Source organism: Lactuca saligna, chromosome 9 (assembly GCF_052625555.1).
Source record: "Lactuca saligna cultivar CGN05327 chromosome 9, ASM5262555v1, whole genome shotgun sequence".
Lineage (NCBI taxonomy): Eukaryota > Viridiplantae > Streptophyta > Magnoliopsida > Asterales > Asteraceae > Lactuca > Lactuca saligna.
In genome coordinates, this window is record NC_136425.1 from 22,324,648 (window position 1) to 22,468,826 (window position 144,179).

Here is a 144,179-nt window from a genome sequence, read left to right on the forward strand (position 1 = left end):
ACCTAAAATCCCTATTTCCAAGCACTCATGAAATTTGCAACAATTCGTATGTAATGTCGAATTCCTACACTATCTACAAATAGTGCATGACAATCGTAATTCATTATTTACTTCCATAAGTATGAACAACTGTGGAATTTTGAATAATACTGAAATTACTCAGGCAAGTAAACATGCAAAATGAAACACAATAATAAATTAATTAACTATGGTCTTATACGAATTGAATATAAATAAATCCCTATTATTTAATCACCATAACAATTACAAATTTATTCATTGTACAATGTTTTGAGCAGTCAACTAACCACTTGAATCAATAACATCAGTCATGCCATCTTATAACCATAGATACCATGCCTCTCTATGGCCCTTCCTTTGTGAACAAATCGGCTTAACATTACTCTAATGATGCTCATTTCACAATTCCAAACTCTTATCGTCATCCAAGATGTAGCGGAATTTGATCTTTAAATGCATTGACCTTCTGTGATATTGAGGTTTCAAAGTCACATAGACTAAGCCTTCAATATTTCAAAATGTTCCACTGAAACTCGTTACTAGAAATAATTCCATGGTCATGTAGTCTCAAATTCAAGGTACATTTCTTAAACACCTCTCTTGCATTCCAAATCACATCTAGACATTTAAATCATCTCTCATTATGGAAACGTTTCCATATTCCAGTTAGATAGATTTACTTATTTCTTGTATTCATTGTATAATATAAGGGCCTGTTTGTAATATTTTGGCTATATACTGATATACACGTGCAACCCTAATTGTGGGTGTTCCATAATAGTCAACATGGTATCAAGCCATCAATTGTACGATTCAAGCTAACTATCGAGCGAATTCCTAGAAAAAAGATTTTATTTTTTTCCCTAATCGTATCTTCTATGTATCAATTTCATCACACTCGTCGCCAGTAGATTTGTGCTTGTTGTTGCATTCTTATATGATCATTACCATCTACTGTGATTTTTTGTTGTGTCTTCAAAGTCAAGTATTATGGATCATATCTCGTTCTTCTGCCTACTCTTATCTATTGATGTTCGTTGGTTCCTGTTGGTTCATCACATCTGAAGACACTAGGGATCATCAGGTTTCTTCTTCCTAGGGTTTGCCTCTTTTCTGTTATTTTATGTCTCTCTTTGATTTATTCTTTTGATATTTCCTAGGTCCTAAACATCCACATCAGTAGTATCTAGTTTGGTTTCCAACCTCACTGCTAGTCAACTTGTCCTTGTACTCACTAATGTGTACTAATAGTTAAGTTTCAAGCTGTCCGTAGATGGTTCCAAATACAAACTATGGTGCAAGATTTTTTTGGACATGTGCAAAGGAGGAACATGGACAAATCACTAGATAGTCAAAACCTCAAGGAGATAATGTTGAGGACTGGTCGGCTATTGAATCCCGAATCAAATTGTGGTTTTACTCCACTTGTGATGTAAACCTACTGCAAATTATCACTAATGACAATTGCACCTCCAAAATCCTAACTTGATGAGTTCCTCCTAAAAAACAAGATATATTGAATGCTTCAAGTTCAAGAGCAGTTTCAAAACATGAAGAAAGGATCCTCCTCAATTATAGAATTTTTTCATTCATTGAAAAACTTAACTGAAACTCTTGCAGAATGTGACTCCAATATTGATGAAGTTGAGTTGGTGATGCAAATTTTACGACAAATTCCTACATTCTATCATAGTATTTTTTATTTAATCACTATCATGAAACCGTTTCCCTCATTCCTTGAAGCAATGAATATGCTTTTGATTCATGAGACTCGTGAAGAATCCACTGATTTAATTGGTGATGTGTACCTTACCTATTTGGTAGCTCTTTACTCATCTATGAACCCATGGAAAATCAAAAAATAGATTTGATAAAGGCAAAAATAATGGGTGGGGAGTTTCCGAGAGGGGGGAGGGGGTTAATACTGATTTTTCCTCTAGTCGAAAACGGACGTCGAATGATAAAGTTATGAATTTTTAACATACTTTAACTGTCTAAGCCTGTAAAATATAAATTTAAAAATAAATTCAAAATTATCTGACGGAATCTAAACGAAAGTTGTAGATCACATCGCTACCTAAGCGTAGATATAAAGAATGTAAAAAATGGAGCTCGTATGCGAAAGTTACGGATTTTAGAAGATAATTAATTTTTGGGATTAACCAGCGTGTGACACGTGGCAAGCTCTAGGCCACTACTTCTTCCCCACAGCTTCACACAAGATTGAGACACGTGGAATGTGTACGCCCAACATAGCATGTATATGCCCAACATATAGGAGTATGCCCCGCATACATCTAAATTACGCCCAACATAACTCAGATTCTTAGCCTATAAATAAAGCTCGTTTTCACTCATTTTTTCACACCTTTTTCAACCAATCTCTCACAAACACTCCCAAACCACCTAATCTTTCCACTAGAACCTCCTAGGTGTTAAAAGGGAGTTTAGGATCTCAGAAGGTCCCGAGAAGAAGAGCTTTCAGCTCAGAAGTTCTTCCCACGCAAATCCTGGTGCCTTGCTAAACCCCGTTGTAAGTGATTTATGCTTGCCATACTTAAAGTATGACTTATGTTTAAGTTCATTATCATTATTATGAACCTATAAACAAGATTTATCACTGATTCCGAGTCATTATACAGATTGATATACTTACGGGGATGATGTCCAAGCTCTAATTTAGTGAGGTAAACGGAACCTACCTCCGATATGAACCTACCTGGTTGTTCCTCACTTGATAGATCTTGAAGTAGACTTTAAGTTAATGATAAATCTAGGCTAATAATTAGTTGCAATAAATATTAGACTAAAGCTTAGTGAGAATAATACTAGGTTTCGTATAAAGAAAAGACAATTGTTAGAAGCGAAGCGCTGCCCAATTTCATGTCGTCACTTTAACAAGTGAATGCATAGTTTCTTTTATCTTACACATAGATATGAAGTATTTAATACTAATACATGCTATATGTTCTTATTACCTGTGTTCCTGATATCCATACTATATGAACAATTTATACATGTTTTACGTGATTTAAACTGTATATGTATTTTTATACCTATAAATATATTGGGTAAAGATGGGTAGATAAATGATGAGATACGAAATATGATATAGATGTGAGAGGTGAATGATGATGTGAATACTTAACTTTAACAATGACCTTGTCATCTAGCATATTATAGATGACAACCACAAAGTATTCTAGATAGTAAACTAAAACTCTAGCAAGCTTGCAACCAATAGGTGTTTGCAAACGACATGTTTAGCAGATGTACTCTAAAATCCCTGGCAACTATGGAATTAGTGTCTTATGAATGAACATTAGCAGCTATGGACATGGTGCCTTATATATAGCATTGGTAGTGTCTAACAGCTAACATCGATAACTATGGACTTAGTGCGTATTAGATAAACTCTGGCACCGATGGACTTTGTTCCTATTCCTTAGGAATAAATATGGAAGAATAGAGGATTCTTAGGGTAGATCCTTAAGAATAAAGAAGATAATGGGGATGAGTAATCAAATTAATTGCTTGACATGAAGTATGTGAAGAAACAAATTAACTATATTAATGTGGGATGAAAACCCTATGTACTCACCAGGTTTCCCAACCTGGCCCACTCAGTTTATTTGTATGTATCGATGCAAAGATACATTTGTTGGATAAGGTGTCTAACTCCATAACTTATTTGGTACATACTTGACCCGACCCGGCATGGTCCATTTGGGTTGCACTTCACCCAAACGATTTATGGATAATTTTATGAGAATTGTATACTTACGATTTATTAATATATTATAAGTTATAATATATTAATATGAAGTCATGTTATTTAATTAGTTTTAGTCTTAAATTAATTATGAATTAATTTAGAGATTAAAAAGAAGTCTGATTAAATTATGGGCTATTATATTTTATATAGTGGGGACTAATACTCATTTGTTAATGGGCTAAGCTAATATGGAAGTCCATGGATGATCCATGGAGCTTTTAACCCATGGATCCTTGGAAAGGAAAAGACATGGGTTATTAGGGTTTCACCCTAACCATGCACACTATATAAAGAAGCATATGATGCAAGAAATATGGCTCTAAGTGTAGACTCTATTTGTGTGAGAGTTAGTGGTGGCCGATTCCACAAGAAAGTATACTACTCTCTCAAAGTTTTCCAAACGTTTGTGGTGATTTGTGATTCCATTTGAGGCATTCACACTATTGGTGCTTGGCTCTCAAACTCCAAACAATCAACCATCATCAAACGGTATGTATTTCTACTAGTAGTTTTATGATTCATAATTCTTATGCTATGCTAGTTAGGAAGAAATATTGGAAATTATTATTTGCATGTATTTTAGAAGAAAACATAGATCCAAGGTTTATTAGGGTTGATTGCACACTTAGGAAGTGTTAGATTGCTCAAAACCCAACAACATTACACTAAGAGATTGAAAGAGATGTAAATCATTAGTGGAAATAAGTGTAAGGTCTATTTATGCTTATCTTTCTGTACTGGCGATGACATCCTAACGTTTTAATATAAATAAATTATATTTCTTCGAAAATGCTTTGATAATATATTTATCATATTTTTATGGACAAATTTCGCAATAATATTCTTCAAAAAGGATACTTTGATTTTATAATAAGCATAAATAAAATATTTAAAATGAAGATGAATTTGGGGATGTCACAGTTGGTATCAGAGCATTAGTTTAAGCGAACTAGGAATTGTAGGAAATTTTTATACTTAGACTTAGAATGCTAAGCGATAATTGTGAGATCAGTGTCTTCTTTATTGAGGATTTATGCCTGAATGGACACGAACTCTAGATTATTTAAGGGACATGCCTATATTGCTTTTATGTGCTACATGATTTATGGTATAAGATGCCTTGTATGCTTTATGATGTTATCGTTTGATCAAGTCTATGGCCTATTGCTAAACGGATCTAAAGGTTTTATATGTTTATCTTTCTAAACATTTAATTATGGTATTAGAATTATCATATAACTTTTCAGAGTGATAAGGAGATTTATACGCCTGTCGTAAAAAAATTTCCTTATCTCAATTCTCGTCGGTGCACACTAAACATCTGCTAGAGTGTATAGATCGTAATGGTGAGAAATCGTAGATGATTAGGAAATGGTAATGGAAACCAACAGCCTGGACCATAAGTGATTGAGTGTGCACCAGAAGTAGCAGCTGTACCTAAGCCAATCACGATGGCAGGAACACAAGCAATGATTTGGGCTTTGTTGGCCGAAAAAAGAGAGGAGGTGAGTCAAATGTTTCTTAATAGGGATGAACCTACTGTACTCATTGTACACTTGAACTGAACATAGAATAATCAAAGGAAGGAAATTATAGTCTGACTATCAGTGAAGTTGAGCCATGTATGGTTAGAAGAAACCAACCTAATGGAGGAAATGATGGATGTTGATGTAAGTACAAGGATTTCATGGCATCAAAGGCACCAAGTATTTATGGAAGCCCAACACCGGTAGAAGACATGTATTGGATCTCCAAGATGGAGATGATGTTTGAAAGTTACGACTATAGCAACAAACAGAAGATTGTTCTCGCGGTTATACAGTTGAAGACTGGAGTATTAAGTTGGTGGAAGTTACTGGCTGATACAATGCCCAATGGAAAAGCTAGCAAGATTTCTTGGGAAGACTTTTTGGTGCAACTTAAAATGCAATATTTCTCTAAGCATGATCTTCTAGAGATCAACAATGAGTTCCAAAATCTGAAGATGGGAATGATGATAATCAGCGAGTACGTTGCAAGTTTTACAGAGAAAATAAAGCTTGTTCCTTCTTTAGTTCCAACTAAAATCTATAAGGTTAACAAATTTACTAGTGGATTACCAGCTGACTTCAGTCTAGTAGTCAAACAAGCAACCACCTTGAAAGCTGCCATATAGGCAACTAAGAATGTAGAGACCCAGATAAGAGAAAAGGGACAAGAAAAATATAAGTTAGTAGAAAAGAGGAAGATTGCGGTATCCTCAAGATCCAATAAGAAAGCAAGATTCTCGAAGTTCAAGTTGAACGACCAAAAGTATGGGGGTAGTGGTGGAGCCAAGTCGTGTGAGAAGTGCATGAAGAAGCATTATGGGAGATGCAACGGAGAAGTAACTTGTTATAAGTGTGGGAGGATCTCTCATTATTCCAAGGATTGTATGTTTAATGATAAGGTATGCTATGGATGTGGAGACAACAGACATATGTCAAAAGATTTTCCAAAGAAAAATGAAGCAGCAAGATCGAATGTACCACCGAAACCAAAGGCAAGAACGAAACATTCCAGATGATCCTTAATGAAGAAAGCGGAAATGCAAGAGATCAGGAATATGGATCTATATATATATATATATATATATATATATATATATATATATATATATATATATATATATATATATATATATATATATATCTGAAGATCGAGATATAATGTAGCCATATATAAAGTATCATTTAGTGTAGCCTAGTATAAGAGGCATATTATAGGGTGAACATGAATATCTATGTAATCATATCAAGAAGTAATATAGGCCTTACTTATGTTATCCGATGTGTTAAATTGCTATGTGAAATTCTTGTATGATGACTTGGAGAGCTGCGAGACAAAACTTGGGATGAGTATGAGTAGGTGTGAAAGGTAGTAGAGGCCTGAAAACGTCTATTTTATGCATATATTTATGACGTTTTCTTATTATTTTATACCATGTTTTTATGTTATTCAGAACTAAAAGATACTTAATATGTTGTGAAATGTTCAACTATAGTTAAAATGGGAGTTGGAATGCAAAAGGAGGTGAAATGAACTCAAAAGAAGCAAAAAGGATGTTGTTGCACAACTTGACCCCTCGTTAGTTTTTTGGCCATATCTCATGACTCATAACTTCGATTGACGAGATTCAAAATGATCTAGAAACTTGACACAATTCCAGGAAACTTTTATTGTTTGGTGAAAATGTTGATTTCCAATTACCACAACATGGTGACACCACCACGACATGCTAAATCGAAACTTCGTGATTGTTGAGACTAACTTAGAGAGTACGTGATATACACGAGGACCATGACGTGGTACCATTACCACGTCGTGGTCATCGGATTTTCTGGAATCTATATATTTCGAGAATATGGACGATTTATAGGGGGGATTTCTGACTTTTATTGATCCTTAGTGAAAAGTAACCTTTATTCTGCCAAGGCCACCGAAAGGCCATTAACCTGACAGGATTGAAGATCTGAAGGATTGGAGAATAGATTCATGTTGCTGACCATGAGGTTTGTTATCATGACCATGTTTAGCATCCCAATGTGGTTTCGTTATGTGTTTACTTTCTGGTTTAGGTGTTAAAACCTTGCACTTTGTGTTTTATGATTGAATGAGTCTTTAAATTTATGGTTTAATTGCTATTTGGATTGTTTATTCTTATATAATTTATTTTGTCAAGTTTGATTGAAGATCCAAATGTGTTAAAGATTGTTACTTTGTTCTCTATTGCTGAATTAATAGAGTTTAGATAACTATATAGCTGTGTTCATTTGAATCATAGTTATCCAGTGACCATTGGTGATTATGACTAGAGTTTTGACCAAAACCTCATGTTTGGAAATAAAGTAATGAACTTTAATGTGTGGGCATGACTAGAATGACCATTCTCTGCATCATTTAACTCATATGACCATTAGGATTAAATAAGATCAAAACTTGCTTTAATACAAATTAAATGTTGATTTGCATGATTGTTTGTTCACTTGATCAATGAATTAATAGTTGTGTTGAAATCAAAGGATTAGTAGTATTGACCATGACACTAGTCATATTAGGAATCGGTGAAGAATGAATAAATATCCATTGTATTAGTAGTTAGCCATTAATTTGTGATATAATCTATCTAGGCCAAAGTACCTAAAGAAATTTGTCTTCCAGTCAGTTTATCGATATTTAATGTTAATCGATATTTAATGTTAAGTGGTATTTGAAGTATTTAATAAAACTCTTCTTATTATTTATTTTTGTGTAACCTATAATCAAACATTCTAAAATTAATTCACCATCGTTCCCATGTAATCAACATCTAGTCTTATCACAACTATACTACTACACAACTAGGTATATTCCTTTGTGTGTTTATTAGTCCGGTTGAGATAAAATCAGTTTTATAAATTTAAAACTTGAGTAATTAAAATATATAAAAAACACGCATCAAGTTTTTGGCGTCGTTGCCGAGGAACAATTTTAAATTAATTTAGTTTGTTCGATTAATCGTTATTTGTTTTTAATTTTTAGCTTTATTTTATTTTTATTTTTATTTTCTTTGATATCATGTCACTTGTCGAGAATGTTTTTTGTTATGTGTAGGAATTCATGATCATACACATTACTTAGTTTTACTTTTTTTGCATGGGTTTGGAGATTGCAAACGATTAGGGAATTCTTGACTTGTTTAGTCTACTACTTTGCTAATTTGTCCAACTGAATCCACGCGGTGTAGTATAGAAAGGTGTATCGAAGTGGTTAAGTGGAAGACCGATCTCTTGCTACTTTTGACTAGTTTGGAGAACTCTTGTTCTACTTATTAGTTAATGGTGCAAAGAAAACAAAGGAAATAGTCTGAAAGGTCCCAAAAGTTTTTGTTTTCACAAACCACCTCTTGCATGTAAGGGATTTAATCAACAAATGTAGTTTGATTTCGACGAAGACTAGTGATTGTGATATCATTTTATTTATTTTTGTTTGCTATTTTTGAGTTATTTTAGTGAGTTTTAATTTTTATTTTTAGTTTGTTTAAATTTTGTTTTTGCATGTTGATGCTCTTGATGTTTTAGATCTTTGTAGAACTTTTGCCCTTCGGATGCTCTTAGAAATTTCAATAATTGGGGTCAAATGCTGATTTGTCACGAGATAAAAAGTCGTACGATTTTTGAATATTACAATTAAAGACCATATTTTTGAATAGGTGTGGGGTTCCTTACTTGATGAGAGAAGTGTTTTGAAGGAATTCTACAGAAAGAAGAGTTCGAGAATGGTCTTAAGCCCTTAAGAAGAAAAGATGCATTATTTTGGCTCTTAAAGACATTCTGAGAAGTCACCATGACATGGAACCATTAGACCACGTCGTGGCATTCTTATTTCTCATGATCATTACGACTCCTCACTCGACACCATGTCGTGGCGTTGCTTTCCCACGTCGTGGATGATGATCAACACACTTTTTAAAGATAGTTCTTTGGTTTATTTTGATCTGGCACATTTACATTCATGTGAGAAGAGCCTAGAAGTACTGTTTCCAACCATTATACAACACTACTAGAAAAATAGCCTTTTACAACGCTCATTGTGTGTCGTAAAAGGCTCAGACGACGCACAAATGCGCGTCAAGGAAGGCCTTGTCATAAAGAGAGACGACACGCATTTACGGCACACAATTACGACGCGCGTTTACGACACGCAATGCGTATCGAGGAAGGCCCTGTTATAAAGGAAGACGACACGCATTCGCGTGTCGTAACCTTACGACGCGCGTGTTAATGACAAGCAATGCGTATCAAGAAAGACCCTGTCAAGAAAGGTCATGTCATAAATGAAGATGACACACATTTTTGTGTATCATAATTTTAAATGTTTAAAAAAATATTATTTATAGATTTACTAATTTTCAAATTAAATTTGTATTGAATGTCTTATAATAGAAAATAAAATATCATATACAAAAAATACAATCCATTGCATAAAATTTAATGTCATACAAATAATCGTTCCATGGAAAGATAAAACAAATCAATAGAAGTTGTAACAAAAATTTACTAACTAATGAGATACAAGAAATAAAAAAAATACCCTCAAATGCTTTTCAAAGTCTAATCTCCATGTTAGCTCTTCAACTCACTTCTCCAGTTTGTCCTTAGCTTCTCTAATGGGTCCAACATCTCTTGCAGCCTGTGACAACATTCTTAATTCTTTCCTAAGTGCCACCTTTTTCCTATCTGTTAATTCCCCTGTGCTTGTGTTGAGTAAAAAGTTCAAAAGATGTCCATCCCCAAGTGCACACAACCCCTCCTGATGTCAGGATGAAGGTCGGGGGTGGTTATTCCCATTGGCTTGTAGTGATAAGACAAATCACACTTACCATGTCAAGAGAGGACATGCTCTCCAAGCTGAAAACGGAAAGTACACCCATCTCCAATAGAACAGGGAATGCCCCAAGAAACTTGAAACTTTTTGTACATTCCACAGCCAAATAAACTACTGCACCTTATTACATTTATAATTTTAATGATAATCAATATAAGAGGGAATTTTTATTTTATTCAACATCCATATATACTTACCCCTTTGTCAACCAAGTCTTTAGCAAGCTTTCTATTGGATGTGGTCTCTTCATCAGATTTTGACAAGAACATAATAGCCTTTCCAAGCCCACTTTTCTTTAATTGCTCTTTTCTATCATATTGATCTAAATGAATTGGGAACTGGAGGATAAGAACAACTAATAATTAGTTATAACAACATAAAAAAAGCATATAATTAATCTCGGTTGATTCTATACCTACCTCAATTAGGATCTTCTAGAACTCCATGATCTAGAAACTCTAATTGAAGTTGTTTCCTGCATTAAGAGTTTAAAAAAGGTAAATGATATAAACAATACTATGTAACAGATATTTGACTTTTGCAAATAAAAGACTTTACTTAGATAGTACTTCAGTTAAAAGTGGCAACTTTTTGAGTTTATTAATAGCTGGTTTTGATTGTCTGTTTAGCTCTGCATCTTCTTCTGCTACAACTTCAAGTTCAACCATCACATTTTCAACAAGTAATGCAATCTCTGCAGCACTTTTCTCGATCTTCTTCTTCTTCTTACCCATCTTGAACATGTCTAATTCTTATCTACAAGAAGATTTGAAGACTTCTAATCACGGTGAATAATCGGTGGGTTGCAATGATGAAGAAAACTTATGCCTCGTGCCTTGAGAGAATCACAAATAAGACAAACAAATCAAAAGAAATATGGAAAAGATGATAATTAGCATGCTTACTGCTACTTACGAAAATAATAGTTACCTCCTGTTTAAATGATACCATCAAAACTTTGGGATAATTTTCAAGCTGTCTATGCCATCAAAATCATGCTACATAGCTATTTCTTTTATAACCATATGCCAACATCCTCCATTATTGATCTTACAATGCCCTGGCCCACTTCCTAGAGCAACCGGCCTTCAAAACAACACCTTTTTCTAACTTTCCTATGAACAAAGATTGAGTAATGTAAGGAATGGAATCGGTATAACAGTAAACACACCATACCAAGCCAACAAAAAATACCATGATTAGAATCGTTTAAGCCTCCACTGAGGAAGAGTCGTGAAGTTTTGAATCTGGAACAGGTGGGGGTGGGGCCCTGATCATGACACTCTGGATGAACGCAAGCATCTAGAAAAAGGGTAAAATGGTCATTTAATAGATGGTAGTTATTGAGGTCTTTTGATTTACAAGGAATAAAGAATGTGTTTTGATGTAACAACCAACATAAAACTGAAATCTTTTTTCTTCTTTATACCCGATTATGGTCAATAAAATGTCAAACAAAAGGGTAAAATGGTCATTTAGCCTTGAATAGAAAGTAGTTAGAGGTTTTTTTCTTATGCACAACAGAATAAAGAACGTGATTTTTATGTAACACCCAACATAAAACTGAGATTTTCTTATTTTTTTATATCCGATTATGGTCAATAAAATGTCAAAATTCAATTAAGAAAAAAATATATATTTCTTACCATAGCAAATGAAGCACAAACAAGACTAAAACCAGGAAACTCAAATGGAGCATTGTCAAATAAGAATAAAGCTGTATAAAACCATAAAATTCATTAGTTTTGGTTATAATTATTAAAAAAAATGTATGCTACTATTGTTAAAAAATTAATCACCTGTTAGAGGGTTGAAAATTAGTGGTGAAACAATATTGGCAAAAGAACTAGGCATGTAATGCACCCTTGTGCCTTTCCCTGAAAACAAAGTAAAATCATACTTAACAAAATTAAATGACCATTTTACCCTTCTATCTAGAAGTAAGACGTAATTAAAAAAAATTAATTAAATAAAATATATAAACGCTTAAGATTACCTGCTCAGTGGGACCTACTTGTTTGGACACAATACTTCTCAACTGAAAAACATCAAAAACTTGATACGATAACAAAAATCAAAAATAAATAAATACTACAGACACAACTAACTCACACTTGGTCCAGTAAAAATAGCCAAAATCTGAAACATCGCTGCAATATAAACAACCTTTTTGATACAAAAAATAATAATCATTCCAGCGAACTTCTCATCTGTTGCTGCAGTCTCCAGTTGAAACCAGAATCGACTTCTTTCAAATTCTCTTTATCGGTAGATTCTAAAATCAGGTTGACAATTGTAGAAAAATTCAATGCGCTTGTGAAATAAACGCTGTTTTTTCTTCTGTACAATTTTGTCCATAAATGGTTCCCTGAAAACCAAGTAATTATGTGCAATTAGATGAGAGAAAAAATAGTGCATTTTGCTGAGAATTAATATCACCGAAAAACTTGCAAAACTTGCTTCTTAGTAAGAACAGTGGAGCACAAGATGAAGGAAGAACAAAGAAGAAAGCAAGAGGAATTAAAGAAAAGCGAGAGAAATAGTATTGGACGGCGGTGAGGCGGTAATCATAGCTGATAAGAACAGAAAAGAAAGTGTCGTTACCATGGAACGCCAACTCCTGCTTTGTTTCAAGCACCGGTTAGAAAACGGGTAGAATCATCGATTGATGTAGGTTACACCGCCTTCCCCCCAAACGACACATCAAACTTCTTTTCTATCGTTTCCTAGGGCTCCTCCCTTGAACCTTAAATTCAAGGTTTTCTCTTGTCTTGTCCTCTCTTAAGACTAATCCTAATCTCCAATTAGCTAACATGATAAATGCTTCCAAAAACAAACAAATATTATTTAGAAATAAAGCTATAGTTAAATAAGATAAGTAGCTACATAAAAGGAGAAAGTTTTACCAAAATCACATAACAAAGACACAAACTAAAATCATATTTGGAAGGGAAGGGACTTACTAACAGGTGCAACATCTGATTAAAAAAACCTTCAAAATACAGAGTTAGAAATGAAATTAGGGTTCTAGCCCTTTACCTGGATCGATTCCAGACATGATGAAGAAAAGAGAATAAACATAGGGCTTCAAAATATATTCACATGAAGAGAATGCTAGAAGATGGATTAAAGTGAAAAGGGTTGAAAAATTGAAAGTTTAATATGAAATACGACCAATATCTAAGCAGAACTTATGAACTGGATTCCAGATTGAAACTCTAATTTTTGTTGAAAAGAAGCAAGAATCAAATGAGTTGGAATATACAATCTTTGTTCTTTCAAATCATGTAAAAATAAAAGATAATAAAGATGAATCATAAAGTGTTCAAGAGAAAGAGAGAAACAAAATCTAGAACGGAAGCGAAGTCCAGAAGATGGTCGAACCAAGTAGCTGGTGGCAAGGTTAGAAGCGAAACCCACTTTCAAGTCTCCTGTGTAGAAGGCCCAATAAAGGTTAAAACAGGAAATTCACATGGATCGGATAGGATTATAATAAATAGAGAGAAATGTTACAGTAAGGGGTGTTCCTTCTCCTTGTATACACGGGTGACCTGATATATCCAGGAGATTAACTGTTGGTGCACTTCATCCATTAGATAGTGAAAGCTTTCTGTAACAAAAGAAAGCGTTAGTCACTTGCAACAGACAACAATAGTGGATAACTTCCCCAAAAGAGTATGGTTGACCTACCCTTGAGATTTTATTGGAAATGTGGCATTAAGACGGAAGAATAGTAGATGCACCAGTGTTCCATGGCTCTTTCAACCTTCAATCATGTGCCAAACATGAGAAAATCAATGTTAATAGAGGAATCGAGCAGAAAACCCTAGCTTACAGATGAAATCAACATAAACAGTTCAAATTTAGATGAGAAAATCAATGTGAACAGTGGAATCGAGCCGAAAACCCTAGCCTTTTCCTTCACCCATCTTTCTTGTGCTGCTGCTGCTTCTTCTTGGTTGTTTGTAGAGAGAGAAAGAGAGGAGTGAAAAAGGGTTTGCTGCTGTTGATTAAGTAAGAAATGGAAAAAGAGCGACAGAGACATACCTTATTTGAGAAGTGAGAGATCCAATGACGGTATTGTATTCAGACAAATTGTTGGCGTAGTTTCTCTTGGCATAATCGTCGGCGGAATCGGAAAACTGACGACGGCCAAGTGTTGCGAGTAGTGGTTGGCGATTGGCTGATGAACCAGCAACAGTGAAAATGAATGCTATTGGCTAATGAAAGCCTTAGTTCATGGGTGCGAACTTGTGAGGTCCAAATCATAAAAAGTAAAAACCCTAGTTCTTCTTTGATATCGGGGATAAGAAAAGCCTTTAAATCGCCGACATTTCGAGTTTTAGGATTCATAGACTCCCAATCACCGACTCCATAAAAAATATTTTGAGGTTCGATTTTTTAGGGAATGCGGGTACTTGAATTTTTTGGGGATTTGGTTTCCCCCCTTAGTTGCATTAAAGAGGGACGCGCTTATTAAAATTTTATAAAGCGACATCTCTACACGACGCCCACTTAAATTTATGCGCCTTCCGTATTTTTAATTTTTTCCGTTGGACATTAATTTTGGGGCACGCACAAATGCGTATCCTCTATTTTTCAAATTTTGCAAAACTAACATTATTTTTTAGGGCACGCACCAATGCACGTCCTCTATCAGCGAGTGTCATTGTTTGCGCGTCATTAAAGGCCTGTTTTCTAGTAGTGCAAGATGTCCAAGTCTTCCAGCACATTCAAAAGCAACATTCCAGATTCTATTATTCCAACGGATTTTGGAGCAACTTTTAGCGGCCCCATTCGATCTCGCCACTGCTACCCCAGTGGAGTTTGTTCCAATTTTCTCTTTAATTTTAAGTTCTTTAATTGTTTTAACATCCACTGGGGGCATTGCATCAAATAAGTGTGGGGTAGGGGGTTGAATATAGGAATACAAGCTTACTGATAAATTAAAATTTTGAAAAATGACTAGCATTTAAAAACTATTAGAAAGATTTGAAAAAAAAAATCTAAAATTAAATCTAGTGAAAAAATTGTTGTGTTGAGATATAGGTTGCTACCGTTGTGAGGGATGATCCGACGCGAGCTTCAATGTTTATTTGAGTCAATATATGTTATAGTGTATTTGTGGCTTCCCTATACTAGAGAAATCATTGAACAAAAACACGACCTTGCTTAGTTTGAGGGCTACAATATGTTTAGCATCATGTACCAGAAAATGTATCCAGAAGAGCTTATGTAGTCATTGCACATTAAACTAATATCTCTAACAAATAAGGGTTGAAGTTAAGTTCCCTTGCTTAAGCATATGTTTTTCTGATTTTTAGTTTTGAGTGAAAAAAGTGAGAAAAGAAAAAAATTGAAAAAAAGTTATGAAAAAAGAGAAAATGAAGAGAATAAAAAAGTTGAAAAACGTTTCAAAGTTCGAAAGAGCCTACAAAGGTATGAAGATCAAGAAATATCATGAAGAGAAACTCCAAATTATCAAAGACTCAAGAATAAGGCGAAATGTGTCGAGTTATTTATTTTATTTTTTATTTTCTAGGTTATTTTTACATATGTATGCTTTGGGGTTTAACCAAAAATACATTGAGGTAAAAAAAAGTTTTATGGGGATGGTTTGGGAGGGATGCATAAAATAAGCGTTGTTCAAATGAAGTGGGCAAGTGTTTATGAAGATTGTGAGTATTTAGGCATGGAGAGGTTCTTAGGAAAATTTAGACACCAATACATGCATTGCGGTCTTGGAGTAATGGAGAGGCTCAAAATGTATTTTTCTTGTGCGTTGTTGGTAGCTAAAGTCTTGATATGATAATAATAAAAAATCAGTTTTGTTTGGGGGCAAGCAAAAGGCTAGTGTGGGGTAGTTTGATAACATCTATTTTATGCATATGTTTATGACGTTTTCTTATTATTTTATATTATATTTTTATGTTATTTAGAACTAAGAGATACTTTATATGATTTGCAATTTTCAACTATAGTTAAAATGGGAGCTGGAATGCAAAAGGGGGAGAAATGAGCTAAAAAGACGCAAAAAGGATGTTGTTGGACAACCTGACCCCTCATAAGTGTTTTTGCCATATCTCATGACTTGTAACTTCAATTGACGAGATTCAAAATGTTCTAAAAACTAGAAAAAATTTAGGGCCACTTTTGGTGTTCTGAGAAAATGTTGATTACCAGTTACCACGACATGGTGACACCACCACTACATGGTAAATCGAAACTTCGCGATCATTGAGACTGACTTGCAGAATACGAGATATACACGAGGACCACGACGTGGTACTGTTACCACGTCGTGGTCATCATATTTTCGGGAATCTATATATTTTGAGAGTCTGGACGATTTGGGGGGGGGGGTCGACTTTTATTGATCCTTGGTCGACAAGTAACCTCTATTTTATCGTTTTGAGGGTCTAGAAGGCCGCCGGAAGACCGTTAAGCTGACAGGAGTAGAGATCTAAAGGATTGTAGAGCATATTCATGTCAGTGATCATGTGTATTGTTATCATGAATATGGACAATTTATATGGGGGATTTCTGACTTTTATTGACCCTTAGTCGACAAGTAACCTCTATTCTGCCAAGGCCACCGAAAGGCCATTAAGTTGACAAGAGTGACGATCTGAAGGATTGGAGAATAGATTCATGTTGATGACCATGAGGTTTGTTATCGTGACCATGTTTAGCATCCCACTGTGATTTCGTTATGTGTTTACTTTCTGGTTTAGGTGTTAAAACCTTGTACTTTGTGTTTTATGATTGAATGAATCTTTGAATTTATGGTTTAATTGCTATTTGGATTTTTTTATTCTTATTTAATTTATTTTGTCAAGTTTGATTGGAGATTCATATGTGTTAAAGATTGTTACTTTGTTCTCTATTGTTGGATTAATAGAGTTTTGATGATCATCTAGCGGTGTTAATTTGAATCATAGTTGTCCAGTGACCATTGGTGATTATCAATAGAAATTTGACCAAAACCTAGGGTTAGGGAATAAAGTAATGAACTTTAATGTGTGTGCATGAGTAGAATGACCATTCTCTGCATGATTGAACTCCTATGACTATTAGGGTTAAATAAGATCAAATCTTGCTTAATATGAACTGAATACTGATTTGCATGATTTTTTGTTCACTTGATCAATGAATTAATAGTTGTGTTGAAATAAAAGGATTAGTAGTCGTGACCATGACACTAGTCATAATAAGAATCGGTGAATAATAAGTAAATATGCATTGTATCAGTAGTTAGCCATTAATTTGAGATGTAATTTATCTAGACCAAAGTACGTAATGAAATTTGTCTTCCAGTCAGTTTATCAATATTTGATGTTTAGTGGTATTTAAAGTATTTAATAAAACTCATATTGTTTATGTGTTTTGCATAACCTATAATCAAACATTCTAAAATTAATTCACCACCGTTCCATATGTGTTCGACACCTGGTCTTACCACAACTATACTATTACATGTCTAGGTACACTGCCTAGTGCATTTATTAGTCTAGTTGAGATAAAATCAGTTTTATAAATTTAAAAATAGAGTAATTAAAATATATAAAAAAACACACATCAAGGCCTATACTACCGGCAACACAGGACTCACACTTGGATCAGGGAAAGTCACAAGGTTAACAAGGCACTAGTAATTGATTCCATTTTTTTCATGTTTGTTGTTACCATCTTTCCGGTAATGTCCAAGAAGATGATTGTTTTTCAGACCCTAATGGTCATATCAAATCGAGTCCGGATTAGATGAGTGTGTTACGTGGTTTAGAGAACCAAGATCGTTGTAGCGTCAAACTTAAGCTAAAAGATTGAAGTGAAAGATAATTGAAGCGATCAATAGAAGTATCGTGATCATCGTGAAAGTAAAAAGCATGTAGATAGAAGTGTTACATGATAGAATGTGATTATATCATATTAGAACATGAAGGAAGGTATATTTCATTCTAGAATTCGGCTCTAAAAGGCCTGAATCTAAGCGTTGCATCATATGATGAGAGGTCATTAAGACATGACCCATTAATTTATTATGGTAATAGAAGTAAATAAATTATCTTAAGTTATGTATGTTAAGAAGAAGGAGGAGTCTCCAATAAATATCAAATTTGTAACTGAAAGGTTACAAATGAAAGTCCAACATAGTACGAAGAGTAGGTGCAAGATAAGCACCACCAGTAGTCAAGAAGTGCAAGAGTTAGATACTCAATTAAAAAATACATAAGAGTTACAATTAGTATGAAAATATAACTTACGGATTCATTATACAAACGTTGTTTTGTTGGTGATTACGAGACGTAATCATCCTTAGGGGGAGATAATTGTAACTGCCACAGATTCGGGTTAGTCGATTTAGAGACAATAAGTGTTAAAAAATGTCTTTTTGATTGAAGATTATTTAGAATAAATAATCATAACCAAAGTATGGTATATGTCACAAGAATTTCGTACATATAAAGAACGCTGAAATCTGGCTTATAACGAACAAGTTATGACCTGTCAAAATTTCGTGATTAAACCGATACGGCTTCACGTATCGTAAAAAGTAAATTTTTGACAAAATACTTTTTAGCATTATAAATCTAAAAAAAAGTAGTAGTAGACGTTAAAATGAGAGTGTGCATATAGATAACGTGCAAATCTGACTTCATTTGAGGAACTTATGAATTTTTTAAGATTCAACATAACAGTATACAACAGGAAAATCAAATTTTAGATCGATCCATTTTTAACCGACACAACCTAAACGAGAATTGAAGATATTGTTAATATATAGGAGCTCAACGATATAAAGAAAGTTGAAAACGGACGTCGGATGACAAAGTTATGAATTTTTAATGGACTTTAGCTATCCAAGTCTGTTAAAATATAACTTTAAAAACAAAGTCAAAATTAGCCGATAGAGTCTAAACGAAAGTTGTATATCACCTACGTGTGGATATAAAGAACGTTAAAACGGAACTTGTATGCGAAAGTTATGAATTTTAGAAGATAATTAATTTTTGGGAATAACCAGCGAGTGGCACGTGGTAAACTCTGGGCCACTACTTCTTTCCCACGGCTTCACTCAAGATCGTGACACGTGGAATGCGTACGCCCAACGTAGCATACGTTCCTTACGTGATAGATCTTGAAGTTGACTATGAGTTAATGATAAATCTAGACTAATAATTAGTCGCAATAAATATTAGACTAAAACTTAGTGATCATAATACTAGGTTTCATCAAAGGAAAAAAGATAATCGTTAGAAGCAAAGTGTTTCCTGAATTTCAAGTCGTCGCTTTAATAAGTGAGTGCATAGTTATTTTCATTTTACACATAGATATGAAGTATTTAATATTAATACATGTTATATGTGCTTATTATATGTGTTCCTGATATTTATGCTAGATGAGCGATTTATACAGGTTTTATGTGATTTAAATCGTCTATGTATTTTTATACCTATAAATATATTGGGTAAAGATGGGTAAATGAATGATGAGAGATGAAAGATGATATAGATGATGAGTGGTGAAAGATGATGCGAATCCTGGACTTTAATGATGATCCAGTTATTAGCAGAGTATAGATGACGACCACAAACTATTCTAGACAGTCCCCTAGAATGCTAGCAGGCTTGCAACCTATAGGTGTTTGTGAACGATGTCTTCACCAGATGTACTCTAAAAACCCTGGAAGCTATGGACTTAGTGCCTTATAAATGAACATTAGCAGCTATGAACTTGGTGCCTAATGGATAGCTTTGGCAGCTGTGCCTAACATATAACATCGACAACTATGGACTTAGTGTCTGTTATATAAACCCTGGAAGCGATGGACTTTGTGCTGATTCCTTAGGAATAAATATGGAAGAATAGACGATTCTTAGGGTTGATCCTTAAGAATAAAGAAGATAATGGGGATGAGTAATTGGTTTAATTGTTTGACATGAAGTATGTAAAGAAACAAATTAACTATATTATTGTGGGTGGAAAACCCTATGTACTCACTAAGTTTCCCAACCTGACCTACTCAATTTATTTGTATCATAGGTATTGATGCGAAAATACGTTACACTGACAGATTAAAGGAGACGTAAATCATTAGTGTAAACAAATGTAAGGTCTGTTTATGCGTATGTTTCTATTTGGACGATGACATTCCAATGTTTTAATATAAATAAAATCCATTTCTTAGGAAATGATTTGATAATATATTTTTTCATATTTTTGGGGACAAATTTTGCAATAATATTCTTCTAAAAGGATACTCTTATTTTAAAATAAGCATAAATAAAATGTTTAAAATGACTGTAAATTTGGGGATGTCATAGTTGGTATCAGAGCGTTAACTAGGAATTGTAGGATATTTCTAGACTTAAACTTAGAATGCTAAGAGAGGATTGTGGATGAGTGCTTGGTATATTTAGGATTTATGCTTGAATAGACACGAGCACTAGCTTATTTTGGGGACATGCCTAAATTTTTTTGATGTGCTAAATGATTAATGATATAAGATGCCTTATATGATTTATCATGCTATCGTTTGATCGGAACTATGGCCTATTGCTAACCGATCTGGAAATTTTATGTGTTCAACTTTCTAAATGTTTAATTATGATATTAGAACTGGCATATAACTTTTTATAGTGATTAGGATATTTATCTGTCTGTCGTAAAAAAAAAAAAAAACTTTCCCTATCTTAATTCTTGTCGTTGTACACTAAACATATGCTAGAGAGTATAGATCGAAATTGTGAGAACTCGCAGCGGATTTGGAAATGCTAATGGAAACCAACGGCCTGAACCACGAGTGATTGAAGCTGCACCAGAAGTAGCAGCTGCACCTGATCCAATTATGATGGTAGGGGTCCAAGAAATGATTTAGGCTATGATGGTTGAACAAAGGGGGGGGGGATGAGACAAATGTTGCTTAATTGGGATGAACCTATTGTACCCATTGTACAACCTGAATGGAACATAGATAGTCAGAGGAAGGAAACTATAGTCAGACTGTCAGTCAAGCTGAGTTGCGTATGGTTAGATCAAACCAACCCAATGAAGGAAATGATGGACTTGGATGTAAGTACAAGGATTTTATGGCATCCATGCCACCAAGTCTTTCTTGAAGCCCAACACCGGTGGAAGTCATGGATTGTATCTTCGAGATGGAGATGATGTTTGAAAGTTGCGACTACAGCAACAAACAGAAGACCATTCTCACGGTTACACAGTTGAAGACTAAAGTATTTAGCTGGTGGAAGTTACTGTCTGATATCACGCCCAAGGGAAAAGCTAGCAAGATGTCTTAGGAAGACTTTTTGGGGAAACTTAAAATGTAGTTCAATCAAGTTCATATGCTTTCCAATGTGGGAGTAAAGCGAGTTGATAACATTCCCCTGGCTTTCCATTTCCAATTAGCATGTGATAAACTAGAATACTAACTCCTTCCCCTCCTAGGACTTCAACAAGGTGTCTATTCTGAGGATTAGGAGAATGAAGCAGCCCTAGGCGTGAGTGAAATCCCCAAAGAAAAAGGACTAAACCTAAAGTCTCTTCTCTTTTCTGCTTACGTTTGACTTTCCTCAGACTACAATGTATTTTCTCAGCTGGAGCAGAAGTGGACGAAGAACACCTTGCATTAGCACCCATTTTTCCACATCCACTTCAGGAAGAGAGCAAGTATAAATCATAGCTTTAGGATTTTGAGCGTTTCTTCCTAAGATAGAAGACTTTAGTTGAACATGAGCAGTTGTTTGGAACTGCTGCTACACATTGGGGATACAGTCCCTTCTTATTAACAAAAATCCCAAAACGCCCGAAAAAGAGAAAAAACAAAGGATATGTCTTCCTCATAGGTCATTGACTATTTTTCCCCAGAGTCTTTCTCTCCTTCAAAGGGAGTCTCACTTTCTTGAACAAGCACGAAGCTATTAGGAAAAAAATCCTATCAAAAGTAGAATATAGAAAAAGGAGAGAACATACACCAGTACATTGTTAGATGAGCTTCAGTTTCACCCCTTTGTGAACGACGAGATCGAAAGGTCAGTTAAAGGAAGTGCGTTGACTTTCAATACTACGAGACTAAGACTGGGGACTAGCCGCATGTCATATTTCTTAGAATCTAAGCCATACACCTCTATTATTACATTAAACACCAATTAAATATGGATCAAAGAATTAAGGGATTGGATTCAACGAAGAGAAGATCCTTAAGGCAAGGAGATAGGAAATGGGAATCCATCTTTCACCTTGGCCTAACAACTGAACTTTTATTTAGAGGTTGTCTTATTTAAGCGAGCAAATGAATAATAACCAAGAATGATGCTTTAGTTTACTAATATAATAGAATACCCCCTCACGATATGTAAGGTAGGTTGGTTGTGCTTGGGTCTCCTTCGCTGCTTGAAGGCTTTCCTACTTCCAATATAATCTTCTAATGTCATCTCTTCTTCAGCTTCTCAAGTTACCATGGTCTTTCATCAAATCTCATGGGCTAAAGAGAAAGCCCTAGGAAGAGTAAGTAACACTCTATCAGTAGAAGGTTATCGCATTGATCTTCATAGAAGGTAAAAATTCCCTTTTGGGGTATTCTGAAGGTGTAACCTAGACAAAAAAAGGGATCCGATACATCAACTAAAGGATCGACATGTTGGTTCACCAAACCCCGAATCAATGACACACATTCTCTAGGTCCAAAGGGATCTAGTGCCAAACTTCCGACTCCTCCCGGAATTGCGTTATCGGTGCTAAGTCAGGAATGGTCGTTAGTGGACACCCACCTTCACCGGTTAGAGAGTCCCTCTTTAATACATTAAGAAAAGATGTTCATAGAGGCTAGAAAGACTCGATCATAGGAACTTAGACAACCTATGCGCTGGTGAAAACCACCTCGACCGGATCAAAGTAAACAACAATATCGAATTAGGACACCCCTTGCCTTGAAAGAACTAACATGCGACCACCAGCTTTCCCAAAATAAGGGGGTCTGTTGCTTACTGCTCACAGAAAACATCCAACCTATAATATAAGTCGTCTTCCTATGTTTCTGATCTTCTTTCCTTCTATTAATCAGATATTTTGGCTTTGACCAGTGAAAATTGGGGTTAAAGCTATTGGCTAAAAATGAGGGAGAGAGGAGAGCCTTGGGGTACGCTCACTTATGCATTTTTCTTTAGGTTCTAGATATTCTAAATCGCTTTTTTAGTGGGGAGGAATTGTATGTGAATGATAATTCTCAGAAGAGGGAATCCTTCCTCTCTAAATAAAAAGAATCTAGTTCTCAGAAGAGGGAATCCTTCCATTCCGTTCTAACCATATCATGGGCAGTTGGGTTGGAATCCGTGTGATGGTTTGAAAGTTCTTTCAACTATTCTTCACATTCCCAGAGATATATTATTCCTATTATGACTTGGTCGACAAAAGGGGGACTACTAGTGTTGAGTACTTTTCATTGGATCACACCTTTCGCTAAAGGGATCAGTTACGACTACGCAATGATTTTCTCATACAAGTTAGATAGTGCGATAAGGCAGTTACACTCCTCCGCCTAGCATTCCAGTTTAAATACTAGTGAGGTAAATAACCTCATGTCATGCGTTGAAATAGTAATGAACTTGCCTTTGAGCTCATTGGGACACTCAAGTGCAAAGGATTTCTCCACTTAATTAAGGAAGGTTTCAGAGATAGATGATCAAAACACAATAAATAGGGAGTATGTGAAGATCTATTGATACGAGAAGGTAGAAGTCAAGTGTGTATTACATAGAATAACTACTGAATTCGCAACGACTCCTTCCTCTTTTAAGTTAAGTAAAGAACTCGCCTGATGGAAAGGAACTGTGACCTTCAACTCCTAAGATATATCATATAATATAACGTGTTTCCCTGAAGAAGGATTGGAGTTATTTTCCTTCGATCCATAAATGCAAGAACTGTGAGACGCCAGACATTAGCCAATGAGGCTAGTAGGGCCCTAATCTTGTAACCATTTAAAAGGGGCAATGAGATTCCTAATTGAGAAGTCACCACGAGCGTAACAATCTGATTGATACTTAAATGAGAAGTACATTTTTGAATGCCTAACTAAACGTTTAAGATTCGATTTAGAAGTTCAGGCGACCGGAAGGGAGGTGAATTTTTACCTTCTACGAAGATTGACTGGATAACCTTCTACTAACAGAATGTTACTTACTCTTCTGAGGGCTAGTGAACTCAATCTTGAACCCTTGTTTAACATTTCTCTTTAGCCTATTAGGTTTGATGACCATATATATATATATATATATATATATATATATATATATATATATATATATAATTTCAAAAAAAATCGCAGGTTTGTTAATAAATTCACTAAAAAAATCAAATTTTTTTTAATTATAAAAAAAAAATTTTAAAAATCAGCGAATTTATTTAAAAACCTACGATTTTTCATAAAAAAAAAAAATTTAAAAAAAGTTTTCTGATCTGTAAGTTTTTTTTTTTTTTTTTTTTTTGATTTTTTTTTTTTTATGATTTTTTTTTTCCATAGAACCTAAACCTTTATGTATTTTTATGATTTTTTTTTTGGTTTTTTTGTTTTCCAAATAACCCTTCCATGAATAAATTCAATGATTTTTTTTTTGAATATATATATATATATATATATATATATATATATATATATATATATATATATATATATATATATATATATATATTAGATTTTCTTGTTTAATATTAAATACTCCACATATATGTAAAACACAGCTTTTAATGTTTAAGGTAACAAAAGTAAAGAAAAGGAATAACGCATCTTAAAATCTTCTATAATAAATAAAGGTTTTTTTTGTCACTTATTACACTGTTATTCAATTTGTCAAATGTTATTTTATGGTTATTTTCAATTAATTTTTTTTTCCACATGTCATTTTATGAGTTTTTTCTATTTTATTAGATTCTATATAATATTTTAATGTAATAATTTCAATAAATATTGTAATAAATGGATATTAATTTCATTAATAAACTTATCTTTTAATTTCAAATTTTCAAAATTAAAGCTCATTAGTTTATTTATTTTTATTTAAATTGTTTGTTTAAATTTAAAAGATAAAAAACGTCTCTATTATAATAATTAATTACTTTATTATTTTTTTAAAAATTCAATGTACTCAAATATTTTAATCTTTATATTTAACTTTTTTTTAATTACTCATATAATGTAGGAGTTTCACAACTAATTTAAAATAATTTAAAAAGTTTTATATTTTGGATTTTATAACAGTTTCATTCAAAATTTAGTTTTTGATAATTATTAAAATATCTACTAATATTTAAATTCAAAATGAATATTAAAGGGTTTTGGCATGGTTCATTCCTTCTCGCGGTTCGGTTTACAATTTTTTTTTAAAAAAATAATTCCAAATATTTCTAAATACGAATGATAGTGAGATTTAATCCTTCTGGATGTAAAACCAAAAAACATGTTTTATAGAACAACAAATCTGTAAGTACTATCAATTAACAAACGGATAATTAGAATTCATGGTTAGGTAATCATCCCAGGATAGGCCACATGACTGGGTCTCCTGTAAATTATTAAGGGAAAGTGTCACCAATTGCATATCTAAAAGTAATCGCTAAAGCGGTTTTAGTTTTGTTATGTGCTACAAATTAAAATACACACGTATGTACGATAATCATTATATCAATTGTTCAAACTACTTTACATACCAATGCATACTTATCACTTTTAATCACATACATCATAACCATTTAAAACTTTTATTCATTCAATATTTATGTATCTAATATATTAAACACCACCTGATCAAAACCATGCATATGGAAGCATTAATGATGTCCGCATTGAGACTTATATCGCAAAAACAGGTGCATCTACCTCTTTTACTATGCATATATACAAGGAACATTCAATGATGAAGACAGACATTATATGTTTTGATCCTTCTGATAAGGTAAGACAGTACAAATGTATGACAATTTCTAATTCTTCACATGAGCGGATGCATGTAATGAGGGTTTTGAATGTGACAGTGCTTACATGCTGAACAGTATCATATTGTGTTTGTTTATGTTTTCTGGTCAAACACTAGTAAATCACCATCAATTCCTTTGAAATCCCAATATCATTTTTTCCGTTTCTTTAATTTCTTTCTCATAAAGACCAGTACATTTTTCCGTTTCTTACTTCAAATAAGTTTCTTTCACATTCGAAGTCTATGCTTTTGCTTTACTAGAAGATTTGGACGTTTTTTTTTTTTTGTTAAATTTTGTTGAAAAATGATCATTATATTTGTAAACATACAACAAAGATTATAGCAAAATTGAGTAATCTAACAACTTTTATATTGTGTTTTTCTAATAATTACTTTTAATCTTGTTTTAAGAAAATAATCATCACGTCCTAAATGGATCATTCCGGATTAAGCTTCGGTCTGGTCCAATCCAACCCATATGGGTCATTCCGGAGTAACTTTTGTGCTTTAAAAGACAAATTTACGTTAAATTTTACGATGGATTTTAAATCTCTTGGTTGATAATTCTTTGTCTCATTCATTTAGGATGATCTGTTTTGGTAGGTTTCTCATTGCATGTTCAATAAGTTGGTGGGAATTGGACTTCCTTTTATGAAGTCTAAAGTTCTTAAATGAACTGCCCACTAGGTCAGATAATCGTGTCGTGTTCGGGTTCGGGTTAGCGTGTCACGGGTTGACGGGTTGGCGAGTCAAAATATATCAACCCAAACACGATCCATTTAAATATACGGGTTACGGGTTGGCGGGTCACGGGTTGGCGAGTTTGAAACATAAACTCATATATGACCCGCCAACCCATTTATTTATATGGGTTCAGAGGTTGGCGGATTCGTGGGTCAAAATTGGGTCGTGGATCAGATTCCATAAATAAATTTGACAATGAAACATGAATAAATTTTTGATGGTTGATGCAAACATATCCGAATTTTAGACATTTAAGTCTTCAACATCCAAATGAAAATTAAAAAACATTCATAGAAACATGTTCAAACTAAACATTAATACAAACATTGATAATTCAAGTACTAATCTAATATCCACAATTCCCATTTTTTTCTCCCAAAAAACAAAGTCAGTTCTTCAACACCATTTCGATACCTGATTTTGATCACAGAATAACAGAGAGGAGAGTGGGACTGTAAGTGACCGGGAGACTGGAAGTCCGGAAGAGGGAGATACGCTCATACACGATTTGATTTTGAGATTATTATTTAGGGCAAATGAGCAAAATGGTTACAGACTTAGCCTTACTGGTTACGACTTACGACTTTAGGTCATCCACCACGAGTCAAAATGTCAAAACAGTCAAAATTGTTTATGAATCAATGGTATATATTATATAATACCTATTAAGTATTAATACTTGATACATAATAACATTTAAAATAAAATATTTTTTTTATTAAAAATATAAACAGGTTGGTGGGTTAACCCGTTTATTTTTTGAGAAACTCATATATGACCCGTTTAATAAACGGGTTGACGGGTTGAACAACTCAACACAAACCCATTTATTTTATGTCATGTCGAGAATTGCCAACCTTATTGACGACTTTATAACTTTTTTTCAAGTTCTCCTAAGTTTCTTAGGTCCCCACCGCCTATTCAACTGATATTGGTAGGAGTTGGTTTTCAACCCACGAAATCCAAATATAGCTTTCTACGAGCTTCTTGAAATAAATTGACGGCTTACATCACTACTTGTTATAACGAGTGCAACCAGATTCCTTCTGGTTCCCATTCGTCCATTCCATAGGTTTTGGTAGGTGGTGATCTTCTTTTGATGAAGTCCAAATTATTTTTATAGTGAATTGACGAAATTTATTTCACTTGTTAAATCTACTTTAGTTGGTCCCTCATCTCCTATTCGACAAGATGATGAGAGTTGATTTTTTTTATAAAGTCTAAAATATTTTAAGGAATCGATGGTACGATGGTCTTTTTTTTACGAAGTCCATGTGATTTTTACAAGGAACTGGCGGTTATCATTTGCACACGTGCGAGTTTTATCATTGATACTTTTCATGTTGCAAGTGTACAATTTTGGTTGAAGATGTGATCTCAAGATAAAACATTTTGCAACCATTTCAACAAAACATTATCGGGTGTTTCTTATAAATTGAAGGTCCAATTGAAAGATAAGAAATCCAATAAAATGTCAAATTCAAGTCCACTTTACAAGTTTAAGTCCAAGTAATTTAAAATTCCATGTAATGTTCTCTTTCATGCTTGGAGAATCCCAAGTAATTGGATAAAAAAGACACAACTAAATATGAAGTTGATTGTTTAATACGTCAAAGATCTTGCATAGCTTATAATTCCAAAAAGAAAAGACTGATGTTCCAATTACCTGTTACACGGATTTCAAAAAGAAAAAGTCTGTGTGAACTTAATTTTTTTTTTTTTGGATTTACTTTGAAATTAAAAAAAAAACCATAGATCACACACAATACCTTCCACCCTTCATCTTCTTCACCCACTTTGACAGCCATCATCGGCCACCCTTCTCCATCTTCAAACCCACCTCTTTCACCACCTTGAACCTTTACCATAACCCCATCTATCCATAAAACCCTTACCTCCACCATTCTACCCTAAAACTACCAGCTTTAGTCAGCCACCTTCTACTTGATGGGTTTTCTAGGTTATAAAAAATACATGTAAGCGGAAAAACAGTTAAACCCTTAAGTTCACATGCAACCTAGAAAGGATCTATGTGTTCTCTATTAATAACAATAAACTATGAACATCAAGAACCCTAAAGGAAACCTATTATAATCAAATATACATAGGATATGGGTTACTTACCTTTGATTTGCTATAGTAAACGAACCACTTCAATCCCTTGTGATTGTTGGTCTTGAAAAGCTAGCACTAAAATGAAGATGCCTCTAATGGCTCACACCCAAAACCAGAAACCCTATAATAAGGAAGGGAGAGGAGACATGAGGGAAATTTTGGTCCTATGTCTTTAGGTAATGTGGTGAATGAAAAGTGCAAGCCAAGATGTAACACCGTAAATTTTCAAATAAAATTTTCATTTTTAGGATCACATAAACTCATTATCACATTTCTCAAAAACCACAAAAGGTATAAGTTGTCAAAACACAAGTCAACAATATTTGATAAAATCCCAGAATCCTGGAAATCATAATCTGTAACTGTGTGTACAATCAAGTCGGTGCCTTCCCGCGATTCATGAAAAGTACCAGAAACACATATCACACAACACAGTGAGCACGAAGCTTAGTTAGTTCCCCAAAATACCACATACACAAATAATAAGCCTCTCATTGTTATAGCTCGGCATGGACCCTCCGGCCATGCGTCTTGGTGAGGACCCTCTGGTCTCATAGCTCGGTGTGGACCCTCCGGTCATGTGTCTTAGTTAAGACCCTTCGGTCCCACAACTCGGGTGGACCCTCCGATCCTAACTCAGTGAGGACCCTCCAGTCTCATAGCTCGGGTTGGACCCTTCGGTCCGATCTCAAAATGTACATAAATAACACACAACATAAATTACAAAGACATAATGCAGGATATCACAATACTCAATATAAGCACATAAGACCCTCCGGTCACACAAAGGTTACAACTCTAGGTAAGTATAGTGAGAAGAATCACCTTATAGAGTAAGCAATGTATCCCACACTCGAGCTGCTGGTCTAATCTTCGTCCCTCCATGGCCTCCAAAATCTACAGTTGACCAAAACCCTATAGTCAACGGAGGTCAGCAGTCAAAACTGACCCAACTCTAAAAGTCAATAGAGGTCAACACTCAAGTCAAAATTCGATGTTGACTCAACTCGTTGAGTACAGCTCATGAACTCATCGAGTCCCTCCGAACTCAGTAATTTGTGAAAACCCGAGTCTACTCGTCGAGTTGCTAGCCAACTCGTCGAGTCGATGCAGCGTCCAAAAGATCAAGAAAACCCTACCTACTTGTCGAATTATCACATCAACTCTTCGATTCCACTCTGAATCCAAAGACGGGTAAAACCCTCTCAGCTCGTTGAGTTGTCTCGTCAACTCGTCGAGTCTGTCACGCGTCCAAACACACGTCCAAACCGTCGGGTAAACCCTAACCGACTCGTCGAATTGGCTCACCAACTCGTCGAGTCTCTTCAGTCCATTTCCTTATTCAGACGATTCTGGATAGAAATAAGGTCTCATACTCTAGATCTAGCCTCCTAAGTCTAAATCATCATGTAAAGTTGCAAGCTTTACGTTCATGCATGGTATATAGGGCTCAAAATGCCAAAACAAGCTCCATGAAGATCTTTATGCTTTATGACTTGCCCACAACTTGATAAAGCTCGAATCATTGGGATCATAGGGACTCATATCGCTTATATCTATAGTCGCAACTTCCATGACCAGTTCAACAACTACAAACCAAAAGATGGATGGGATAAATCCCTAAAACTCTTTAGAAAGAGATCTGGCAAAATAGGGAGCAAGGTGGTGACTTTGTACCTCTAGATAGTTGCTACAACTGTATGGGTGTTGGATCCAAGGTCTCCTTCTTATTCTAAGGCTCTTGCTCCTCAAGCTTCTCTAAAGATTCCACCAAGATACACTCACTTAGCCTCTCTCTCTCTCTCTCACACACATACACACACACACACACACTCTCTCTCTATCTATCTCTCTCTCACAAGTGTCTCTAGCTCGTTTAGGGTTTCTCTCAATGTGTTTAAATCATCATGGAGGTGGAAATAAGGGCCTAAGGGCCTTTAAATAGGTTGCAATCCCTAAAATTAGGGTTTTCTTAATACAAACTCAACTCTTCGAGTCCAACCCTTCCACTCGATGAGTAGGCTTCATAACTCGTGTGGCCAACTCAGCCCCTACATGACTAGTCGGGACCAAATAGCTTGTCGAGTAGGTCCTCCGAAGTGCATTATAACTCTTAAATTTCTCATTCAGGATACGAGGTGTTACACAAGAGGTTCTATTTATAGTTTTGGTAACTTGCAGGCAAAAGAAAGATTTGAATTGATTAAATAATAGATGTAATACTAATTAAAATCCTTTCCTTTTATGCATACAAGAGGCTTCTAGAATACTAGGAAATCCTCTAAAATCGTTCATACCATGAAGGGTTATAGAATTTTTACTTCCGTTTAGCGATTGAACAATTACAATTTATCGGTGCAACTTTAATTATTTCCAATTAATCTCGTATTAATTCCATTTTAATTCTGATTAATAATTAATCAATTCTAATTAATTTCACATTAATTTATTAATCATATAAATTAACAAATCAATTATTTAACTATTGATCTCACATTAATTTATTGATCACATAATAAATTAACAAATCAATTATCTATTTCTAATTAATATATTAATCATGTAATATATTAACAAATTATTTTCCCATAATTTCCAATTATTTTATTAATCATATAATAGTCCAATAAATTATACTTCTCTCTCTCTCCTAATGCCATTTCTAGCTATTTCTGCTCATGAGGACAACCTAAAAACGACTTTGCTTCTAATTATAAGAATATACCAATTTAGTTATGAGCATAAACACATTAATACAATAGTGTCCCACTTAGATAAGTCAATAACTACAAATGTAAGTAACCTTGAACAAAACAACAAAATGTGCTTTCTAAAGCTACTACTAAACTCATATGAACAAAGTCATGAATCAAATGATCAACCTCATGTTCATTTATTATGTTTCCCGATTTCCAGATTTGTGATTAAATTCAGACTAGAGAATTGAATACATCAATTTTTTCTTGACCAAGCCTGGTTCTTATAGATCAAATCAAATCATCTAGGGGCCCATAGATATCACTTTTAATGTTAACGCAAAAGAATGAATTACTTTGACTATATAGTCATACAATTTACATATCAAATCACACATGGAATCACCCTTTATAACATCTAGTTAAGAGAAGAATTCAAGCAAACCAATGCATAACTGATATGTATACATCGAAATATATATCTCTACTTTAAGAATTTAAAAGATATTATAGTCTTAGAATTACTTGTGACTGAATCCATGACGTAATCTATGAGCGTGGGTTTATCGAATACTTTAAATCACTATTTCCAAAGTACTCGTGAATATTGTAGCAATTCTAATTGCTATGTCTTAACCTCAATCAAAAATCTACAATAAATTCTTGACAGTCTTATTTCACTACTTACTTCAAAAAATATGAGCAATTGTGGAATTTTGAATAATGTTAAGAATTACTTAGGGAAGTAAAACATGCAAAGTGAAACACAATAATAAATTAGTTGACTATGGTATCATACCCATTGATTATAAATTAATCTTTATTACTTAATCACCATAACCATTCCAATTTATTCATTAGATAATATTTCAAGTAATCAACTACTCACTTGAATTAGATAACATCAGTCATCCCATGCTATAAACATGCATATTATGCCTCTCAATGGTTCTTAATTTGGGAATAGATTGATTGGACATTAGTCCAATGATGCAAAATTCATGATTCCAAATCCTTATCGCTATCTAAGATGTAGTGGAGTTTCATCTTTACATGCATTGTATTTCTGTGATGTGAAGGTTCTTAAGTCATAAAGACCGAGCCTTCGACATTACAGAATGTTCCACCGGAACTTAGTACTAGAAAAAATTCCATGGTTATGAAGTCTCAAATCCAAAATACACTCCTATAACACTTCTCTTCCATTCAAATTTACAACTCATATGTAGCTTTTTCAAAAATCTTCCTTTATGAAAACATTTTCATATTCCTATAGGACCATCAATTCTAACCAAGAATCATCTCAATCCAAAACATGCCAATATAGTCCTTCCCAAATAACGTTATACTTATAACTATCCACACATAACCAATATTCGATAAAACCTCAGAATGTTCTTGACAGTTGTTTAACAACCTTAGCCACAATAAATTCTAATCATTTTCACATAATGCTCTAGACATTACAATAAGTGAATATTATAGTATACAAAAATGACCCCTTATCCGAAGAATATGGGACTCGGTTAATAATTGTTGGATTAGTGTCTAAGTCCATAACTATTTTGGTATGTACTTGACCCGATTATGAACATAGTCCTTTTGGGTTGCCTTCACCATAGCAATATGTAGGATGAATTAAGGAGAGAAAGGTTAAGTATGATTTATTAATATATTATAAAAATAATATATTAAAGGAGAAATCATATTGTTTAATTAATATTAGTCAAGAATTAATTAAGAATTAATTTTGTGGCTAAAAGAGATTAATTAAACTTAGGGGACTGGAATTATAATTATGAGATAATTGCAATTGGGCTATGGATCACCTTGGAATAAAATGTTGGACAAATTCTATGGGGAAGCCCATTAGAAATTGTCCAAGGCATGTTCCAGAAAGGGTCCATGGGCTGCTTAGGGATTAAGCAGTTAAATTAGGGTTTCCTTGTGTTGATAACCCTAACTGCCTAAGTATATAAGGAACCCTTAGGCACCAAAAACGTGGCTAACACTTCCTTTAGGGTTTCCAACCATTTTTGGTGCCTCCCCTCTCTTCCCTCTTCATCCAAGTTGCTTAGTGGTGTTTGTAACTCCATTAGAGGTGCAGCACTTGAGGCAATAAGCTTTCTGAAGCCAATGATTGATTGTTATTGCTATATAACAATCAAAGGTTAGATCTAAACCCTAATTTATGTTAATATGATTAATTGTATGCTAGATCTTGGGTTTATAGCTTTGGATATTCAATTGAATGTTCATTAGACAAACTAGATCCAAAAGCTATTAGGGTTTGCATGTACACCATAGGATTGATGTTTTGCTCAAAACCCATCAGTGGTATCAGAGCCTAGGGTTGTTTGTTTGATGTATTTGATGCTTTGGTTGATTATTCTTGGTTAAAATCGAAATTTTTTTGGTTCTGGTGGCTGGACTCGCTGAGTCCATGGGTGAACTCAACGAGTCCAAGCTTGACTCGACGAGTCGGAGTCGCAGATGGAGCAGATTTCAGGATTTTGACATGTTTTCGCTGTAGATAATTACCTAAAATATTTTATATTAATAAAATCCGATTTTTATCAATATTTGGAGTTTATCCTTGCCAAAATTGAAGATAATTGTCAAATTTAGATAATCTTTGGTTTTATTAGATAAACTAGGTGGGAGCCCCATGTATTACATGGGTGTATTTAAAACAATTATATATGTATAAACATTTGAAAATTTTGAATTTATAATAGATAAAAAAAATTTAGACTTAAAAAAAATAAAAAATAAAATTGAATTTATATGAAAAATGAGAAAAATATTGAATTACTAAAAGTAAAGTGTTTTTTTTTTCTTTTAAATTTAAACTAATCATTTAGATAAAACAATCAAAGCAAATTAATGAGATTTTATTTTAAAATTTTAAAATTATAAGGAAAATCAATTAATAAAATTGATATGCATTTATTATTAAATTTAAATATCATATGGAATTTAATAAAATAGGAAAACCACAAAATTACATATAAAATAAAAAGTAATTTAAAATAACTACAAAATGACATGTGGTAAAATGAATGAGAGTGTGACAAGTGGTAAAAAAACTTTCATTTATTAGAGAAGACTAGGTGTGAAACTCGTATATTACACAGGTTGATTTAAAAAAAAAAAAAGATTAAACATTAAAGTGTAAATATAAAATATTTTTTAATGTATAAACTTTAAAATAAAGAAGATACATATTTATTGCAATTTAATATCATATATATCATATTTAATACTTTACATATATAAGTATATGATTTTAATTTTAAAAATTGAAATAAACCAAAAATTGACAAGTGGATTGTATTTATTTCAAAAATACCACAAAATGACAAGTGTCAAAATTAATGAGAGGTTGACATGTGGTAAAAAAAACTTCATTTATTAAGGAGGATATATTGATTATTTGTAATTTAGATTTGAATTATCCTGTGAAAAAGTTTCAAACTGCACCCTTTAGGTTTTATAGTTTAAATTTGAACTTAAAAGTTTTGTTTTGAAATTTAAATAAGTTAAACCCTAATGTTTTGAAAAAGTTTCAAAACTTGTCCTCAAGTTTTGGAATTTAAATTTTTGATTAAAAGTTTAATTTTGAAATATTTAAATTCTGAACTCTAATGTTTTGAAATGTTTCAAAACTTGCCCTCAAGTTTTGGAATTTAAAAGTTGATTAAAAGTTTAGTTTTGAAATGATAAATTCTAAAACCCTAGTAATTTGAAAAGTTCAAATCACACCATTATGGTTTTATTAATTAATTAAAGTGTATAATTAAAAGTGATTTAATAAACCCATAAAGTTTTTGTTTACTTTAATTATATTAAAAAGTATAATTTACTAAATTGAACCACCTAGTATTTTAAAAGTGTAAAATACACCCTATATTATATATAACATTAAAAGTCTAATATTAGATATATGTATGAGTAAACAGTCAGTCTTACCGTTAGTAGGCCTCATTCACGAAGCTAGTCTATAAGGGGTGTTTAAGGAAATTACCTATAAAATGGTGATTGAATGGGTATACACTCTTACCCTCCGCACTCTTGACTAGTGGAGGGTCGTTAGCCGAACGGGTAAGATAAGACAGAAACCTTCCATTATAAGTATAATGAAGTACAAAGTAACTAAATGCTTTTACAAATTCCCAAATCATAGTTACTTTACGCAAAATGTGAAATTGTATGCTAATCCATGGAGTTACACTTCGTACCCTTGTCAAACGTTAGTGGAGCGTGTGTGGTTAACCGACACACTAATTTGGGGATGAAATTGGTGGTGAAGGGTGGCTCGATGCTTATCATAGATCAATGGAGCGTGTGTGGCTAACCGGCACATTGAATAGGTGATAGTAGCATTGGGTGCACCACGTGATTCGTATGGTTATTCACACCTTATTTGTGATCCTCGGCATCCCAGTCAAAAATAGTAGGGCATAATCAAGATTTAAACATGCCATTGAAAAGTTCAATGAATCTCAAAAGATCTAGGAGTTTCAATTCATTTAAAACTTAAACTTCTTTTTCATTTTTCATGGTGGAAATTGGTAAATCGTCATTTACCTACCTTCAAATATTCAACAACCAGATTACGACATCCCTCTTCTAGGTTGTAGAGTATTGTGTTGGATCCTAGCCTCAATGTTTCATTTAGGTGTTGCATCAAGGAGTCTAATCAACTTAACTTGAATTTTCTCTCATTTTGTAGATGTCAAACAACTATGGTCTTCCCAAATCCCATGGAACAAGCTTTCCAAACGAAGATGATATTCCACGATATGATCGAGGAACAAGAAATGATGCTTCACTTCCTCCACCTCCTCCAATTGTTCTCCCTAACCACAAGTTCAAAGGATTGAAAAGTTCAAGCTCACTCAATCTGTTTTGGCAAGTAAACATGAAGATGGGAAACCTGTGTGTGCACACGTCTTAGAGATGAAGTCACACATTGATAGGTTAAGCATGTTGGGTGTCGAGATTTCAAGTGAGTTGGCTGTTGACTGGGTTCTTCAGTCACTTCTTCAATCATATAGTGAGTTCGTGAGAGAGTACTATATGATGGATCACGATGTGACCCTCATTGATCTCACCTATTTGCTTATAGCTGCGGAATCAGCAATGATTTGGCGTGCTGGTGAAGCAAATTTGTCTGGTGAACTAAGTTTGTGATTGTCTGATGTGTTGTGCCAAAGGAGTCTATTTGCTTTTATTTCCAAGAGAAGGGGCATTGGAGACGAAGCTGCCCAAACTACCTGAGAGATCTAAGAGATGGGAGAGTCAAGACGTATGGCTCTACTTCAGGTAAATTCCACTAACTAACTCTTTTAAGTTCCTATTGTAGATTCTTAATACAAGATGTGATAAGATTATATTTTGATGTTTTGTAGGATCGAAGAAAAGAGAGGAAACTTAAGGGAAGAAGTGAGCTGAATCTAATCGTGAAGAAAGTGGATTTCGATCGCATTGTTTGAAAATTGGATTTTTGAGCTACTACTTGAAGTTAGAATAGATTGTTAAGAAATATGTAATAACATAGTTTCTCAATTGAATTTCATTGTAACGACAAGTTTTTCCGCAATAAAATAAATTTTGAGTTTTATTTATTTACTTATCCTTACAATGGCATGTGTGAAAATGGATGTTTGTGTATTTCTAAATTTAGCAATAATGGATTTGATTCTTAATTATGTTATTTGTGGAAATGTCGAGAATTTACCAAATAGGGAGAGTTTCTCATCGCCCAAGTTTCAATTGGATGGAAACTTGGAATCATACAACTTGGTTGCGTGATGAATGAAAACTTTCATATTTGGAAATTAGACTAATTCTTTGACAAAGCGTCAAGTGAAGGACTAGGATATCGAGTGCACTAGGTTGTGCATTGATCAATTCCACCACAAAGAGAGATAAGATATTCTTCATGATTTACTAAAAGTTTAGTAAATATGATTATACTTATAAGATTAAGTGTAATTCTGAGTTGATTGAAAGAGTTTCAATGAATACCAGAACGAATAAAGAAGAATCAAGTAGGCAGAAAGATAAAAGTTTCTCTATTCTAAGAAGAAGGGAGACTACCTTTTATATTGTTTTATGATAAGTCTTAATGATTAAGAACCATATCTCAATTGATTCTCTAAGTGACTCTTAGTGCATTTGTACGTCTAAGAAGAGGAATCGAGAATTGTGGAAATGGTTAAATCAAGAAGTCAATCATACTTCGTTCCAATATCGAATCTTAGAGTCATACTCCAAGATTGAGAATTAAGTGACAAGTCTTAAAAAGGTTTATAACACTCATCAAATGTGGAATTTGGAAATAGTTTTCTTATTCTTGCACATTTGAAATTGGTAAGTTGTGTTGTCTTGGATAAGACAAAGACCAACTAGGACCAATTTGTGAAGTGTTTTGTCTTGATAATAACTGCACTAACTCTTGAATATTTGATTGTCAAGAAATGTTTCTTGACAAAGAGAATCATATATGTCAAGAGGTTAGTGGGAGTTTTAATGATCTTGAAAAAGGTTTCAAGAACAAATCAAGAATAAACCTTATCGATCATCACTAGCACACGACTTGAGGTTTACAACCTATCGTGTTTACATTATTTTTGTTTCTGTGCCATTCCAATTAAGTTAATTATGCATGTGATTTCTATGAGTTCTCATTTGAATGCATAAAGACAAAGCACCTTGATCAATGGAAAGTACATTGATATGTAAGGATAAGTTGCTAAACTACTTGGAAGACATGGTGGGCACTCATGTTACCATAAGGCAACAAATCAAGATTAAGAAAGTTCTATCCATATGAGTTTGGTTTTGGCAAATTCACATGGATAGGAACTCATACACCATAAAATCTAAGTGCCATAAGATTCCCTCCTTCATGAAAATGAATGTGAGGAAATGCTTTCACTAAGAGAGATTTTAAGAAGATAGCAATTGTGAAAATTGTATTCTCAAATTCAATTATGGTTATGGCATCCGTTTCCATATTTCAAATTGTGAGATTTGGCAATTAGTCTGAACATTTGGGACTTGGTAACATAAGTTCTGAATTTGTCTAGACGCACATGTGAGCTATCTAAGGTAAAGGTGTACAAGTTTGAGAAGCTTAGATAAAGGATTATCGAAGCATATGGTATTAGAAATATGAATTTTGTGGAATTAAATTAGCATTGTTTTCTGGAAGTTCAGTTGTTTTCTGAATACATGTCAAAGCTAGTGGGAGCATAAGTGTTATGCTTATATAATAATAATCATCATGATAGTGGGAGAATAAGTGTTATGCTTGTATGGTTATTATGGCAAATACTGCAAGTTAGCAATATTAATTATAGAAAAACAAAGATTCAATTTGCAAAGTTGCATGGTTTGAAAAGTTGTTTTGCTATAATTAAGGCAGAAGATTGATAAAGTATCATATCTTTATGTAAGACTGTATGCATCGTGTCCCGTACGCTTCGGGTATAGGGTCGATTGCAAATTCTATAATATTTGACCATTCTAAAATTTTCCAAATGTCTGGTGCATTAAGAGGGAAAAAGAACTAGAATCGGTTTTGACTAAAATAATTAAACAACTATCAAAGGAGGATCCAAAGTTTGCTAAGGATTGGTCACTTGTGGGTAGTTAGAAGTATGGTATTGGACGGACCATATCGACAATATTATGAATAGATAAGATTCTATTAATAATGAGTTGTCATATGGAAAATATGGAAATGTTTCCATATTGGGAGTTAGATATTGAGAGTCTATGTCTAGATTAGAAAATTTTATGCAAGAAGGATGTTCAAAGGAATGTACTTTGAATGTGAGACTTCACGTCTATGGAATCTTCTTGTAACAATTTCCGATAAAGTACTTTGTAATTTCATTGGCCAAGTCTTGGTGACTTTTGTGCTATGATTTTGCAAAAGGATTGTTGCATAAAATATTAGAATCTAGCATATTCTAGTAGTGTCAAGAACCTTGTGTTCTAACACTAATGATAAGGATTGGTAATTGTGAAATGAGCATCATTGGAAAAGTTTTTCAATTGATCTATTTCACAAAGTAAGGACCATAGGAAACATAGTGTGCATGCTTTGTGCATGGGACATCTATTGTTGTAATTTGAGTAATAAGTTGATTTTCTGAAACAGTAAACAATGAATAATGAGTAATCAACATGGTGTTTAAACAAAAGTGTTTTATTTACCCCACAAGTTTGGGGCCATATAGGATTAAGTATTATTGTTGTGTTTCAGTTTGCATGTTTTGACTTTCAATAACTGGGTTATTCGAACCTCCACAGTCGGTCATACGTTGGAAGTAGTTATGAAAGAAGACTTTCATGAAGAGTCTGTAGATTGTCTACAGAGTTTAGACATAGCACAAGTTTGCTACAGACTTCATGAGTGCTTTGATAAGATTAGAGTATTCGATTAAACCCAAGCTCACTTGGATCACTTCATGGATTTATCACGGGGTGATTAGTGAGATGATAATATTGTATATTCTTGAAACCGAGATGTGTGAGTTGTTATTTGCTGGTCAGTTGCGCATTGATAATAAGTAAACGCACCAATAACTTGGTGTTAGAAAACTTATTGTTGTGTGTGATTCGATGAGAGAGTACAAGCGAGCATTTGAGTCGAAGTTTATCCATTCCTTTTACCCAAATTAGGATAAAAAAGATATCTATGGGCCTAAGTATATAAGGAACCCTTGGGCACCAAAAACGTGGCTAACACTTCCTTTAGGGTTTCCAACCGTTTTTGGTGCCTCCCCTTTCTTCCCTCTTCATCCAAGTTGCTTAGTGGTGTTTGTGACTCCATTAGAGGTGCAACACTTGCGGCACTAAGCTTTTTCAAGCCAAGGATTGATTGTTATTGCTATATAACAATCAAATGTTAGATCTAAACCCTAATTTATGTTAATATGATTATTTGTATGCTAGATCTAGGGTTTATAGCTTTGGATATTCAATTGCATGTTCATTAGACAAACTAGATCCAAAAGTTATTAGGGTTTGCATGTACACCATAGGATTGATGTTTTGCTCAAAACCCATCAATAATGTCCTATACAAGGGTCTAATATGTGCTCAATTCCTAGATATAATATTTCTATATATGGGATCTCCAATGTCGAAACACTTCATCATGATATTCATATATGTATTTGACTAAGTTCTGTTAAACAACACGTTCTAAACCTTTACACTCAAAATGAAGTATAAGTTCCATCTCTGTTAAGTCCACTATAGCAAAAAATTTCCCAAACTATGCAATTTGCAAAAATAGAGACATTGTTCCCTACAAACAATATTATCAACATGTAATACCAACATCATAATTATGCTCCCACTAGCTTTGACACATACCGAGAAATCAAATGGACTTCTAGAAATCACTACCCTTTAAATTTCTTAAGGAAGTACAAATATCTGTTTTGTGATGCTTCGATAAGTCTCCAACTAGACTTCTTAAACTAATACACCTTAGTTGGATAATGTATGTGTATGTTTAAACCCTTTCGACACTGATAGATATACCTCTCGAAAGTTGAAACAATTCCTTGCCATTCCTCACAATTCAAAATATGAAGAGGGATGTCGTAATCATATTATGAATTTGAGAAACCAATTGATACAACCAATATCGATATTGATATTTATCAGATCCTTAAAATCTATCAGCGAAAGTATATCATCATAATCATTTTCATCAATTAGAGCGAAACTTTTTTCCATTTAGATTTCAAGGTGAATACGTACCTATCCATGTGAATCTATCAATTCCAACCTACATTCATAAGACAAGGTTTAGGACAAACCAAAATCAAATCCAATTTTCCTTCATGGACTAAACTACACTATTTTTAATTTCTTGCCTTAGTAGCTCACCCATATTGATCAATACACTTTCACTGATCAACGTGATTTGCCTTTTGCAGTTAAATGAAAATCATAGAACTCATAAGCATTTCCAACTCAACTGGAAGTGCATAGAAATTAGAATATGTCAATTAAACGCCACATGTTATAAACCTCAGGTCCCGTGCTAGTGATAACTAAAAAGGTCATTGTCAGTTTACTCTTGTAAGTTCTGAAGATTAATACGAATCCCACTAATTTCTTGACTTACAAGTTTCTTTCTCAAGGAACCTTCATTTACAAACTAAAATAAATATTCAAAATTTCATGCGGATTCCTAACATGAAAACACTCCATAGAATAGGACTTAATTTACCTTTTGTTTCTCGATTAATGAAAACATCAAAAATCCAATTCTAAATGCACTAGAGTAAGGCACTACTAGAAAATAGCCCTTTAATGACGCGCAAACAATGACACGCGGTGATCTACGATACGCAAAAGCGTGTGCCCTAAAAATAATGTTATCTCTTCTAAAATTTGAAGGATAGTGGACACGCTTTTATGCGTGCCTTAAAATTAATGTCAAACAAAAAAAAATAAAAACACGGAGGGCGCTTATTTAAAAATGGGTGTCGTCTAGAAATGTCGCTTTATATTTTTTTAATGAAAGGCGCATTCTCTTCTTTTTGCAGCTGGGGGGAAACGAAAATCCCAAAAGTTTGAAAGGCCGCCATTGTTACCCTCTGCCTTATTTCCATCGTTCTTCTCTCTCTCTCCTTCTCTCTCTCTATCTCTCTCACTCTAATACCCAAAAAAACCCTAATAACATCACCAATCCTCTTTCTTCTGTACATCTCCCTTCATTCTTTCTCCCCCCTTCTCTCTACAAACCTTAAGGCATTCCATTTGATACCACAATTGAACCCTAAAAACTCTCCTTATATTAGGGATAAACCATTCTCCCCCCCCCCTCCCCTCTCTCTGCAAACCCTAAGGCATTCTATTGCCACCGCCATTGAACCCTAAAAACTCTCCTTATATTAGGGATAAACCACCCAGATTAAAGGGAAAATATCATATCGAGGGTTAATCTCAATATTTCCGACAATAACTTTTTGGAGTCTAAAAGCCCTAATATTAGGTCAAGCTATGGATTATGTACAATCAGAGGTTGATGCTACAGAAACAGAAAGCGACCCAGCCTACAACGAAACCTAAATCTAGCAATGAAACTATGGAGGAGAAAGGGCTTACTCTTCTTCCGATTAGCTCATATATGGTTCAGGGGATTAGTTCATCCGAGAAAATGGGTGGACGTGAAGGGATTAGGAGGAATGGTGGACGTGAAGGGATTAGGAGGAATGCAACCCTAATATGTGCACCGATAATGGCGGATACGGTGGATCAGATGTTGATTCAAATGAATTCGGTGAAATCTTATGGTGCTGACCTCGTTGATATCTGATTGGATAACTTGAAAGGGTTTAATGCCCGAGAGGCTATCTAAACCCTAGTCAAACTCAGTCCTCTCCCCACGCTTTCACTTACAAATGCTATTTCTACATATATTGCTCTGAGAATACGATTGCTGTCATTTCAGTTTCATTGTAGTCCCCTGAGTTGCATGTTGGATTCAGGCAACAAACAGGTGACCCTTCCCTTTTTTTTTCTTCTCCTTGAGATTATTTCTCCTATCCATCAGCTCCATTTCTCATGAAAAATTTAAAAATGCTTTATCAATGAGGGTGAATCATTTTTTTAAAACCTGCGTTTCTATGACTCTATTTGACTGTATATGCCATATTTTTCTTTCATTCTCATAAAATATGTGTTTTATAACCATTAGAATGTATTTTTTACAAATATATATAATCTTTCTTTTTCCTGTTTGCAAGGTACCGAAGAGGGAAAATTGCCAAGGTGCTCTCATTCCAATGGCAATGATAATAATCTAAATCGGTGAAGCCAATGACTCTCGTAAAGGGGCATTCAGGTAACTTCACAATTTCAATATTTTTTTTGTTTTTACAAAATCATCTTTTTTCTCATGTAACTTTTAATAGATGCCAACAGGAAAAGATCATTTTGGACAAACATGAAGAAGCAATAGGTAAGTGTCTAGTGCTTCTACTCAATGCATTCTCTACACACTATGTTGTTTTCTGGGTCTGAAGAAGTTTTTTCATGATTGAGCTGTTTATGTTGGTTTGCATGCATCATGAAATGATCGATTTGGGGGATAGTTTTTCTATCATTCTATTCAGAATGGCCAGCCTAAATGGCAGTGGGTCTTGACACTGGGTCCCATTGGTCATGTGTAAGTAAGATGACACCCTTGATCCCATTGTAAGTGCATCTTTCATGTTCCTTTTTTTCACTTTGTTAATCTTGTTATTAACGTTTTATCATTCTTTATATTGTAAGTGCACATGTACCAAAAATGACCCTGCATTTGCAACAGTAGCAAAGTACAATGTTGCCACGTTTTTACCATAGGGGATCTATGAACAGGTAACTAATTTCATACATTTACTAACTTTTTACCAAAGGGGCTCTACATACTGAGAACTCATATTTTTCTCACATTTCGTATTGGAATTGATGCAAATTTGAATGTTTATGTTGTTGTAGGTGAAGCAGGATTCCTTCTTTCCAGCTGATTTGCAAGTATAAACACTGATGGTGTCTGCTATATTGAGGTCTCTCTCTTAATATCAAGTTTATGTTATATGATACATGATACATGAAACCATATAGGTTATCTTTATCTTTTTTATTCTTTTATGTATCAGGCTGCAAATCTTGATTGTGAAACAAATCTTAAGATCAGTAAAGCTTTGGAGAAGACATGAGATTATTTAACTCTTGAGAAAGCCTCAAAATTAAAGGTTTACATCTTTTTTTTGAGATCGAATATTTATGTATTTTGTTTTCCAATTATTCTTATTTTTATTTATTGCATTGCAGAGATGCAGTCTACGTAACAAAGAGTACATTGTTGGAACTGTAATATTTACTGGACACGAGACAGAGGTTTTAAATCTTTCTCTAGGTTCAAATTTCCATTATTACCCCTACTCTTTCATATTAAGAATCTACTTTTAATGCCAGGTAATGATGAATTCCATGAATGTTCATTCCAAGAGGAGTACACTGGAGAGGAAACTTGACAAAGTAATAGCTACACATTTTGGTGTTCTTCTCTCCTTGTGTTTAATTAGGGCCTTAGGCAGGTAAGTGACTAATTTTTGTTATTTATTTATTTTTTTTTTTTTTTCTTGCTTGTAATAATTTTCTCCACAAAACTTTGTAGTGCTGTATTTGTAAACAACAAGTATCACTACTTAATGCTTTGGGTTAATGGTGACTCCCAACAGTTCAATCCAAGCAACAGATTTGTGGTATTGTTTTGCTTGCTGATGTGAGAGGAATTATGTGTGATGTTTCTTTTTTTTATTTACCTTTACTAGTTATGGTATATTTCTTTAAGGTTTTTATTTTAAGTATCTTTGCCCTTATTACACTGTATTTGCCAAATATTCCAATTTCTCTTTATGTTTCTATCGAGGTAGGTTTATAAAGTTATATCCTGGTTTTGCAGCATGATGTCGAAATGATTTGTTTTAAACAGTTTTTTCCTATTTTTAGATGATCAAATTTATCCAGTCAGATATTTACAAATGGGCTGATTTATTAGGAAGAATGATGACTTTCTTGTTAATTTCAGATGTTTATAAAGTGTTGACTTTATTGTGAATTTCATATGTTTACAAATGGTTTGATTTATCAGGAAGAATGATGATTAGGGTTTGCCTTTTCTTTCCAATGCCAACATGGTCACGTTTGCTTGTATGACTTTACTTGACTATTGACTACTTCATGATAATTTTTCTATGTTTATGTTTTCTAATGAATTAAATGTTAACATTAAATTTGATGTTCTTGTTTTCTTTTTAGGATATAATACAAAAAACAAGACGTAGGTTGAGCTAGTGGATATTCTTAGGTGGTGTTAAAGCCTTTTTTTTATGGATCCTTAGGATCTAACAGTGCACTTTTACACAAGGTGTAAATAAATTTTATTTTTTTCTTTGTTTTCTAACTTAATCTTATTCAATCAATATTATTTATATGATAACATTTCTTTCATGTTTCTTGTAGCCATATGTTGATGAGCCTTGGAATATTGGCCTCCAAGTTACAGATATGGGAAGCTTATCTAACATGACTGCTCAATCCGATAAATATGGCCTCCGGGTATTTTTTTTTTAATTTTTTTTCATTTATCTTTAAAAATGTGGTTGTAAATATGTAAAATAACTTACTAGTTGAGCAATTTTTCATCAGGTTGCTATTAATGCCATTGGAGATAAGGCCAATGACTTGATCTTGGATATGTATAAATCAGTTGTGTCAACATTTGAGTCATGGAAGTGCAACCAAGTTTGGTGAACAAGGGATTGTTGCTTAAGGGATATTATATTATAGCTTGTTCAAGTCTGCTACCTGTGAAAGATCCTTATATGCATGTTGGAACAACAGTGGATACATGCTCTTGGTTCAATTCAACAACGACCTGACTGGTTGACAACCAGCTTTCTATAAGTATATATGCTTTATTTGTTCCTAAATTGTAGTTTATCATTTCATTTATTAGTGTATGTTTAGACAAGTATGTTGCTACTTCTTTTGTTATCTTATGGACTTCATAGGAACATGACCTAATATATGGGTATTTTGTTATTATTTAATACAAAAAGAACAACTTAATAGAAAAAAGCAAGAAAAATGAGATTGTCCCCATTAACTCCCAACTTTTAACAAATTTGTGTTGCATAACTTATTATGCCGTATTACATAGCTTATTAAATACAAACACTTGATATATTGTCTGATAATTGTGTTCATGATGACAGAGATGGGATACATATTACAGCAGCTAGGAGTGGAACAGTGGCAATTGAGATCTAAAACTTGATGAGACTGAAGATGAGAAACAGAAGCAGGATGGTCAGTAGAAGGAGTTTGAGGGGAAGAAGCTTGTTTCTGCAACCGAAGAAGGTCTAAAATTTGTATATGTTGTATATCTTGAGGTGAGTAGTCTCTTAATTCCTTATCTTTTTTCATTGTCCTTTTCTTTTTTATTAAAATGTATATCTTTTTTTAGGTTCTGTATGTGTACAGTGACTTAATGTTGCATATCTGGATAAAGTGTTGCATATATAAACTACTTTTTATTCCTAGACTGAATAAACCTTCTAAATGAAACTAAATGATCATATATATTACCCTTACATTCCAACAAACAATTTTCAGTATTCATCCATTTTATTTCTCATTTATTACTAAGTTAGGGTATATGGTTTTAGTTGAAAGGTGAAGATGAACAAAGGTTTGTCTCTTTTTATTTCTCATTTGTTACTAAGTTTAGAAAATAAATGGAGAGTAAATAAATGTCATAATTTTTGTTTATAGCTCCTTCTCTTCAGTTTGCTTCTTGCTTCCAATCTATGTCAGATAACAATGGAGATTGATGGATGTCGGTTAATAGCCTCTTCTGGAGCGTATAAAGCAGTAAGTTATTAATATTTTTTTAAATAAATAAATGTTCCTCAATTTGCAAAATGAAAGGGAATAAAAGTAAATAAATGTCGATATTTTTAATTTGAATGTGGTGGAGTGTCTAATTAGGTTGGTTGAAACCTGATGAGGTTCCCATGGTAAGTGTAATTTGGTGTTTTGCAAGTTTTTGTCACAACAACAACTAATTTCTCATGTTTGTTATGATATTATTCTGCTTGTGCAGCTTGTAGAATCCGTGCTAAGTAAGGTCACGGAAGAGCTTGAGAATCGCATCACTAGTCAAGTTGAACTGGTAAAGCTTCTTAGCTATGTTGTTTCCTAATTTCCTTGCTTGGTGTTTCAAGTATATATAATAATAAGCTACATTTCCTTCTATATAACTTTTTAAACAATTTTTTATAAGGCACAAATATACAATCTTATAACTTTCTGCTTTATATAATGTCTAATCATTTGTTTTTTTTTTCAGTCAACTGTTAACTTATAAGTAATTGGAGGTAAGGAAAAACTATAACCACAGATCATTTGCAAATTATCAAATTTTGATTTATTAATACACCGGTAAATGAGGTGAAGGGAGAGGATGTTTGTTTGATAAAGAATTCTGTTACTCTATCTGGTTCGTTATTCACCTTGCATGTATCCTAAATATGTATTGAGCTGCCAACTCTCACTGATAAAGATAAGGAGGTGAAGTTTGTCTTTTGTGATTCCATTAGATGTTTCTTATCATATACTCATTTAAGTTGTAAGTTTTATGGAAAATTGTAGGTTATTAGCACATGGGGAGTACGTAACAAGATTTTTGCAAAGATAGAAAATTTTGAGGTCGGATGCTCACATTTTTCAAGTTGTATGTAATCAAATTGTCTCTTATGTCACATTGGAGAGATTACTTTAATGTCACATTGAAATTTCATCGAATAACATAGCGATAAATAGAAGAAATAGCAATGTACTTTCATCTATTATTTGTATGACATTAAATATTATGCAATGGATTTTATTTTTTTGTATATGGTATTTTAATTTTTATTATGACACATTAAATACAAATTTAATTTGAAAACTAGTAAATCTATAAATAATATATTTTTTAAACATTTAAAATTATGATACGCAAAAAATGTGTGTCGTCTTCATTTATGACATGGCCTTTCTTGATAGGGGCTTTCTTGATATGCATTGCGTGTCATTAACATGTGCGTCGTAAGGTTACGACACACAAATGCGTGACGTCTTCCTTTATGACAGGGCCTTCCTTGATACGCATTGCGTGTCGTAAACGCGTGTCGTAATTGCGTGTCGTAAATGAGCGTCGTAAATGCGCGTCGTCTCTCTTTATGACAGGGCCTTCCTTGACGCGCATTTGCACGTCGTCTGAGCCTTTTACGACGCGCAATGAGCGTCGTAAAAGGCTATTTTTCTAGTAGTGAGGAAAGCCTTATTTACTCAACATATAACGAGGTGTTATCATCCTTCTTAGTTTGGAATGAGTTTCAATATATGATTTATACTTACTAGAGCATGGATCTAAAATTTGATTGGAACAAAGTATGACTCATCTAAGAGCGAACAATTTCAAATAATGTTTGATTCCTCTTCATAGTCATACAGTTGCACTAAGATGTTTTTGAGGATTAATTTTGGTATAATTCCACATTTAATAAGATGATCATAAAACATGATACTAAATTAATCTCATTTCCTTTTAGATTGGAGAATCTTTTATCTTTCTACCTAATAGATTGTTTTATTTGTTCTGCCACTCTTTGAACCTTTTTGAAAAGTATTAGAATTTTGTTTAATCTTATAAACATAAGCATATTTTCTAAATCATAAGTAAATCATGACGAATAGAGTTATCGTCTCTTGTGGGGGATCTTTAGAGTCCATATCAACATGTACTAGATCCATTAGTCTTTCATGTGTATCATATAAACATATGAACACCGAATTAGTCATAATTTTCCAATGAATAATATTCTCATGCATCATGGAATTTTGAGTTGTATGACTCCAAGCTTCTGTCCAATTGAAACTTAGCGATGGGATTTCTTTTCATTTGGTCAAAGATGATAATGCCACAAGCACGTTCTATAAGAATCAATATCCACCATTAATATTGTCAACATTAGATAGATAACCAACATTTTAATAACTCCTATTGCAAGGAAATTCAAAAAATGCAACTTCATAAACTTAAACTTCATTTTATTGCCAAAAAGAAAATTGAAACTTGTCGTTACAATGCATAAATTGAAAAACTATATTTCTTGACATCTCTAAAGAGTAATAGCAATTTGTTAAATTATCCTAACTCCCTAGTAGTAGCTCCAAAATCTGACAACCATGTGACCAAAGTCCATTTCTTACGATCAAATTTAGCTCACTTTGCTCAAGATTCCTTTTTTCTTTTAGATTATGAAATACTATCAAAATATGATCATCACATTATCTATTAAGAATTTAACAATAGGAACTTATGGAGTTAGATAAAGGATATATTTGAAGTAGAGTCACACAAATTGACTTTACTATCTCTAAGATCTTTCAAGTATTTCAGGCAGCTTCATTTCCAATGCCCCTTCAATTGGAAATAGAAACAAATAGACTTATCGGGGGCAACTTGTGGACCGATCTCAAAACGTTCATTTCTCTTTACCATACAATCAAATGTTTGACCTTGGTTGACCCCTTTTTATTGGGAAGATAAATCTTTTCTCGATCACAAATATTACCATTGTCGATGTCCACAGAAACCTTGGGATTAGACCCTAGAACCATTTCTGATTCAGTTGTGTTTTTAAGCATTTCTTCTTCAGAAACTGTCAACATTTGGGTCAGACCAATTAGGGTTACGTCGAGATTCCTCATATAAAAGTTCTTAATGAGATGACCATATGAGTTTGGAATCTAAATAAGAACCAAATCATTGGCTTGCTCTTTTGGGAGTACAACACCCATTCTCTTTAATATATGATTTCATTTTCATAACATGCACACACATAGAATTTCTAAGTTTATGTTTACATGCCAATAGGGTTTGAGTTGTTTCATATCTTTCAACTAGATGAAAACGTCACATTTGGAGAGTCGCAGGAGGGGGTTGAGGAAGAGCATCTCCAGAAGGTTGAGGAAAACCATTTCAATAAGAACGAGGAAGACCATTTATATCTTCATAAGACATCTAAAGTTTAGAGAAGAGAGAATTCAAGTTATTTGATTTTAATCCTTAATTATTAATCCAAAGTTGAAATTAAGGCTAGGATCCATATTTTCATTTCGTAATATGAACAGGGATTTCGTAGTCATATCATGAAACTATTTTAGGTAAGTAGAACCATTCACCAGTTTCAATCACATGAAACTCCGTAATCTTTTGATATTTTCAATGAAACATCAATGACATGTTTAATGTTGGATTATGCTCTTACCAATTGTGACTAGAATGTCGAGGATCACAATTAAGATGTGAATAACCATGCAAACCCACTCTAACACTCTCGATCGATTTATAATCTCTCATTAATGTGGCGATTAACTGCACACGCTCCATCAACAACTATAAACATGATTTGTTTCATCATTTCATATTTATAGTCCCAAATTAGTGTGTTGGTTAACCACATACGTTCCACTAACGACTTAAAATTAATTACTGAAATTAGCAGTTAACTAATTAATTAATTTTAACCAGTTGTCGATTTACTACTTATCCTTTAATTACCCAATTAAATTTATTTAAATTATTAAGGACTTAAATCATTATTTTTTATTAACCAATTAATAAAATAATTTAAATTTAAATTACCAGTTATTAAATAATTATCTGCGATTAAACAATTAATAAAATAATTCAAATTTAATCATAATCCACAAAACCCTTCTAATTTTAGAAAATAAGGGTTTAGGTGACTAAGTTTTTAATTATCCATATTTTTAGGCATTTAAAATTGTAATTAAGGAAACTAGAATCCCTAAGGGATACCTATCAATTTTTTTAAAATAAGAGGTGGAGGCTAGGGTTTCAAAAACCCTAGTGTTTCGCGAAAATTTAAACCATTATGTTTTGATTTCCCCAAACCTTAATTTTTATTCATTCATTATTATGGACAATCAAAAAGAAAACTAAGGATCTGATACCACTGACGGATTTACTAGGTTATAAAAAAAATACATGTAAACAGAAAAACACTTAAACCCTTAAGTTCACATGCAACTAGAAAGGATCTATGTTTTCTTTATTGAGAGCAATAAAATATGAAAATCAAGAACCTTAATTGAAACATATTATAATCAAAATATACATAAGACTAGGGTTACATACCTTTAATTTGTTTTAGTAAACAAATCACTTCAACCCCTTATGTTTGTGGGTCTTGGAAAGCTTAAACCAAAAGGATGACGCCTCTAATGACTCTCACTGAAAACCAGAAACCCTTGAATGAGGAACGAACTGGATATATAAGGGAAATTTCATTCCAATGCCTTTACATAATGTGATGAACGAAAATTGCAAGCCAAGGGGTTCTATTTAATGTTTAGATAACTTGAAAGAAAAGAAAATCTTGAATTCATTAAATAACATAATTAATCCTAATTCAAATCATTTCCTTTTATGCAACCAAGAGGCTTCAAGAAACCCTAAGAAACCCTCCAAGATCTTCCATACCATGGAGGGTTCTAATTGTGCTTCTTGTGTTCAGTAATTGAGCAAATATAATTCACCACTTGCACCTTTAATTAATATTAATTAATCCTGAATTAATTCCATAATAATTCTAATTAATAATTAATCAATTTTAATTGATTTCACATTAATTTATTAATCATATAAATTGACAAATAAACTATTTAACCATTGATCTCACATTAATTTTTTAATCACATAATAAATTAACAAATTAACTATCTATTTCTAATTAATATATTAATCATATAATATATTAAAAAATTATTTTTGGGAAATCTATAGAAAAGTCTCAAACTTTTTGGGAAATTTTCAATAAAGTCCTATTTTTTGTACAGAAATGTCCCAATTATTTAACATTTTGCCAAAATTAATGAAAAAAAATCATTTTTTTATATTTGAACAACAAATGACAGATTATATTATTTTTTCTAAATAATGGGACTTTTCTATTGAAATTTTTTTTTGGACTTTTTTGAAACTTTTCCCAAAAGCTTAGTACTTTTCTATAGATTTCCTAATTATTTTCCTATAATTTCCAATTATTTTATTAATCACATAATAATCTAATAAATTATACTTCTCTCTCTCTCTCTCTCTCTCTCCTAATATTATTTTAGCTATTTCTGGTCATGAGGGCAACCTATAAAGGACATTGCTTCTAATTACAAGAATATACCACTTTAGTTATGAGCTTAGACACCTTAATCCAACACTACTACCACTAGTAATGTAATGTTCCGAAATTTCAAGGGAAAATTTTTCATTTTTATTTATTAATAATATAAGTCTTACAAAACATTACAATCTATTATTACACAAAACAGTATTTAGTGGAAGTCTATAAAACTTTGTTGGTGCTTCGATGCCGATATAGTCATGTGTGATCGTTTCCATGGTCTGATGAGCAACCTGTAAAGTAGTTATTGAACAAATATAAGACAAGGCTTAGGTGCTGTTTGATTTTCTGAAGCAAAAATTCAAGAAGTCTGCGGACCACCTCTGCAACCCTCTGCAGTAGAAGAGGTGGACCAAACGGCTGCAGACTATAATAAGAAGCGTGTTTATTTTTTTAACATCTGCATACTGCTGCAGATATTAAAAAATTAAAATAAACTAATTTTATAAACCAAAAATAGCTTTTTAATACGTAAACTTTAATAATGTATAAGAAATCGGTAAAAATTAATGATATTCAGTAAAAAAGAATGATATTTCAACAAAAAATAAAGATATTTTAGTAAAAAATAATGATATTTCATCAAGAAATTATCATTATTGAATATAAAAAAATGAAAAATAACTTCAATAAGAATAAACGGAAAAAAAACCGAAAAAAATGTGAAATAAAACTTTAATAACATATAATCAAAATTTCAGCAATAAAAAAAGAAGAAGAAGAGATTAGAAGAGGTTGGAAGAGGCAGTACAAGTGTTGTGCCAAACAGAGCATGCGCAGAGGTTTTTGACTCAGAAGACTTCTAAAAAACAAACAGCTGCGAGATAAAAAGTGTTGCGCGTGTGCTGTGCCGCGCAACAATAAGAGCTTTGAAGAGGTTTTTTCCAAAAAACAAAGAGCACCTTAGTGAATTCCCTCAAAATATTCCATACCACAACATATATACAATACATACACATAGTGGCCTTTAACATATAGTTGGTCCGTCCCTTACCTTCAGCAATAAACTGGTCCGCCCTCAACTCCACACATACATATGCACACACACACACATACACACACACACACACACACATATATATATATATATATATATATATATATATATATATATATATATATATATAGAGAGAGAGAGAGAGAGAGAGAGAGTCAAGATCAAATAAGAAGGAAATTTTTGGTAGGAAGGTAAGAAGTTTTTTTTCTACATATTTTTTTCGCGAACAAACAAAATGAATCATTAGATGATTCATTTGTAAGATGATTCACAAGAAAAAATTCTCAAAAAAGCATATCGATGATTCATTTATATAATGATTTTGTTGTTATTCACCATAATTATCATAAAAGTGATTTTTTTTAATTTACTTAAAAATGAATCATATAGATGTTTTTTTGAGAATTTTTTCTTGTGAATAATCTTACAAATGAATCATCTAGTGATTCATTTTTTTTGTTCGTCAAAAAAATATGTAGAAAAAAAACTTCTTACCTTCCTACTAAAAAAAATTTCTTACCGGATCTATATCCTATATAGATATATATATATATATATATATATATATATATATATATATATATATATATATATATATATATATATATATATATATATATTAGACAAGTCAGTCTTACTGTTAGTAGACCTCATTCACGAAGCTGATCTATAGCGGGGGTATAAGAAAACCGCCTATAAAATGGTGGTTAAATGGGTGTCCATTCTCACCCACCGCTTCATTGATTGGTGGAGGTTCGTTAGCCGAACGTGTAGGATAGGACATTAACTCTAATTAAAAAATATATTGATAATTATAATGTTACTAAATGTTTTATAAATTCCTAATCTTAGTTACTTTAGGAAAAATGTGAAAATGTTGTTATTCCATGAAATTATGCTTTGCACCTTGCCAAATCGTTAGTGGAGCATGTGTGGTTAACCGGCACACTAACTTCGACTAACAACGGTGGAAAATGGTAGCTTAATGTCTATCATAGATCAATGGAGCGTTTGTGGTTAATCGGCACACTGATTAGATGATAAATGACATCGAGGGTCGCAAGTATATTTGCATGGTTATTCATACCTTTTTTGTGATCCTCGGTATCCCAGTCACAAACTTGAAGGGCATAATCGAGATTTAAACATTCCATTGAAAAGTTCAATGAATCTCAAAAGAATCTAGGAATTTCAATTCATTTAAAAGTTAATCCTCAATTTCGTATTTCATAGTGGAAAATGGTAAATCGTCATTTACATATCTTCAAATATTTTGGAATTGGATTACAACATCCCTCTTCTGAATAGTGAAATATTGTGTTGGGTCCTAGCCTTAATATTTCATTTGGGTGATCTAAACTTTGTCCTTCTTTTCAGATGTCTTCCAACACCGCTTCTGGCTCAAACCCTTCTGGATCTTTCTCCCTCATGAACTTGTGTGGGAGGGTCATTTTCAATGGATCGAATTTCAATGACTGGATTCGGAACCTTCGATGGTCACTCGTTACGAGGACAAGGAATATATCGTAGATAAAGAGATTAAGGAGGTTGATGAAGCAACTGCTACTCTTGAAGACATTGTTGAATTTAGGGCTCATGAGAAGGACACAACAAAGGTGTCGTGTATCATGCTTGCCACTATAACATCTAAACTCCAAAAGTCCTATGAGGACTTCTATACTTTCGAGATGCACCAAGACTTGATGGAAAGGTACCATCAAAGTGCTCGACAGGAAAGGTATGATATCATTGCCTCCATGATAACAACAAAATAAAGGATGAAGATTCCATCATGGCTCACTTGCAAAAGATACAAAGGTTTCTAGATCACTTGCTGAAGTTAAATGTTAACTTCGATGAAGAGTTGGCTATTGACATTATCTTACACTCTTTACCTCCTTGTTACGATCATTTTAGAATGACTTATCATATGAACAAGGAGAAGGTCACTCTAAGCAAGCTTCAAGGCCTACTGACTGCTGAAAGTAGTCTGAAAGGAAAATCTGTTGTTCCTACTCCTACTGTTGCTGCCCTAGTCTTGGGAATTAAACATGGGAAAGGGAAGAAGAGGAAGGCTCCTTTTAAGAGCCACAAGGGAAAGTCCCATGATGGATCCTCTTCTAGTGGGACCAAAGGTGGTTCTGCTAACCCTTCTTCCAATCCAAAAGAAGCAGAGTGCTTCTACTATCATGACAAAGGGCACTGGAAGCGAAGCTGCCCCAAATACTTGCAGGACATCAAGGAGGGGAAGATAAAGCCTACCCATGCAGGTATTTACAGTATTCTGTCTAATAACTCATCACATGTTAATTCTTGGGTCCTGGATACAGGATGTGGTTTTTATATTTGTTTTGATTTGCAGGGTCTAAAAAGATGTAGTGATGTGGAGCATGAGAAGATGAACTTGATCATAGGGAATACGAAAGTGTCGCCTGGCATCAAGATTGGAATTTATTCTTTATTTCTTAGTAGTGGGTTAGAATTAGATATGAATAATTGTTTCTACTCATCCGATACGGCGAGAAACATTATTTCCTTTCATAGTTTGTATAAATAAGGTTTTAGATTTTCATTTAATAATGAAATTGGATCAATTAATGCTTTTTATAATGGTAAATTTTATTTTGAAGCATTGCTTTGTAATGGTGTATATGAAAAAGTAATGGTTGTAGACAACTTAGGAAATAATGTATTGCATATTGATTCGTCCAAAGGTTTGGACAAGGCATGCTTATGGCATTGTTGTCTTGGACATGTTAACAAGAAGTGCATAGCCCAACTCCAAAAGGATGGAGTGTTGGAGTCATTTCACTTAAATTCGGATGACACATGCGAATCTTGTTTACCTGGAAAGATGACCAAGTCACCTTTCACTGGTAATTGTGAAAAAGGTGAGGGTTTGTTGGATCTCATACACACCGATGTGTGTGGACCCTTCAGATCCGCCACAAGGGATGCTAACCACTTCTATATGACTTTTACCGATGCTTACAGCAGATATGGGTATATCTACTTAACCAAGCATAAGTCCAAAACATTTGAAAATCTCAAAGAATTTAAACAAGAAGTGGAGAATCAGCTGGGTAGGAAGATAAAGATGCTTCGATCCAATCGAGGTGGAGAGTATCTTAGTATCGAGTTCCACGACTATCTTAAGGATTGTAATATTGTTTCACAATTGACGCTACCAAATACACCGCAACTTAATGGTGTGGCTGAGAGGCACAATCAAACCTTGTTAGACATGGTTTGTTCCATGTTGAGTCGAACTTCGTTACCTATCTCATTCTAGGGGTATGCCTTAGAGACTGTCGCTCATATCCTTAATCTAGTCTCAACTAAGAAGATTACCAAAACACCTCACGAGATGTGGACAGGGAAGGTTCCCTCGTTAGCACATATCAAGGTTTGGGGTTGCGAGGTTTTCGTAAGATGATAGACTCACGGCAAGCTAGAACCTCGCAGTGATCATTGTATTTTCATCGGCTATCCATAAAAATCCTTTGGATATCTCTTCTATAGACCGAGTGACAATGTTGTCTTCGTTGCAAGGAGAGGGGTTTTCTGAAAGAGAGCGAACTCATATGCCAAGAGGACAGTGGGAAGCAAATTGACTATGAAGAGCTTCAAGAGTTAAGTGATGAAGGAACCTCAAAAACTATCACTCAACCTGAGGAGGAAACTCTTATTGAACCAGTTGATGGGTCCTTACCTCTGAGACCTTCCAGTAGAGTTAGAATGGCACCTGAGCTTTATGGTTTCTATATTACTACAGATGGTGATACATTTATCAATGATAGTACATTGGTAAATTTAGATGAACCTAACAACTACAAGGAAGCCATGCCGGGCCCCGAGTCTGTAAAATGGAAAGAGGTGATGGACAATGAGATTCAGTCCATGTATGACAATCAAGTTTGGAACTTGGTTGACAATGTACCAGGTTGTAAGACAGTCGGTTGTAAATGGATCATCAAGAAGAAGACTGAAATGGATGGGAAAGTACACATATATAAGGCGCGATTGGTTGTGAAGAGCTTTACTTAATCTCATGGGAAGTTGGTTGAAGATGTTTACATAAGTCAGCCAGAGGGTTTTGTCGATGCGAAGTACCCTAATAGAGTGTGTAAGCTTGAGAAATCCAATTATGGATTGAAACAAGCATCTCCCAGATTGAATCTTTGTTTCGATGAGAAAGTCAAATAGTTTGGGTTTTCGAGAAGCGAGGATGAGTCCTATCTGTATGTCAAGAATAGTGGGAGTATAGTTAGCTTTCTGGTATTATTATGTGGATGACATACTACTCATAGGAAACAATGTCCCAACCTTTCAGGAGGTTAAGTCCTTTCTTGGGAAGTGTTTTCGCTATGAAGGACCTCGGGGAAGCTGCTTACATTCTAGGGATAATGATATTGAGAAATAGGAGTAAAAGACTAATAGGACTTAGTCAAAGTACCTACTTGGACAGGGTGTTGAAACGTTTTAGCATGAAGAATTCCAAGAAAGGCGAATTGCCCATCCTGAGTAATACCAAACTGAGTAAGACTCAGAGTCCGAGTACCGATGCCGAGATAGTAGAGATGAGTCAAGTACTATATGCTTCTGCAGTTGGCTCAATCATGTATGCTATGACATGTACTCAACCTGATGTGGTTTTTGCTTTGAGCATGGTCAGCAAATATTAAGGAAATCTTGGTAGAGCTCATACTGGACTGGGGTAAAGAACATTCTTAAGTACCTACGGAGGACTAAGGACGGGGTCCTTACCCTCGGTGGGAGTGATGACTTGAGAGGGACAGGGTATAGCGACGCCAAATTTCAGACCAATAGAGATAATTTTCGCCCTCATTAGGGCTGGGTATTTACCATTAATGAAGGATCAGTAACTTGGAAAACTTCCAAACAGGAGACGGTAGTTGATCCAACGCACGAATCAGAGTACATAACAACAAGTGAAGCGTCAAAGGAGGCGATATGGCTTAAAAACTTCATCGGAGACCTTTGAGTTATACCAGCTATAAAGGAGCCTATGGAGATTTTTTGTGACAACGAGAGTGCGGTCGCCTTAACCATGGAACCAATGGATCATGGCAGATCCAAACACATCGACAGAAAATATCATTTCATAAGACATCAGATAGAAGAAGGACTCCTCGTAGTAACGAGGGTACCATCAGAGGAGAACCCAGCAGATCCCCTTACGGAGGGACTGAGTAAGGTTAAACACTTGCAGCATGCTAGGAGTATTGGGCTGAAGGATGATATTAGTTTTAATGATTTGATAGCTGTTTCGAAATTTCTAATAGATAAAATGTAATTGACATTTCATGATTAAATAAAATGAGTTTTATTTATGAGTAAAGTTATTGTCTTGTGTCAATTGTTTACTATTGTTTCATTTTGCATTTTTTGACTTCCAGAATAATAAGATTATTCAAACCATCATCAGCCGATCATACTTTGGAAGTAGGTATTGACATAAGATTGTCATGAATTAATTTGTAGATTGTCTAAAGCATTTAGACATAACAAAAGTTTGTTATCATGAGTGCTCCAGAAATAAGATTTGAGTATTGGATTAAACCCACGCTCACATGAAGCACTTCATGGAATTTATCACGAGTGATTGTGAGACGATGATATCATATAGTCTTCAAACCAAGGTATATGAGTTGTTAATTACGAGTTGGTTCTGTATTGATAGTACGAAAATGCATCAGTAACTTGATGTTATAAAACGTGTTGTTGTGTATAATTCAACAAGTAATTAGTACAAGAATATAAGTCGAATTTTATATGTTCCTTTTACCCTAAGAGGATTAAAAGCGATATCTTGGGCCCCTCGATGATTTTGTTTTGACTTATGTGCCAGGCCCGGTCAGGACTAAATTGATGTGTTCAATCAAGTTCTATGTCAAACAAATCAGAAATCGGGAAAAAAACTACTAGACAATTAGTATGACTATGTTCCATGTATTTTTCCACACGATATCTTGAAGAACACATGATTATATGATCCCTTATCTAAAGGACGCCTTAGAATTCAACAGCGGCTTTTGAGAGTTATGATTTCTAATCGGATTTTGAAGTTGCATTGGCAGTTATAATTATTATACTTATCCAAGTAGGAGAATATTGGATTAGGTATCTAAGCCGATAACTATAATTGGTACGTACTTGACCAATAGTACATGGTCTATCTTGGGTTGCATTCACCAAAACAATTTGATAGGATGAATATTTGAGAAAGAGGGTATTTTTTTATTTATTAATATATTATAAGTATAATATATTAGTTAAGAAGTAATATTATTTAATTACTATTTATCAAGAATTAATTTGGAATTAATTTAGTGATCAAAAGAGACTGATTATATTAACGGGGACTGATTATGTAAATCAGTGATACATATGGTTTGGGCTAATGATCCATGATTGATTTGTGATGCACTAAGCTTATGGGATAGTCCACGAAGTTTTAGTCTAAATCAGTTGTTGGATCATAAGCCTAAGTGTAAGAATTAGAGTTTACAAGTGACTCTTGGAATTCTACACTATATACATGTAACCCCTATAGCCTAAAATCGGCACACAAGGCATTATAAGAAGAGTATAGCCAATTTTGGTGCTTCTTAAGACTATCTCATAATTCTCCAATTGTCTTGGTGTTTTGTGAAACATTTGAGGCATCACACTTAAGGTGCTAAGCTCTTGAAAGCCCAACTTCTACAAGCTACAACAAGAGGTAATCATCTAACTAGTTTTTATGATTCAAATATCAAATTTGTATGCTAGTTTAGCTTCATGCTTTGGAAAAAGCATATTGCATGTATAACTAGAGAAAACATAGATCTAAAGCATTAGGGTTGTATGTGCACCATAGGGATGTTATAGTGCTCAAAACCCTACAACTTCAATATCATTTATAAAGTTAATAAGCCCAAAAATGACTTATCAAACACAACCAACTATATATATATATATATATATATATATATATATATATATATATATATATATATATATATATATATATATATCACATTAGTATGTTTATGTACATGCTAGAACTATTTCGACAATCTTTATACTCAAGCCCCTGTTCATATGGGCTTACCATCTAGTATTGATATTGTAATGTAACAATATACAAAATAAATATTTTATTTTAAAAATAATAGAAACACCCATTTTCATGGAATAATAACCAAGGTAAAACCATTTGTTCAGTAAACCAAAATCCATACCAGAGTTATAAATAAAATCATAATGGAATCCCAAATTATAAAATTATCAATGTGTGTACAATCATGCCTTCATCTTCCCACGATCCGATAAGTACCTAAGAAACACTTAATCCATAATTGTAAGTATAAAGCTTAGTGAGTTTCCAAAAGTATATCATACAGTACATATATCTAATCATAATAGTAACAACCTCTTTTAGCCTAAGCCATCTTTTAGCCAATGACATGTTTCAACACACATACTATTTCAGCCTACGGCCTGTTTCAGCCTACGTCATGCATCAACCAACGGTCTATTTAAGTCCATGACCTATTTTAGCCTACAACCTGTTTTAGCCCATGACATGTTTCACCCAAATAAGCATGTAATCATACAAGCAACGAGCAAGACCCTATTAGTTTACCATATAATCATGACATAGAAACTATGACATAAGTAACACAGTGAGAAAACTCGCCTAATCCCAAAGTTGAATCCAACATCCAAAACAATTAACTACAAGAACCGCCTAAACAATTCACAAGCTAAACCTTAGTCTATTTCTCAAAACCTCCAGGTTTGACCCAAAAGTCAAACTACTCGACAGTCAACAAAAGTCAATCATCAACGATTCTCGTGTAGAGACCAGATACTAGGGATGAGATTTAAAACTGGAAAAACCGAACCAGAACCAGAATCGGACCAACATCGGAACCATTAGAACTGAAATATATGCAACTAGTTATGACTCCAGGTTTCAAGAATAGCTTTACCTGGGTTCCGGGTAAACCAAGTTTAAGAACCAGAACTGGTGTTAGGAACTGGAACCACTTTTAGGGGCCAGAACCGGGTTCTATGAAAAGATTAAAACATGCATATCTCATTCATTTCAAGTCGGATTAACATGCAGTTTTTTCCAAAGTGTAGTTTAGAGTTTGTACATGAGTTTAGACTTTAAATTTATGATTTTTACTTTTATATTCAATGACTTACAGTCCCCCAAAGTCGAGATATCAAAGCTGGAAGTTTTTAGTTTTCCAGCCATTTTGTATTTTGTGAAAACATTAAAACAATCATATCTAATTCGTTTGAAGTCGGATTGACATAAAGTTTTTCCTAACTTGTAGTTTAGAGTTTGTACATAAGTTTAGACTAAAATTTTGTCATTTTTGGTTTAATATTAAAGGAATTATGGTCCTCTGAATGCGAGATATTAAAGCTAAAAATTTTCAACTTTTCAACTATTTATTTTTGTACTTTGTATTTCGTGAAATATTAAAACATACATATCACATTTGTTTAAAATCAGATTAACATGCAGTTTTTTCCAAAGTGTAGTTTCGAGTTTCTACATGATTTTAGACTATAAGTTTGTCAAATTTGGGTTCATATTCAATGACTTACAGTCCCCTGAAGTTGAGATATCAATATGAAAATTTTCAAAATTCAACCCACTAAGTAGTATGTAATTACCAAAAATTTCTAGTTTTTTCGGTTTTTTCGATTCTAAAACCACTTTATCCGGTTCCACCCTACCCACTTTGATGTTTTCCGGTTCTAAACCCACTTTACCCGGTACCGTACCTAGAATCGGTTCCTATATAACATTCCTATATTTGGTCTTACAAAATTCCATTAACCAATTCTGGGTTTTTCGGGTCCGGGTTTGGACCCACTTTTTTCCCTACCATATACTGGTTGCATAGTGAATCAGTACGTGACAAAATACTCGTGATTTCTTAAAACTCACACCTTGAGCCCCAAGCAGTCGCTTTGTGATAACTAGCTTAGCAACCTTGCAATGTATAAAAAGTTCTTTGAATATATCATGTTTTATACTTTAGTTTTTTGCTTTTAGATCTTTATTTTTTTCCAAAAAAAAGTGATTTGGTAAGGCATGTGGAAGATATGGTGGATAACCTATTGACCTATGTTCAAATCATGGCACCACTTAGCCCTTGTGGCCATGGAGGTTTCCCTGCAGTGACTCCAGGGCTTGAGGTAAAGCTTCATGTTTGCAGCGGGGGATTAGTCGGTGCGTGAAAGTTGGCCCGGAAAACCTTGTTAGGGAAGTTCCATTTCCATAAAATATATCGCGTTTTGCCAAAGATATGGATATTCAATTGTTAGGGTGCAAAGTTTTCCATGAATGACTTTGTAATGTTTAACTTTTGTAAAACTCACTTGCATGTGGAGTATTAGCCTTGTGACACATGAAAGATAGAGAGTGAGAGAGAGACATGTAAACACCTCTATAAATAGTGGGTTCATACCACTTGTAGAGGTGTGCTTGAGAGATGTAAAAGTGAGTGTGTAAGTGTGTGTTATTTATGTAGTCTAGATCTAGATCCTTTTTGTAACACCATATACAATCAATACATCTCTTAAACACCCAAATCACCATGTTCAATTGTGCAAGCTTTAATTCCGCATGCTAAACCATGTTCTATGTCACTACAATTGCTATCAGAGCCTTGTTTTCACGATCAACGTGACTTTTGAAGAATGATTCTCGGTTTGGCAATTTTTGTCACAATTTGATCAATTTTGGTGAGTCTCTCTCTATATTCTCTCGTAATATTTGGATTCATGCTTTGCGTTCTTGATTTTTGATCGTTTTGATTCATTAGATCTAATTCGTTTCAAACCTCATTGTTAATCCAATCAATTTTTGTTTAGATCAAATTCAAACCAAAAACAAAATAAAATTTAATGTTCATATATTCGAAGCCCAATCAATGATCGATATATGATCCATAACTTTGAGCCCAAAATCTCAATCCATTACTGTTCATTTAACCAGATTGAAGCCCAAACTTGTAATCCAACTGATAGATTCGATGTATCTGATTGTATTCGCATATCCGACATCTATTCTCTTGTTCTAGCAAATCGATAATCACGATCTTGTATGTTGAATCGAAAGTCGGTTGTATCAAATCAGTTTCGTTCATGGATATTAATCATTGTTTTTCTATCGATTTATCTAGTCTTGAATCGATCCGATTGCATTTAATATTGATATTTTATCGATCATTCATAATCAGTTGTTCTTCAGCTCTTAATCTCGACTTCTCATTGTATTTTTCTTGATCGATGTTGAATGTATATCTGATAATGAGTGTCGATTTCTTATGATTTGGAATATGATGAACTCGATTTTATACAAGTTTCAGTGAAGAAGTCGGAGATTGATCTTTTGATTTTGATAAAATTGGTCAAGAACATGATGAGGAACAGTTGGAAAATGTTACGATTTATGTTAAAAGTGGGTGTTTGATCCAAAATTAGATTAAAGATTGATAGTTTTGGTGTTTATCGGGGTCAACCAAAAAGTCAAAATTGAAGGTTCATCACTAAAATGTGATTTGGAATCGATATTATGTTTGTGGCTTAAGAACGATTGTCAATTTTGGAATATATCTCAGTCTTGAAAAGCGAAGGGTGAAGGATTAACTGGGTCGATGGGTATAAGAAGGATGCGAAGGTGATTCAGGTTGTTATTCACTTTGCATTTGGTGAATCAATTTAAAGATCAAAACTGGGTTCGCACATAAGGTTGTAATACGGTTCACATTTTGGAACTCAAACAAGATAATCATTCGCATTTTGTTATGTAATGGTGATATTCGCATTTGAGATCAAGAACAGTTTGCATATGAATGACATCAATTGAGTTCGCATTTGAGTGTATAAAAATCGGTTTCGCATTTGGGTCTCAATCAATTTTGCATATTTGGTTATATTGGATGAAAGATGCGAAGGAGTGTGCGAATGAAAATGCGAAGTCTTTTTCTGTATAACGTGAGTTGGGGAAGAAAGTAAATAGTTTCGCATTTGGCCCCTGATCTTTTCATGAAATAATACAAATGGTCCAACTTCGCAAAGTGGGGTTATAAAATGACAAAAATGCAGAATTTTCATTTCGCATCCCTGCAGTCTTCGCAAGATGGTAAATTTTACCCAGTTTCGCATTTGGGGTAAAAATCTTGAGAAAATGGAATATTTTCAAATCTGGTCCACGCAGTTTGCGCGAATTTACACATTCTACCCAATTTCGCAAATGGGGATGTGTTTTGCATATTTGGTTGTTTTTGGCGCAACGGGTCACTGCAGAATTTTGAAATTGACAATTTCAACCGATTTTTGAAAAATTTTGTCAAAGGCAATCCATGAACAAAGATAAAAATTGATTATTTTTTGGATTTTCCGGATTGAAGCACAAAGTTTATGCCACATGTTAAGGGGGAGTTTTGATACGAAAAATCCCGAATAGAGCAGGTTCTTTTTCCTTGGAGTTTTATAATCAAATTTCGATTATAAAAAGGGGGAGAAGTTTTATATGGAAATTCGTACTTGAATTGTTCATATTACACGAATTTGAAGACCGAAGTGATCTTGAAGTTTTGAAGCCTACGAGATGATGCAATTGGAAGTTCGGAAGTGATGTATTTGAAATGGGTTTGGAATTATTGAAGATTTTTGAGGTGTGTTTTTATGCGCAACTTTGGGTGATTATTTGGAGTTGGGAATACTCTTGATCATTCGTTGCTGCTCGAATTGTATTGTCTCACATCCTAGAGCCCAAATTGAAGAATCATGGAAGAATTGAAAATTGAAGTTCGTTTCGACATGTGTCACCTTTGAGGCTCGAACCGCGTAGTGCTTGATTTTGGAATATTTGAAGTGGGTCATTCATTCCTAACTTTGAGGGTGTAACGCCCGTAGATCCGGGCTAGTCAATTTAAAGGCAATATGGGTTGAAAACGAATTTTCGGAAAAAGACTATTTAGAATAAATAATTTTAACCAAGTTATAGTATATGTCACAAGGTTTCCGTACATATAAAGAACGCCGAAATCTGAGTTATAACGAAGAAGTTATGGCCCGTCGAAGTTTTACGGCAAAACCGGCACGGTACCGGGAAGCGTAAAAAGTGAATTTACGATAGAGCGAGATTTAGCCTTAGCGCTGTAAACGAAAGTCGTATAATATGTTAAACTAAGAACATCAATAAAAAGAACGCCCAAATCTGACTTCGTATGAGGAAGTTATGATTTTTCTAAGATTTAGCATAACAGTGTACAGCCCGAAATCTGAATTTTAGATCGGTCGATTTTTAGCCGACGGGATCTAAATGAATGTTGTAGTAATCGTAAATACCAACGCGTAGATATAAAGAACGTCGATAATAGAGCTTGTATGCGAAAGATATGGACGAAGCTTAGTCCCTACTTTTCGAGCGCGCCGAATTCGATACAGTTTTGTAAATCCGAGATAGAATGAGAATTAGCCAACGAGGTCTAAATGAGAGTTGAAGATCTCATTAATAGGAACTCAACGGTAAAAAGACAGACAAAAACGGAACTCGTATGCGAAAGTTATGGACGAAGCTTAGTCCCTACTTTTCGAGCGCGGCGAATCCGATACAGTTTTGTAAATCCGAGATAGAATGAGAATTAGCTAACGAGGTCTAAATGAAAGTTGAAGATCTCATTAATAGGATCTCAACGGTAAAAATACAGACAAAAACGGAGCTCGTATGCAAAAGTTACGGACGAAGCTTAGAGGCTACTTTACTATAAAACTCCTATAAATACAAGGGTGAACTCCTCATATTTTCTTCACACCATAAGCCTCTCTTTCTCTCTCTAACTTCTCTCTAGCCTCCCTAAACCCCTCCCAAGTCTACAGAACCTCCCAAGCACGAGAAGAAAGCCCCGGAGCGCCCGACGGCTCCGAGAAGAAAAGCTTTCGGCTTGGAAACGCTGCTCCAGCGAAGCCCGGTTTTTAATAAAAACTCGTTGTAAGTGAGCTACGCCCATACTATATTTAATATAGATTTTATTTAATTATAGTAACATTATTAGGACCTTAAAATAATTATTTGGGCTATTATTATGAGTTATATTGAGTGTTATTTAACGCTTATATAATAGTAATAATAGCTAGACTATTAATTAGTTGTGGTTAACGTTAAAAACTAAACCTTAGTGGTATTGATACTAGGTTTTGTCGAGGAAAATTGTTTTGAGATAACGAAGTGCTGTCTGAGTTCAGAATCACCACCTAATCAGGTGAGTGCATAGTCCCTTTCATCTTACACATAGATATGAAGTATTTTATATAAACTACGTGCTATGTGTGCATATTATCTGAATACTTGCTGTCTATGCTGGATGAACGTTTTATACATGTTTTAAAGGATTTAAACTGTATACGTATTTTATATATACGAATATGTTGGGTATGATGATGGGTAGATAAATGATGAGAGATAGAAGATGACGTGAGTATACATTGGCAGCTATAGACTTAGTGCCTATGGGACAAACACCGGTAGCTATGGACTTAGTACCTGTTAGACGTTGGTAGCTATGGATTTAGTACTTGTTGGGAATTGGTAGCTATGGACTTAGTACCTATTAGTTAGACGCTGGTAGCTAAGGATTTAGTACCCGTTGAACATTGGTAGCTATGGACTTAATACCTATTAGATAAAGACTGGTAGCTATGGATTTAGTACCCGGTGAATAGACTATAGCAGCTATGGAATTAGTGCTTTATGAACGAACATTGGCAGCTATGGATTTAGTGCCAGTCCTAGAACCCTGGAAGTAAGGGACTTCGAAATAAACGAATGAAGGATAGATGAATCTTAGGTTAAATCCTTAAAGAGTAAAGAAGATAATGGGGATGGGTAATTGGGTTGATTGTTTGATTAAACATAATAATTATATTATTGTGGGTTGAAAACCCTATGTACTCACCAGGTTTCCCAACCTGACCCACTCAGTTTATGTATACCACAGGTGACGAAATGAAGTGACATTACAATGAGAGATTTAAAGAGATGTAGATCACTAGTGTAAATAATTGTAAGTTCTGTTTATGCTTATGTTTCTATATTAATGATGACATCCCAAACGTTTTAAGATGAATAAAAATACGTTTCTTCGAAAATGTTTTAATAACGTATTTATCGTGTTTTTCTGGGAACAAATTCCGCAACCTTTTTATAAAATGAAGTACTCTGATTTTCATAAAGCATAAACAAAATCGGTCTTTTCTGGCCGTGAAAATGGGGATGTCAAAGTTGGTATCAGAGCATTAGTTTAAGAGAACTAGGAATATGGATTTATTTCTAGACTTAAACTTAGAATGCTAAGCGATGATTGTGAGGTGTGAGCACTAGCTTATTTTAGGAATAATGCCTAAATTGCTTTTATGTGCGAAATGCTTTGTGCATGATATGATTTGTTCGTATCTATGGTCTGTTGCCGACCGGATCTGGAAACCTTATGTGTTTAGGATTCTAAGCGTTTAACTACGATATTAGAACTAGCATATAAACGTTTCGGGGTGATAAGGATGATTTAAGACGTCAATCCTAAATTAAGATCTAGATTCACCTTATTTGGTGTAGAGATCAAGATGGCAAGAACCCGTAGCGGAAACGTAAATGCGAATGGGAACCAAAACCAACCCCCAGTGGTTCAGCAAATACTTGTTGTAGAAGAAGTTGCGCCTGATCCAGTCACCATGGCTGGAGTTCAAGCGATGATTCGGGCTATGTTGGCTGAACAAAGGGAAGAAATGAGACAAATGTTGAATAGGGACGAACCTACCGTACATGTTGAACCGACAGAGCCAGTTCCCGAGCAATCAGAGGAAGGGAACTACAGCCGCCAAGTGAGTCAAATAGGGACTCAAGGTGAGCAAAGGGATGGCCCTAAAGGGAGAAACAACAAGGATGGGAGGATATATTAGAATTTCTTGGGTGCGAAACCCCTAAGTCTCTCAGGAAGCCCGAAGCCGGTTGAGATTATGGATTGGATCTCTGAGATGTAGATGGTGTTTGAGAGCTACAACTGTAATGAGAAACAGAAGACTATCTTCGCAGTAAGACAGCTGAAAGTTGGAGTCTTGAGCTGGTGGAAGCTATTGGCAGATACGATGCCACGAGGAGAAGCCTTAAGGATGTCGTGGGAAGAGTTTTTGGAGCAGTTGAAAATGCAGTACTGCTCGGAGGTAGATCTGATAGACCTAAACAACGAGTTTCAGAACCTGAAGAAAGAGAAGATGAGTATTGACGAGTATGCCACCGCATTCACCGAAAGGATGAAGCTATTCCCCTACTTGGTGCCTACTGAACTCTCCAAGATTGATAGGTTTGCTAACGGACTGCCCATTGACTTTGGCCCAATGGTCAAAATGGCAACTACTTTGAAAGCAGCTGTTAGCGCAGCTAATAACGTAGAGGCCCAGATAAGAGAAAAAGGTCTAGAAAAAGATAAGGTAGGAGAGAAGCAGAAGTTTGAAGGATCTTCGAGGCCGAACAAGGAAAGCAAATTCTCAAAGCTTGGAGGAGCAGATGGAGGTGAAGCAAGATGGTGTGATAGATGCAAGAAGAAGCATGGTGGAAAGTGCAACAAAGAAGTGACTTGTTACAAGTGTGGGAGGACTGGTCACTATTCCAAAGACTGACAAAGTATGTTACGGATGTGGAGGCAAGGGGCACATGTCCAGAGACTGCCCAAGGAAAAATAAAGCAGCAAGACCAGAAACGCTACCAAGGCCAAGGGCATTTCACATGATCCTTGACGAGGCAGAGAACCATGCAAGGAATCAAGAATGAGGACTTCTTACCCGAAGATCGGATTATGCAGTAGCCATAGTTTCGTACGATGTAGCCTAGTAGAGGCATAGTCTAGGGTGAAGTTGAACACCTATGTAATAGTTTCGAGAAATAATGAAATCTTCGTTTTGTTATCTGGTGTGTGAAATTGTTGTGTGATTTGTTGCATGGTGACTTGGGAAACTGCGAGACGATACTTGGGACGAGTATGAGTAGGTGTGAATGGTAGTAGAGGCCTATACTATCGGAAGCACAGGACTCACGCTTGGATCAGGGAAAGTCACAAGGTTACCAAGAAACTAGTAATTGATTTTGTTTTATTCAAGTATGTCGTTACCATTGTTTCGGTAATGACTAAGAAGATTATTGTTATCCCGACCCTAGTGGTCATATCAAATTGAGTCCGAATACAATGAGTAGGTTATGTGGTTCAGAGAACCAAGTTTGATGTAGCGTCCGACTTAAAACAAACGATTGAAATCAAAGCGATCAATAGAAGTATCACGATCGTTGTTAAATAAGTTGGTAGCTAGAAATGCTACATGTTAAAAGATGATTATATCACATTAGACGATGAATGAAGGCATATTTCATTCCGGAATTTGACTCTAAGAGACCTGAGTCTAAGCATTGCTACATACGATGATAGGTCATTAGAATATGACATATCGGTCAATTATAGTAATCAAATTAACTTATCCTAAGTTTATTTAGAAGAAGAAGGAGTCTCTGATAAAGAATGAGGTTGTGACACGAAGGTCATGATTGAAAGTCTAACGAGCTGGTGCAAGACCGAGCACCACCTGCAGTCAAGGAGTCCAAGAGTTAGATACTCGTTCGAAGCAACATAGAAGTTACAGTTATTACCTAGGGTGAAGAGATAATGTATGGAGTCATTATACAATCCTGTTTCGTTGATGATTCCGGGACGTAATCATCCTAAGGGGGAGATAATTGTAACGCCCGTAGATCCGGGCTAGTCAATTTAAAGGCAATATGGGTCGAAAACGAATTTTCGGAAAAAGATTATTTAGAATAAATAATTTTAACCAAGTTATAATATATGTCACAAGGTTTCCGTACATATAAAGAACGCCAAAATCTGAGTTATAACGAAGAAGTTATGGCCCGTCGAAGTTTTACGGCAAAACCGGCACGGCACCGGAAAGCGTAAAAAGTGAATTTACGATAGAGCGAGATTTAGCCTTAGCGCTGTAAACGAAAGTCATATAATATGTTAAACTAAGAACATCGATAAAAAGAACGCCCAAATCTGACTTCGTATCAGGAAGTTATGATTTTTCTAAGATTTAGCATAACAGTATACAACCCGAAATCTGAATTTTAGATCGGTCGATTTTTAGCCGACGGGATCTAAATGAATGTTGTAGTACTCGTAAATACCAACGCGTAGATATAAAGAACGTCGATAATAGAGCTCGTATGCGAAAGATATGGACGAAGCTTAGTCCCTACTTTTCGAGCGCGCCGAATTCGATACAGTTTTGTAAATCCGAGATAGAATGAGAATTAGCCAACGAGGTCTAAATGAGAGTTGAAGATCTCATTAATAGGAACTCAACGGTAAAAATACAGACAAAAACGGAACTTGTATGCGAAAGTTATGGACGAAGCTTAGTCCCTACTTTTCGAGCGCGGCGAATTCGATACAGTTTTGTAAATCCGAGATAGAATGAGAATTAGCTAACGAGGTTTAAATGAAAGTTGAAGATCTCATTAATAGGATCTCAACGGTAAAAATACAGACAAAAACGGAGCTCGTATGCAAAAGTTACGGACGAAGCTTAGAGGCTACTTTACTATAAAACTCCTATAAATACAAGGGTGAACTCCTCATATTTTCTTCACACCATAAGCCTCTCTTTCTCTCTCTAACTTCTCTCTAGCCTCCCTAAACCCCTCCCAAGTCTACGGAACCTCCCTAGCACGAGAAGAAAGCCCCGGAGCGCCCGACGGCTCCGAGAAGAAAAGCTTTCGGCTTGGAAACGCTGCTCCAGCGAAGCCCGGTTTTTAATAAAAACTCGCTGTAAGTGAGCTACGCCCATACTATATTTAATATAGATTTTATTTAATTATAGTAACATTATTAGGACCTTAAAATAATTATTTGGGCTATTATTATGAGTTATATTGAGTGTTATTTAACGCTTATATAATAGTAATAATAGTTAGACTATTAATTAGTCGTGGTTAACGTTAAAAACTAAACCTTAGTGGTATTGATACTAGGTTTTGTCGAGGAAAATTGTTTTGAGATAACGAAGCGCTGTCTGAGTTCAGAATCACCACCTAATCAGGTGAGTGCATAGTCCCTTTCATCTTACACATAGACATGAAGTATTTTATATAAACTACGTGCTATGTGTGCATATTATCTGAATACTTGCTGTCTATGCTGGATGAACGTTTTATACATGTTTTAAAGGATTTAAACTGTATACGTATTTTATATATACGAATATGTTGGGTATGATGATGGGTAGATAAATGATGAGAGATAGAAGATGACGTGAGTATACATTGGCAGCTATACACTTAGTGCCTATGGGACAAACACCGGTAGCTATGGACTTAGTACCTGTTAGACGTTGGTAGCTATGGATTTAGTACCTGTTGGGAATTGGTAGCTATGGACTTAGTACCTATTAGTTATACGCTGGTAGCTAAGGATTTAGTACCTGTTGAACATTGGTAGCTATGGACTTAGTACCTATTAGATAAAGACTGGTAGCTATGGATTTAGTACTCGATGAATAGACTATAGCAGCTATGGAATTAGTGCTTTATGAACGAACATTGGCAGCTATGGATTTAGTGCCAGTCCTAGAACCCTGGAAGTAAGGGACTTCGGAATAAACGAATGAAGGATAGATGAATCTTAGGTTAAATCCTTAAAGAGTAAAGAAGATAATGGGGATGGGTAATTGGGTTGATTGTTTGATTAAACATAATAATTATATTATTGTGGGTTGAAAACCCTATGTACTCACCAGGTTTCCCAACCTGACCCACTCAGTTTATGTATACCACAGGTGACGAAATGAAGTGACATTACAATGAGAGATTTAAAGAGATGTAGATCACTAGTGTAAATAATTGTAAGTTCTGTTTATGCTTATGTTTCTGTATTAACGATGACATCCCAAACGTTTTAAGATGAATAAAAATACGTTTCTTCGAAAATGTTTTAATAACGTATTTATCGTGTTTTTCTGGGAACAAATTCCGCAACCTTTTTATAAAATGAAGTACTCTGGTTTTCATAAAGCATAAACAAAATCGGTCTTTCCTGGCCGTGAAAATGGGGATGTCACAGAGGGGGGGGGGGGGGGGGGAATGTTAGGGTGCAAAGTTTTTCGTGAATGACTTTGTAATGTTTGACTTTTGTAAAACTCACTTGCATGTGGAGTATTAGCCTTGTGACACATGAGAGATATAGAGTGAGAGAGAGACATGTAAAGACCTCTATAAATAGTGGGTTCATACCACTTGTAAAGGTGTGCTTGAGAGATGTAAAAGTGAGTGTGTAAGTGTGTGTTATTTATGTAGTTTAGATCTAGATCCTTTTTGTAACACCATATACAATCAATACATCTCTTAAACACCCAAATCACCATGTTTAATTGTGCAAGCTTTAATTTCGCATGACAAACCATGTTCTATGTCACTACAGCAATTACAATGTATAAAAAATTCTTTGAATATATCATGTTTTGTACTTTAGTTTTTTGCTTTTAGATTTTTATTTTTTTCAAAAAAAAAAAAAATTGTCAAAGTTTATCATTTTTATGTTCTAAAAATGATATAGATACTGTTATACAACAAAAAACTTTTTCATAAAATCTTTTTCAATAGGATTTTATGAAATTTTTTAACTTTGAATGTTAATTATTTAAAAATTAGCGCTGTAAGTTTTTCGGAAATGGTTGTAACACCCAACTTTAATTAACAGGAACTAGCAAATCTCTGACATCATTTGCAATGATTTTTTTGTCCGTCGGAAATACGATCTAATTTTCACTTTTCAATTACAATACAATAGATACTAAACATGTGTTAAAATTAGGAACCATAGAGAAACGCTAAATGCATTTACATATATAAACTAAAGGGATAATGACTTGAAAGGGTAACGAACTTTTGACTTTTGTCACATTTAGTCAGTAAACTTTTTTTCGTTATCTATTTGCCATTGAACTATTGAAATTGTTCACATTTTACCCTTATGACCGGCTGTTGTCGGTCATAAGGGTAAAATGTGAACATTTTCAATAGTTCAATGGCAAATAGATAACGAAAAAAAGTTTAGTGACTAAATGTGACAAAAGTCAAAAGTTCGTTACCCTCTAAAAAGTTCAATGACTAAATGTGAATAAACTTTCTCTTGTATTATGTTTTAGCAAATTATTTATTTTTGTTAAATTGTAGCAACATTTGTTGATGAAGAAATCTATGAAATAAAAAAAAAAAACAAAACCCTGAAAATGAAATAAAAATAAAAAATCAAAATTCCCAATCTGATTTTGGTTTTACAAAAAAATGAACCATTCTCACTTATGTGAATTATGACCATTAGTTTGGCATGCGGAATTTGTGACATCCCATGAATATGTAGTTACAACATCGTCTGAACTCGTAATTCATCACCTACAGGTTATGGGCCTGCTGGTGTTTCCACTGAGTTGTCTAGAATAGTCCCTGGTCGCCATCTATACTCTGGTAGATGACTACATCGCCATATTATCGGTTAAGGTTATGGTATCTCCTTTCATCCTACATCACATATTTATCATCATCTATTTACCTAATTATCATCACCTTTCTATCATCACCCATCTCTCATCATTTTATTTCATCACACACCAACTATTCCATCTACCCATGTTTCATCCGCAACATATTTGTAGATATAAAATAAATATATCGTTTAAATCTTTTAAAACATGTACAAAATCGTTCATCCAACATAGACATTAAATATTCAAATAATATGCACACATAGCACGTAATTCATATAAAATACTTCATATCTATGTGTAAGATGAAAATAACTATATATACCATAAAGATACCATAAATGCTTCCTAACTTCGAACCCCAATGTTTACTCTACTAAAGCTTCATATTCTCGGCTCTCTGGACCTAGAAGGGTCCAGATCTATCACACCAAAAAGCTCAAGATAGCTCTTCCTTTCACTCTACACACTCAAGCTCGCTAGGGTTCTCACTTATGGGAAAGGTAGTCGCAATTGAAGGCCATAAGTGTCTTTAAATATGGCTCAGGCCCAAAGATTTAGGGTTTCTGCCAACAACGCGGACTCGTCGAGTCGCCTCATTGACTCGTCGAGTCCATTCATTAATCCGAGTCATCAGTCGCGACTTTACTTGACAAGTTGAGGCGTCAACTCGTCGAGTCTCTCTTCTTAACTCAAAAGAAAAATACTTAAATTATGATACCTGGAAATCCGGATGTTACATTTTGTTTTTTTATTTCATAGATTTCTTCATCAACAAATGTTGCTACAATTAAACAAAAATAAATAATTTGCTAAAACATAATACAATAGGAAATTTGTTCACATTTAGTCATTGAACTTTTTAGATGGAAACGAACTTTCGATTTTGTTCACATTTAGTCAGTAAACTTTTTTCGTTATCTATTTGCCACTAAACTATTGAAACTGTCCACATTTTACCCTTATGACCGGTAATAGCCGGTCATAAGGGTAAAATCTGAACAGTTTCAATAGTTCAATGGCAAATAGATAACGAAAAAAAGTTTAGTAACTAAATGTGATAAAAGTCGAAAGTTCGTTACCCTTTCAAGTCATTATACATGAAAGTCAAGTGCTTTACTTTTTCTAATTATAGGTCAACTAAGTCCACCATGACTATTATTTATAATTGTAGACTTCGACTTTATATTTGGTATTTGGCACACATATCTTTTAAAAGAGAATATATTAAATTATGGGTGAGCATGGTGCGGTTTGGTGCGCTTTTTGATCAAAACCGAACCGGAAACCGCAACTTCGGTTTTTTGAAATTTAGAAACCGCATGGTTCGGTTTTATGTGGTTCGATTTTCTATTGCGGTTTTTTGCGGTTCGGTTTTTTTTGCGGTTTTTTTTTTTTTTTTTTTTTTTTTTTTTTTTTTTTTTTGCCTTTTTACTAAAACTCAAGTAACTCAGTGAGTTACTTTGACTCAGATGATGAGTGCTTATCATTTATTGGAGATAAACCGATATCACCACCTCTTGGTTTGAAATCAAATTACATAACCACTCATTCAACATGTTTCTAATGTTTGAATATAATACGAATTTAATATATTATTTGTTTCACAAGTACGTACAATAATATTGTATTCAAAAAAATAATATTATATCACTAGTACTCTTCATATTTAAATGTTAAAAAATATCATAAACATTATTTGTTATTATAAATACCACTGAATATATGCTTAAAATATATATAATAATCCTCTGATAAATAAGCTAGATATTTATATTTATAGAAATTTTAATTGTCATAAGTTCTTGGTTCTTACGAATATCAACATTTAATATATATATATATATATATATATATATATATATATATATATGCGGTGCGGTTCGGTTTTTTGCGGTTTTTTCAAGACTAGAAACCGCACCGCACCAAGTATTTTCGGTTTTTGCAAAACTAAAAACCACACCATCGGTTTTCATTTCGGTTTCGGTGTTTCGGTTTCGATTTATGCGGTTTTTTCGGTTTGCGGTTCGGTTTTTGCTCACCCCTATATTAAATAACAAATTGTCCCGTAAATATACGAGTTTTAGACTCAAAATAAAGTTTGGCCATATATTTTCTTATTTCATTCCTTCATAGTAATGACTTTCATACAGCCAGTACAAACATATATGAGACCCGGGGTAAAAAAAAAATAGCCCTTCAAAAACAAATAAAATAAAGATTCTAACAAATATCATTTATTTTTCATTATAGATATGTTTAATTAGAAATAACAAGCAATCCAAATTATTTATCTTTTGAGCTAATTTGAGTTTGAACCAACTTTAAGCATTAACAATCATTTAGATAATATATATATATATATATATATATATATATATATATATATATATAGCCCAGAAAATTTAGATCCCCTGAAAACGTGGGTCCTGAGAGATCACCCGAATTACCTACCATCTGGACTTGCCCTGCTTTCATATATCATTATATTTTTTTACCCAGGAAGCACCGATAAATATTTGAAGAATAAAAGTTTTTAAATGGTATCTTATTTTGGGTTGTTTTAGAAATGGTTTGTATTGGGTTGTTTTAGAAATGGTTTTTATGGTTTTCATATAGTGTGTATTGTAATATTTATTTTGTATGTGAATATATGTCATGGCTTTACCTTGATTGTTTATCATCTAACTATTGTTCATTTTATAGTAAAATATCAAAAACTAAATAAATTGATAATCAACAATCCAAAAATCCAACAAACTAGATGAATGTTATATAATACTAGAAAACAAGTTGTTACATTAAAAATGTTACGACCACACAATCTATCAAAGTAGACAAATAGGAAATAAAAATACTAACTAACAAATATAGTTAGTGACCTAATAATCCTATACTAATTACTGAGAAAGCATGGATCTAGTTTATGTATTTTTTCGACATAACTATTCTATAAAAAAAAAAGTTCTTTTTCCTTCCCATATACAACCAAATTAAATCCAAATGGGATAATTACTTTAAAACTTAACAAGTTTCAAAAATGTATAAAAAAGATCATTATCTTTTTTTTAGTACACAAAATACCATTAAAATATATTTTTTTTTCTCAAAATACCAACAAAATACGCATATGTTCAAATAAAATATTATGGTAACCAGTTACTTCAGATAAATAGAAAAATGACTTTTAAATGTTACAAAGTTTTTAAAATGTTCAAAAAAATACCATTATTTTTTAGTATAAAATATACATTTGAAGTATATCATTTGTATACAAAATACCAACGGAATAAATATTTTAATATAAAAAATACCATTGAAATTTCCAAAAAGTTCAAAAAAAACCATTATTGTTTTTTCAGAGCACATTTTGTTAACTTCTTTGTTTCTGAATTATATAGAACACGGTCATCGGAGATTAGTCACCGTCGTACCAGTTCACACCAGTTACGTACTCTCTTTCATTCGATCACTCGATCAGTTCTAAATCCATATTTAGAAATTCTTATGACATAACGTCACACTCATTTCTCATTTGTGTCTCTCTTGTGGTGCAACACTAATGAACGGCTAACATTGATGTATAATATGTGTATCTATATAACGTATATATGTTTTAGGTTTAAGGCATAAATATGATCGGTAAGCAAGAATGTTTATTTAAGGTTATTACCCACTTATTTCTCTTGTTACCACAAGAACGATCGAGTGACTGAATGAAAGAGATTTACACAATTATTGTGAATTGATATGACGGATCATGATCACCGATGATTTTGTTCTACATAATCCGACAACAACGCAATTAACAAAAAGTGTTATATTTTTTGAACATTTTGGAAACTTCGTGAGACATTTAAGTCATTTTTCCATGTACTTGGTTACCACAATATTTTATTTGAACACATATGTATTTTGCTGGTATTCTATGTACAAATAGTAACATTAATAGTATTTTTTGTACTAAAAAAACAACAATGGTATTTTTTGAATATTTGGAAACTGAGTAACCTACTAATAGCACAATATTTAACACGTATACAATTAAAATAGTCTGTAACTAGTTCCCGAGGGTTAGGAGTTATTGACTCTTTTTCAGTTCGGTATACATGTATATATACACTTGTACTCTCCTGTTCCAAGATATAGAAAAACATACTCTTCTCTTTATGGTATCAGAGCCCTAAAAATCTCTCACAAATTTTTTTCTTTCTCCCGTGATTTCCTCAATGGCAGCAAGTTCTCTCAGTTTGCTCAATCTTGTTGTTATCAACACCTCTAACCTAAATTTCCAAATCCCATCTATCACAGTCAAACTTGATAGAGATAACTATGTTCTCTGGCGCACAACAATTGTTTCAGCTCTTGAAACTTTTGATTTGGAAGAATTTGTTCTTCGTCCAAATCTACCGCATGCAACCATTCACATTCCACCTGTTTCTGCTTCTCCGACTACTGCTGATGCTCCTGCTGTGACTGCTACTCCGTCCACCACAGCTCCTAATCTCGAATGTGCTACCTAGAAGAAGAGGGATATATTTGTCTTATTATGGTTGAAATCTACCTTGTCTGAAAGAGCCTTAGCTCTGATTACTCTATCAACTTCATCTCAAATGGCTTGGCAAGCTATTGAACGGAACTTTCAAGCCCAATCTAGGGCTTCTTGACTTCAATTTCGAGCCCAACTTCAAACACACTCTAAAGGGTCCATGTCAATGATCGACTACATTGAGAAAAAGCGATCTATTGCTGATTTTCTAGCTACCAATATCAATCCAATCTCTGATGAGGAACTTATTGGTCATATATTGACTGGTCTTGATTCATCATATGGCACCTTTACTACTGCTTTTATGATGAAAACTGAAGCCATGAATGTTGATGATCTTATAGGTTTTTTGTTACAGGAGGAAGCACGCCTAGAACAAAAACATGCTAGATTAGCATTTGTTCAATCACCACCTGCTGCTTTTACAGTAAATCGATCAAACAACTGTTCATCCAACTCCCACAACAATCAAAATCCAAATCCAGGCTCTCGCAATTCTGACTACAGAAAACATCGACCACTTTTTCAGCTATGCAACAAACAAGGGCATGAAGCTATTGATTGCTGGCAAAGAGGAAATCAGACTGATTTTCCTTCTAGACGACCCAATCTCAGACAACAGCCTCGACAAGCTCATATGGCCCAACATAACAACAACCCTTCTATTGTCATTGACTCTGCCTGGTATTTTGATATTGGAGCCACTCATCACGTTTCTCTTGACTTAAACAAGCTCCATATTTCAAAAGAATACAAAGGGGATGATAAGTTGCAAGTGGGAAATAGTAAAAATCTGTGTATTTCTCATGTTGGATCCTCTTCTTTACCTAATTTAAAATTACCAACTGTGCTTATTGTTCCTAAACTCACAAAAAATCTTTTAAGTGTGTCTAAGTTAATAGGAGATAATAATGTCTATATGGAGTTCTAGCCTAATCAATGTACTGTTAAGATCTTGCAGGGACAAACCATACTCAGAGGAGATGTTAAACATAATTTCTATCGGCTGCCTCATACCCCATCAAAATCTAATTCAATGGCATTCACCGGTATCCGCACATCTCTACATGGATGGCACAAACGTTTGGCACACCCTCATGAGCCTGTTCTGCGTAAACTTTTGGCTTCATTTAATCTTTCGGTTTCATCAAATAAATTTCCAAGTGTTGGTGACTCATGTCAACTTGGAAAAAGTCATTGTTTTCCTCTTGCTTCTTCGCATGTTACATCTTCTACACCTTTTGAACTTGTTTACTCTGGTGTATGTGGTCCATCCCCTGAATTTTCTTTAAATGGAAATTGGTATTTTATCTTATTTGTTAATGATTGCACAAAGTTTATATGGATATATTTCTTGTCCCATAAGTCACAAGCCTTTTCTACCTTCTTACAATTTCGAACCATGATAAAAACTCAATTCAACTATGATATAAAGAGCTTACAAACATATTAGGGTGGGGAATTTCGAAATATCTCGTCTTTTCTTCATGCAAATGGCATCATTCATCGTATTTCTTGTCCCAATAACCAAGCACAAAATGGAGCTGTTGAACGTAGAAATAGAATCATAGTTGAAAAAGGATTAACTCTTCTAGCTCAAGCTTCACTACCTCAAGTTTTTCCGGAACATGGTTTTAAAACAGCAACATACTTAAACAATCATACCATCACACCAATACTACATTACTAATCACCCTATCAAAAACTTTACCTCAAAGCTCCTGATTATAATTTTCTAAAAACTTTTGGTTGCCTTTGTTATCCTTTTCTCATACCATATAATGCTCACAAAATTGATTTTCGTTCCAAACCTTGCATTTTTCTTGGATATAGTGCTTCATACAAAGGTTATCTTTGTCTCCATCAACCAACCTCTCGCATATACATGTCTCGTTATGTTGTTTTTAATGAGGAAGTCTTTCCATACATCCCTCAATCTACTCCTTCACATCAGACTTCACAAAATGTTGACAATACTCCTATCATTATAACTCAAATAGATTCACCATCCTCAATCCAATCCTCTCCAACAATCTCCGCCCATTCATCACCACCTTCAACCCCCAACTAGAGTCCACCAAATACTCCAATCATCTCATCTATGTCTCCCTCTCCCACTCCACATCATCAACAATCTACAATTAGCTCAAGAGCTCGACAAAATCCTTCTATTCCTTTTCATTATTGTCATGCTGACAATAATCAACATTCTATGATCACACGTGCTTGCACCAACTCACTAAAACCAAAACGCTTCCATCTTTTCACATCCTCTTATCTTGAGCCACAAACCTTCTCTTAAGTTAATAAGCACACATGTTGGCAAATTGCAATGAAGGCAGAGTATGATGCACACATGAAAAATAACACATAGTCTTTAGTCTCATGTCCCACTAATACTAATGTTATTGGTTGTAAGTGGATTTACAGGATCAAAAGAAAATCGGATGACACTATTGAATGACACAAAGCCAAATTAGTAGCACAAGGCTTTAGTCAAGAGGCTGGGATTGATTTTTTTGAGACGTTTAGTCCAGTTATTAAGCCTACAACTATACGTCTTATGCTCTCCCTTGCTGTTTCTCAAGGATGGAAAATTCGACAACTCGACATTAACAATGCTTTTCTTAATGGCGATCTAACAGAGGAGGTATACATGAAACAAACAAAAGGCTTTGAAGATCCAAATAATCCCACCCATGTATGTGTTGGATTAGTGTCTAAGTCCATAACTATTTTGGTATGTACTTGACCCGATGGTGCATGGTCCTTTTGGGTTGCCTTCACCAAAGCAACTTGATTGGAGAAATGAATAAAGAGAGAGAGGATAATATGATTTATTAATATGTTATAAGAATAATATATTAAAGGAGAAATCATATTTGTTTAATTAATATTGGTCAATAATTAATTAAGAATTAGTTTTGTGATCAAATGTAATTAATTAAACTAGAGGGGCTGATTTGTAATTATGTGATAGTTACAAAATAAGGTAAGGATTATCTTATTTATATGGTGGACGAATTTAAGGTTGGAAAGCCTTAGAATTCGAGTATGATAAGGATTCAAGGATTATCTTATTAGTTGTTTAATGGATAATCAACTAGATAAGGATAATGACTGAAACCATATCTCTACACCTATATAAACACCCCTAGGGTCATGAATTCGTGTATCCCTTCCCAAGAGGTCCTAGATACGAATTCTAACCTCTCACCTCTCTCCTTATACCTTCTCCACTTGCTTATGGTGTTTGTAAGCCATTAGAGGAGTGACACTTGTGACTTTAAGCCTTCCAAAGTCAATTCAAGGAGGAATTGGGATTGTTATTGCTACATAACAATCAAGGTATGATCTTAAACCTAATTACATGTTAATATGATTACTTGCATGCTAGAATTAGGGTTTATAGTCTTGGATTCAAAGCATGTACAATAGAGAAACCTAGATCCAAGCATTAGGGTTTGTATGAGCACATAGGATGTCTTATGACTAAAACCCATCAGTGGTATCAGAGCCTAGCTTGGTTTCAATTGTATTGATGCATTATATAACTGGAAAATCATTTTTTGGGCTTAATGGCTGAGGAACTCGGTGAGTACCACAGTGTACTCGGCGAGTAGACCTCAACTCGGCGAGTACAATGTGGTACTCGGCGAGTTCGAGCGTCAGATAATGTTTATCTCGGGATTTCTTGTTGTTTTTGCATTTGGATAGTTACCTTATCATGTTATATCAATATAAATCCGATTTTATGATATATATGACTATATTCTTGACCTAATTAAAGATAATTATCAATTAACAAGATAATTGTTTCCTTATAAGATAATTGATTAATTATTTTGAGTAAATTGATAAATTGTTTTGCAAGAAATCATTAAACAAATCAAATATGGATAATTATGTAACTAAATGTTAGTTTATATTATTTGTTATTTGATCCTTGTTGTTATGAAAAGTTTCATATTTTCCCCTTTAGGTTTTATAGTTTAAATTTGAACCCAAAAGTTTTGGAGTTTTGAAATTTAAATAATTAAAACCCTAATGTTTTGAAAAAGGTTTCAAAACTTGCCCTCAAGTTTTGGAATTTAAAAGTTGATTAAAAGTGTAATTAGAAATGTTAAATTCTAAAACCCTAGTAATGTTTTGAAAAGTTCAAATCACACCCTTATGGTTTTATTAATTAATTAAGGAGTATAATTAAAAGAGGTTTAATAAATCCATAAAAGTTTAGGTTAACCATTTAATTGAATTAAAAGTCTAATTGTTAAAGTTAACCATATAGTATTTTAAAAGTATAAAATACACCCTATACTATATATAACATTAAAAGTCTAACATTATATATATGTATGAGTAAAAGTCAGTCTTACCGTTAGTAGGCCTCATTCACGAAGCTGGTCTATAAGGGGTGTTTAAGGAAATTTCCTATAAAATGGCGATTGAATGGGTATCCACTCTTACCCACCGCACTCTTGACTAGTGGAGGGTCGTTAGCCGAACGGGTAGGATAGGACGAAACGTTCCATTATAAGTATAATGAAATACAAAGTAACTAAATGTTTTTCAAATTCCCAATCTTAGTTACTTAGGCAAAAGTGAATTGATGAAATTCCATGAAATTACACTTTGTGCCCTTGCGAAGACGTTAGTGGAGCGTGTGTGGTTTACCGGCACACTAAATGGTTCTAAGCAAAGGTAGCAAAGGGTGACTCAATGTTTTTCATAGTTCGGTGGAGCGTGTGTGGTTTACCGGTACATCGAATAGGTGATTGTAACATGTGAGGGCACCATGTAGTTTGCATGGTTATTCACACCCGCTTTGTGATCCTCGGCATCCCAGTCACAAACAAGAGGGGCATATCGAGATTTAAACATGCCATTGAAATTTTCAATGAATCTCAAAGGATCTAGGAGTTTTCATAGATTTAAAACTTAAATTTCTTTTTCGTTTTTCATGGTGGAAACTAGTGAATCGTCATTCACTTACCTTCAAATGTTCTGCAATTTGGGTTACGGCATCCCTCTCCCGAGTTATAGGATATTGTGTTGGGTCCTAGCCTTGGAATTTCATTTGGGTGATTTACCAAGGACTCAATCAATCAACTAACTTGAATTCGTTTTTCTCCCGATGTCAAAGTTCGACAACTATGGTCTTCTCAAATCCCGTGGAACAAGCATTCCACGTGAAGATGATATTCCACGATTCGATCGAGGAACAAGAAATCATGCTTCACTTCCTCCTCCTCCTCCAATTATTCTCCCTAACCCACAAGATTGTAAAATTGAAAGGTTCAATATCACTCAAGCCCTTTTGGCAAGTAAACATAAAGAGGGCAAGTCGGTGTGTGCACACGTCTTAGGGATGAAGTCACATATTGATAGATTAAGAATGATGGGATCTGTTGTCGGTGAAGCGATGGCTGTTGATTGGCTTCTTCAGTCACTTCCTAACTCATATAGTGAGTTCGTAAGAGAGTACTATATGATGAACCGCGACGTGACCCTTATGGATCTCACCTATATGCTTATTGTTGCTGAATCAGCAATGGTTTGGCGCAATAGAAAAGCAAAGTTGATTGGTGAATCTGCCTTCAAGACCTCTATGGATATAGACAATGGCAATGAAAGACATGCAATGATCGAAAAGTTTGATCATAAGAGAAAGGCGATGTCTGAGGTAGTTCCATGTGTTGTTCCAAAGGAGTCAGTTTGCTTTTATTGCCAAGAGAAGGGGCATTGGAAACGAAGTTGCCCTATTTACCTAAGAGATCTAAGAGATGGGAGAGTCAAAAGTATGACTACGCTTTAGGTAAGAATCCACTATCTAACTCCATTAAGTTCCTATTCATTGATTCTTAATACATGATGTGATAAGATTGCATTTGAATGTTTTGAAGGATCGGTGAAAAGAAAGGAAGCTTGATAAGAGAGCAAGATGAATCTAATCACAAGAGATGGATCTCGATCTCATGGACTTGAAGATTGGATTTTGAGCTTAGATAGTTATGATAGAGTTGTTAGAAATTTTCTTTTTACATAGTTTTCAATAGATTGTGCATTGTAAGGACAAATGCTTTTCCGCTGCTTTTATAAATAAAATAAATTTTGTTTGACTTATTTATTTGTTTACTTCCTTGCAATGAAATCATTATGAAAATTGATGTTTGCATATTTCTACAACGAATGGATATGATTCTTAGTTATGTTATTTATGGAAATGTCAAATGAAGGACTAGGAGATCGAGTACACAAAGTTGTGTGTTGATCGAGTTCACCATAAGAGTAACAAAGATATTCGTCATGATTTACTAAAGGCTTAGTAAATATGATTACACTTACAAGATTAAGTGTAATTTTGAATTGATTAAAGGGTTTAGATCAATAGCAAAACGAATAAGAAGAATCAAGTAGGCAGAAAGATAAGAGTTTCTCCATTCTAAGAAGAAGGGAGAGTAGCTTTTATGCTTTATGATAGGTCTTAATGATTAAGAACCATATCTCAATTGATCCTCTAAGTGAGTCTTGGTTCAATTGTATGTCCAAGAAGAGGAATCAAAGATTGATGAAATGGTCAAATCAAGAAGACAATCATACTTCGTTCCAATAACAAGTCTTAAAGTTAAGATTGTGACAATGAGTGAAAAGTATCAAAGGTTTATAACATTCATCAAATGTGGAAAATTGTGATGTCTTGGATAAGACAAAGACCAACTATGACCAATTTATGAAGTGTTTTGATACAAGCTACACTAACTCTTGAAAATTTGTTTGTCAAGAAATGTTTATTGACAAAAGAATCTTATATGTCAAGGAGTCAGTGGGAGTCTTAATGGTCTCGAAAAGTTTCAAGAACAAATCAAATAAACCTTATCGATCATCACTAGCACACGAGTTGAGTTTTACAACCTATCGTGAAGACATTATTTTGTTTCTGTGCCAATCCAATCGAGTTAATTATGCATGTGAGTCCTATGAGTTCTCATTTGAATGCGTAAAAGGCAAGGAACTTGATCAATGAAAGGTGCATTGATAGGAAAAAGGTAAGATGCTTAACTACTTGGAAGACGTGGTGGGCAGCTGTGCTACCATAAGGCAAGAAATCAAGATTAAAGGAAGTTCGATCCATATGAGTTTGAATTTGTCGTAAACTTTGGTTTTAACAAATTCACATGGATAGGAACACATACACCGTTTAAATCTAAGTGTCATAAGATTTCCTCCTTCATGAAAATGATTGTGAGAAAATGCTTTCACTAAGAAAGATTTTAAAAGATAGTGATTGTAAAATTGCATTCTCGAATTCGATCATGGTTACGGCATCCCTTTCCATAATTTGAATAGTGAGGTTTGGCAATTAGTATTAATTGTTAAGACACACATATGAACTATCTAAGGCAAAAGTGTATAAGTTCAAGAAGTCTTGATAAAAGATTATCAAAGCACTAAGTATTAAAAACATGGACTTAAGAAATTCAATAGGTATTGTCTTTCTGGAAGTTAAGATGTTTATGAATACATCTCGAAGCTAGTGGGAGCATAAGTGTTATGTTTTATAATAATCATCATGATAGTGGGAGCATAAATGTTATGATTGTATGATTATTAAGGCAAGTATTGCATAGTTGGCAATATTAATTATAGAAAACAAGAGTCATACTTTGCAAAGTTGTAAGAGTTGAAAGGTTGTTTTGCTATAATTAAGGGAGAGAATATTATGCTTCATTTCAAATCTAAAGGATTAGGTTGTGAAATGTTAATAAACTTAGTCAAGGGTACATAGTGTGTTCTTAAAATTTCAATTATGATTACGGCATTCCTCTTCACAATTCGAATTTTAAGAACATAGCAAATAAAACATTATGCATTGTGTCCCATACGCTTCGAGTATAGGATCGATTGCAAATGATTTAATGTTTGACCATTCTAAAATTTTCCAAATGTCCAGCGCATTTAGAGGGAAAAGGGACTAGAATTGGTTCTGACTAAAATAATTAAACAACTATCAAAGGACGATTCGAAGTTCGATGAGAATTGGTCGCTTGTGAGTAGTTGGAAGTATAGTATTGGAAATTATAGAAATGTTTCCATATTGGATGGACAATATCGACATCATTACGAATAGATAAGATTCTATTAAGAAATTAGTTATCATATGGAAAATATGGAAGCGTGTCCATATTGGGAAGTAAATATTGAAAATCTATGTCTAGATTAGAAACTTTTATGCAAAAGGATGTTCAAAGGAATGTACTTTGAGTGAGAGACATCATATCTAAGGAATTGTCGTGTAACAATCTCCGATAGAGGAATTTGTAATATCATTGGCAATAGTCTTTGAGACTTTGGTGCAGTGACATTACAAAAGGATCGTTGCATAAAGTGTTAGAATCTAGTATATTCTATAAGTAACAAGAATTTGATATTCTTACACTTAAGAAAATGGATTTGGAGTTGTGAAATGAGAATGATTGGAAATGTGTTCAATTTGTCTATTTCACAAAAGTAAGAACCACAGGTAAACATTGTGTGCATGCTAGGAGCATGGGACAAGTGTAATAATTCAAGTAAGAAGTTGATTAACCGAAACGACAAATAATGAGTAATCGATATGGTGATAAATAAAACGTGTTTTGTTTATACTCAAAGGGTTGAGGCCATATGGGATTAGTATTATTCTTGTGTTTCACCTTGCATGTTTTGACTTCCAGAATAATTGAGTTTATTAAGAATAATCGAATTATTCAAACGGGCCACAGTTGTTCATATGTTGGAAGTAGATATGAATGAAGACTGTCGTGAATTGGTGTGTGGATTGTCTAAAAGAGTATTAGACATAAGCAAATGTTTGCTGCAACGTTCATGAGTGCTTATGAATATGATTTGAGCATTGGATTAAACCCACGCTCACTTGGATCACTCCATGAATTGTATCACGAGTGATTAGTGAGACGATAACATCTTATATTCTTGAAACCAAGATGTGTGAGTTGTATCTTGCTAATCGATTTCACATTGATAATATGTAAACGCACTAGTAACTTGGTGTTATAAAACATATTGTTGTGTGTGATTTGGTTAGTGAGTGCAAGCAAGCATTGTATCAAAGTTTATCCGTTCCTTTTATCCAAGGTAGGATAGAAGCGATATCTTTGGGCCCCTCGATGGTTTAGTGATGACATACGTAAATGCTCGGCCGGGCTAGGGCTAATTTGATTTGTTCAGTTAGTCTGTCGTCATAAATCGGAAATCGAGATATAGTACAAAGAGAATGATTAGAAATCATATCTCATACGATATCTAGAATGGAGGAATATATGATCCCTTATCTAAGGACACGCGTATCTGATATGATCATAGTTGACAGCGGCTTTGGAAAGCTACGATTGCAGATCGGGATCTGAAGTCATACGCAGAATAGTTGTTAGACTTATCCAAGTGGGAGACTGTTGGATTAGTGTCTAAGTCCATAACTATTTTGGTATGTACTTGACCCGATGGTGCATGGTCCTTTTGGGTTGCCTTCACCAAAGCAACTTGATTGGAGAAATGAATAAAGAGAGAGAGGATAATATGATTTATTAATATGTTATAAGAATAATATATTAAAGGAGAAATCATATTTGTTTAATTAATATTGGTCAATAATTAATTAAGAATTAGTTTTGTGATCAAATGTAATTAATTAAACTAGAGGGGCTGATTTGTAATTATGTGATAGTTACAAAATAAGGTAAGGATTATCTTATTTATATGGTGGACGAATTTAAGGTTGGAAAGCCTTAGAATTCGAGTATGATAAGGATTCAAGGATTATCTTATTGGTTGTTTAATGGATAATCAACTAGATAAGGATAATGACTGAAACCATATCTCTACACCTATATAAACACCCCTAGGGTCATGAATTCGTGTATCCCTTCCCAAGAGGTCCTAGATACGAATTCTAACCTCTCACCTCTCTCCTTATACCTTCTCCACTTGCTTATGGTGTTTGTAAGCCATTAGAGGAGTGACACTTGTGACTTTAAGCCTTCCAAAGTCAATTCAATGAGGAATTGGGATTGTTATTGCTACATAACAATCAAGGTATGATCTTAAACCTAATTACATGTTAATATGATTACTTGCATGCTAGAATTAGGGTTTATAGTCTTGGATTCAAAGCATGTACAATAGAGAAACCTAGATCCAAGCATTAGGGTTTGTATGAGCACATAGGATGTCTTATGACTAAAACCCATCAGTATGTCGATTACACAAAGCTCTTTACGGGCTTAAACAAGCTCCAAGAGATTGGTTTACAAAACTAAAGCAATACTTGGTTACAAATGGTTTTAGAATGTGTCAGTCTAATACATCTCTGTTTGTGCGTATTTCATCTACCTCCACTATTTATGTTCTTGTGTATGTGGATGACTTAATTGTAACAGGCACAAATACATCTCACCTTCAGAATTTTATCAATGCCTTGAATCAACAGTTCTCACTAAAAGATCTGGATGACTTGCATTATTTTATTGGTCTTCAAATACATCGACATGTAGATAGTCTCCAAATTTCTCAACAAGCTTATATACAAGAAGTGATAAACAAAAGTAACATAGCGATGGCAACTCCGATGACGACACTGGTTGATCCTTATCATCGTCTTCAATTAGAAGGTGACCTATTTGAAGATCCAAAACTGTATAGACAGATAGTTGGTTCTCTTCAGTATGCAATAATCACACATCCTGATATTGCTTACTCGGTTAACAGAGTTTGTTACTTTATGCATGCTCCAACAACTAGACATTGGCAAGTAGTGAAACGTATACTTCGATACTTAAAAGGGACTATTGATTATTGTCTTCACTTCAAACCCACTACAGTTCGCGCTCTTCATGCTTATTCTGATGCAGGTTGGAATTCAGATCGTGATGATAGTCGTTCTCAGTATGGTTTTGCTATATTTCATGGTTCAAATCTAATTAATTGGACATCTAGAAAGAAAAAGTAGTGGCTCAATCAAGTACGGAAGCTGAGTATAGGTCCTTGGCTTATACTACTACTGAATTGTTATGGATCAAACAACTAATAGCATATCTTCAAGCACCAATCACTCACTCACCACTTCTATTATGTGATAATGTTGGGGCTATTTTCATGAGCAAAACCCCAGTTATCAGTACTTGTTCAAAACACATTGCATTGGACTTTCATTTCATCCATGAGCAAGTAGAAGAAGGCACATTGAAGATAGTTTATGTTTCATATGTTGATCAAGTTGCAGATATCTTCACAAAGCCTCTAGGAAAGGATATAGTTTGTTTTCTTAATTCCAAGCTTCAAGTCCATCCTTCTGTTCAGCTTGCCGGGGGATAATAGCACAATATTTAACACATGTAAATTTGAAATAGTCTGTAACTAGTTCCTGAGGGTTAGGAGTTATTTACTCTCTGTCAGTTTGGTATCCATGTATATATACACTTGTACTCTCCTGATCCAAGATACAGAAAAACATACTATTCTCTTTACCTACAATAGCCGGTAAAATGATATTTTGTGTACTAAAAAAACATAATGGTCTTTTTTGAATATTTTAAAACTTTGTTACCTTTTTAAGTCATTATCCCAATCCAAATTTTCATTCCAATTAACAACCTAACCAAAATAATTTTTTAATTTAATAAATAAAATTTATAGCGGAAAACAAATTCTTTATTTTTTAGAGAATTATTCAGAAATACTATATTATCGTCGTCTTGTGGTTGTTATTCCATATTAGATAAAAAAAATTAAAAATACAGTCCATCATAGAAAAAACAAAATCAAATTTGAAAATAAATGGTTTTTGGCTTGTTAGAGTTTTAAATAATATATTTATTTTAGAAAAAAATCACTTCTTCAATAAAAAAAACTACCACGTACACCATATATAGATTAAAATACTCCAAAACTTGTGTTCGATATTAAGGAGATTTAAAAATCAGTCGCTTGTTATTATCAATTTTACTTTGTTTTTATTCCCCTTAACCGATCAAACATGCAAAATATTTACCGATGTGATAGTCTAAGAAGAAGCAAATGAATCTTTATTGAAGATTCTTTGTAATCATCGGTGGAAGCTTTAATAAAGGGTAGTTCACACTAAGAGGGTGTTTGTTTTTTCTCTGCAAATTTGTGTGATCTCTACTGTTTGCGTGGCGCAGACCATGCACTGACATAAAGGTTTGCAATGCGTTTGTTTTTCTGAAGTGCACAGATATAAAAAGTTTCTGAAGTGAACAGACATAAAAAGGTTTGCGTGAGGTCTTCACCACACAGACATAAGTCATCATCTTCTAAAGTCTGCGAAGTGACTTTAACCTAAAAAAACGTGTTTATTTTCTTTTCTGCCTCCATTCGTCCAAATTTTCCATCGTCGGCGGAACTCTTGCTCCATCTTCACTCCGGCACCACTCGTCAACCATCACCTCCGATCACCACCGCCCATCCCCGCCATCCTCTCAGATCTCCGCCCTCGTCTCCGATTGCAAACGTCCAGACGAAAAGGTTTTTACCTTTTCTAATCGTTTTTTTTTTCACTTCCAACATGAAAATTGAGGATTAATCTTACTGTAAAACTCTCTAATGCATAGAAATTCTAGTTTTTTTATATTGAAAATCCTAAAATATTGAAGAAAATATATTTTCTTGCTTCAAAATCTTGTTAAATGTTGCTGAAAATCGTTATTTGGTGAAACTATTGTTTGATTTTTTTTTTTTTTGCTTGAATGGTTGTGATTCTTGTTGAAAATACTATTTTTTTTTGTTGAAATTGTTGTTAGAATGTGTTGAAATCAAACTTTTTTCTTGATTAAAATATGAAATTTGTGCTAGAAATATGAAATAATATTGTAACTATTGTGATTCTTGCTGAAAATACTTTTTATTGTTTCAAATTGTTGATAAATATGCTGAAAATTGTTGTTGAATGTGCTGAAAATCATTATTTTATTTTAGAATTATGAAATAATTATGTGAATTGTGTGATTTTGCTGAAATACTCTTTATTGTCTCAAATTGTTGTTGAATGTGCTAAAAATCGTTATTTGATTTTGGAAATATAAAATAATGGAATGGGCATTTAAAATGCTTATTGAATACTTGTATTGAAGAACTAGAGGGTGTTGGTTAAAAAGGATTTGAGTTTGTAAAAAGATTCATGGATAAGGCTTGGAAGAGTTTATAAGGAAAAAATTGTAGTTAAGTTGAGTAAAAAACAAATGAAAAACACATATGACAATCTGAAAGCCAAATACACATGATAGATATATTTAAAATACAAAACTAGTGATATATACAATTCTCAAATATTCTTATACTATTTTTTGTTACATTTGGGTTTAGGGGCATCCGAAGGCTGCTTCATTCAGAACAATTCCACTGCCTTTTCCAGATCTTTATGCACGTATTTTTGATGGAAATAGTGTCACTGGTAATTTTAGGAGTTACTCAACCCAATCATCATCAGTAGTTGGAGCATCCTCTTGTCGTGTTCCACCACTTCAGATTACCGCCACCTCATTTCTTGCAATAGATGATGATGGTGATGACACTTCCCATCATGAGCCACGACCTTCTGATGCTTCCTCATATACTGCTTCATCATCCGGTAACCCCAACAAAAGGGCTAAACCTTCAACTCCTATAGCTCCTAGTGCCTCACCATCTACTTATTCACCTGATGGAACTTCTATTATTGTTGACGATTTAGCATTTGAATAAAAAATCTCTATAAAGTTTGACTAAAGGGTATACAATTCCTCAATGTTTAAAGAAGTTAGAGGTGATTCAATTAGGCCCTACATATCCTTCATGCTTTGTTGCATATCATATTTTTGGAGGGACAATGAACATGAGAGAGATGTGGATGCATTTTCCCGATGTTACCGAGATATTACGAGGATGGCTTGAGATGATGGGTGCAAGTTTAGGAGTTTTGAAGGATGGAAAGATTGTCCGATGACTTTTCTTGTGTTGAAACTATTTGTTTGGTCTTTTTACCTTTGTTGGAACTATTTTCTTAGGTCTTTTTGCCTTTGTTGGAACTATTTTTGTTATATTGCTACTTGGAATATGGTTAATGTAGTGTTATTTTGCTACTTGAAATACAGTTTATTTAATGTTTTTTGCTACTTGAAATATGATTAATGTAATGTTTTTTAAAGTTATACTTTGTTGATTTTAGGTTGATAATGGATCACGATCAAAAGATATTTGTCGTAATTCCTATGTACCTGTACATCCATTATTTTTGGAAGAGGGGTGTGAAACGATTGCGGGATAATGATTCGGAAATGACGGGACATGAATACACATTAGAGTTATTACATCATAATCGTTTACAATGTGTTGAAGTACTATGCATGTCCCGTGACTCTTTTGTACGACTATGTACTCATTTTAGAGCAAATTACTCATTAAAGGACAACAAACATGTATCGGTTGAGGAAAAGATGGCTATGTTTTTTATGATGGTCGACCATAATCAATGTTACGTGATTATCAAGCGGTGATTTCAACACTCGAAGCAAACAATTCATAATTTTTTTTATGAAGTGTTGGAAAAAATGATGCTTTCGCACAAGGCATTATAGTATCGACTTCTTTTAATCCGAATCCAAACATTCCAAGACATAATAGGAGGGTATGATGGGTTTTCAAAGGGGCGGTTGGTGGACTTGATGGCACTTTGATACATGTTGTTATCCTTGCGAAGAAACAAGACTTATATAAAATTAGGGAAAATGGAGATTGCTACCAAAACGTATTGGCAATTTGTAACTTCAGTATGATTTTTACATTTGTTGTGGCCGGGTGGGAAGGGGTAGCGCATGACTCTAGAATATTAACATAAGCATTAGCCGATCCACAAGCATAATTCCCGTTTCCACCACAAGGCAAGTTTTTTTTAAATATTTTTATCTTAGTTTGAAAATTGATTAGTGTTTTGCATTTTTTACAGACAAATATTATTTTTGTGATGCTGTGTATACACACACTCGAGGATTTATGGCCCCTTATCGTAATGTGAGGTATTATCTTGGAGATTTTCGTCAAAGACGTGCATTGACTAGTAAAGAAAAATTTAACCATGGACATGAAAAACTTTGAAATTTCATTGAGCGTGCTTTTGGTGTTTTGAAAGCACGCTTCCCTATATTGAAGAGGATGACATCATTCCTGATTGTTACACAAAGAAACATTGTGATGACTTGTTTCGCGCTTCATAATTTTATAAGGAGAGAAGGACTGAGTGATGATTATTTCGCGCGATACGATGAACCCAATGTCTCGTTTCGAAATAACAATGTCGCTATTGATGATGATGAAGGCGGGATTCCAACACATGGTACTGCAACAGATCGTGAATATATGACTCAGTTACGGGATGAAATTGTTGAGCAGTTGATGGACAATATAGATTGAATTGGTTTAAATGAAATTGTTATTGTAAAACCAATTTTTTTTATTGTATGACTAATTTAGTTGTATGAATTTTATTTTTAGTGTTGTATGACTATTATTATTAAAATTTTGGTGTTGAAAAATCATTTTAAGTTTGTAAAATCATTTTATTTAAAATTCTTTTTATTTCAACAACCTGCATACATTAAAAAACAAATAGTCTCCTTATTGCATACTGCAGATATTTGGTTCACCTCATCTGTTGTAAAGGCTTGCATATGTGGTCCGCAAACTACAAACATTTTGACTTTAGAAAAACAAACAGCACCTAAGAGTATAGATGCATTAAGACCATTTACAATATCCATTACTAATCATTATATTTTCTGTTACATTATCACCATAACCTATGATTAAAACCATAGGGTATCTACCACTAAACACACCACTCCACCTCATTTATTTAGTTAAATTTAATTAAAAAAAAACATGTATTTTTTAAACTAGTTTTTATTCAATAAAACTATCATTAATGTAGAAAAAAATGCTTAAAATAAAATAGAAAAAAAAACATAAAAATTCAAACACAAAAAACTACGTTTGACCCCCATTTTAATTTTTTTAAACAATGTTATTCCACTCTGGAGAATTTTTCAACTTTTGTCAAACTTTGAGATGTACAAAATGTTTGTTGTTCATGTTTTCATATTGATCCATGGCCACATTAATTGGATCAATATCATCTTTATGTACATGGTTTATACCAAAGTTGTAAATTTTATTGAACTCACAACATGTTACCCTCATATCGCACCACTTCGAACATATTTCGACTTGTAAAATCCATTAAACCAAAGAAAATGTTTCGAAGTCTTTCCCAAAAACCTCTAGACATTTGAGTATCTCTATCTTCCGAAACTAACACTCATGTTAGTGTTAACTTCTATTCTTCCTCTTCTGATCATTTCAACATTTTGAGAGCCATGATTTTAGAAAGATCAAGCAATGCACATGTATGAAAGTGAATAAAGGTGGAGAGGTATTGTATGAAATATAAGAAGGTGTATGTTGGTATTTATAGGGATTATTAGGCAAAATCCAAAATAGACGTTAGCATAGTCAAGGGAATTAGTTGTTGTAACTCGTCTTGGGCTCAATAGATAACCATGATCATGACCAACGATGACACACCGAGAAAGTGTGCACGGTCGTGGTTCGTGATCATATACACCACAAATGTGTCAAAAAAACATAAAATAGATCACAACATCAACATATATTTTATTGATTCGATAAGATCTAGTTGGTTTTCAGGAACTTACAAACTAACAACTGAAACATCAGTTACAAAATCACTCTCTATCAAACAAGAACATAAAACTAAAGAATCATAACTAATTTAGAGAATAAGATGAACAATACAAGAAGAAACCTAATCTGGAAAGAAACCCTAAAATGTGAAGATAAGCGAAAAAATTAGAGAAAACTCGAGTATAGAATGTGATTTACCCCCTCCAACTAACAACTACATCATTAAATACTCCGGGTATAAATTTTGGACCAAGTTCGAATTTAGCCCGAACCAAACTCGATATCTAAAAGCCTGCGTGTCTTATAAGGACGAAGAAATGAGTTGCGGTCTTGTTCGTGAAGAAGAAAGATGGATCTTTCTGGATGTGCATAGACTACCGCGAGCTAAACAAACTCACTATTAAAAATCGCTACCCATTACCCAGAATAGACGATCTCTTTGACCAACTACAAGGAGCGAGCTACTTTTCAAAAATAAACCTGAGATCAGGGTACCATCAATTAAGAGTCTAGGAGAGTGATGTTCCTAAGACAACTTTCCGAACTCTATATGGTCACTATGAGTTTGTATCAAATCCCTTTGGTCTAACCAACGCACCCGTTGTATTCATGGACTTAATGAATCAAGTGTGCCGCCCCTTCCTAGACAAGTTCATGATGGTATTCATAGACGATATACTTATCTATTCACAAAGTAAGGAAGAACACAGTCAACACTTAAGACAAGTTCTAGAAACACTGAGGGCAGAAAAGCTTTACGTGAAATTCTCCAAGTGCGAGTTTTGGATTAGGAAGGTAACTTTCTTGAGTCACGTGGTTAGCGAAGAAGGCATATATGTGGACCCTTCCAAAATGAAGGCAATTGAGATTTAGTTGGAACCTAGAACGCACACAGAAATTCGTAAATTCTTGGGTCTTGCTGGCTACTATCGCAGATTCATACAGAACTTCTCCAGAATTGCCAAACCTCTTACGACCATAACTCAGAAGGGTACAACCTTTAGTTGGGAAGAAAAACAAGACACTACGTTCCAAAACTTAAAGCAAGCACTGTGCAGCGCACCTATCTTGTCTCTTCCAGAAGGGACAAAGGACTTCGTTGTATACTTCGATACATCCAATATGGGGCTAGGCTCTATGCTCATGCAACAAGGAAAAGTTATTGCTTACACCTTGAGATAGCTTAAAGCACACAAAGTCAACTACACAAATCACGATCTCAAGTTGGGAGCAGTGGTATTTGCTCTAAAAATCTAGAGACATTAGTACAAAGTGCACTATCTTCACCAACCACAAAAGCCTTCAACACATCTTTGATCATAAGGAACTTAACATGAGACAGCGGTGATGGGTAGAGCTACTTAATGATTACGAGTGTGAAATTCACTATCATCCGGGTAAAGCCAATTTAGTATCTAATGCCCTTAGTCGAAAGGAGCACTCATGTCGTAGGGTGAAGACACTAACTATGACAATCCATTCTCATCTGCCCACACAAATCAAAGAGGCTCAGCTAGAAGCCTTAAAACCAAAAAAATGTGGTGGAAGAAGCCTTAAGGGAATGGAGAAGAACATTGAGATCAAGGGAGACGGAGTTCGCTATTTCATAGACCGGATCTGGAGCCTAAAGTTTGGTGGTTACAGAGATGCGTCATGAATTACGCCCACAAAACTCGATACTCCAACCACCCAGGTTCAGAAAGATGTATCTGGATCTCAAGAAACTCTATTGGTGGCCAAACATGAAAGTATATATTGCTACCTATGTGGGAAAGTATCTAACAAGTGCCAAAGTAAAGGTAGAATATTAAAAGCCCCCAGGTTTATTTCAACAACCAGAAATACTTAAGTGCAAGTGGGAGCGAATCACAATAGATTTCATCACCAAATTGCCCAAGACATTGGGTGGTCATGATACTATCTGGGTAATCATCGAAATATTAACCAAATCCGCCCACTTCCTACCAATCAAAGAAACAAACAAAATGGAGAAGCTAACTAGAACATCCATCCGAGAGGTAGTACGACTGCACGATGTGCTTATATCTAATATCTTGGATAGAGATAGTAGATTCACCTCGTGATTTTGGAAATCACTTCAGAAGTCTCTTCGGACTAAGCTGGACATAAGCACATCTTACCATCCTCAAACCGACGGGCAGAGTGAGTGAACAATTCAAATGCTAGAAGACATGCTAAGAGCCTGCGTGATCAACTTTGGTAAAGCATGGGACACCCATTTACCATTGTTCGAGTTTTCATATAACAACAGCTATCACACCAACATCAAGGCTGCTCCATTCAAAGCCCTCTATGGCTGTAAGTGCAGATCCCCTCTGTGTTGGGCTGAGGTGGGTGACACACAACTAGCTAAAGGGAAAGTCCCTAATAGCACTCTCATTGGTCCAAAAATCATTCAAGAAACCACAGAAAAGATAGTACAAATCCAAGAGCGGTTGAAAGCCTCAAGAGATAAACAAAAGAGCTACGCAGACAAAAGACGAAAACCCTTGGAATTCCAGGTTGCTGACCGCAATCTGTTGAAGGTCTCACCCTGGAAGGGCATGATACGCTTCGAAAAGTGTGGGAAGCTAAATCCAAGGTACATTGGGCCATTCGAGATCCTCGCTAGGATCAGCCCCGTAGCTTACGAACTCCGTTTACCACAAGAGCTTAACAACGTACACCCTATTTTCCCCGTGCCAAATCTAAAGAAGTGTCAATTTGATGAGACTCTTATGATTCCACTCGGTGAAATCGAGATAAATGAGAATCTTAACTTCGTGGAAGAACCAGTGGAAATCAAGGATAGGGAATTCCAACGAACGAAACAAAGTCACATACCGATAATGAAGGTTCGCTGGAATGCCAAGCGGGGACTTGAATTCACCTGCGATCGAGAAGACCAGATGCAAAAAAAAGTACCCACATCTTTTCCCTAGTTCATGATGTATTCACTATAGCAAGAATTCCGGGACGGAATTCCCTCTATTGGGAGGATAATGTAACAACCCATTATTCTCAATTCAATGAAAGCCAAAACCTACATTTCGATCCTTATGTTTATATATATCCTCTACTACCCCAACGGCATAATTATAAGCTAATAACTAAATATAGCTTAATCCTTCAGTGAATCTTGATTCTATAACTTAATATAAGTGGATAGATTAATGTTTAAATCAATAAAATAAACCCCAAAAGGAGTTCACGCCTAGAAGTAACTCCAAAAGGGAGTTTACGGCAAAAAAATCCACTCTAAAAGAGTGTTCATGGTCCAAGAGTAAACTCCAAAGGAGTTCACGGTCCAAAATCATAAATGTGCATTGAGTTTACGGCTTAGTCAAAGTGAGAACAAGGGGTTCACCGCCAAGCATGACCGTGAACACCCCTTAATGGGCTAAAAACTCCATTTCAAGTTCATTAGTGGACCGTAAACCCTAAGGCACAGTACCACTTCAATCGTAAACACCTCATATATATATATATATATATATATATATATATATATATATATATATATATATATATATGTTTTCACCCATGAATCAATTCATTTTCCCCACTTTTCAACAGTGAACCACTCCAAAATCCTCTCAATCTTCATCCGTGAACAACCCCATTTTCTCTCAATCTTCAAGAGATTATGCCCAGAATCTTCAAATCTTCATATTCCCCACCAAGAACATTCAAACCCACATTCAAATCTTCAAGCAATCTTCATAATTCTCAAGATCCAACCGTGAACCCTAACCCCCCCCCCCCCCCCAACTGTAAACCCTTATTTTTCAACCAAAATTCGATTTGCAACATTCCAAACTATTCCAAATTAATTTTGTAAGTATTCTTTACATAATTATTTATTTAACACATTATTTAAATTAATTTATTATTAATTTAAATACAACGTCAAATATAATTATTTTTAGGATAACATTATTCGTGTGTACGCTTACCCGAGGATCGTTTCTACAGCTCGTTGAATTCCAACACCAACGCACATTCAAGCTGAGTTCATACCCCTACGTTTTCAATATTTTTCAATGTTTTTAAGAGGGGGGGGGGGGGGAATACAAGTACAACACAATTAAATTTTTCTACATATTCAAACGATTTCAAACGGTTACAAAAAATTTCAAATGACTTTAAACGATTTCAGTCAGTTGCAACAATTGTTCTTGCAGTAAATACTTATATATATATATATATATATATATATATATATATATATATATATATTGTCACACCCCAAAACGCGGTAACGTTCTGGGGTGGATGACGTCATGTCAAGTATCACAACACATGCATTATAGTAATCAAAGTACAACAAAACATTGCATTAATAGTAATAGTTTTACATGGTTACATTAATACATTAAAGTAATACAAGTAATAGAATAAATACAATGTGGTACTAAGCTATCTTCATCAACAGCTCCGGGGATCTACCTGTCTAATGCTAACCTGAGAATACAAGTTATTTGAAAAGCGAGTATCAGCATTTTTACAAATGCTGGTGAGTTCATAAGTATTTAGTGACATTTCATTCAAGTAACTTCATAAAGTAATAGTTTAAGTATTTACAGTGTATTAGAGTTCTTTCCAGAAAATCCTATATTTTCGTTAATCAAAGCAGCCTTCTACCAAGACTGGTCAGTGTTATGTGGTAAAAAGTGGTTTTCCCTTAATCGCTATCATTATCAAAATGCTGAATTTGATTATTAAAGAAAGCATGAGATGATAGGGAAATAACATATGCCTCAGCAGTGAGGACTGCTGACTAAGGCAAAGGAATCGTAGACTCCAGGAGAGTATTGAACGAACGACACGCCTGGCTCAGTCTAACAAATAGAGACACATACCCCAGAAGGTACCAAATGAAAGGTACAGCTGGTAAGGCCCAAAACAGTAAATACAGACCGTAGACAATATCAAATGAAAGATACATCTTGTATGGTCAAAATCAGTGAAGACAGACCCCAGACAGTATCAAATGAAAGATACGTCTTGTAAGGTCAAAACTGTGAATACAGTGATAACAGTGGATACAGTGAATATAGTGGAGACAGTGAATACCGTGGATACAGACCCTAGACAGTATCAAATGAATGATGCGTCTCGTAAGGTCTAAAACAGAGGATACAGACCGCAGCCAGTATCAAATGAAAGATACATCTTGCAAGGACTAAACAGTGTGACTCTGAAAAGTGAGATACCAGCATACAATGTAAATTGCCAGTGAAATACCGTTACCTTAAAGCCATGAATTATAAGGTAACCCGGGATACTCGTAACCATACTGACTAGAGTTCCAGACGCCCTACAAGCATCTATAATGTGACATTTGTCACCCGTTGGCTTGGTAGGCCCGGACTGTAGCTAGCAGTCTGGGTGTGGGGTTGTCAATCCTGTATAGATCTATACACACAATGTTCGCTCTCCCTACAGGAGACTCTGGTTACCAACTAGACGGCGGAGAAGGCCATGCCCTGAAGATGTATCCCAAATAGTGGGTAGAGAGTTCCAAATAGTGGGTAGTGTGTAAGTGTTGAACTAGAGGTAGAGACTTCCTAATAGTGGGTTTCTAATGTAAGTATAGACTAGAGGTAGAGACTCTTAACTAAACTGACTAGAGAATTCCTACATGTCCATACTCATATACAGAATATATAACTAATGAGTCAAACGACCTTCGGACGGTCATCCGATCCCACTAGACCACATCTCAACGAAGAAAAGGAAATAGGGCAGACGAGCCTTCCTAAGTCTTTCAATCATTACTTATATGTACCTATATAAGCACAGACATACATCTAACTACGACTGAGTGTGTATCAAGTAGAAGTGATCTTTATGAAGTAGAAGTGTCTAACAAGTGAAGTAGAAGCGGTCGCAAGTGAAGTAGAAGTGTCGAACAAGTATAAGTGTATCACGAAGTAGAGACGACTATAAGTGAAGCAAGAGCATATCGAGTATAAGTGAAGTAGAGGCGATATCAAGTATAAGTGAAGTAGAATCGTATCACTAAGTAAGAATGTGAATAAGTATAAACGTCCATCAGGTACAAGTGACTTCAAGTATAAGTGAAAACATTACAGAGTAAGAGTATAAAATAAGTATAAGCGAAGTAGTCGTATTTAACAAGTAAAGTATACGTCTAAATAGGGAATCTTTGATGAAAGACCTTTATGTCCAGAGAAAATCACAAATTGTATTCTTTTGTAAAATATGTTTGAAAACCTTAGAAAATCTTTCATAACCCAATTAAGAAAGAATCTTGTTAAAACAGTATAAGTAAAAGTTTTGAAACAAATGAAAACCATTCTAGTGTCCTACTCGGTAAAACAGTGTACAGTGGTAAAATCTGGTGCATGCGGGTTATCAATCACATGTGATTGATATGATAACTGGCATGTTTAACTTGTATTCCCCCCCCCCCCTATAAAACATGTAAAAACATTTAAAAGGTTCATTCAGGGGTATGAACTCACCTGGTGTAAGTAGGTCCGACGAAGGTGTCGTTTGGGCGTTCGGTGTCACGCAAGGACTTGAACACACACAATGACCTATTTTAACATATGATAACATATGTTCACATACAATTAGCATATTATATACTAATTAAACAACTATACGCGCTCAAAGGAGCGGAAAACACTTTGGCTAAGTGTTTGGGTGTCCCAGGTAGCGTTTAAGGGTGTCAATGGCTAAGGAATGGAGCTTACTATCCAAGAGTACACTCCCAATGTTGTGTTTACGGCCCAAGGACATCTCACCATGAGTTTATGGCCGTAAACTCATGGTGATGAGTTCTAGGGTGTTTAAGGCTTCTACTTGCATCATGGAATTATTCTAAGCACTTTTCCTCAAAGGCATGAGTGGGTTCAAGGCTCCTAAGGGCTTTATATTGGAGTTTAGGGCCTAGGGACACTCCTAAGGGAGTTTACGGCCGTAAACTCTCACCCTTAGAGTTTTGTGAAGTTTCAAGCCCTTATAAGCCTTTCTAACAATTTCTAATGGAGTGTGATGCTATTTTGGGGGATTAAAATTACCATTTGGATGTGTTTTGGGGAGTATATGGCCTAGACACTTGCTTGTGCCATAAACTCCTTTTTACCCCTCCATTTCATGTGTTTAAGTCCTTAAATCCTTCCTAGTATTTTATGGTAAATGTCTAAGGCCATTTGGGGAACCAAAACCACACTTTGGGCATGATTTGGGATGTTTACGGCCTTGGTATAGACCTGGGCCGTAAACTCCTTTTTATCCTTCATTTTGATGTGTTTAGTTGATCCAAACCCCACATACTAAGTCCCTAAATTATGTATAAAGCCTAAGGGTGGTTTGGGAGTGTTTTTTGGGGCATTTTGACATGGTTTAGAGGGGTTTACGGCCTAAGCATGTGCTTGGGCCGTAAACTCTCTTTTATGCCCTCAATCCTTGTGTTTGGATGTTTAAACACTCCTAGGCTAGATCCCTAATTAGTTTCCAAACTTAAGGGCAAGTTTAAGGGCATGTTTGGCACCATTTTAGGGGTTTACGGCCCTAGAGTGTTCCTGGGCCGTAAACTCCTTATCCCATGCCTTCTTGGGTGGTTTTTGGGCTATAACTACAGCTAGTAATGTTTAGAACAAGCTAGGGTAAGCGGACTTACAATTTGGAAGCGTTTGGTTGCGGATTCGGGGCGAAAACGGGTCTAGAGAGAGAGAGTAGAGAGACAATGTAAAAAGTCTCCAAATGGAGTCCACTCACCTTTATATAGGGTTCCGAGTCGGGGCTCAGTGGAATTTTACCCGATACTGCCATTAAACGAGGCTTTTGGTCGCACCCGATTTAGTGGTCATAATAATAAAACTTGACATTTTCCAAATAAATGGAATTGTGTGTCTTATGTTTTTATTTCCTTTTATCACGACTTAACGGCATGTTAAATGTAACCAAATGGAAGGTTTATTAAATTGATGCCCTCTAAGTAACAGAACTTTTATACAGTGGAATATTCCGTTAACGGTAACGGGGAAATGTAACGGAACAACTTGGGTTGTCACATATATATATATATATATATATATATATATATATATATATATATATATATATATATATATATTGTTACAGTATTTTAATCCTTTGTAACATGCTGAGCAAAGCAAAACTTTTTAAAATAATCAAGTTTCAAAGGAATCATATTTATAAACTATAATAGGTATAGTTTATGGAACACCGACATCATATTTACAAAATACAAAGATACAAAACAAACGAACATATAAGCTACAATTGGTATAGTTTATGGAACATAAGTATTATTTTACTAAGTAAAGGTTTTATCACAGTAAAAACCATATAAACTATATTAGGTATAGTTTGTGGAACATATAAATATATATTCATTTCAAAGGATTTTTAGATATTCTACACTTGACCGTCGATATAGCTTTGTGAGATAACGTCTTCAAGTATTTATTTAAGTGCCAACAAAAGTGTTGACCTTAATAAGAAGAGTCTCCTTGAGGGTGAGTGTGAGTTTGTGTATAGATCTATATGGGACTCACAATCCCGCAGTAGAGTCGCTTGCAACAGCTAGGTCGGCAGGCTTGTGATGACAAATACATGAACGGTTTTTCGACGCCAGAAGAACATCGATTCAGGCCATCCGTCATATTAGTATGGTTATGAGAACTCACAATTTGGTATCGAATAACACAGTTAGTGTATGAATAAGTAAATCACTTCACATAGTTTTATTTGGATAATAAGGCTATAGAACATTATTTTACAAGTATCGCTGGTGAATCTAGAGGGTTTTAACATAAGTACAAATACAAAAGACTATTCCAACATAGAGAAAACATATATTCATAGTTTTATGCGATTTCAAAACTACCTTGTTACAAAGTACGATAACATTTACACGTTTTAAGTATAATAGATTACAACAGAAAATATAGGATTTTCTAGGAAAACATACTTACACTTTCAAAGAACAAATTGAAGGATTTCAATTACAAACATACTTACATTTTTATGGAACAAAGTGATGGTTTTCAATTTCAAACGTACTTATGAACTCACCAACTTAAATTTTGATACACTTTCAAAATCACTTGTATTCTCAGGGGACCGATAAGACAGGTACAACTGCAAGCATTTGAGAAGACGGAGCTTTTAGAGTCGCGTCTTTTAATACTTTTGCAATACATTTTTGATGTCATATAAACTATGTATTGAACAGATCTAAATACTTTACCTTATCAATGTAATGGTTGTGTTTGCTTTAATTCCTATTATACAATTGTTGTGATATTGTACAAGACGTCCTCCGCCCCCGAACGTTTCCGCCATTCCAGTTTGGGGGTGTGACAAACCATATTGAAATAAAAGAGATCGAGCAGCATTCAAGAGATGTTTATGTTTCGTTTCCACAACACCATTTTGTTTTCGAGTATAAGTACAAGTAATTTGATGAGAGATACCATTTTTATCAAATAATCTTTAAATTGTAAATTAACAAATTCAATACCATTATCAGACCTAACAACTTTAACATTTGAATTAAAATGTTTTTTTTCAAAATAAATAATTAAAACACAGTAAACCAATAAAAGACTTCAGTTTGAGATTTCAACAAATACACCCATACATCCCTAGTGAAATCATCCACAATAGTCAAGAAATATGTGTAACCATCAGTAATAGCAACCCTATAAGGACCCCAAAACATCAAGATGAACTAAATCACACAAGGAGACACTTTTATGTTCACTTAATTTAAAATAATTCCTAGACTGCATAGCCTTATGTCAAACATCACAAGGGGGAAGAGATTCAGACCCAAAAAAAAGAACATTTTTAAGAGCATTAAAAGACTGAACAGCTAGATGTCCCAGTTTGTTATGTCATATAACTTTGGAAACATCAAAAATGGTTTTATTTAAAGAGGACATATTTACCTGAAGCAAGGGAATCTTCAAGGTAATACAACCCTTCAGATTCATTACTACTCCCCATAATCACCTTGGACTGCGAATCCTAAACAAAACATTTAAATTCATACAAAAAACAACTTGACACTTATTATCCTTACATAACCTGTGAACTAAAAGTAAATTCACATTGAATTTAGGGACAAAAAAACACCAAATAAAGCAACAGACTTAGACAAGTTCATATTTCTAATCTCATTTGTTTTTGCAGAAGACCCATTAAGGTGATCCACTCTAAGATCAAGTATGAAAACATCAACAACATTGTATAATCTAAAATCATTTTTCGTTATATGATGCTTAGCGTCGGAGTCAACAATCCATTTCCTATAATTAAACACAGAAGAATTACAACAAATACATGACATATTTGCAGACGCTTCACTTGCACTTGGTTTCTAATTTACGAGACTTAAGAATTTTGTGAATTGTTTGTTATTAAGGAAAAAAATTCAGAAGCATTGTTAGATTTTGCATCAAAAACAAAAGAATCAGCCATGTTCGGAGTAATTGAGTAATTTGTAGAAAAATTTTTATTCAAATTCAGAGACTTGTTTCTAAATTTAAATCTTTGGGATAACCAATAAGTTTGAAATATCTCTCAATGTTATGTCCCTTAACACGACAATTTTTACATTGCAAATTAGAATTACCACGACACTTATTCCTTTTTTGATAATTGAATTTGCCAATAAAGGTAGTAGCCTAAGACTTAGTGGTGGTGTGAGAAATGGAACCATCCTTTTGATGTGACGCCTGACGAGAAACAATTGAAAAAGTGGTTTTAACACTAGGAAGTGGTTCCATAAGTAAGATATGAATTTTAACTTGACTAAATGTATCATCTAAACCAGATAAAAATGGAATTAATTTCATTAGTTTCGAATGATTTGTAAACTGAGCAGATGCTTCATAGGTACATTCATTCAAATTAACAAGCCCATCAAACTCTTTCCACAAAGCATCACGTTTACTATAATATTAAGAGATAGACAAACCAACTTGAGTAAGAGAAATTATTTTTTGATGAATGTTAAAGACAATAGAGCCATCCGCTTTATGATACGTATAACTCAATTCAGACCAAATATCAGACGCAACTTTGTTACAAGCATGATTTGCATACAAAGACTTAAAGATGGATACAAGAACAAACAATTGCATTAAAATGTTCCCATTTACGAATCTTAACCTCATCCAAGATTGGGTTTAGGAAAAAAAATTATCAGTAAAACCCAACTTATTTCTACCCTTCAAAGCTCAAGTCATAGAACTCTATCATATTCTAAAATTTCCAGTACCAAACAATTTAAAGTTGTACGCCAAATTTAAACTTTTTCAATCATAAATAAAATCAAACAGCGTTTTTTTACAAAAATGTTTTCAAATCAATATCCATCAGTGTCCCAAAATCATAACATAAGGATGAGGAGCAGTACGGTCACGCCTTCGCCTTGCCATGATCTCCTAAAGTACCAGAAACAATAAAATGAAAACTATAAGCCAGAGACCTTAGTGAGCTACCACCAAAATACCAATACCACACTGACAATACCATATCAGTAATAATAATTCAATCAATCATGCATACTGGGCCATCAGACTGACTGGACCGCCCTATTGGGACTACAGTCTGTCTGGATCTATCCCGAGCCTTCAGCATGACTGGTCCGCCACATAGGCCTACAGTCTACCCGGACCGTTCATAGGGTATGTTGGCCTTCAGCACAAAGTAGGACCGCCTCAATCCAACCAACAAGAAAATAACCATGTGCACATAACTATCATATACTGGCATATACAACATCAAACATATCTATCTCATTGATCATCAATCATAGATTTCTCCTGTAACTAGAGTATCGACCTAGCAGGTCACTGACATACCAATACCTATGGATCATAAGAGCATAACATATTGTCTACCCTGATTCCGATCTAATAGATCATAACCACATGTAGCATACCATAACATTAACAACAAAGGGCCGACCTTGGTGTTGTAGACCCTATCGATATAGTGAGGATAACTTACCTCGCAGATGTTGACCAGAAAGGTAAACTCTAACTCTTGGATCACTTGACACAGGCTCCACCACCTATTATCATAGTACAACATACTCATAAGTCCTTAACCTTATAAGGTACTCCATAACCCACTAGTCAACCCCTGATCAAAGTCAAAGTCCTTAGTCAAGGTCAACAATCCATGTTGACCTTAACTCGCTGAGTACCCTCGGCTACTCACCGAGTTCCATGGAGCACTTTCCAACTCGTCGAGTCATCGGGGTGACTCATCAAGTTCCTTTGATTCTCGATCAAACTTTAAGGCCACCCGCCGAGTTTCCTCCTTGCAACTCGACGGATACACATGCATACATATCCTGAAGAAAAAACATCTGACTCGCTGAGTTGTTCATCTACTCGTCAAGTTTATGGCAATCTTCATCAGACTCGCCGAGTTGTTCATCCAACTTGTCGAGTTCACGGCCATCTTCATGTGACTTGCCGAGTCAAACTTGCGACTCGCCGAGTCCATTCTGTCATTTTTCCATACATACCTACTTTCAGCCATGCAGCGACTCCAAATCATAGATCCAAGCTTTTAGGGCATGCTTATCACGTAAAGTTGCAAACTTTACGTGCATACATGGCTTTAAAGGCTCCAAATACCAAATCTAAGCTCTTACTGGGGCTTCATGCTCGAGAGGGACCTCAATCATGATCAAAACTATATCTTTATTCTTTTAGAATCTGAAGAGGGTCCAGATCTGAAGTTACAACTTCAGATCTAGCCCATAGCTCATCATACCAGCTTGATATTCCAAGAAAAACCCTAAAACTCAACCAATGGAAGAGATCTACAAGAAAGATGGCGATTTGGGTACCTCTGGAAGATGATTTCTGAGATGAGTGTTGATTCCCACACTCTAATGCTCCAATCTCCTTCTCCTCCAAGTCTTCTCCTTCCAAGGACCCTCTTTTCAAGCTTCAAACACACACAAGGCACACACACGAATAAGGGCTCTCAAGGACTCTTTTAGAACTGTAAAGAGGTCCAAGGGAGGCTAAGGTCCCTTTAAATAGGGCTACAAACCTCGGGATTTAGAGTTTCATATGCCAGCTCCTACTCGCCAAGTCCCAATATAGACTCGTCGAGTAGGTCACTTAACACGCGATCCCACCCCGCTGCTACTCGACGAGTAGGGAAACCAACTCATCGAGTAGGGCTTAACCCAAGAAATCTTATTTAAAACAATACTTGAGAATCGGGGCGTTACAACTCTCCCCCACTTGAGTCTAGACTTCGCCTTTGAAGTCCGCTGGAATAAACAATGTTGGGTAATGCCCGAGCATCTCCGCCTCCGGATCCTATGTCCACTTGGATCCCCTCTGATGTTTCCACTGTACCTTTACTAATGGTATTTCCTTGTTCTGCAAAATCTTCTTCTTCGTTTCCAAGATAGCCACAGGCCTCTCCACATAGTTCAGGCGCTCATCGACCTGAATATCATCCAACGATACCACTGCCTCATGGTCCATAATGCATTTTCGCAATTGCAAAACATGAAATGTGTTGTGGATCATGCTAAGCTCCTCTGGAAGCTCTAGTCTATAAGCCACCCTGCCAACCCTGGAAACAATCCTGAACGGACCAATGTAACGGGGACCCAATTTTCCCCTCTTCCTGAAGTGGATCACACCCTTCCATGGTGAGACCTTCAGGAGAACCATGTCACCCACCTGAAATTCCAGCTCAGATCGGCGTCGGTCGGCATAACTTTCTGCCGACTCTGAGCGGTCTGCAATCGCTGTCTAATCTGATGTATCATCTTGGTAGTTTACAGAACTACCTCTTTCCAGCCCATTACCCTGTACCCAACCTCTCCCCAACAGACTGGGGTCCTACACTTCCACCCATACAACAGCTCGAAAGGCGGGGCACCAATACTGGAATGATAGTTGTTGTTGTAGGTGAACTCTGCAAGCGATAGGTGGGAATCCCAACTCCCACCGAAATCAATGAAGCATGCCCTCAACATATCCTCGAGGGTCTGAATGGTCCACTCACTCTACCCATCAGTCTGCGGATGTAACGTCGTACTAAAATGCCGTCTCGTACCAAGTTCCTCGTGGAACTTCTGCCAAAAACGGGAAGTAAACCTGACATCCCAATCGAAAACAATGGAAACTAGGACCCTATGGCGAGAGACAATCTCCCGAACGTACATGTCAACCAAATTTTCTGCCGCCGAACTCTCCCGTATGGCTAGGAAATGGGCACTCTTGGTCAATCGATCCACAATGACCCATATAGCATCGAACCCCTTTGTCGTCTTCGGCAACTTCGTGATGAAATCCATAGCAATCCGTTCCCATATCCACATGGGAATCTCCAGAGGTTGCAGCTTATCCTGTGGCCTCTGATGCTCGGCCTTGACCATCCTACAAGTTAACCACCTCTCGACAAACCAAGCGATATCTCGCTTCATATCAGGCCACCAATAACTCAAACTAAAATCATGGTACCTCTTGGTGGCTCCCAGTTCAATAGAGAAATAAGACTTATGAGCCTCCTCCGTCACTGTCTACCAGACCCCTCTGGACATCAGAACCCAAACCCGATCGTAAAGGGTCAACCATCCGTAGCTATCCTGAACAAACTGGGCGCTTTCGCCCTTAATTCTTTCCAACTTCTATTTCTTTGGACTCATACCCTCAATTTGAGCATCTCTGACCAAACCCACCAGCGAGGAATCCACCGCTATCCTCATACACCTAGCTGAGGTAGAGGACCCAACTGAATTGCGGCTCAAAGCATCCACAACCACATTCGCTTTACCAGGATGGTAGAGGATCTCACAATCATAGTCCTTGACCGCATCCAGCCACATGCACTGCCTCATGTTCAGGTTCGGTTGATCCATGATGTGTCTCAAACTCTTGTGATCCGTGTATATTATACAACGGACCCTGTACAAATAGTGCCTCCAAATCTTGAGAGCAAAGACCACCATTCCCCACTCAAGATCGTGTGTGGGGTATCTCGTCTCATGCGGCCTCAACTACCTCGACGCATAGGCTATCACTCGTCCCCTCTGCATGAGGACTGCCCCCAAGCCTGTGATGGATGCATCAAAAAATACCACAAAATCCTCAACTCCCTCGGGGAGTGTTAACACCGGCACCTCGCATAAACTTCGTCGAAGGGTCTCAAATGCCCTCTGCTGCTCAGGTCCCCACCGGAAATCCACCCCCGTTCCTTATTAGACAAGTGAGGGGTATGGAAATCTTGGAGAAATCACGAATGAATCTCCGATAATACCCTGCTAAACCCAAGAAACTCTTGATGTCTGAAGGAGATCTCAGAGTCTCCCACTGGATAACTGCCACCACCTTGGCCGGATCGACCAGAATCCCCTCCTGGTTAACAAGATGTCCGAGGAACTGGACCTCTCGTAACCAAAACTCACATTTCGAGAACTTGGCATACAGTCTTTCTCACCTCAGAACCCCTCACCAACTCCCTGAGATGCCCCTCATGTTGCTCTTGGGTCTTGGAATACACCAAGATATCATCTATGAACACAATGACCGAGCGATCGAGCATTGGTCTGCAGACTCGGTTCATCAGATCCATGAATATCGCTGGCGTGTTGGTGAGCCCAAACAGCATCACAAAGAACTCATAATGACCATAACGATTCTGAAACGCAGTCTTCTCCACATCCTCCTACCTCACTTTGACCTGGTGATACCCTGACCTCAAATCAATCTTGGAGAACCAATATGCACCCTACAGCTGATCGAAAAAGATCATCTATCCTCGGGAATGGATAACGGTTCTTCACTGTTAACTTGTTCAGCTCCCTATAGTCAATGCACATCCTGTGCGAACCGTCCTTCTTCCTGACGAAAACGATCGGTGCTCCCCGGAGTGAACTACTCGGACGAATAAACTGCTTACCCAGTAGCTCCTGCAACTGAGATGATAACTCCTGCATCTCATGCGGTGCCATACGATACGACGCCTTAGCGATAGGGGTCGCACCCGACACTAGATCAATCCTGAACTCAACCTGCCTCTCCGGAGGCACTCCTGGTAACTCCTCCGGAAACACTTCAGCAAACTCCCTCACCACCGGGACCTCAGAAACTGAGAGTTGCTCTCTAACCCGCGTATCTACAACATATGCCAAATAACTATCACACCCATGCTAGATATACTGTTGACCCCTGGCTGCCAAACAAAACCCTGATCCCAACCTGGTGCCCTCACCATATACTACAAGTTCTCCCCCACTTGGGGTTCGAACCACCACCTGTTGTCCCTCACAGTCGATCATGGCGCCAAAATGGCTATGCAAATCCATCCTTACAATCATGCACACTTCCCCCATGGGGATAGGAATCAAATCTATCGGGAAGGCACCCTGAAAATCTCCAACTCGCATCCTCGGTAGACCGAAGAAGCGAAAACCCCGTGCTCGTTGGCGATCAAAACTCGCAACGGGCACTCAAGATCATCCCTCGGCACACTAAACCCTCTACTGAAAGTCTGAGATACGAACGAACGACTCCCCCCGAGTCAAACAAAACCAAAGCAGGCAAATAATTTACTAAAAATGTACCTAATCACAGGTACAACCAATGAGCATAACATAATACAGTAACTAAGACAGAGAATAGAAACATACCAGCAACCACATCTGGTGCTGGCTTGGCCTCCTCGGCCGTGAGCTGGAAGGCGCGACCCTGAGCCTTCTGAGGCTCCACCTTCAATTGGCCTCCCATATCCAATCCTCACAGTTGCTGGCGTGGAACCCTGCGTCGGCTTGGCGGTGAGCTGCAGATAGTTGGTCTTCACATGACCAACCTGATTATAATGGTAACAAATCCCCATGTCTACTGTAGGGGCAAACTGATGGCAGTCCCTGGTATAGTGCCCCTCCTTGCCACATTTTGGCACCCACCTCCTACTCGACAAACCCCCGAATGAACCCTGCCACACTTTCCACAAGTGCGGCTATGATGACCCCCAGACTGTGTATCAGCGTTCTTAGACTACTTAGGCGCTGGCTAAGACTATGCCGGTGCCTGACGCTGCAGCTCTATCTCCAACTCACGCCGCCTCGCGGATTCCTGAAGGTCCAGTAGGGTATCACAACGTTGTGTAGCCACAAATTGTCATATATCCGTCTTGTGTATACTCAGATAACAAGTCATCTGAGACTGCTCCGATGCAAACTCTAGGCAAAACATATCCCTCTCAGTGAACATATGGGTGATCTCCATCACAGACTCCCCATCCTGTCTCAATGTCAAAAAATCCTAAGCAAGCCGCTCCCGTTCCACGCACGGAACGTAGTGGGTGCGAAACATATCCCAGAACTGCTCCCAAGTAATAGCATCTCGTTGATCATCAGAATATAAACCTGTCGTCATTATCCACCAGACCTTTGCCCCGAGCCTAAGCAGGTTCAGAGCACACCTGACCTTCTGGTCAGCAAGACATGAACACATGAAGAAACATCCCTCCATGTCAGACAACCACCGCATAGCCCTAATCGTATCCTGTGTACCATCAAATGTCGAGGGCTTCGTATTATCGAAGTCTCGGTACTGGAAATCCCTGTCGGCTCCTCCTTCAACCCCTGCCGCAGTTACAGCTGAAGTGGTTGCAGCGGCAGCTGTCTCTACTAGAGCTGCATATCGCTCATCAAAGTACTCCACCATCGCGGTCTTAATCGACCCAAACATCTCTGGCAGTTGCGCTCGAAACGCAGCAGCAATCTCGTCGTGCATGATCTCTCGGATCCTGGCATCCAAATCCTCGGTCCCTATCTGAACCATGGGCTCAGGTGCTACCGGCACCTCCAACCCTCCATCTCCCAACCTCAATCCTGATCCTGATCCTGATCCAGATCCCGAAGCAACACATCTCGTTACCACCATACTGATATATATATATATATATATATATATATATATATATATATATATAAGTCATCAGATAAATAATATAATGTCGGGAGACCAAAACCCAAAAACCCTAGGGGTTGTGATTTCCTTGCTATGCGTATGGGTGATGTGCTTTCAGTAGTACGGGCCCATACTACCTTCCACACCTACCCATATTTGTCTCAAGTATCACCACAATGCCCTAACAATATCATCAACATAGAAATGCGCCCAACCCTCACTTCTAGAGGAATATCAAATATCTCGCATCTAGTCTCACCACTTCTCATGACTCATACATCCATGAAACTTCCATCATCCCTTGCAGCGCTAGTGCATGCTAGCTGCACATAACGCCGGACCTAATAGACTTTCGAATATCCAATCCTACCCGAAAGCAGAATCAACATTCTCATACTATAAGGTTTTTATTATGCACAGTCGTGATGCATACACTAAACATCTATAGTTATGATGTCAATTCCACATACAAGAAACCCTAGGTTAATAGGCATCATATAATTAGACAAATCTATCATGCGATTCCTGAAGATCACTAACCTAGCACTAGCATGCTATTCTAACAGATCAGAATATCAAATAACTGTATGATATTTTGGGGTTTACTTACAGGCTCCAGCTGATCGTACCCTCTGCATCCTCCATCCTTTATTTTGAAAACCATTTTAAAAACTTACTTTCCGAAAATCTCCTTGATTTGAGACTCTATTCACACGAGTGTTCCTCCAATTCGCTCAAACCAAGGCTCTGATACCAATTTGTAACATCCATAAATTTTACGTCAAATTTAAACTTTTTCAATCATAAATAAAATCAAACAACGTTTGTTTACAAATATGTTTTCAAATCAATATTCATCAGAGTCTCCCAAAATCATAACATAAGGATGAGGAGCGATACGGTCACGCCTTCGCCTTGCCATGATCTCCTAAAGTACCTGAAACAATAAACTAAAAACTGTAAGCCCGAGGGCTTAGTGAGCTACCCCCAAAATACCAATACCACACTGACAATACCATATCAGTAATAATCAATCAATCAATCATGCATACTGGGCCATCGACCTGACTGGACCGCCCTACTGGGCCTATAGTCTGTCTAGATCTATCCCGAGCCTTCGGAATGATTGGTCCACCACGTGGGCCTATAGTCTCCCCGGACCGTTCATAGGGTATGTTGGCCTTCAGCACAAAGCAGGACCGCCTCAACCCAACCAACAAGCAAATAACCATGTGCGCATAACTATCATATACTGGCATATACAACATCAAACATATCTATCTCACTGATCATCAATCATAGAATTCTCCTCTAACTAGAGTATCGACCCAGCAGGTCACTAACATACCAATCCCTATGGATCATAATAGCATAACATACTGTCTACCCTGATTCCGATCTAACAGATCATAACCACATGTAGCATACCATAGCAATAACAACTAAAGGGTCGGCCTTGGTGCTGTAGACCCTATCGATATAGTGAGAATAACTCACCTCGCAGATGTCGACTCGAAAGGTAAACTCCAACTCTCGGATCACTTGACATAGGCTCCACCACCTATTATCATAGTACAACATACTCATAAGTCCTTAACCTGATAAGGTACTCCACAACCCACTAGTCAACCCCTGATCAAAGTTAAATTCCTCAGTCAAGGTCAACAGTCCATGTTGACCTTAACTCGCCGAGTTCCTTGAAGCACTTTCCAACTTGCCGAGTCATCGGGGTGACTCATCGAGTTCCTTCGATTCTCGATCAAACTTTAAGGCCGCCCATCGAGTTTCCTCCTTGCAACTCGACGGATACACATGCATACATATCCTGAAGAAAACTCATCCGACTCGCTGAGTTGTTCTTCTACTCGTCGAGTTTATGGCAATCTTCATCGGACTCGCCGAGTTGTTCATTCAACTCGTTGAGTTCACGGCCATCTTCATGTGACTGGTCGAGTCAACCTTGCGACTCGTCGAGTCCATTTAATCCTTTTTCCATACAGACCTACTTTGAGCCATGCAGCGGCTCCAACTCACAGATCCAAGCTTCTAGGGCATGCTTATCACGTAAAGTTGCAAACTTTACGTGCATGCATGACTTTAAAGGCTCCAAATGCCAAATCTAAGCTCTTAATGGGGCTTCATGCTCAAGAGGGACCTCAATCATGATCAAAACTGTAACTTTATGCTTCTAGAATCCGAAGAGGGTCCAGATCTGAAATTACAACTTCAGATCTAGCCTATAGCTCATCATACCAACTTGATATTCCAAGAAAAAACCCTAAAACTCAACTAATGGAAGAGATCTACAAGAAAGATGGCAATTTGGGTTCCTCTGGAAGATGATTTCTAAGATGAGTGTTGATTCCCACACTCTAATGCTCCAATCTCCTTCTCCTTCAAGTCTTCTCCTTCCAAGGATCCTTTTTTAAGCTTCAAACACACACAAGGCGCACACACACACACACAAATAAGGGCTCTCAAGGACTCTTTTAGAACTGTAAAGAGGTCCAAGGGAGGCTAAGGTCCCTTTAAATAGGGGTACAAACCCCGGGATTTAGGGTTTCATCTGTCAGCTCCTACTCGCCGAGTCCCATTATGGACTCGTCGAGTAGCTCACTTAACACGCGATCCCACGCCGCTGCTATTCGACGAGTAGGGCAACCAACTCGTCGAGTAGGGCTTAACCCACGAAATCTTATTTAAAACAATACATAAGAATTGGGGCATTACAAAAGTAATAATAAAACTACACCATTATCAAAAGGATGCATAAACAAGGGATCATCAAAATCATAATGATTTGGACTCTTTGTTCAAGAAACAAAACCAGGAGTAGTAGTTTCTCCAACCTTGAATGATATAACATATATGATAACCAAACTGTGTTTCCTTGGCAAACCTGGTGAGTGTATTAAACCATATGCTTACTACCTTTCTTGGGGAAGACAAGCTAGTACAACCATAGGACCGCAACTCTTTGTTTTCAATAAATTGTACAAATCACACAAGCAACAAACAAAACAAAAAAAAAACACAGAAGTGCCCAAGACAAACAACCTAAAAAAATAAAGAACAAGCATGCGAACACTTACATAATCCACCAAACAAACGCTCAATAAGCAGCATTGCCGTTTACCATTAGATCTATCATAATATATGGAATCTAACACTAAGGAAGACACACCATTTAAATGCCAGACACACACCAAACCACTAAGATTGCACCGTTTTCGACCGTGACATTGACCGTTTGAAATAACAATGAGTTAAATCTAATGTTTACTCTCAAGATCTATGATGTATAAGATGAAGTCAAGAAGCCACGATCAACCAGATTGACAGAAGATCAACACCAAAAACACGAACAACCAGATCGACAAATGATTGGCAATAAAAAAAACATGAATCCACAAACAGATCAACAACAAGGACCAGTGAAACAAACTCAGACGCCAAGGGAAATGATTAAGAGGGGAATCTGACCTAACAAAACCCTAACTCTAGTGAAAACGGAAAAAACACGAATCAACTAAGAACAATCATAGGAATTAAACTTGCTTTGATAACATGTCAAAAACATAAAATAAGTCACAACATCAATAGATCTTTTATTGATTCAATAAGTTCCAGTTGGTTTTTAGGAACTTATAACTGAAACCTCACCTACAAAATCACTCTCTCAAACAAGAACATAAAACTAAAGAATCATCGCAAATTTACAGAACAAGATGAACAATACCAGAAGAACCATAATCTCGAAAGAAACCCTAAACTGTGAAGATGAGAGAAAAAATGAAAGAAAATTCGAGTGTCGAATGTGATTTGCCCCCTCCAACAAACAACTGCAACATTCAATACTTCGGGTGTAAATTTCGGACTAAGTTCGGATTTAACCCGAACTAAACCCGATATCTAAAAGCTCGCGTGTCTTATAAGAACGAAGGAAACAAATCGCGGTCCCTATAATTTAAGAAACCTAAGACAACACTCCCTGCACCACAAATTACTCACCAATCTCTCATAACCCTCTTTTCAAATTTTTACACAATCAATCCAAATTAAAGAAAACCTCTCAATGTTAACCTTGCAATAAATATAATGACTATTTTTAACAGAACGCGTTCACGCTAAGCATTTCGGACGGCCAAATCCTTGTAAGCTATTTGTTCGTCTTTTCGTGCAAAATCAAGAATTTGTAAAGTGTTATTTACTGAAATTGCATGAAATGCCAGAGTGTTGAGATCTTATTAAATTCTTTTTTTATCTCCTATAAAACTAAATAAAAAAACAATTTAAAACAACCAATAATATTGATCAACATACATTTATATGCATATTTGGAAATTCTCTATGATATATAGTAAATCACCATTTTCATTTCCATTGACATCATTAGAGATACATGGTTTGTATTGTATTGGTTGTTCGTCATGTCTTCAACGCCGTCTTTATATATAAAATAAATTGTCACTCATGAATACATACATAAGGCGAACCGTTATGAATGTATTTTTAGGAAGAAAAACGTTACATTATTAAATCACGGACGTTAAATTACGATGTTCGTTATATTTTCTTGATAAAAGAAGTTAAAACGTTTATCTTAAGACCGGTCGGTGCGTCTTGTACCGCACAATGTGGATGCTGATTTGATGTGACATGGCATTGGTGTTGTGAGTGTGGTATTACACCCACCGGTCTAAAAGAAAAGCTTATCTTTTGTGCTAAGTGAGTAACCAAAAGAAAAGCCTTTTTACCTTTTTGCCTTTTTGAAAGAGCACTTCTATTTGTTTCTTAGCAATGACATCTTCATCGTGGACTCGTGGTATAACCAAATTAACTGCATACTAACTTCAAGATTTGATCAACGGTAATAGCTTCTTCATTTATCATTTTACTAATTTTAATTGCATAATTTATCAATTTTATATAATAAAATATTATTTTAATTAAAATAATTTGACAATAAACTCTAACCTACAGTAAAATATGTACTCCTATTAAAAAAAAAAAAAAAGGTTAATTGCGTATTAAAGATTTCTTTTGCAGTGAAGGGTCATCGTCCTCTTAATATGTGTATTTTATTTGTAAATAAATAAATGAGAAAACAAAAACCATTTGGGTTTACTTTTTAACCACTTGAATACAAAGACAATGAGCAGTACCATCCCTTGAAATCAGGGTTTGAGAGCAACTGTGGTCTGTGGAGTAATATCCTGACAAATAGAATAAAGACTCATTGACCCCTCAAAAGGGTCCCACTTCAGATGATCATGTCTATGTTTTCTTAAATCTAGATAGATATTTATCAGTATAATATTCAAAATTTCAAATGTATATTGTATAATTATACAGCAAATTTATACCAAAAATATATTTTAATACGTATTATAAGTTCCAACATAAGAATTATAATAATTATAAAAGCTTAAAAAAACTAATTAAAGTTATAAGATAACAATTAAAATCGGATTCAGTGTAATAATAGTGCACCACCAGGAGGCAACCGTTTCAAAGGACTGAGAACCATCAAAACCATATAAACCACTTGAAAAGATCTGGAGACTAACTTTAATCATATCTCCTTAAAGTATAACAATTAAAAAAGAAAAATAAAAGCCAAGAAAAGTGACCAATGCATGCGCCTATATCACCACTGTAAATAGGTTTGCTCATTGATAGGTACATCTGGAAATTAAATTTGTGAAAGATTGGTGAGAACTGAGAACTGGAGATCGTAATGCTTTGAATTCGAAAAGTGACAAATAATGGGAGGATTTAATTTTTTTTTTGAAATGCAAAGAGAATCAATAATCATTCTTGGTCAAAACCTTCAATAAATAAAATAAATTATTTTTATACAAATTTATTAATTTTCATGTAATAATCTTTACACTTTTTCATTCCACGGGTCAATTAAAATGTGAGGATTTATTAATTTTCATGTAAGAATCAATAATCATTCTACTCTTTCCCAGATGAGATTTGGTAGCTTATGGAGATGTTGGATTTGAGGCTCTTTGCAGTCTTCTAGAGCATCCGTCATCATCAATGGTTCGCCCATTAGTGAGTTTACAATTTCAAAAAGCGTCAGACAAGGAGATCCATTGTCCCAATTCTTGTTTCTCATTGCACTGGAAATATTAAACGTTGCTTTAGATGCTGCAAAGGCATATTCGAAGGTGTGCAAATCCCCAATAGGGGCCTAGTTCTATTGCACTTGTTTTATGCTCATGACGCAATTTTTGTTCAGGCTCCAACCTCAAAAACCTAGAACGGATCCTTGAAGGGTCTAATTAATGGTTTGATCTAGGTTTTCGATGTAATAGGTTCTTTTGGGTATATATGCAGTTTTGGTAGCTATGTTTATAGTTTACGGCCATGGTATGAGTTTACAGCTGTAAGCTGTTTACAGCCGTAAACCCAGAGTCGGCCCAGGTCACTATATATAGAGGTTATGTAGGTCATTTAATGGTTGTTGATGCCATAGAGTTCACGGTTGCTGTAAACAAGTTGTACCATGCGTTTTTCGTTAATAGAAGCGTGTGCAAGCTTGTTCTGATTTCTGTTTCTACTTCATTCTTATTATTGTTGATTGTTTTGTTTGCTTGATCACTGGTAAGATCCGTTTCAGGACCTTACAATTGGTATCAGAGCAAAACCAGTGTCAAGGTATCTTACAATCGAGCTTTTGGCCATATTCCTCACTGTTTGAGATTGGAGTTGGTGTTTACTACAAAAGAGAATCAAGTTAAAAAAACAAAAAAAAAAAAAACAAAACAAAACTGATTTCTTGAACTTCTGGGAGCTTATGGCCAAGAGTTTACGGTCGCACGATCAAGATCCTTCTTGGACCGTAAACTCAGCTCGTAGACCGTACATCAAGTATCTTCAATAACCTCAAACCTAGATTCCAAAACCGTAATCTTGTGGACCGCAAAGTCTCAACCATAAACTCACGACCGTAAACCAAGTTTACGGCCGCAAACCACCTTTGAACGTAAACCATTGTGTTTACTGGGAACTCAAAATTTAAAAATAAAATAAAATATGTGTTTTTAAAATTAATAATCAATGGATTCACAAAGCCAAACACATCACTATGAGCTGGACTCTGTCATGGGCACAACCACACGCATTCCAAGATTGCTGTCTACTGAAGGTTTTCCTGAATGGAAATACAGGATAGAGAAATACATTAAAATGAAGGACTTCAAGATTTTGAGAAGCATCATTAAGAATCCCATCAGAATAACCATCACTGTTGCAGGACAAGTCACTGACACAGCTATTGAGAACTACACTGATGAAGATTTTAAGAAGGTTGAGGAGCAGGAACGAGCTTTGGCCACTCTAACCATGGCCCTGTCTCCAGATATTGCTCAAAGTTTTAGAGAGTATACTTCAGCAAAGGCTTTGTGGGAAGCCCTAATCGAGGTATATGAAGGGAATGAAGATATGAAGGAGAGCCGCCAGGATATGTTGCGACAAAGGTTTAACATGTTCAACTACATTCCTGGAGAAACCCTGGAGACACAGCTGCAGCGATTCACAACTCTCACCACTGAGATTACTGTAGCTGAGATCTTTTTCACAAAGTCTGAAATAAATAAAAAGCTACTAAAAGCTCTCCCAAAGTCATGGGACATAATATGGCTGTTATCAAGAAGACCAAAGATCTGAGTTGCCTTACTCTTGCTGAAATGATAGCAGTCATCAAGGCCTGTGATATTGATGATAAACAGCGGGTGATAAATCATGTGAATTCATACTCAGCTGCAAACCTTGGGATCTCTTCTAACAATGCTCTTTCATCTCTCACCTTTTCCCCTACAGGTTAGCCTTTTGCTGCTCAGCAAGCTCAGATTCAATCCTTTTCCACTCCATCAGCTACTTCACTTCCCACTGCATCATCCATGCCTTTCTCTCAGAGCCAATCATTTGTTTCTACTCAAGCTGCTTCTCCCTCTAATGTGGCTTCTTCCTCAAACGCCAAGGAGTGTGATGAAAAGCTTGCTCTCGCTACAGGACTTGTTAACTGCTACAATTCTCTTATAGTTGGAGACCTTCCGCCATAATTGTCATTTGCTGATCTTGATCAGATTTATCCTGAAGACGTAGAAGAAATGGATATTACATGGCAAATTGCCATGGCAGTTTTCAGGGCAAAGCAGTTTGCGAAGAAGACATGGAAGAATAACTGGGGGATGAGTGATGATAAAAAGGTAGGTTTCAACAAAGGAAAGATGCGTTGTTTCAACTGCCACGAGCCAGGTCATTTTACTCGTGAGTGCCCGAAGCCGGATAGAAGATTAAGCAATGACCGGACAATGGTTGCAGTAGGAAACAATCAGGGCAGTGCTCAGGTCAATAGTGAGAAGGCTATGGTTGCTCAGTCATTTGACTGGGAGGATCAGATTCAGGCCCTGAATATATCAAGACCTGAAAATGCTCATTTGGCTCAAGTTGGTGGTGAAGCTTCCGCAGAGAGTGTTGCAGCTGAAGATCAAGTGATGGAGCTACAGTTTGCGCTGATGGTATCTTCTGCTTCTGAACTGAAGAAAAATGAGGTAAGTCTGCCTTCCTGCTCTCAAGCTTGTATTGATTATGTTAAAATTCTTCATGAAGAAATAGAAACACTACATAGAGAAGTAGAGGACCTTAGATATGAGGGTTATCAACTTAGAAAAGGACAAAAACCCCTTAAGGCCTAGTTAGAAACTAAAATAAAGGACTTTAGAAGATTTCAGGAAGACTACAGTAATAAATGTGAAAATTATGACTACATAAAGAGATAGAACGCTGAGTTAATTACTGAACTTGAAACATTAAAGGGAAAATTTGAAACTACTGATTTTGATTTTAGAAAATTTGATGTATCAAGTGAGGTAGTTGCCAACATGATAGACCACTGCATGCAATTTAAACATAATCAGTCAAAGGGTCTAGGGTATGATAAAGTGCCTCCTTTTTTCAACCATTCATATTAGTTTCAACCTTTGTCCAAGGAGGAGATTGCCAATGAACCATTCATGGTTTATGGCAAGCCATCTGGTTTTGTTTCGGGATGATTTATTAATGTTGAAAGTACTAACATTTCTACTTCTCCTGCAGATCAATCCATGAATCAGTCAAAGCACGAAGTTGAAGGATCTGTTTCTGAAAATAAAACTGAGTCTGAACCTAAAGTTTTAGTTCTAAATAAAGACTTTAATTTTTCTGATGTTGAAAGTGACAATGTTTTTTTTTTTTTTTTTTTTTTTTTTGTGATTTTTCCGCACCTTCTGATACTAGTTTGAATGTTTTTAAAGTATTTGATGAGATGTTTGATAATTCTGATGTTTGTAATGATACTAATGAAAATCCACCATTTCCACAAGTTTCTCCATCTGGTACACCCTCACTTATCTCACAACCTACTTCTTGTTCTTGTTCATGTAAGAAAAGCAAGGGTGTCGGTATGGAAAGCAAATCTGAAAAGAGCACTACAGGTTTTAATAATAACAAATATATTTGTTTCAATTGTGGTATTGGTGGTCATATAGCTAGGAATTGTCCTAATAGAATGTTTGTGCATTATATGTCACCAAGGGGAGAGAACGAATTTATAGGAAGGTCTTTAACTAGAAAGTCCTCTAGAACTCGTTCTCGGAATGATGATTGGAAGGACGATCGTAGTAGAAAACGGGCAGTTTTTCAAAAGAATAAAAAGGTCTTTCATAACAAAGTCCCAAACAGTTTGCCAAACCGAACATGGCTAAGCCAAGATCGGTTTCATCAAGGAGCAGTTATGGGTCTTCAACCAATTCAGGTAGAAAGCCCAAGTGCTCAAGGAAAACTGATAAAAATCCTATTTCAAAACCATCGGGGACTGTTAGAAAACCTAATTACCAATGGTTGCCCAAAATAAGTTCCAATCCATCATCAGTATCCTATGGAAAATTAGTAAATAATGATAAATCTGAAAAGGTAATGGGTCCACCTAGGAAAGTGATGACCTGGGTCCCTAAATCGCGACTATGAGTAGCCAAGGAACTCAGTGAGCCAGGGGGCTGACTCGGCGAGTTGGATCATGATTTCAGGATTTTTGAGTTATAGAACTCGGCGATTTGATAGGTCAACTCAGCGATTTGGGTCAACCCAGAATGTTGACTTTGACTAGAATGTTGACTTTGACTTGGGGTAAAACGATCATTTTACCCTTAGAAGGATTCTCAGTTTTTGACTAAGTGGTTATTGTGATAATGATAGTCGGGGAGTCGTTAGAGCAGTAGTCGGAGATTCCTTACACGAGATTTCACAGTTAGCATATGAGGTTAGTTTCCTTTAGTAGGAACAGTTCGAAGGCACCAATTTTGGCCAATGTAGAGTACCTAAGTGTGGGTTGGGCTCGAATCTTAAAATGATTTATGTTTAGTAGCTAAGCGTGAGCTGGACCCATATCTTAGACTTGTTTGTGATTGGTAGCTAAGTGTAGGTTGGGCTCGCATCTTAGTATTATCTGAGTATGTTTATGAATTGGTAGATTATAGTTATACGTGTTGTCTGCGTGATACTTATATGTGTGTTTAGTTAGCGGGGTGTGTGCGGGGCCCCGTATCTCTTGAATAACAGAGTGTGGGCGAGACTCGTACCTCTTAGCCAGTTGAGTGTGTGTGAGGCCCGTATCTCCTAGTTAGCATAGTGTGGGCGAGGCCTGTATTTCTAAGATAGCTGAGTGTGGGTAAGGCCCGTATCTCGTATTTAGCCGAGTGTGGGCGGGGACCCGTATCTCTTTGACTGTGGGGGATGCCCGTATCTCCTAGTTGCATGTTATATGTTATGTGTATAGTATGGGGTAGTTTGGGGAGACTCACTAAGCTTCGTGCTTACAGTTTTCAGTTTTGGTTTCAGGTACTTCCGGTAACAAAGGGAAGAGTTCGGGATGATTGCAGTACATACACCATTCGTTCAACTTAGGATATTTAGACTCTGATATTTTGAGACATGATTTTAATACAGTATTTTGTAATGATGATTTGAGATACATAACTTATGATCTTTATTGTGATGTTTGATGAATTATGATTTTCTTAAATGATTTTAAAACGAAAATTTTGGTCCGTATTTTTGAGATGTTTCAATTCTCATGTAAGGCTTACAAACTATATCTAATTCTTAGATCCAAAAGAAATGATGCTCTAGGGACTCAGGAGGACCATAAAGTTGCCAACTTTATTCCATCCATTTACTCAAATTAATGCCATGTACCAAAAAGGACTAAAACTACTTAGATCTAAGAGAATAAACCATAAAGATGGAAGGTTGAATCCTTACAAATGGTCCAGAAGAAGTTGATATCCAGGAAGAGAAGTTGTTGCTTGCTTGATCTTTGCACCAAATCTCCTTTTACTTCCTTCAAAGAGCATCAAAGCCACCAAAATGAACCAAGAACCACCAAGATGGAGTAAGGCTAGGATTTTTGAGGTTTGAGAGTGATGGAGGTTGATAATGAACCCTAAATCCGTGTTAATGAGGTTTAAACACAAAGGAAACCCTAAAATATTATGGTATTAGGTTGTAGCCCTCCTCACGACATGACCATACTCATGTCACATCTTAATATGCCTTCGGATACATGCTTCCCATTTAACTTTTCACATCAAGACCACCCTATGGTCACATCATGACACCTGATTTTCCCCAAAAACTGTGCTTTTATTTCCTTAATTCCCTAAACCGATCCATTCTAGAAAAGAGGTCTTACATGTAACCTCTTTTGAGAACTTTAAAATAAAGAATACTCCCTTCATGTCTATGGACGTAGCTCACCTTGACCAAACCACACGAATACAATATCTTGTGTGTTTTGGTTTTGCTTGTTTTCCGCTTTATTTCCTAACATTGTGAAATATTTCATATTACAGTCTTATTTAAAAATTTGATATCTCAAAATTTTAAACCAAAATGAACTTTTATGTATTGTTTTGTTGTGAAATTTTAGTTTGGACCCCTTTAATTGTGATACTCGTGTTCCGCCCTTGGCAATATGTCACTGCCTCTAACAATGTATGAGTTTTGTTTCTATAAGGTTTTCATCAACTTTTAATGGCCAATGTGTTGTCCTCTTGATTTCATCATTTTCATATGGATTTAATATTGGTTTCTTGATCTACAAAGTCGGAACTTGATCCACTATAAATATTATCAAAATAAGGCCATACACTTAGGTCTCGTTTGATAGTTTCTGTCTGGGAAAGTGTTGTTTGGAAAAGTTTTCTGACTGGGAAAGAAATCATGTTGTTTGATTGTACATCTGATTGACTGTATTGAATGATGAAAAAAAGTAATAATTCTATAAAAAGGTTATTTAAAAAAAGTTATTTAAAAAAAACTAATAATCCAATAAAGAAAGAAAGAGATGGGGTTTGGTGTATAATTGTCTGTCTATCCCATTCAGCTAGAAAGATATGATTTTGGGACTTTCTGGGAAAGACATATCTTACCGGGAAATACCCATTCTTTTGTGCAAATCAAACAGTCTTTCCGGTCCATTCAGCCAGAAAGATCTGTTTGGACCTGGAAAGATGCGTATCAAACGGGGCCTTAATCTTATCGTATCATACCGAAGGGTTCAACCAATATAACACTCTAAAAATTAGATTAACAAATCACAATCTTCGACTATATATGTTCCTTATAAGTTTCCTATCACATCTAATAATAGCATTTATAACTTGTCATAAATCATACATAATTGTTATAATATCAAACACACCCCTCTCCTACTAACACACTATTGGTAATTCACTATGATTATCCCTTCATGCATGATAAAAACATGATATATTTTCTCCCCGAGTGTTTTTATGTTTTGGTATATTATAAACCATAATGTAATTTTAGGTGAAACAATTTATATATATACAAGTTTCCTGCATTAAATAGCATGTGATTGATTGCTCAAACATTTTCATCCTTCATATGTAAATTATAAAATCCTCGTTAATAAATTATACTCATTCATTATTTCTCACGATATAAACAAGTATAATTGGATGGGCCCTAATTACACTATTCCTAGCACTTCGTGAATCGTGAGTACCGTTGTTTTCGGGGCAAAACATGGCATGTGGGTTGCCCAACCATGCTAGAATAGATGTCTATTTCTGGAAACGTCGGTTATGTAGGTTTCCACATTTCATCAAACAACAAAAGAGAAATTTAGTTTAGCCTCTTATATAATTATTAAAATGTTTGATTTAACATGTAAATATTATTCGATTGTTCAACCTTTTTGAACAGTTTTATTATGTCGCAAATTCTCGATGGCAAGTTGTTCTACAAGGCAACAAAGAATGAGTCAACTATCCAAAGTTTGGTTTAAGTCACTTTACCGTCTTGATTTAAGTTTCATTTGGTTGGATACTATTAATTCTTCCAAAAGAAAGAATTTCGTCTTAAATTAATAAGTTTATTTGAAAGTAAGCACCAACTCTAAGGACTTGATCAGTCAAATATCAAATATTAATGTTATAAAAAAAAAGATAAAAAAAAAAACAAAAAACAAAAAAAAATCTAAACAATGATCATGTTTCAATATTTTCCATTGATGCTTTTTTTAATAATTCCAACATCTTGTGCTCTCACAAGTATTTGCCCATACTTGACAATTAATAACTTTCCATATCCTCTATAGCACTAGCTAGCATACAATGTGATGAAGTATAGCAACCATTTATCTAGAAAGACAAAATTGTCCTTTGTGATTCCATAGATGGGATACTACAAGAGATGACAAACTAGTCTTGTTAGGAGAGAATGTCTTTTATTTTAACTTTGTATGTGGTCTTACTTGATTTAACAACTTGTATGTTTGTCCTCACAGTAGTGATATGTTTGTCTTAGTAGTTGATTAGGTTTGTCAGTTCAGTAAGAAGGTAAACATCTATAAATAAGATCTGATAACTCGAGTCTAGCATCACCTTCCTTATTTTGTGCACACTATCAGACCGGGACTTGATTGGTAGGGACAGCTAAAGGTGATGTTAAGCTACATGGTTTGACCCGAGTCAAAGACAAATGCCATAGACGTTGTGAGATGATGAAACCCTAGAAAAACGAGTGTATTGAGATAATACCATGATAAAATACATTTTCTTATTAAAAAAAAATGATAAAAATAAAGCGAGAGCTACCTTCCCATTATGTTTTTCTTGATACATCCATGGAGGAAACACTTTTTCTTCCTTTTGCTTTATGTGAAGGACCCTTTTACTTGAGTTTAACTTTAATAAATCCAACCAAAATCTTGCCTTTATTCATCATAAAGGAGAGATGAGTACATAACAAGAGCTTTTTAATCCAATTAAATCTCTTTCACAGATTCATGTTTCCTACATGACATGTTGGGCATGTATGTCTCATACCAATTTCTAACATTAACATTCCCAAATCAGATTAACTGTCAAGATAAATTGTTCCATTTTTTCGATGAAATAAAAAAAAATTGCAACTTTTGTTCCATCGACTCAGTCTGATTTATAGTATAGGAAACAATGTACAAAATGTATTTTCCTAAGTTATTCTAACCAAGAAATGGGGCATAAAACAACATTTACATGGATGTTAACATTTAAAGCAAATCTAACATCTAAAATACATTGTTACTTTAATATATACTCTGACACAAATATTTGCTTTATTATTGTTCTGGTAAGTGATGTCATCTAATTTAGCTTCTTACAATTGACCACATGCTATAAACCAATTCTCATTAGCAAGTACAGGTGCATATCTTTAGGACAGAACAACCTACACAGCTAAGTGCTAACATCACTATGTCTTTGTCCATAGAAAATCAAAATAGCCAATTTGGATTACAAATTTGAAAATTAAAGTTCCTACATAAAAAACTCAAAATGTAGATAGTGATTACTACAAATTGAACAGCAAAGTTGCTGTTCATGATGTTGTAAGTTTCATGAGTGAATTTGAAACTAGCTATAGCCGAAAAGAGTAATATCACCCCACCAGAAACTAAAGGTATGTATAATGTATCCTCTTTAAGTTAAAGGGCAGCGTCACTAGTAGTGAATTTAGGAAAAGGTAATAGCCTAGAAATTGAAATAGGCTGTTAGAAGACTATTTTGGACCACAATTAAATATTTGAGAAGTAAAATCAAGGGGGAAAAAAAGCGTAGTCAAAAGTGTCCCCCAACGTAATTTTTAATAAATAAGCATATATGTACAAAATACAACAGGCCATGGGCCCAAATATTATTACACTGAATGGGCCTAACTAAAATTTAAATCAAAATTTTTTATTGAATGTACGTACACAAAATCAAAACGAGAGTGTGCTGGCCTAACTCTCAAACCTCTTTGTGTTACATCCAAAAACAAATTTTTGGTTGCATGATGGTTTGCTGATTATTGTGTGGGCCCAACATTTTCTCTGGATTATAATTTATAACAAAGTTGGCTGGTGTGAGATTTACTAATGTTTAAATTATAAAAGATATTATTCGTATGTAAACATAGATATTGTAACAAAGAATTTTCCTATAATTAAGATTTATATAATCGAAAATAATGCTTACATATCTAAACAAATCAAGACCATATAATATGACAGGAATATACTAATTCAAAATATCTTATCTCTATCGATAAAAACTTGTAGCTATGTTCCTTTGTCCTTATTACTCACGTCTACGTCTACCTGCTTTTCAAATGTGGATACAATACATATCAGTATCACATACAAGATAAACGACAAGGATTAGTGAAATCTTCAGTTTTCTTTTCTGTAATCTCAACATCGTGAGGTTGACTAGCATGGAATATCTTGAATCCTAGATTATTCTCTCCAAAATAACTCTTACAATAAACGGCAGACACAATAATATATGAAATCATTTAGAAATTTGTTTTTATAAAAATCCTTGAAATAATAATGATAATATGTCATGTCATGTTTGTATGATAACCCACAAAAATCAGATGAAATCAAGAGAAACGCTGAAACGACTGGTAGAAAAAGGTGAGAAATAGAAGTGAAAAATAATACGCCGTTGCCGGGGATCGAACCCGGGTCACCCGCGTGACAGGCGGGAATACTTACCACTATACTACAACGACTTGTGTTTTCTTCTTTGTAGACAACCAAAATAAACTAAAGATGATTCTGATGGAAATAATCTACACTTGATAAAATAGCATCAAAAGGAGCAATAGAAAAGTAAATCATACTTGGCCATAATTTTATTTCGAAACTAAATGTTGCATGTACTCTATTTATTGATTATTTATTCGTGGGTTATATTAAATTATTTTGTGGTTAAAATCTTCTTTAATAAATAAAGGGTTTTTTTTTTTTTTTTTTTTTTTTTTTTTTTTTTTTTTTTTTTTTTTCATCTATCACATTCTCATTCAATTTGCAAAATATTATTTTTTGGTTATTTTGATTTTTTTTTTCTATACGTCATTGTATGAGTTTTTTATTTTATTAAATTCCATATAACATTTTAATGTAATAATTATAATTAATATAGTGATAACTATATATTAATTTCACTAATAAACTTATCTTTTAATTTCAAAATTCCTCAAATTAAAGTTCATTAATTTTTTTCTTTATTAAAATTGTTTGTTTAAATTTAAAACATGTTTCCATTATAATAAATCATTATTTTTCTTATTTTCTTATAAATTCAAAGTTCTCAAATATTTTGATATATATATTTAACTTTCCTTTTTAAATTAACTCATGTAAAATATGGATCTCACAACTAGTAACAAATAAAATCATTATAAAACATATCACATCCAACTTGACTCTAGATACGATAAACTCACATGTCTAGATAGATGCACAAAATTCTTTGATGCCTGTTTTATTATATGCTCAATATAAAATCATTATATATATATATATATATATATATATATATATATATATATATATATATATATATATATTAAATCTCAATGAGCTTAGTAGGGATGTCAAAAACTTTCGTTGGACCACAGTCTCGCGGGTGCCCGGTCCTGTTTAGGGGTATTTATTAAAAAAAAATAGGGATGTGGAAAATGGTGGGAGCAAGGTTAATCCTCATTTTAATTTCGGAGGTGGGCAGTTTTGTCCCGAAACCCTTATAGGGCCTTCGTTAATAAATTATACATATATTAATTATATAAATATAATATACAACAATATGATCTTGAGCTTTCAAAATTCAACAAAACATGTTTTTAAGTTGTTATTATAATGTTTTTAAGATGTCATAATGTTTTGTTTTTAACATGTAAAATTTTGATATAAATAATTATTTGTTACAAAACAAAAAATAGTTTCTTTTAGCCCAAACATAACTTCTTTTATCTCAAAAAATGCAGCCCAAAATCAATCGGAGGCAGGGGCAGGGGTAATAAGGGGGATTCGGGGGCAAGGGTGCGGGTAGGAAGGTTGGACATTTCGGGGATGGGGGCGGGGTAGAAGAATGGGGGGATTTCGGGGGCGGGGGCGGGGAATGTACTCTCTTTTCCGTTTGCTCTCATTCACATCCCTAGAACCTATGAATAGTAAAATAGTAAACTTTACATGCTTTAGGTTTTGGCCACAATAAGTTTGGGAAGCTGACAATTTTGATCCTTGGATTGCTTTGTTTTTGTAGTTTTGACCAAAATAAGTTTGGAAGGTTGACAGTTTTGATCCTTGGATTACTACTACCTTAATATTTTCATAAGCAATCCTTGCTGTAAATTATGTTTATAGAAATTGTTCATATATTGATAAAAAAAATTTATAGAAATGATCACGTTGTGATATACGTTTTCGGCATATATCTTTTAAAGTTTGTCGATTTTCCCATATTACTCCAAAAACAGTGTAGTCATGTGTTGTTTACTAGTTCAAATTGTTAAAGAAATATGAATTTATTCTTGAAGATGAATATGTAAATTATGTTAAACATAAATTCCCACCTTTGTGTTTTTTTTCATAAAGACTTGCAATTTAAAATCATATACATCGTACTTTCAAATTCGATTATAAGTACCAATTGTAGATTTGGACATTGGATTCTTATATTTGCACCCTATTTTTTATATTCTTCCATTATTTAATTTTCTATAAAAAATTTAAGATCGTAAGGAATGATTCACTAGCCAAGTTCGCCTCTAGCTCGCTTGCTTCGTCTCCACCACTCCCATTGAAGTGGCTAAGAAACTCGCTAACCATTGCGCGCCACAGAATTTGCAAGATGAAAGAGATAGCAGACAAAAAAATGACATGACAGTCAAACAAAAGATATTGCAAGATGTTAGAAGTGATATCACTCCCTCCCGCCTGAGTGATAATTTACGATACCTATTAGTTCGTGAAGAACATAAAATGAATGAAACTATTAAGTTAACATTTAATAAATCTAAGTATAAAGTTTATAATGTATTTAATTATGCTAACTACTTAACTTGGAGGCGTTGCTTCAATTTTTAATTAGTAAAATTTCTATTAGTGAATACTATCTATTTTTTTAATAACAAATTAGTGAGTCAACTATATGTCAATGTTTACGTTTCTTATTGGCGTAGTGATATTTGCTAAAATGTTTCCCAAAATAGTAAATTATTGAAATTGTCTTTATGGTTTGGTCAAAATTGCACGTTTGGTATCTAGTTTTATTTTTATTTTTTATTTTTTTTATTTTTATTATTTTTTTTATTTTGCACTCGGATCGTCGCTGTGGTTTGATTTTGTTGCGTTTTTCATCTCTTACATACATAAAGTTAGAGACAAAACGTACAATTTTGACCAAACCATAGGGATGAAAAACGAAACAAAATCAAAACATAGAGATGATCCGAGTACAAAAAAAAAAATTAGGGATGTAATTTTAATCAAACCATAGAGACGATTTCAGTAATTTACTCTTCCCAAAACTTATAAAATGCATTGTATATAGGTAAGAGGTTAAGGGTGTGTTTGGCGCGGAGTTTTTGGGAGCGTTTGGGAGCTTCTAGCTTTTAGCTTTTGATAAAACGCTCCAGTTTAAACAAAAAGCTTTGTTTGGCAGTACGAGCGTTTAGCCATTTAGTTTTAATAAAACGCTCCGATTCTATAAGCTACTTTATGTAGCGTTTAACAAAACGCTTCCGAGCTTTTGAAATCAATTTCCATAATTACCCCTCAAAAATATATTTATATATTTATTTATTTTAAATCAATTGTCCTTTTATGTAATTTTATATATTTCAAAAGCTTCCAGCTTTTTGTCAAACATTGGTATAACAAATAAAAGCTACAGTTTCTCGTTACCAGCTACCTGCTACACGCTACCAGCTAACATCTACCCACTTCCAGCTAACAGCTACATTTGCTAAACACGCCGTAAAAATAACCAAAAAACTATTCTTTTTCTATTGATTTTATTTTTGTCCACGTAATAAACTTTATAAAATCGTTTGCTAGGAATCATTCAATTTATTTTTGTTCATTTTTATGTAATAAACTAGCCAAAATCGTCTCATTTTAGTCTCTTTAATTTAACAGGCTATAACCATTACCTTCTTACATGACTAAAATTATACGATTTTGAAAAGTCCATAACCTAAAATAAAAGTGGAAAGGATAAGTTGGTTGATTAAAAATTATTTTTGAAAAGTTTATTGTGTAAAAGTAAGAAAAAATAAGTTGAGTGAATAAAGATAGACAAATAGAATAATTGATTAGTCATTTTTTAACCTTTTCCTTTTTATATATTAGCGTTAATGTCGGAACGGGATAATTGATCTTTTACAAAATTACAATTTTGAAATTTTTTGGATTTTTAACAAAAAAAAAACTCTTGTTTTGGTCTTTTCAGCAAGACAAAAAATATATATTGTACTTCTTTTCAAGTACATATAATTAGAAAACAAAGCAAGGTGTTGCATCACATTTATTTTAGAGAGAGAAAAATGAAGAGTATATTTAGGGATGAGCAAATGGACCGGGGAACCGGTCGGAACCGGTACCGGAACCGGAACCGGCACCGGAACCGGAACCCGATGGAACCGGTCGGGCCGGGACCGGGACGTTATTTTTGTGGATTATTGGAACCGGAAACCGGTAGGAACCGGAACCGATATAACCGGAACCGGTAGAACCGGCAAAAACCGGAACCGTATAATGCTATTTTTCAAGGACCGATTCCAACATTTGAAGACACGACAAGAACCGGTAGGAACCGGGAACCGGTAGAACCGGAACCGTTAGAACCGCCGGGCCGGTTCGGTTCTTGATTTTGGCCGAAGCCGGTTCCCGGTTTCGGTCCGGTTCGGGCCGGTTCCAACCGGTTCGGTCCTTTTGCTCATCCCTAAGTATATTCATGTAAATTTTAGAGAGAGAAAAAATACGAAAATAAAGAAAATATTGGTCTCATATTGGTTTCCAGTTCTACAGTTAGTTTAATTGGTTCGATCGCCGATTTAATCAAAAAAATTTCTACATCTAGCGGTGGTATTTGTCAACCTTCAAGTTATATACATTTTGAAAATATTTAGTTTTCTATGGAAATTTGTTGTTTTTTTAACAGGTTAGGTGAAATTCTACTATACAAATCCAATAAACGGATTCGAACTCAGTTCAACACGGTTTTTGAAGAAACCGTCTAATTTCATCCGTTCTAAAAATTATAATAAAACCAGTCATTATTGAACCGCTATCGTCTCCGGTTCCCTATGTAACCGGTTCGAACCGGTTTTTAATAGGGGTGTCAGATGTGTATGGGTTAGATTTGGTCTGTTTTTGGCTAAAATTGAACCTACCCGTTAATTTAGGTAATAGATTTTATAAATGAATTTGAATTCGATTCCAATTTGGGTATTTGTTATGTTGTTGGTAGCCAAATGAATCAATTTTGATGCCATCAGCGGTTGGTTTTTTCTTTGCTTATTTGTATATCTTACTGTTCTTTTTAGGTAATCGGTTTTATATTTGATGTTATTGTATCCTTGGATCCTTTACAACAACGCTCCTGTATTTTTTTTTTTAGTAAATTATTGAAATCGTCCCTATAGTTTGGTCAAAATTTCGCGTTTGATTCTTAACTTTTCTTTTGTACTCAGATCATCCCTGTGGTTTGATTTTATTGCGTTTTTCGTCCCTTACATATATAAAATTAGGGACCAAACGTGCAATTTTGATCAGGATGAAAAACGCAACGAAATCAAACCATAGGGACGATCCGAGTGCAAAAAAAAAGTTAGAGACCAAACGTAAAATTTTGACCAAACCATAGTGACGATTTCAGCAATTTACTCCTTTTTTTTTTTTTTTTTTTATGAAATAAGGTACACCCTCACTTCCAGTCATTATTACACCAACACCAGATATTGATTGTTGACTTCAAACTATTTGACCAAGAGTTACATGAGTGTTGTTATGATTGGTTTTCTTGTTGTAGTTATGGAAGCGATGAACTCCTTAAAGTTCTTGCAAGATTACGTGATCAGGTTCTAAGGGTTAGATATAATTTGGTCAATCCATTTCATGTGAAAAAGAGGTTCCAATATTTAGGGGTAATGTGATAAATCTATTTATTCTTTTTAAGTTATCATGATTCTAAAATATAAAATTTGATTGTAAACTTTAAAAATATTTTTAAAAAAATGGATAAATACGATATTTTTTAACGTTAATAAGAATAAATATGATATATAGATTTAAAATTGAACGGATATGATATTTTGATATTTAATAAGGAAATGTTTATAATTCAAATGGAAGGATATAAAGTTAATAAATAATATTTTTAAATGAAACTTCTATTATTATTAATCATAGACTCATAGTACTAGTTGTTTACTATTATTATATAAAGTTAATAAATAATATTTTTAAATGAAACTTCTATTATTATTAATCATAGACTCATAGTACTAGTTGTTTACTATTATTATATAAAGTTAATAAATAATATTTTTAAATGAAACTTCTATTATTATTATTAATCATAGACTCATAGTACTAGTTGTTTACTATTATTAGTTCTAAACTTCTAGTCACAAATGGGCCTGAACTTAAATACACTTAAATGTTTTCTAGCTTTTAAACTAGATACGGACCTTAGGCATTTTTGTTGTAAGTTTATAAGGGGTATGGTTTCACGGAAAGAAGTGATGTTATGTGCCACATGATCCTATTAGATGTTCATTAGCCCACTAATATTTCGAAACGTTATCGTTCTATATTATTTATTTTTTATTATTTTAAATTTTTTTACATTATATTAAATAAAAAACACAATTATTAAACATATAAAAATATTTTATAAATAAAAAACATTCAGTTAAATAAATATAATATTTTTAAAATTCAACATACATTTTACTAATAATAAAACATTAATAAAAATAAAAATAATATTTTTAAAATTCACATACATTTTACTAATAAAAAAAACATTGAAAAAACACTACTAGTTTGCACCGTTGTCCTCATCGTCCGCGTCCTAATCCTGCGTCCTAATCCTCATCGTTGTGGTCTTCGAATTGTCGTTGTCATATATGCTCAGTTAAATCTTGACGTAGATTGTGATGTGTTTCACTATTTTTTATTTCCAAAAGCTTTGTAAAGTATGCTGAGTTGCTGATTTGTATTACTGCAGGTGGATTGAGCATATCGTTCGACGTATACATACAAATAGTCATACCCTCTTCTTATATTATCATGTTATGTAAAATAATACACGTTTTCATCACCTTCATTAATTTTTCCTTTTTCTCATGCTCGTGCTGGATTTTTGATTATGTGTCACTTCTGTTTGAGGACTCTAAATGTCCGCTCCACATCCTTCCTTGAAGATTCATGTGCTAACTTGAACAATTTTTGTTTTTCATCTGCCGAATATGTGTATGACTTGCCAAATGTAGCGTACTTTGGATTTATCCCATCAACAAGGTAATATCTATAACTGTATTTATGTCCATTTATAACGTATGACATGTTTGGTGCTTTACCCTGCAAAATATCGTTAAATAACGGAGACGTTCCAAGCACATTTAGGTCGTTGTTTGACACTGCCATACTAAAAAATGCATGTCAAAATCAGAGGTCCTATGAAACAACTGTTTCTAGTATCACAGTAGACACGCCATAATCACCTCGTCTGAATTGTCCTCGCCATGTGTTGGGACAAATTTCCCACACCCAATGTGTACAACCTATGCTACCTAGCATTCTTGGAAATCCATGTTTAGCCTGATGTACGACATATAGTTGTTCGACATCACTTCTAGTTGGATTTCGCAAATATATGTTACCGTAAAGCTCTATAACATACTCGCAAAAAAGATATGTGCATTCTCAACCGATCCTCGCAGACATTTTCAAATATTCATCTAGAGCATCTGTGGTTATGTCGTACGCCAATTGTTTAAGGGTTGTTGTGTATTTTTGAAACGTAGTAAGACTACGTTTACATCTAGCATCCCATTGCAATTGAAAAAACTTATAATTGTTTTTCAAATCTCTAGCTATACGTAGGAATAAATTTCTACTGATACGACCCCCCCCCCCCCCCCCCCCCCCCCCCCCCGCGGGAACCTTTACACATACAAATCTCCCTCATACCCTTCGGCCTAATAGACAAATATAATTGGTTTGGGAGGGTCCTAATTTTGGTCAACCAATATGGGCTAACACCCGTTCAATCTTTGAATCTATCCAAGATACTACTAGTTTGGTCCGACAGTTTTTACATGTAATTTCGATTTTTTTCCTTTGGTTATAGTTTCTGTTTGGGTTTTCTTGCAATTTAACACAATTTCTTTCCAAATAGACGCAGTACGATTTTTCTTTGCTGCATTCCTCAAATTGTGTGTTTGGATCAAAAGTGACTTCCTTCGTCTCTCAATATATTTTGATTGTCTGGGAGAACTGAAGATTGCTAAAAAGGAAAGAATTTTAGAGATAGCTAAACATTTCAAGAAAGAAATAGAGTTTTGGGTAGAAAAATGCTTATAAAGTATGAGGTATTTATAAGATAATTTTCAGAGAAAAAATAGTTGTTAATACAGTCGTTGAGATCCGTCTATATTGACTAGGCCCAAAAAGTTACCTTTGGTTTTGGAAAGTGGAAACTAGTTGTTAACTTAGAATCTGACCCGACCCATACCCAAATTGACTTAAAATTAATCCTTACTGACTTTTACACACCGTTTTTTATTGGGCCAATTTTAGACTGAGACCAAGATCAGCCCAACTTTGGACCAAATTGAGACAACGTCAAAACCGACGAGTGGATGAAAATGTGGACTGACCCGAGATTGTCTTGCCAGTTCAGTTCTATACCGGTCTGTCCGATCTTGGTCTAATTTTAAAGATCGGTCTGAATCAGTTCAACATCTTAGACTTACGTAAGTCGTTTCAAATCAACCTAATGAAATATATCATGTCGATACTTAGAGCATGCATAATAGGATTTTTTATGATTTTTTCAAACAACAAAAACTTTTGAAAATTGAAAAAGCCATTGGACGAACTTTTTAAACTAAAGTGCTTTGAAAAGCCTTCTAAATTAATAGGCTCTTGACATGAGCTTTTAGATTTTTGTGATGGTCTCATATGTTTTCAACCAGTAACTTATACAAACAAAAAATTATTGGATCTCATAAATAAACAAATCCAAAAAAGTTCTCTTCAGTATATTAGAACACGACAGAAATTTACTTGTCATATTAGAACTTGCTTTTTCAATTGAAATAAATATGTTACATATGTACAGCCTCTCTATATTACAAAATTTCGACTATTACTAATCGAACAAAAAAAAGGTTACAAAAAATGAGTAAACAAGGAGTTACAAACAATCATTTTAAACAATCGGGACCTTTAAGTGTGTTTTTTATAGGTTTTAACCTTAAAGCAATTTGTTTACGTCAACTTCACTGAATTAATCTCGCACGCCATTTATTTGGATAGCATACCATAATTAAGAACATTTTTAATTATGGAAACGATATTACAATAAAATGTCGTATGATATTATAATTAACTTACAACCGTTGAAATAAGTTTCTTAATTGTCAAACAAAATTTCCTGTCATTCCTTTTTTAAATCACGTAATATAGAGGTACGTTTCATATTTGAAATTCAATCACAACTAATATGTAGAATTTAAATCAAAGATTGATATCCTTTTCATTTTTTTTTATTTTTTTTGTAAATTATGTACAAGTATAATTCATTAATATGTTATCACATTATCTTGAAAGATCTTGTCATTCTTCTTTTATAATTATTATGTTGAAATTCATTCATAATTATTATGTTGAATTTCAAATCAAAGATTGATATCCTTTCTAAATTCGTTTTGTAAATTATGTATAAATATAATATCATTCATCTGTAATCTTATTTTCTTGAAAGATTTTGTTTGCAATATCACGTTTGAATACTCTGCATTGTTGGTGAATTAATCTGAATTCAATAAGGTTGTAGGCAATGTTTACGAGTCTTCCTTGAGCCATAAGGAATGTTTATATGAAAAGTATTTAGGAATCCTAGTTTAATACCAAGAAGATACGTTTTGTATAAATTTGATAGGATATTGTATTGTCTTTCATAAGTTGAAGTTTTGAGATATAATTTTCGTCAATAAAAAGGCTTATGGAGTTATGCATTATAGCTTATGTTTTTCTGATTTGCGTTAATTGGTATCAGAGTAAATGTATAGGAGGAACCTGTGAATTTCTGCTATGGTGAACACCATCTGCGAATTCTTCTGCTTGAGGTTGAAGCAGCTCCGTTCGTGTGGTGAGTTTCGAGTACAATAGATTTGGTGTCTTCGTGAACCTGCAACACCAGGAAATTTACAATAAAATTTACAACAGGAGAAAAGCAGTTCTTCCTGTTATTTAATTTATGTGTTGTTCTTGCTGTGTGGATCCTGTGACAGAAGAAGAGTCATGTTCTCTGTTCAAAAATCACAAACTGCGAAAGTAATAACCTGCGACGGAGAAAAAGAACCGGTGTGAAGAAACATTTGTAGAAATCTAAAAAATTAGTAAACCGACCGTGAATGGTTGGCAATCCAGACAGCCAACACACGAATTGAGGAATACACGACATATCGGTGAAGAAGATGTAATGTTGCCCTAAAGAAATATAAACATGCTTTTACTTTTGCTCTGGGCCTTGTTGAGATATGAAACTTCTATTGCTTTCTATTGCAACCCAAGATCGTATTTTTTTATAGCCCTTGTTGGGTGAATTTGTTCTTTTACTTTGGGCTTTTGTTGTATAGGCTTAAATTAGCTCTTAGAATTTGATCAAGAATTTAAACATTGAACTGCGATGTCGAGAGGAGAATCGTCCCAACCACCGGCTAAAGAACACACGTAGTTCACGTTCCAATGTCCGAGTATGACATCGACGAAGTACACAATTTGGATGATGCGCATGGAGGTGCTACTCGGGATTCATGACATTTAGGATGTGGTTGATACCGTACTAGATGACGTGAAGAAAAACAACATCGTGAAAGGATTGTTGTTTCAATCGATTCCAGAGGATTTAATCCTTCAAATTGGTAATTTGAAAACGGGAAGAGATATGTGGGAAGCGATTAAAACTCGTAACCTAGAAGCTGATTGTGTGAAGGAATCCCGAATCCAAACTCTAATCATGGAATTTTAAAATCTAAATATGAGTGATACTAGTACAATAGATGAGTTCGCTGCAAAATTATCTAGAATTGCTATGAAATCTGCTTCACTAGGAGAAGATATGATTGAACAGAAGCTTGCGAAAAAGTTTCTTACGAGCCTCCCTAGGCGATTTCTCCAGATTGTTGTAGCCATTGAACACGTTTTAGACCTTAAGATAATGGGCTTTGAAGACGTGGTTGGTCACTTAAAATCTTATGAAGAAAGAATCAAGGATGAAGACAAAGTGATCGAGGAAGAGGACGTAGTGGTGGACATGGCAATGGACGTGATCGGGGTAACACCCAAAATCACGGTCACTCGGAATCCTCTAAAAATCATGAAGATCAAAAGCAAAAAAGAAAACAACATGAACAAAGTGATCTGGTGAGACAAGTAAGGTCACTTTGCTTCAAGATGCCCGGACCAAATAAAAAATCATGAGGCTAACCTTAATCAAACACACGAAGGAGATACAAATCATGAAGAAGGGACATTCTTTAAGATGAATAAGAAACGGTGTTCTTGAATGAAGACAAATACATCCCTCCGAAAGTTGAAGCAAATGTCGATGAAGACAGAATTTGGTACTTAGATAATGATGTCAGCAACCACATGACCGACAACTACTCTTATTTTTCTGAATTAAATAAAAACATAACGGGTAGAGTGAGATTTGGAGATTGATCGTATGTTAGCATTAAAGGAAAAGGGTCAATTTTGTTCGAAGGGAAAAGTGGTGAGCAAAAATTAATGAAGGATATTTATTATATCTCATCACTTCGTAGCAATGTTATTAGTCTCGACAATCTACAATAATCTTATGATATTCGGATGCGAGGTGATTTTCTAACCATGCAAGATGGAGATGGAAGACTACTTATGAAAGTCCCGAGAAGTGAAAATAGACTCTACAAAATAAAGTTAAAAGTTGGAAAACCACATTACTTACAAGCCAAGTTTAATGAGGAAGCTTGGCTATGGCACGTGCGACTTGGCCACATTAATTTTGGCGTGATAAACTTGATGCATAAGCTAGCTAAAGGGGTACCGACAATCCAACATGAAGACCAACTTTGTGAATCTTTCATGGTTGGAAAACAAACAAAGCTATCGTTTGCAATGAAAGCTAATTATAGAGCTACAAATATTCTCGAGATGATGCATGGAGATATTTGTGGACTGGTTGATCCCCCCACCGAAGCGAGTAATATTTATATTTTAGTTCTTATTGATGATTATTCTAGATATATGTGGTCTTTTTTTTTGAAACACAAAAGTGATGCATCCGGAATTATTAAAACAGTCAAGATATCAATTGAAAAATGAACTGGTAAAGAGATCAAGTGTAACGACCCAATTTTCATGTCCGAAAATTTCATTTTAAAATATTACTTTAGAAAACATTAATAAACAAAACCTTGTTTTAAAAAGTCAAACCATACATCCCATCAAAATATCAGAGTACAATCCCAGTGAATCTCGTAAATGCGGAAACCAGAGTGTGTGCATGATGTGCTGCTACCACGCCGGCTCCTTCCCCTTCGGTGAAGAGGTACCTGAAAACAAAACTGTAAACGTAAGCACAAAGCTTAGTGAGTTCCCCCAACGTACCACATACCATACAAACACATAACATACGTACGGCCAGACTATTCTGGGGTGCCTGACTACCCGGTACGGCCATTCTGGGGTGCCGACCTACCCATACGGCCATTCTGGGGTGCCGTCCTACCCGTGTCAAGCCATTCTGGGGTGCTGACTACCCATGTCAAGCCATTCTGGGGTGCTGACTACCCATCGGTCCTAACAACCGATCCTCGGGTACTGGTCCCCTTCTGCTACCTCTATCGCATAACATAACAGGCCAACATACAAACATATCATCACATACTATCAGACGTTTTTGGGGTATCTGACTACCCTGCGGTCCTAACAACCGAACTCTACTACTATCGCATATAACGTATCATGATAGCATATAACATATTAGGTAATAGCAAACCTAGATGATATCACAAAGACAATCATCTATCATACGTCTCCTACTGGTGGGCCGGCATTGTGGCCTTAGACCCACCACTACTGGAAGGTAACTCACCTCAAAGTAGTTGCTGAACTGATCGGGAACTAACTGACCGCTCCTGCTCCGGAAATCCTCTGGCTGCAATTCCCACAACATACTCAATCAAACACTGTTAACTGTCCTTTGGGTAAAATGACCATTTTACCCCTGGTCTAGCTCTAAGTCAAAGTCAGAGTCAACTTTCAGTTGACCCGACTCGCCGAGTTGGCTCTCCAACTCGTCGAGTCCCTATCAGACGATTGTCCTGAGTCCCTATTTCTACTCGTCGAGTTAGGCTATGACTCGACGAGTTCATCTTCTAGACTGACGTTCAACCTCTTCATCCTACTCGCCGAGTTGTATGAACAACTCGTCGAGTTCATCTTCATCCGAAGAACACTTATGCTAAGACTCGCTGAGTTGTATGAACAACTCGCCGAATCTATTCTTGATCTATGAAGATTGCCCTGGACTCGCCGAGTCAGGGCATTGACTCGCCGAGTCCTATCATAGGTGAGTTCAGCTTCCAACTCACCGAGTCACCCCCTGTGACTCACGGCTCAACTCGATACTTCATAAAGGGACCAATTCAGTGACTCGCAACCAGACTCGTCGAGTCACATATACGACTCGCCGAGTCGCAGCCATGCATCCATCAAATACACCGATTTGCTCGATTCCAGTCCATGCCATTCACAGATCTGGGCTTCTAGGGCACAAATCACACGTAAAGTTTCCAACTTTACGTGTAGATATTCACCAATATGGATTTTAAGGCTCAAAGTGCACCAAAAGAGGTAGATCTAGGGCTTTCATGCAATATGACCCCATAAAGGCATTAGATCCAAGCTCCAGGGACTAAATCATGCCTAGATCTAAAGGCTAACAACTTATTACAACCCACAAAGCACAAACAAGCTTGGGGAAGAGCCCAAGAAGGACTCCCATGAAGCTAAAAGAGATTACAAGCTTGAAAACAGAGGGGAAACGAGCTATACCTCAAGGAAAACGTTGAGATGACACAAAGATGCCTGGTCTCCTTCTCCTCTTCTTGATCTACTCTTCTTTCTCTTCAAAATCTTCAAGAACACTTCAAAACACTTCAATCTCTCAAGGAAATAAGGGTAGAAACGATGTTGGGAGTTCTGGGGGTGAATGGGGACGAGTTTGGGGCGGAATGAGGGTTTAAATAGGGTGCAAACCCTTGAAATTTAGGGTTTCATCCAGCAGCGGTGACTCGCCAAGTCCGGGATATGGACTCGCCGAGTCGCCAACTTAAACGTGTCCTGAGTCTCGTCCCTACTCGGCGAGTCGGACCTATGACTCGCCGAGTCCAAGGCTAAAATAGGGAAATATTCAAATAAAATTCACATACCGGAACCCAGGTGCTACAAATCTCCCCCACTTATTTTAGACTTCATCCTCGAAGTCTGCTGCTCGATCCTGAAACAGCTCGGGGTAGTGCTCCATCATCTCGTCCATCGGCTCCCAAGTCCATTCCGAACCCTTGCGGTGCTGCCATTGCACCTTCACTAGTTCTACCCTCTTGTTCCTCAAAGCCTTTGACTTCCTGTCGAGTATTGCGACTGGGCGCTCAATGTAATTCAAGCTGTCATCAACCTGAATATCCTCCAACGGTACTACCGCTGAATCGTCCACCAGGCACTTCCGCAGCTGTGAAACATGGAAAGTGCTGTGGATCTGACTGAGCTCGGCTGGCAGATCCAGCCTATACGCCACCTTGCCCACCCGGGCTACAACCCTGAACGGCCCGATGAATCTTGGGCCCAACTTGCCCTGCTTCCTGAATCGAATGACGCCTTTCCAAGGCGACACTTTCAGGAGAACCATATCCCCGACTTGGAACTCCAAGTCGGATCGACGCTTATCGGCGTAACTTTTCTACCGACTCTGAGCAGTCTGAAGTCTGCTCCGAACCTGCTGGATCCTCTCGGTCGTCTCTAGCACCACCTCGGTGCTTCCCATGACTCTCTGGCCA

At 35.1% G+C, this 144,179-nt stretch overlaps 1 non-coding gene across 1 annotated transcript; it reads right to left on the reverse strand.

The window, feature by feature from the left end:
* Positions 1–129,494: 129,494 nt before the first annotated feature.
* Positions 129,495–129,566, reverse strand: TRNAD-GUC (transfer RNA aspartic acid (anticodon GUC)). Its single transcript has one exon. It is a non-coding gene; the product is annotated as a tRNA-Asp (tRNA).
* Positions 129,567–144,179: the final 14,613 nt, after the last annotated feature.